Genomic DNA, 142,496 nt, shown 5'->3' on the forward strand with positions numbered 1-142,496 from the left:
TTTTAGCTATATTTTTAAAGCTCTCTCTCCTGCCGGTCTCTTAAACCCACAGCTTTTCTTTCCTTAGCAACCAAAATCTCATCAACTCAAACCGTGTTCAATCTGGCAACCATGAAATAAGTGAGGCCCTGCGGCGAGAGAAGGCACGCAGAATAATTACAGAATTTCCCAAATGGATTCAGTATTTAAAAGGCAGATGCCTCATTCAAATTCATGCTCAACATTAAAAAAGGAGTCATATTCCGTTTCATCTCAAGCATGTTACACTAAAAGTGCACATTGATGCAGCATGAAAACCAACATATGTTCATTCAAAGCAGCAAAATTGCTCATCAAAAAATATGTATTGAGTGCTATAGTGGACAATATTTTGCTTCCATAGAATGTCTTCTTTCAGACTAGAGGAAAGGAAAAATCTAAAATCCACATTTAATTGTTTATGTTGCTAACTTTGTCTATATGTCTCTGTACATGTCTCCTAAATTAACCAATAGTCAACATTATACAGTGCTTAATTATTTATATTTAAAATTAACATTTCAAAAACTTGTAATAACAAGATAGTCCTTTTAATGTAAATTATCAACGTTTTATGGTGATATCTTTAAGAGTTTTATCCCATCCAAAATCAAATCAAATCAAGTTTTATTTATATAGCACATTTATAAACGATTTTTTGTCGAGCCAAAGTGCTGTACATATAATAAAAATAGCCTATAGTAGAGACACTTTACAGCAAATACAATAGCACAGATTGATTCAGAATATCAGTATGAGAAAAACGACACCCTCTATCCTTAGACCCTCACATCGTACAAGGAAAAACTTCCAGAGAAAACCCACAAAAGAAGTGCATGTATGACTTTACAATATCTAAAGGCCATTATTTGCACAAACGAAAAAAGCATCCGGTTCAGAAGCAGTTGCTGCGCCAGAGATTTTCTTTTGGGGGTGCTGTGGGGTAGCTTGACGTTTCACAGAGGGTGCTCAAACATTTAGGGTTTTCCCTTAATCTACCGGGCGCTACAGTGGAATGTTCTACTGCAACACTTCACGCACATACACAGTATATATACACTTGTTACAATGAAGGCTCGATAATCAGCTCACGGCATATAGGTGTAAGCAGGGGTAAAGTGCTATTTTTATAAGTGGGGGGTGGACCTAATATCCTCTAGGGGGGTCCGGGGGCATGCTCCCCCGGACCTGAGCCTGATTTATACAGCATTTAATTACTAAAAACACGGAGTGATGCAAAGAGATAATATAATATAATAATTCCCTCTGCAAAAACTCTTGACCTTTGTGTTAACAAAATAAAACTGAAACTTCAGACCGAAATCATAAAGTAGTACAATTTACTTTTACGTTCCTTTGTTATAAACTTTTCCCTTGCATTTTCTGTATAATTTGGCCTAAACAACTTTAATCAATACAAATCCTGTTCTCTGCACATACCTGTTGATCAGTAGAGTGTACCTGTTGATTCGCAGCTCCTTCTGCAAAGTTCCAGTCCAAACAGAGGCAGTGAGAGGCATGCAGGAAGGGCAGAAGGATAGAGAGAACACACACCCAGAAGCATGCATGCACATGCATATTCACAAAAAGAACACTCTCACTTTCAAACCCACACACAAAAACAGCATCTACCACTTCCCCGTCATTATGGCGTCCCGGTGGTCAGCATAGTGTGGTTGAGGTTTGAGTCGAAGCTCCAGCACCTCGGTCAGTTTATCCTGTTTGTACCTCTGTCAGCCCATCGTCCTGGACTCTGCAAATGAGATCATTGGTGGTTTTGACCAGAATGTGCTTGTGCTGAGAAAGAAAGAAAGAAAGAAAGAAAGAAAGGAAGAGAGAAAATATATTAATATTCTTGCCTTTTTAATTTTTTTCTTGCAAGCTATGTGGTTGGCACGATTGGCATAAGCATAACCCTCGATCTAATTTGCTTGATTGCCATCAGGTGTTCCTTAAATAATTTTGTGCTAATTACAAAAGAATCACACTCTCCATTACAGCTATAGGCCTACTACAGATGTTAATAGGCAGCAGTGTTTCCCACAGATATGAAATATACTTGGGCGGGTGGTGGCAAGGGGGGGGGGGTGCGCGAAAAAAAAAAAAGTTTTAACAACATTATTTATTGACTTTTCATTCCGGTATAATCATTTTGCGCAAAGATGGCACTGTTTGTCAGAGCACTTCATCCTTCTGGGATTTCATGAAGAACAGCTCCAACGCCTGTGTGTATGGGAATGCCTCTGGTGCTGGTCCATTAACTGCCAGTGTTTCCCACAGATCTGAAATATACTTTGGGGGGTGGTGGTAGGGGGGGGGTGTTGAGGTGACGTGCAACAACATTAACCTTTCTGTTGGTCGCTTGTTACCAGACCCTTCACGCGATGGCAGAGCGAACAGGTACAGGCAGGGTCCATAATGATAGCCCTATAGTTTAAATCTACTACCCACACATGAACATATGGAAATGGGTTACTATTTACTATGTATTTAGGAACCTATCCATGTGATTTTTAGTGGGGGTCGACCTCAAATCCTCTAGGGGGGTCCAGGGGCATGCCCCCCCGGTAAGATTTGTTTTATGTTGGAGTTAAATGCATCAATCTGGTGCATTTTGAGGGGAAAATAAAGAGACTAGATCTATGGAAACACCTATATTTAACAGAACTGTATACATTTCAATAATCATAAAATCAAGGCCATAACCAACAACATCCCATTTCCAATATGAAAAAAACACTGAAACTTGTTTATTAATTTAGTTTTGGTTCATTTATAGTTGTGAGTGTGTCTGTGCTCCTGAACCAGCCTCTCCTGTCTCCCTCCTCTCCCCCCTCTCCATCCTCTCCCCCTGCTCCTCTTTGAGGCAGCAGCAAAGACTAGTTTTCTCTCAACAAGTTTTAAAAGTGTATCTTACCTTTTTTCACCTAGTTAACTTTTTATTTATTTATTCATGCATATTTTACTAATCACATTACATTTCATTTAGCTGACGCTTTTATCCAAAGCGACTTATAATGACCGATTACAGGGACATTCTCCCTGGAGTAACTAAGGGCTAAGTGCCTTACTCAAGGGCACACTAGTGGTGGTGTTCCTAGCGGGATTTGAACTCACAGCCTTCCGATCTTCAGCCCACCTCACTATCCATTAGACCAATCACTACCCTCTCAAATGGAAATATGTGTTTACATAAATGGTGACCACACCGTTTGAGACCCACTGAGAACTTAGACTAAGTTAACTATCTAAACACTCAGAGAGTCCTTTACCTCACCTGAGCTGAGGTTATCCCGAGCTTGAATGACACACAGAGACCAATCAAGGGCTTTGATTTATGATCTGTATGACAGTGGCCATGTCGGCAGGCCACATCATGTGGACAGCCAGTCACCCTGTGTGAGGCAGGCCACTTAACAGGCCAGAAGGAGGCGAGATCAGAGCAAGGGAGCGAGGGATCATTGTCTACAAGTTAATCGATCGCAGATGGCGTCGTGGTCACGGACGAATAAAAAAAAAAAATATTTTAAAAAAAAATTTATTAAAAAAAAAAAAAAAAACTAAATGGGTCGCGAAATATACTTGGGCGGCCGTTAATATACCTGGGCGGCCCGCCCAAGTATAGTCTATGTGTGGGAAACCCTGGGCCGTTATAGCAAATTAATATCTGTATCTCCTAATGGCAATTAATGTATTTAAAGGGTTTTTCATCTAGTGTTCATGAATAAACTCGGTTTTTGTATTGCAATTATTGTGTTTTTGAGGATTATATCCACTGTTTAAGGTTATGTTTTCAAAGGTTCATACTGTTTCTCCAAATATTTATTTTGTAAATCCTGTCTACAGTATAACAAATATGAATAATAATAAATGAATAGTAAAAATAAATGATGCATAAACGATCTAAGATAATAAAACTAACCTGCATGAAATAGTAAATAACATCGGAGGAGATATGATGTTCATAAAAGTATAGCTGGTTGTATATCTCTGCTCAACTGATAAATAAATATTTGGGTACAAAAAACGGAGGGTTGGCCAGCGTAACTTCATCCTGCTCTATGATTGGCTGTGTTTCAGGTCTGTCAAAAGTTCCACTTCCGCTCTGTTCTGTTGCTTAGTAACAGCTTCAATGCGTTTCATCCGTCCACTAAACAGAAGCTAGCTCGATGCTATTTTGTAGGGTTTTGTGAACACACACTGTTAGAAGCAGTTACTTATCGTTAAAACGACTTCTTGGCAGCCATGACAACTATAAAAGACGGAGAGTACACGGCTACCATCTACAAACTGGTGAGAATATTGTTGTTAAAGTCGAGGTTAGCTTCCCAACTCAGTGGTAAGCTAGCATCACTATAACGGTAAACTATCAACCAAACTCCGACTATCTTACTGAAAAACATACACTGGACATATAACACGTTTCCGGAATTGTGCTGGAATGATTTTCACTTCGGCACACAATTACAACGATTAAACTAATTCAATACAAGTTTGATGTGTTTCTGTCTGTTAACATTACGCTACTTTACTCTAAATAATCTCTAATCTTTGCTGCAGTTTAGTGTAACGTTACACATGAGACACACATGACATACTTAACATTATCATAGAATTATTTTATTCTTCACTGACATTTGTTGTTAGTAACGTGTGTCCTGTCTATAATGTTAATACTGTTTAATAGGAACATCACAGTTAATTCCATATATTTCAGATTAAAGACGGACAGTATGTGGAAGCAATACATATCCTAAACGGCCAACTTCAAAAACACACGAAGGTAGGTGGATGTCTGTATTCTGTCAATCAAAACATTCCATACAAAACATACATGTCAAAAAATGTAAGACTACATCAACATATATGCATCTTGTCATGAATAATGAATTAGTAGCCCTTCCTTTTCCTTCTTTTAACTCCTCTACCCTCTTTTATAGTGACATTGACTTATTTTCATCTGTCCCCCATGTTTCCGAGTATTTTGATATATATTCATATTTTGAAGTTTCAAAGCTTTTTAAAACATTATCATTTATTTAGCTTCAGGGATTTACTCTTTCTGATTTGGAAATATTTAAAGCAATCCAGTTTTTTTTCAGGATTACCTTCATTGGGATTCTGTTAATATAAAAAACAGAGAGAACATTTCTTTTCAGGATATCAGAGATATTTTATTCAAAATAATGGGCATCAAATGTAATTGAATCCACAAGGATTTGCTTATTTTTCTGTTTAATTTCAATTGGAAAACCGGTTAAAGCTCTTATTGTAAAATTGTTGAAATGAAAGGTTCATTAATCAACCAGTAAAAAAAGAATTGCTGTTAATATTCCTGAGAGCCGTTTGAGCCATTTCTTAAAGCAAAGTGCAAAAAACGGCTTCCACAGATGTATTCATTGCTATCGGGGTGATAAGAGCATTCCATGGAATATAACAAAAAGTGTTTCTGAAGTGAATTACACACCACACCTTTAAGATATTGTTGTAATCTGAATGACTGAAGTATTAAAGCGTTAGTCGGACAAACCAAAGGATTTAAAGACGTCACATTGGGCTTCAGGCAGGATAGGATTTGTCCCTACAAGTTTATTTCAGATACCATCTGAACAATTCAACGATGATTCATAATAGGAATTGCCAAATCAGCACATCATAATTGCAATGTTTGCGACTTAATATTTAAAAACTGATGGGTTCAAAAAGATTGGTTACACTGATTTAAATTACCAGCTAACTTATGATTTATACCTTCTTTTTGTTTAAAGGTAAAGTACATTTGATGCCGTCATACTTCCTGGTGTCTTTCGGTTTTGCTACTGTATGTCTTGGTGTTTTTGATTGTTTAACCGCACACCCTTATTTAACACACACTGCAGACGACCATCAGGTTCACTCCCTCTTGCTTTCCTTTGTGTCCCAGTCCAGGGCAGCACTCTCTCTGCTGGGTTACTGCTACTATCACATCCAGGATTTCACCAACTCTGCAGAGTGCTACGAGCAGCTCACCCAGCTGCACCCGGAGGTGGAGGAGTACAAGGTGTACTACGCCCAGTCTCTTTACAAAGCTGGTGCTTACCCTGAGGCTACAAAGGCTTCCTTCGTGCTTGATAACCCCAGCAGTCACATCAAGGTACCGCCTGTACGCACTGCTAGACGAAGACAAAAAGATGATGTGAAAACCTTGTGTCTATGAAATGCCAGCTTTTATGTTGCTCCACTAAGACGCACTGCATTTTTTATGGACTCTGGCTCCAGGTGCACCATCACTGCATCAAATGTGCGATTTCAGAACAAATCCACCTTATTTACTCTGAATGTTTCACTCTGCCAACTCCATCTGTTACATCCATCACTGGGAGCAGTTGTTCAGCAGAAGTGCTCGAACAAATACATATGGGCCTTTAAATGCACACCTTATCAAATCAAGCAAGTCAAACGGTGTACAGCCCAACAACAGGAAACACATGCTATTACCAGGAATCAAAATAATGCAGATTTCAAATGGAATTTAAAGTTATAATCTTACAAATGTTGACATGCATTCATGTATTTTAAGACTGTCTGTCACCCCCATGTCTATTAAGACATTGATGTATCGCTGTGGGGTAACACAACGGAAACTAAACATCTGACTTGTGAATTTTTTTGCAAAAGAGGTCATGTTTGGAGATACTCAGATAGGGACGTATAATCTAATGTGATATAAGAGGAGGATTAAAGTCTAAATCTGAGTTTAATCCCATGTTATCACAATGTGATAAGTCTTCCCAGATGCTCAAGTGCACAAGCACTGAAAACAACATCTTTTTCACAATATGTCCCCTATAAGTTAGTTATATGATGGATCAAGTAGAAACATGATCCACAGGAAATGTGTGAATTAGTCATGGGAAAACTGGTTCAATCAAGATGCTACAAATGAATAATAGATGTATAGATTAGAGTTGGTATTTCATTGTATTGCTTAATTCTTATTCCCCAAAGCCAAACCAGCACTTACCTTTACCCCTCTCTCTTTGTTTTTCTCTCTTCCACAGATGGTCAAGCTGCAAGCCTGCATCAAATATTGTGAGGAAGATTACTCCGCTGCCAAGGTGACGAGGGCGCTCACACTATCTGTTAATGCATATGAATTATACCATTTCAGGTTTGAATCATTACTATCTGCTGCCCACACACACACACACACACGCACACACGCACGCACGCACACACACACACACCACTAACTGCAGTGTGTGTGTGTGTGTGTGTGTGTGTGTGTAGTCACTCCTGGAGCAGCTTCCCCAGGAAGACCCGGACTATGTCTACAATACGGGCTGTCTGCTTTACCAGGACGGGAAGTACGAGGAGGCCTGCAAGAAGTTCACGTCTGCCCTTCAAGTGCTGGGATACGTGCCAGGTAGTTCACATATACACACACACACACACACACACACACACACACACACACACACACACACACACACACACACACACACACACACACACACACACACACACACACACACACACACACCACACACACACACACACACCACACACACACACACACACACGTTGTTACACCATTGTGATATTAAAGTTATTATTCTGACACTAAAGATCATCTCACCTCTATTAATCCTGCTAACTGATGTGTTCAAACTTAAGCTGCATTCCTTTTCCCACGCTACCGAGTCCGAAAGCATCGATTTTGTCCACAGAATAAACAAAATGAGAGGTTATGACTTTAATGTTAGTAAAAGCCAGTGTCTCCGTTTCGGTGGTATTTAGGGTTTGGCTTTACAGAAGGATACGTGGCAGAGATTTCAACATGTATACTCTTTAAGTGGCCCTTGCTACACAAGACTTCACATTTGTGTGTCTTTATTACGTCGAGCTGTAAATGGGCGGTGAAGAAGTTAGTTTCACAACAGTTGTGACTTTGGGATTGTTAAAGTGATTGGATAACATCATCTTTAAAGGAGAATCCTCACAGAATAATACAGCAAAGGCCTCAATACCAATGCCAACAAACAGGGCTTTGAATGGACTCTTAAAGAGGCCATATTATGCTTTTTGGGGTGTTCCTTTTCCTGTATTGTAAATGGTCTGCACAGGCTAAAATCTCAAAGTTTCCCTCATCCCTGATTTGTAGGTGAGGTGTTCTTTGCAGAGGGCATACTGGATTCAAATCGAATTCTTGATTAGAAATCCCATTTAATTGTGAAAGTACTTTCACTGAGATGTCCTAGATGTGTGCACAGGTCCAAATAGTGTAAATCAAAGAACTCCCAACTCCATTCTTACTATTTAATACACAGTCGACTTTTTTCGCTCCGTCCTATTCTTGAGATGAGGCGATATGTAAAGGCAGCAGTAGTTCCCTTGCTCTATTACACATGGATATGCTGTTAGTGTACTCCCATATTACTGTCCCTGTACATTCATATATCTCCACTCCAAGGTCTTGAGCCCACATTTGCGAGATTGCACCGTTTACTTTACTGGACTTGTAAACGGACCTAATACCATCGTCTCACTATAAACCCATTGCTTGGTTCTTTATTGCTCAGTTGGTGACATTTCCAGATTAAATGTGCACCATGTTTGACAATGATTGATATACCTTGCATCAAATGTTTTGCAGTCGTTAATCAGAGCAACACAACATTAAGGGGAAGGGGACACCTTAAGAGTTTTTACGAGCTGGGGAAGTGGAGGCGAATAATATGATAAGAGAAATGTTGAAGGGCTATCAAGTAGAGATTGGGTTTGAAATCCTCTCCACAGGAAGCATTTAAATGTCATCCTGGTATCTCTGCCCTCCTGTTTCTCAGCTCTGTCATACAACATCGCCCTGTGCTTCTACAGCGTGAAGAACTACGCTCAGGCCCTCAAACACATCGGAGAGATCATCGAGAGAGGCATCAGAGAACATCCGGGTAGAACCACAGCGCAAAGACACTGCCATTATTTCATCTGTGTTCATTCAGCAAAAAGAGTTCAGTGGAATCTTTAGTCTTCTTACATTATTTCATGATCTTCCAACAAATCTTTGTGACCTAATGCATCAGAGCTGAGCGTGGGGATGACGACCGAGGGCATCGACGTGCACAGTGTGGGCAACACGCTGGTGCTGCATCACACCGCCCTGATCGAAGCCTTCAACCTCAAAGCTGCCATCGAATACCAGCTGAAGAACTGTAAGTTCCTCACTCGGAGCCTCTGACTCTCATGTAACGAGCAGGATGGAGAATATTGCTACATCTTCACAAAATAACCTTGATTCCTCATAGAAAGAATGATTCGGCTACTCTCCAAAACTCATTCAACAGTTGTTTCATCTATTGCCAGCCTTCATATTTGTAATTGCTTTGTGACCTCATTTTAACTTTAACTTGATGATACTTGAAGTATTCTACTTCAAGTATCATCAAGTTAAAGGTTCCTTGCAAAGCGTTTGGACCGCTCAATGCTTTCACGATGCATGAAAGAGGAAGACTACAAGCTGGAGACATTTCAAAGATATACACTTGTTTTGTCTTCAAGAAAAATCCATATGGCCCCGTTTAAATGTTGATTATTTATTTATTTGCACATTTACAGTACACATGTTTAAAAAAAAATGACAAATCCCTAAAAGACGGACATTTAAAAAATATTTTGAATACAAAGTCTGAACAGTTTGAAGGAGAGTTTAGAAGCCAAACATGGCTAGGAAAGATACATCATGTTAGATATCAATACAAAGATAAAAACAAATAGAGAGCATGCTTATTTTAAGTTTCCAGACTAAGTAGTAATTCAAACATTTTTAGAAATATACATTTTACAAAGATGTTTACAAGTAAGTAAGGAATGGTTGCCGCGATGGAATGATTGGGAAAGGGAAGACAATCTCAAGACAATTTGGTTCTTAGAGTGTCTCGGGGAATATGACTGAATGTCAAGTTGAGTTTGATTAAATTACGTTTTTGGGATCTACAAACAAAAGTATGTATTGGAACACTGACGGTAAAAGACTGAAACTAACCGCTTCCTTTTCTGTTTTCTTTTCTGTTGCTTCCCTGCAGCGAAAGGATCTCAGGAGGCTTTGACAGACATGCCCCCCCGATCAGAGGAGGTGTGTGTGTGTGTGTGTTGTGTGTGTGTGGTGTGTGGTGTGTGTGGTGTGTGTGTGTGTGTGTAGTGTGTGTGTGTGTGTGTGTGTGTGTGTGTGTGTGTGTGTGTGTGTGTGTGTGTGTGTGTGTGTGTGTGTGTTTGTGTGTGTTGTGTGTGTGTGTGTGTGTGTGTGTGTGTGTGTGTGTGTGTGTGTGTGTGTTGTGTGTGTGTGTGTGTGTGTGTGTGTGTGTGTGTGGTGTGTGTGTGTGTGTGTGTGTGTGTGTTGTGTGTGTGTGTGTGTGTGTGTTGTGTGGTGTGTGTGTGTGTGTGTGTGTGTGTTGTGAGAGTGCTGCCTGGACCTGCCTGCTGACAGCCTGCAGATAGTAGAGATGAATAGAACGTTAGAACAGAGGCTTACATGGAAGTAATGATAATACTTGTGTTGTCTTCAAACGGCTTCATTTACATTAATGTACAGAAGTGCTCTGTCCTTGGCCAAATGTGGATCTGCCACTGAGTCATCAATGTCCAGTTATCCTGAGATACAGAGAGAGAAATGAACCACCAGTGCCCCCTAGTGGAATGTAATACTTACTGCAGTTTGTCAGACCAACCCAAAGATATTCACTTTACCACGATAACAAAACCCATACACAGCAGAAAATCTACAAATCTGAGAGGCTCGATACAGAATATTCTGTATTTTTACATATCCACTATTCTTTGCAATTCCAGGTTATAATTCCAATTCTTAAATATTGATACTTATGCTGCTTATACTGTGATGTGTGTGTTTCTTCAGGAGCTGGACCCCGTGACGCTACACAACCAGGCTCTGTTGAACATGGACACGAAGCCGTCGGAGGGCTTTGAGAAGCTGGCCTTCCTGCTGCAGCAACCCTCCTTCCCCCCCGTCACCTTCGGGAACCTGCTGCTGCTCTACTGCAAACATGAGGTACTGCACACAACAGGTTGCAGGCGATTGTCATGTATTAGGTAGGCTTGAGAAATGAATTCTTTGCTCAAAGACTTCTGAGCTTAATTATTGCACAGTACTTTCCCACCTAGCCTGTGGCAGTTTGAACAAATGTGTTTCTTTCCCCCCAAAAGCTGTTTCATTACCAATTCCACACTATATTTTGAGACTGAAAAACATACATTACCTTCACCTGTCAAACAGGCCATTACTAATTATGCTAATTATCATCAATTATCATTCGACCCGAGGACTGCGTCAGCAGTTTCCTCCATACGGCACACAGTGAGGGTCCATGCGGGGAGGAGCACTGTTTTGAATAGGAGTCATGTGGCGTGAGTGTTAGTGGAAAGAGCTCAAAACACACAGAGGGCTGAAAGAGAGGTTGGTATTAATGTCAATGATGTCCTCCCTCTCATTCTCAGTACTTTGACCTGGCTGCTGACGTCCTGGCAGAGAACGCCCATCTCACATACAAGTTCCTCACACCGGTAAGTTACACTCTGAACCAATCCATGTGTTTTCAGTTCCTAATTCACACTTCAGGAACTCACATGTTCTGTTTCTGTTTGCCTGCACTAATGAAAAAGTGTTGTTGTTTCCTTTCCAGTACATGTATGAGTTTCTTGATGCCCTGTTGACCTGTCAGACAGCACCAGAGGAGGTACTACACATTTTCTTTTTACAATAAAAGCTACTTTTTACGTTTGCTTTACTGCATGCTTACAGTATTTCCCATCGACCTCAGCAGCACTGAGCTATTGTAAGCATATACAGTACACATATTCATTCACCATAAGACTATTACCAGTTAATGTGTCACATTTGGGTTTAAAGCTTGTTCCACTGCCCCCAAGAGGTCAAACAACCCTTTATGTAACTGTAAAGGGAGAACACTGATAAATCCATTTAAACTTTCTGTTACATAAACAATTGCTTTTATAATCCCAAGAAGCACAGCTTAATCAAATGTTGAAAAGTTTGGATTTCAAAACGACTTGGGATTGAATAAAGGTTTAAGGAGGTGATCAAAAACAGCTTATAGTCACCACATTACATTAAGCTTTCATTCTCAGTGTGCAGGAACCTCATTATATTATCTGGGCTGAAGCCAACCTTGTCATTTTGTAATTTACTCCAAAATCTGTTTATTTGTGTTTGTTCATCCATCAATAAACTGTCTGTTTATTCCACAGGCTTTTAGGAAGTTTGATGAGATGAACGGCAAACTGACGGAGCAGTTACGGAAACTGGCCAAGCAGGTTGTTTTCCTCCTTTGTTCTTTCTCACTTGTTATGCATTGTCCTGTACGCATGTGTATTTGCCCATATCTTAAAGGTCCCCTATTATACTGTTTTTCATCAATACCTTATAGGTCTCAGATATATACAGAACATGTCCCTGATTGGCTGAAACACCAAACAGATCATTGTAGCATCCCATAATCCCCTCTGTTTCAGCCCTGTTTCCAAAGTGCTGATTCCCTGTCTGTTACTTTAGATTAAAATAAGGAGCCCCTCCCCACGCCCCTCTGAGAGATATTTGGTTAAAAAGAACACAATGGAGCTCTAGGAGGAGATTCAGGTGATAAGGTGTGTGTGTGTGGGGGGGGGGGTACCTTGGTTGGTGATTGGCTAATGGTTACACAAGCCGAAAAATCGTTATGACATCATAAAGTGGCCAAAATCTGATCAGCTCATTTTCAGACAGGTTTTCATATAAATGGATCAGGACAAAAAGAGAGAGAATCTTTGTTCCTGAAACTTTCAGAATGTCTTCACACAGAGGGGACACATGTTGATGTAGAAAAGACGTGAAAAAGTGGATTTTGCATAATAGGTGACCTTTAATCTTAAGGATTTTACGATGTTGTATTTTAGTGTTGCCTCTGTGTTTAGTGTCCTGTCTGTCTGTAACTTTGTGTGGTAGTGTTACCACTGACAGGTCTCTCTTGAAAATGAGACCTTGTGTCTCAATGAGATCTACACCTGTATAAATAAAGGCTAAATAAAAAAATGTAACACAATAGACATATCAGCCTAATATGTAAGACAAGTCATGATGAAACACTGCCCTGGATCCTTTATTACAGTAAGGATTCTTTTCATGTATGTTTCTCAATATGTTATATCTATAAATTGAGAATAGTGGATTTTGAAGGCTCTGATTTGTTTTGGCTGAGTGTTGTTTTTGTCCTCTGCTGTAAGGTGCAGGAAGCCAGGCTGACTAGGGATGATGAAGCTCAGAAGAAATGTCTGCAGGACTACGACCTGATGCAGGAGAAGTGAGGACACACACACAAATATATAAATATGTAACCCTCAGCTTCTATTTGGTTCACTAATTCACCCAAAAAAGATTCAGATGACATAACTCCTCCCCCCACCATTGAACTGTCCCGGTCGTCTCCCAGGTACATCGTGGTGCTGATGGCCCAGTCCAAGATCTACTGGAACCGGGAGAACTTCCAGATGGTTGAGAAGATTTTCCGAAAGTCGGTAGAGGTCTGCAATGAGGACGACACCTGGAAGCTGAACGTAGCCCACGTGCTCTTCATGCAGAACAAGTACAAGGAGGCCATCGGCTTCTACGAGCCCATCGTCAAGAAGCACTATGATAATGTGAGTGCCTCAGGGCGGCCGCGTCACGAAGAACGTGGAGAACATAAATGTGTGGAGGAGGGACACTTCCATTATTTGTGCGAGATTAATTATTGAGAGTTAATGCATATCTGCAATACCATATTATGGCCATTGTAGGTCAAACTAAATCATGATGATGGAGCTGGTGTGAAAGTGGTGGTAGTCTGAGAGAAAAGAGAATAAGTCTGAATCTTAGGAAAAACCAAGTTGGATATTTTCTAAGATTAAATAATTAAATACATGAGAAAAAAAATCACTAAATTACAACATTAAATTGGTAAATGTACAACTCCAAAATACTTTGAGATTATAAAGTCATACATCTTAGTTAGTTTCTTTTTTGAGATTGAGAATTGAAGAAGTTTCTCTCAATATGACCTTCATGGCCTTAATACTCCTTCATAAACTTCAGACGCTTAAACAAAAGTATTTTGAAGATAAAATGCGCACAATGCATGGGATCAGCCCCGATGTCAGAGTGAGGTCAGGACTAATCGTTGACAGTTTGCCTTTTTGTCCAGGTGGAGCAGTGTAACATTCAAGAGTGTCCCTGCAAGTGCAAACCCTCGGTAAAAATAGATGAGCAGCTCTGCGTCGATCTGCAGTGTTTTCTGAAATGTGTGCATGATATGAGTTTCATTCTTTTCTGCTGTGTGGATTTTTTGATTTGGTTTGCAGTGCTGGTTTTGTTTTGAATCTGAAAATCATGATTTTCGTCCAATTTCAGGGAACTTCAGTCACTCAGCTGAGGGTTCTAGAATGTTTTCTTTCCTCACTGAAAAATTAAACATTACATTACATGTCACTTGTTAGACCAGGGGTGTCAAACTCCATTTCATCACGGGCCACATCAGCATTATGGTTGCACTCAAAGTAACTTTAAGACTATATAAAAATACATATATAAATATTTAATATATATAAAATAATGTATATAATATTACATTATTGCCTCTGCATTGGATTATTATCAGATAGGGTAATAACTTCATAATTAACTACGTCTGAAAGCAGAAGTCTAAGGCAAATAATTGCAAGTCTCTTCAGTGAGAATGTCACAATGATTTGAAAAGAAAAGTCAAATTCTGAAGAAAGAAGGTAAAAAAAAAAGAAGGAAATTCTAACAAAAAGGCACATTCTAAGATAAAAGGCATATTTTGAAGAAAAAAAGCCAAATTCTGAGAAAAAAGTCAAATTTGAGATGCATTGTGGGACATGTAGTTTATGGGCAACGTGCTTCTGTAAATCGGCATGTAACCGTATAATAAACATAATATTCTTTCAGAGCTGTTGTGGGCCACATAAAATGAAGTCACAGGCCGGATTTGGCCCCCGGGCCTTGAGTTTGACACCCCTGTGTTAGACGCTTTTATCCAAAGTGACTTACTTACTCAATACTGTGGGCAATCCCCACAGGAGCAATTTGGGGTGAAGTGTCTTGCCCAGGGACACAACGACATGCTGACTGCAGTGGGGTTTGAACCTGTGCCACACGATGATGCTAAACACTTTAACATCATCGTGTTCATGACGTTTTAATCATGTTCTATTCTAAATAACCTCAAATCAGTTTGTGGAAACTTGCACGCACCCTGGATTGGTTTTGAAGTTTGTTAAATTCTGAGTGTTGTAAATATATTGTAAAGTTAACAAAAAATGTGTGTGTTTGTGTGTGTCTGTGTGTCCCATTGTAGATCCTGAATGTGAGCGCTGTGGTCCTGGCCAACCTGTGTGTGTCCTACATCCTGACCAGCCAGAATGAGGAGGTACTGTTCACAGAGATGAACACAATTTAACATAAAATTCTGTACTGTCATTTAGTACACCTTTTTCTATTATATACTACTTTTAATTAAATATATTTCAGAGGGATTTTACTTTCATTTTACTTTTATTCTTTGTGTCTCTGTATGGCAGTGGTTCTCAAACTTTTTCTGTCCGGCCCCCCCTTTGGAGAAAAAAAAAAGTCGGGGCCCCCCAACACAAATAGTCAGGCTCAGTGGCGGCGCCAGAGATTTCTTTTGGGGGTTCTGTGGGGTAGCTTGACATTTCATAGAGGGTGCTCAAACATTTAGGGTTTCCCATTAATGTACCGGTCGCTGTCGCAATGTTCTACTGCAACACTCGCCATGCATATACACAGTGTTCCCGCAACTGTCACAATGAAGGCTCGATAATCAGCTCACGGCATATAGGTGTAAGCAGGGGTAAAGTGCTATTTTTACAGGTGGTGTGTGGACCTCACATAGGGGGGTCCGGGGGCATGCTCCCCCGGGAAGATTTATTTTTAAATATTGAAGTTAAATGCATCAATCTGGTGCACTTTGAGAGCAAAATGAAGAGATCTATGGATACCTCTCTCAACACCCATTTGAAACAGAACTGAAGATTTACTTTTTCTTTATGGATATTTTACAAATCACCCTTTTAAACTTTTTTTTTTTTTTACTGTCATCTAGTATTTCATAGCTGTTTTTCATTTATTCTCTTATTTTTGTAACTACAATGATCATATAAACGTGTGCCTCGGAAATAATTGTTTACATTAATGGTGACCAAAACGTTTGAGACCCACTGAGATAACACTGAGAGAGTCCTTTATCTCACTGAGTCTCTCAGTCTGACAGGAGAGGACTCTCCTCCACCTTGTTGTTGAAAAAACTCCTTATATCCGTTAGCGTAGCTCGCTAGCACCAGAAGCTAACAACAACGATCTCCGGTACCGGTGCGCTCTCTCCTCTCTCTCTCTCTCTCTCTCTCTCTCTCTCTCTCTCTCTCTCTCTCTCCTCTCTCTCTCCTCTCTCTCTCTCTCTCTCTCTCTCTCTCTCTCTCACACAAAATGACTCGTTCCACACACACACACACACACAGTCGAGCTTTAATGAAACACAGAGACCCAGACGTAATAGTACTGTACTGCATCATATTATTTTCGAATCAATAATTTTTCAAATTATGATTTCTTTTTTTTTTTAATCTTTTTTTTTTTTTATAACCATTTTTCCTCCTGGTCTCTTGCGCCCCCCCTGGCATGCCCGCCACTTTGAGAACCACTGCTGTATGGTAATAATGTTTGTCGCGTAATCTTTATCTTCAGTATAAAAATTCCAGTTTCCTCCTCTCGTTGTCTTACAGGCTGAAGAGCTGATGAGGAAGATTGAGAAGGAGGAAGAGCAGATCTCCTACGACGACCCCGACAAGAAGGTGTTCCACCTCTGCATCGTCAACCTGGTCATCGGGTGAGTTTACAGCTTGAAAAATCTGCTTTCACGTTGCTTATTAGGTTTTGCCACCAAGAACCTCATGATTTAAAAATATTTCACGTGCATGTGCATGCACCTTTATATATACGTCTATGGTATTAACTAGTACTGCGTGTTCATTGTATGTATTAGACAGGCTTTTGTTAGCCCTGGAACAAAAAAAAGTTCCTTTACTATAAAGTTCACACTTATGGAGACCCAAAGTGTTTATCATCAAATAAACACATCAGGCATTGTTCAATAAATACTATCATTAATAAATACAGAAAAAATATGTTAAGAACGAAATAATCAAATGTATGTTAAACCTGAGCTCATTTATCATGCAATCAGGATTCATCCTGATGTATCTCAGGTCCTTGTTCCTATATGCAGCAGTTATATGTTCTTTTCATCACAATCTTTGTGTGTAAACCAAAGAGCTGCGAGGTTTGGCGAGGACACTAAGAGACTAAGTTACTTTTTGACGATTATCCAAATCTGTATAAAAAATCTTGCAACTTACGGTTCGCTTTTGAGCTTTTCCTGAAGCTTTTAACCAAGACATTTTCAGCAGATTGCCAGTATGACAGTATCAACTGACCTAAGCAAGTTCCTTTCAAGGTGGAAGAAAAAGGAAGGAATGTTAAAAAGGACCTTTTAGTAAGTATTGCTGTTCTGACTGAATTAGTTTGTTTTTCAGGACGCTGTACTGTGCTAAGGGAAACTATGATTTTGGCATATCTCGTGTCATCAAGAGCCTGGAGCCTTACAATAAGAAGGTCAGTTATTCCATTGTTCCCTGGGTTCCTTTTTTAGAAAGTTTCTAGCAAATGCTTTAAGAAAGGGATAATGTGCAACGTGTGAGATGGTCATTAATGAGAAAAGCACACCGGTCGAAGCAGCGTCTATTCTCCTTAGCAACGGCCTGCTCTCCTTAATAGTGGTCTGTTATTGAAAATGTAAAACCTCTGGAAGGTCCAAATTGACCAATCAGATTTGAGTATTCAACTAAGCCATGTAATAAAAACAGTAAACATTCAATACATATTTTAAGGGAAATAGTTTGTTGTTCATTGTGCAGCAAGCAGTGTCTGAGCAGTGCGCCATAAACACAACTACAAGAAAGTGCTCATTTAAAATACAAACATTCATTCTTTTGAACCAAAAAGAGTTACCCCCCCAGAGAAGAGTCTCTTTTGATCTGATCCAGTCGCAGCTGAGTCCACTGAAGCTCCAGCTGAGAACACAGGCTGTCATCCCGAGTGTTGCCCCCTCTCAGCCTCGTACAAATCCCCACCATAGACTCACATTCACTGTGAAATCAGAGAGGAGTCCAGGAATGTGAGCCTGTGGAGCCACATACATTCAACCAAGCAATCTGACCGCCATGTCTGAACTCCTTCCAACAGAAGGAAGACTTCTCTGCCACGTATCCTTCTGTAAAGCCAAACCCTAAATACCACCGAAACGGAGACACTGGCTTTTACTAACATTAAAGTCATAACCTCTCATTTTGTTTATTCTGTGGACAAAATCAATGCTTTTCGGACTCGGTAGCGTGGGAAAAGGAATGCAGCTGAAGTTTTGAAACACATCAGTTTGCAGGATTAATAGAGGTGAGATGATCTTTAGTGTCAGAATAATAACATTTAATATCACAATTGTGTGTGTAGTGTGTGTGTGTGGTGTGTGTGTGTGTGTGTGTTGTGGTGTGTGGTGTGCTGGTGTGTGTGTGTGTATGTGTGTGTGTGGTGTGTGGTGTGTGTGGTGGTGTGTGTGTGTGTGTGTGTGTGTGTGGTGTGTGTGTGTGTGTGTGTGTGTGTGTGTGTGTGTGTGTGTGTGTGTGTGTGTGTGTGTGTGTGTGTGTGTGTTGTGTGTGTGTGTTGTGTGTGTGTGTGTGTGTGTGGTGTGGTGTGTGTGTGTGTTGTGTGTGTGTGTGTGTGTGTGTGGTGTGTGTGTGTGTGTGTGTGTGTGTGTGTGTGTGTGTAGCTGGGAACAGACACATGGTTCTACGCCAAGCGTTGTTTCCTCTCCCTGCTGGAGAACATGTCCAAACACATGGTCATGCTGAGGGACGCTGTGGTACAGGAGTGTATCCAGTTCCTGGAGCACTGCGAGGGTAAGCAGCATCCACACACACACCACACCACACACAACCACACACACAACACACACAACCTGCAAAAGTGCTGGCCTGTGACAATAATTGATGTCTTCAGTTTGTAACAAAACACTATTATCCCTTTGAGAGAGCAAATGCAGATCCATTATGTTTTCACATTTCAGTTTTATAAATGACAGTCATTTATAAAACTGAAATCTGGCTGAAATAGGAAGCCAGATGTAGCCTCTATGCCTGGATATTTTCTGCAGCATCACCATCAGGTCGGAATTGGTTGTATACTGAACATCATTATTTTCTTAGCTAAGCGACAGTGACAAACCGACTAACAAACCAGACACAAACCTAACACTACTTCCAGTGTCGGCCAACATTCTGGCAAAACCTGAAAGTCATTTCATTTATTGTCAAGAGATACTAGAGCTTGCCTTCTTGTGAGATGGGTTTATTCATGTGGACTTATGACAAAACAAGTATCTGCTTTCTCAAGATAACAAGATCATTTATCACAAGAAAACAACCTTTGTTTTCTCAAGGTCATGGGATTGTTATGGAGAACTCTAAAAAGTTATGTGGATGTAGGAGACAGACCTTTTGGGGAAGATATATAACCCACTTCTTCTCATATACTAGTGAAGGCGCTCATTTGAATTTGTAAAACATATATATATATTTGTGTACATATCTGAATAAAATGACAGTGATAACAACAATAAAAAATAGGATGCATAAACATAATTATTTTTACAATATATGTAATAGGACCTAAGTAACAAATGGTATGTTGTTGAGTGTGAGGTAACATCAGTGTGTCTCGCCTGTAGTGTACGGTAAGGAGGTCACGGCCATCATCGAGCAGCCTCTGGAGGAGACCCACTCCCACATCGGAAAGAACACCGTCACCTACGAGGCCAGAATGCTCAAGGCGCTTTTCTACGAGGTCATTGGCTGGAACAAGTGACAGGAGTCACAGCAACACATGAGGTGTTTTACCACTTTGAAGGAGAATGGAGCAAGGCACAGAGACAGCATAACAAGGCCTGCTGTGCAAGCTCCTTATTCCTGGGAATCAAATCCAGTTCCCAGTTCTGACTCCTTCGGGCAGCGCTTGGACAGCTCACACCCCAGGTGAAGCTGTTATTTAGAAATGGAGTGAATCCGGGGGAGTTTGGGCAAAAAGATGGCTGCAGCAGATGTGACATCATCAGTTTGTGTTCTTTCTCAATGTAATGGCGTCTTTGCTTCACTTCACAGACTCTCTGACATTCATATTTATTTAGTACTTTTATTATCAGTACTACTTTTGTACTGCTGTAGAGGATATCATGTGTATATATACATATATATAAAGCAGACTTGTTTATTGTGTTTACATGGAATACGTGATACATTTTGTACGTAAGCTCCTCTACAGATGTCCTCTTTGGTCAGTGCTGGTTGTACAGCTGCCTGCTAGCTTTATATTCAGTAGCTACAAATAATTTAAAGAAAATAAAGATATTTTTGGAAGAAAAAACTGCTTACGATGTTTTTCTTTAAGTGAATATTTCATGGCCTTTTAAAAGGGATGCTTCAATCAGTCACACATTTTTAGAGACAGATCCTGCAGACACAAAGCTCAAGGAAACAACGATTAACGGTCAGTATATTTTAATGATAGCCCGATTATTGAATATCATCTCAAATCGTTTACACCTTTCCCAGGTCTGAATTGGGATGCCAGAATTGCCATTTTAAAATGTTCAGAATAATAAAGTTATCAAATATAACAAGTTCCTATAAGTCCTCACACCTTGTTATACTTTTATCCATCCTCCAAAATCAGCCGGTGTCTTTCCCACCTAGATTCTTGTCTTAATGATGACGGAGCATCTGAGAAATATACACATCGTGCAGAAAATGTATCAATCAAAAAGTGTAAATGCCTATTATTATAATTATAATCATTTATTCAGATAATTCAATAGTAGCTCATAATACAAAGCCAAATTCATTTAACAAGTACAGCATCTACACACTCTGATGCAGTCGGGGATGTTGTGCACATTTACACAAGTTGCTTTGTGACCCGCCAAAAAAAAGAAGACACGGAAAAGAAAGCAAAACAAGTGCATTAATATCAATGTCAGAAGTGTAAGAAGTCAGAAGTTAGATTTAGATGACATTAGGTCAGAGCTTTGTAGTATTAGATGATACTGTACATGCTACACTTTAGCCTCAGGTGTGCCTAAACTACTATATGAACTTATTGTTTAACCCCTCATCTCTGAAGCAGGTCATTATTAGGTACCGGTATCCGCTAAGAAAATCCAAATTGTGCACCCCTCACATTTTTACATCAAATCAGACGAAGGTACCAACCAGGAGATGACATCACGACAAAACGAATACCTCAATACAACTATGAATACTCTGATAGAAATAAAAGTCCTGCATTTAGAATGTTACTAAGTAAAAGAACCAAAGTATTAGCAATTATTTGATGATTATATTTCCTATTATTAATCTGAATCTTCTAAAGCTATCACACAAATGTAATGTAATACAATATTTACCACCTTTTATAAGTGGAATAGAAATAAATAATAAAATAATAATAAAGTAGCAGGAAATAGAATTTAAGAAAAATAAACTCGAGTGAATAAACATAGTTACTTTCCAGCACTGGTCAGCATACATTCAACCATAACACGTGGAAGTGTTTAAGAAGCCGTGTGGTAAAAAGCTAAATCTGACATGTTGTTATCCGGGTTTCATAAAAAAAAAAAGGTTCAATCTTTAGCTAGCTTGTTGCATCACAGACAGAAAAAACATCCTAAAGGTACTTCCTGGTTCTGTAGACACAAACTACTAAAGCTACTTTTTAAAGAGTAAATGCGACTATGGTTTCCCGCTGAATGGGAGCATCGCTACTTTCCAAAGATACATTGTTTGGGGTTAATATACTTTAAAGATCATTAGAATCAATGAATACATGTAGTTTGGTGCCCAACAAACGGCTACATTCTATTTTCCTCATCTTACAACCTATGTTCATTAACATCATGTTGTGTCGGGAGTCTCTCAGTGAAGAGCATCGCTACCTGATGGGGGGGGGCGTTCAGGAGATTGGCCTCTTGGTTATGTCCTGTTCTGCCAGGTAGTAGTTCAGGTATCCTCCCAGAGCGCCCACCGCCACCGCCGTCATGTGACTGGAGCAGCCGTCTGAGGAGTCACATTCAAAGTGAAGCAATGAGTGAGGGAACAAGTTATCATTATTATTTTTATAAAAATGAAGAGAAGAGCCAGAAACAGGAAATGATAACACAAAGATACCATAAGTCGATTCTGCAACTTCATTTGCATTCAAACTGTTTATGAAAGTCAACACATAACAGCAGTAAAATGACTTCAGATTTATTTTAAACCAAAAAAGTGTTAATAATAATAATAATAATAATAATAATAATAACAAAAGGAGTGAGGTCAGTCACACTGGTACGGGATCAAGAATCTGATAAAAGCTGTCTTCTTTATATTCGGCAGAAAGTTAGCTTTGATTAGTTATTTTTCTTCAACTTTCACAGCTCAAATTGCAATCATTTCCTATCTATTGGACTTTAATATGATATAACATGCGAGTACCTGGAAGTATCTTCTCCCTCCTCTTCACTCTCCGGTGAGGCTGCAGCTGCTCTAGCAGCTCGTCTCCGATGATCTGAGACATGATGCTCTCTGAGAAACAGCAGGTAACATCTCTCAAGTAATAATACTATCTCTCCATTTACTAATATGTTTAACCTCCACTAGACAGGACGGATACTTAGTATAACATTAAAGGAATAATTCAACCCCAAAATCATTTTATATACAACATTAACCCCATGTAACCTTGGATACTTGAAAAAAAACTAAGAAAAGTATTGAATTGAAAAATAAAAGGGAGTGGCGTTTAACAACAGCACAACTGCCGTACATGAAAACTCTCATACTACTAGTGCAGTATAATACAAGTCCCATTTATCCAATCAATGCTTAATACTTCACTAACACATTGGATTTTTAACAAAAACTGCCCTTAAAATTGCGTATAAACAGTACTCGAACAATAGACTAGAGTATTTTAGAGTAGAGTAGATTATTCGTGTGCAGTATTCCTTTTACTGAAGAGATTAAGCTTTAACATGTACTTTGACAGTAACGCTACAGTACCTAGAGATAATGAGATATTTTCAATTCAGTTGCATATTAAAACTTTCTTTTTAAACACGTACTGTCTCTCCCGAAGCAGCCCGCTTCCTCGTCCTGCAGCCGGAGGATGTGCTGCAGCCAATCAGCTTTGTAGAAGTCGGAGAAACCAGACAATCCACAAATCAGGACTGTTGAAGAAGAGCAGAGGAACTCAAGATAGTCCAAACTATAAAATAGGCCTATGTAAAATATATGCAGTTTGAAATATGTATAGGAAATACATGATGTAATACACACTACATGCAAACTTTTTCATCTGAATGTCCAAAATACTGACATACTGTTAATGTGTAAGAAATTGTAACAGATGGTGTACTGTATTGGATCTTGAGTTAAGGCACAAACGTGTTTTGTGAGGTCGAACTGTCCATTGACCTTTGAGCAGCAACATATAATCTGTTCATCCTAGTCTAAATTTACATTTGGCTGAATTTGAAGAACATCCCTCAAGGCTTCCCGAAGATGGCGCGTTCACACGAATGTGACAAAAAGAATGAAGAAGAATTTGAAATAATATACTCACTATTTTCAATGAAGATGTCAACCGTCTGCTCGGTGATCCCGTCCCTAAAGATGTCCTGGTTGGCCTTCATCATGTTGGAGCAGTAGATATTCTGGTACCTGCCCTCCGTCATGTTGGCGCGGGACTCTCTGGTGTCTCCTTTCAGCAGGTTAGTGCAGCCTCTCTGAGACCCACGCACACAGCAGAGTATTAATAGTGATAATAAATTATTCATGTTTTTATTTTAGCTTCTGCTCAGAACTTAGTGCATTTGGAGGTGAAGGTTACCAATGATTTTGAGTGATAGAGATATTTCGATAGTTTAACTTCTCACCATTTTCCCGATCATGAAGTAGAGCAGCTGGTGGGACAGAGAGTAGTGCGGACAGCCGAAACGTGTCATGGTGTCCCGGCAGGGTTTGGTGACGATGCAGGGCGTCCCGTTCATCTTCCTGCTCACACACACACACACACACACACACACACACACACACACACACACACACACACACACACACACACACACACACACACACACGCACGTAAATGCACTCACACTCCACCAAGACCCCTATCAATATCTTGATAGTGAAGAGTTTATAGTATATCATAGTTCATGTGGACAAGTTACATTATGTATTTGACATCCTGCTAACAACAGTGTAACAATTTAAGGCATAGCTATCAAATAATCCAAGGTCTGCCCAAAATGTCATCACTTCATAATTTTATCCTATTTTCTATCCGTGTCAAATTACCATAATTAGCGTTTGAATTCTTGTTTGTGTCTGTGGGGTTAACTTTTAATCAATTATTTCTTGAGTCCAACTGGATGTTTGTGCCAAATTTGAAGAAAGGCATGTTGTATGTTGGAGAAGCCGGGGATTATATTTATTATCACCAACGCTGCTGCTGCTTTGCATAGGATACTAAATATGTTTGAATCTTTTAGACCGAGGTTTACAAACACAGATACTTTTTTGTTTCAGGAAGACATGTTTTAAACCCTCATTCTGTCGAGGTCGCATCATTTTTTTCTGATATTTCTGTCTGTGTAATGAAGTCTTGCCCTGTTGTTTTTTCGTCTCTGACAATAAGTGTTCGTACCAGGTTCCCAGCAGCAGCGTCAAACATTTGTCGCTGAGCTGCTCGTCGTAGCACTCGGTGCTCAGGATGGAGGAATACACCAGGCTGGTGTCCGTGGACTGCCACTCCTGAGGGATCAGATAGAAGCTCGACGACAGCAGGGGCTCAAACTCTGCAGCATACACACAAAGGTATTTACCATCAGACCATTTATTAATGAAGAAATATAATTGTATGTTCTTTTTCTACTACATTATATATCTGCTCTGTAAATCACACATCCTGTGCTCTCCTTTGAGAAAGTGTCAGTACCTGAAAGGTAAGCATTCATTTTGTAGGATTTTTATGTTTGTAAGTTACTTATTCTTATTTATTTTTCTTAATTCACAAAAAAATACACTAATATTGAGGGAATTGTTCCTTATTATGCATTAGTCTATGTCAAATGTACCATGAAAACTGTAACATGTTATTATTTATTTTCTTTACTTATTTTTAGATTTATCAAGATCAAAATATACTTAAAGACATTTAAGACCCAATTTTGTGTTTACATGTTTAATCTCTAAGATGTAACGTTGAGTAAAAGGGTTTGTTTTTCTGTTCAAACATCACACTACGGGGCTCCTGGGTAATGGAGTCTTGCTCACCTCTGTAGTACTTGGGGTCGTTCTGCTGCAGGGCGGTGACGGCCTTCTCGAAGCTCCGGTCCAAACGTTTGACCAGAACCACGGTGGAGGTCCTCTGGGCCCAGCTGACCGGGTCGCTGTGGGGCCACGTGCGCACCGCCTCCTTCAGCTCAGCTGGGACACAGTCAGCAGCAGAGGAAATCTTTATACAATAATAACATTTGCAACCTTTCCTTTTTTATTCTGACTGGCACATTTCTGCACATGTCCTTCCCTCTTTCACACTGTTGTAATACACCTTTCTTACTTAAGTCAAAAAGCAGCAGCATTTATTCTGCTGGTATCTGATACTGACTTTTATAGTTGATCAAAATGTGAAAGAAGGAACATCGACATATTGAATTTCCAAAAACACTACATCAAAAGATTGGATTCCTTACTTTTAACAGCAGTAGAAATGAATTTGTTACGGACACAAACAAGGATGATATCGTAAAAAAGACAATATATACAAAAATACATTAAAATAAGATTTTAAAAAATCAGCTAACAGCATCCACATGCAAACTGTAGCGCTTGCTTCACATTTTAAATAACATAAAAATTACCTAAAAACTTCCCATTATATGAAGGGCATGCAATTATACCACTGAATAGTTTGGTAGTTTAATCTCTTATAGCCTACTTTTATTTGACTAATGACAAAGCTATAATATTTAATTATCTGCATGAATTACTTATCTGTCGAATATTTACACAACTTTGGCATTATTAATCTATGTTTATATAAATATGTTTATTTTATTCACAAAAATTATCCATTGACTTAATTTATAAAGTAACTAAAGCAAGCAGATGAAAGTAACTAAATCAAGAAGATCAATGTAGTACAATATTTCAATCTGAGTTGTAGTCGAGTAAAGCATGCAGCATATAAATACCCAAGTAATGTAGGTCTACAAGTACCTCACAATTGCACTTAAGTACAGTAGGCCTATTGTATAAATATATGTAGTTACATTTTACCACTGCCCTTGACCAACACATACAAAGATTTTTCCAGATGTTTACTGCAGCTGAGTGGACACACACACACGCACGCGCGCACACACACACACGCACGCGCGCGCACACACACACACACACACACACCACACACACACACACACACACACCACACACACACACACACACACACACAGGAGGCTCTGTTTTTGGTTCTCACCCTGCAGCATGAGGAACCCGACCACTCCGTCCAGGTTGATGTGCTCGTGTTGACTCTCCAGGAAGGCGGCTCCCCGGGAGAGGCTGCCCAGGATGTCATCGATCACCTCGGCCTGCGACCCTCCGCACACTGCGGCAAACAGAGCCAGCACTGCGGCCAGTTGATGCCCCGCAGCCTGCATGTTCTCAGTCAGACTGTGTGGAGGCTCCGGGACGGTAAATAGGGAGGGGAGGGGTAGGGGATGGGAGGGGAGAGGAGAGGAGAGGAGGGGAGAGGAGGGATGACAGGCTGTCTCTTTTCTCAAACGGGATGGGAAGAAGGAGAGGAGGCCGTGACGTAATTGCGAAAACAAACTCGACTTTATACCATACTCTATGGTACGCTTTACTTCCATAAAGTAAAAATAATAAAAGTTATCCCCCAAGTTCACTATAATTTGATATGGGTTTAAGGAATATGTTAAGAACAACATTTAAATACCTAAAGAAGACGTGATAAAGGTGTCAAATTGCATGAGGAAATCTTTAAAGAAGAATAACGTTTCTAATATCGTTTCTAATTTGGTATTTGTGAAGTTTAACTACCTAATGTTTTATTGTCCATGAATGCACCATACACTCTGCTTCCCCTTTAAATATAAAGCTCCTCCTCCTGCGCTGAGTTACGTCATAACAAACAAACATGGCGACCCCCGGCACCTGCACAACTTTTCTCGCTGTGTTTGCGCTCATTTCTGCGCTTTTAATTGGGTTTTATGGCGCCGGTTCGGGTGTAACATGGCCGGTTGTGTTTCTGACCGCTGTTACCGGGCTGGGGTCGCTGTGGCTGCGGCGGAGGGACGGCGGAACTGAGCGGCGTGTGTGTGTTCTGGTGCTGGGGGATTTGGGTCGCAGTCCCCGGATGCAGTATCACGCTCTGTCCCTCAGCAAACACGGGTATAATGTTACTTTTGTCGGGTTTTTAGGTAAGTTACAAACACGGATATGATATGACTTTTATAGGGTTTATTAGATGAAAAATAAACTTTCAATGTGTCATTCATAAATTCCTCTGTTTCCCAAAACGTCCCCTGATGCTGTCAACAACTGTGGAGTGTGTAACTAAGGGACCTTAACCTACATTTAAGTAACTGTTTATACACCATTGTATGTAATATAGTAAACACATATGCTATACATATGCATAACTGTTGCGAACTCAATCCCATAATTTAACTTCTTACAATAGTGTAGTACAGCATTATACTGTATTTCAAATGTTTTAATGCAAGCCTTTAAGTTTCAAATAAATGTTCAGTATAATACAATATGTTTTCTCTGTGATGTAGTGTAATGCTACTTTATACTTATGTAAATACCCAAAAAGGTAAATACTCAAGTACTAAAAAAAAGTGTCAAAATTACAATTCTTCACAAGTTGAGTAGTGCAACAAAAGTTATTTAATGCAGAAGACCACAAAAAACTGTAAGTGTTTTATTTTCAGATTTTTAAATGTATTTTAAATGTTAGATACCAAACCTCATCAGGAAGTGTTGAGAGAGGAAAAGATAAAGCTGGTGCCAATAGCAGAGGTTAAAGGAGTACACGGTAAACATCTTATTTCACATTTGATGTTTTTCAAAAGTAATGAAAAATTCCCAGAAATGTTATAATGTTTTTTACACAAGTGCTTTGTTGCTTTTTTTCTAGTGGGACCAAAAATCCTGACGTATGTGACGAAGGTGATCCTCCAGTGTCTGCAGCTGCTTTACGTGCTGCTGAGGATGGAAACACAGTCTCATATATTAATGCAGGTACGAGAACATTTTTGGAATACATTCTATTCTATTGATGGATATACTGCATTTAAAAGATAACCAGCTGTCACACAGGTACGCTTTTAAAGGAATGTCGGCCTATGCTAGTAATGACTGTGATTGTTTCCCAGAATCCCCCGGGGCTGCCTGGCATCGCGGTGGCGTGGCTCGTGTGCGTCCTGCGTGGCAGCAGGTTCGTCATCGACTGGCACAACTACGGCTACACCATCATGGCTCTGAGCCACGGGGACACGCACCCTGTGGTGAGGCTCGCAAAGTGGTGAGTGTGTGATCCCGGGGGTTGTTTTACTTTATGATATGCAAAATAATAGCTCACATCTTAGAAGCTGATAAGAAAATGCTGCAGATCCATTTCTTAGTCATGCCTGACATCCTGGTGTGCATATATTCTAAAAAAAATTGTTTTTATTCTTCCAGGTACGAGCACTTTTTCGGCCCGCTGGCCTCTCGTAACCTGTGTGTCACCAATGCAATGAAGGATGACCTGCAGAAAAACTGGGGCATCAAGTATGTCATTTTTACACACACACACACACACACACACACACACTTTTCCCCTGCTGTTTCCAGCTTCTCGATATCATTGACTATGGCAATCAGGAAGTTGCGACTTAAAGCTGTGGTACTGTATACATGACTTGGCACAATTAAAACAAAGTTCCGGTAAAAGAAAACAAATATGGACAATAAAGTCAGCCAAAGCCTGCCATCAAAGTTATTAATTGCAAACTAAGTGATGTAATAATAAAACATTTGGACTGTTTGCAGGGCGACCACTCTGTACGACTGTCCGCCCTCCATCTTCAGAGAGACTCCTCTGAAGCTGCAGCACGGGCTCTTCATGAGACTCGCCAACACGTATCCTCAGTTCCAGAGCAGAGGGTGAGGAACTCTACTGCGGCTTTTCATATCTGTTAATGCTCCTCTCCATCTTGACAAAGAAACACTAACATCTGGTTTTGATCTTCAGTGTTAATGGGTACATTCAAAAGATTTGCAGTTGTCACAATATTGATTGCTGATCTTTTTCAACTCTTTTCCAAGGCATGTGAATTGGCGAAGTGAATATATAATAAATATAATCAACAAGGATTTGGTCAACTGTTATAATGTAATAACATATCAAATTAGTGATGTTACGTACTGCGCCGAGGCTTCGGAGCGTGTGGCGAGTAATCCCCGAAGCTTTTTGTGAAGCTTGTATCGAGGCTTGTATCGTTTTGGGCCAGTGACGTCATCGATGACAAACGAAGCCTCGCTGCCTGTCAATACCACGTGACTGCTTCAGGAAGCCATTCAGATCGGTTGAACCGTTGAACCACAACGCTCATAATACCCATGGATGTATAATGAACGATATTACCCCTCCTGTACCCGGGCCCGGTGACACGATGGAATCAAGAGAGCTCAGACCCTCACTTATATAGAGGTCGGAATATGTCATAAGTATAAATAGATACAAGCATAAATACATGTAGGAATAAAAACATGAATAAATGAATAAATACAGGAATAAATAGGATCCAGTATTTTCAGATAGATTCAGCGTGTGTGCTGTGGCTCAGCTGGAAAGCAGTTGACTCACAACCGCAGGGTCCCTGGTTCAACAACTGGTCAATGCGTCTTTTGTTGTTTATAAAAGCTACAGCTAAATGTGATAATGTAGTTAATAAATGTATTCTTTGATATGGTTTAGCCTTTCTCAGGCTACAACATGGTTACGTTTAAGAATATTATTAAGGAATACAAATCCCTCTTTGCAATGTTTACCAGCCTCCTTAGGCTTTTCAATCACAATCATTAAACACAATATTGTTAACATGAAAATATGATTTAATGTTCGTTGTTTAGAGTTATTCTAAGGCTTTACTCATTGGGAACTCGGTATGAGATGATGGAGCACACTATTGAGATGTCAAATCTGCCTGTTTTACACACTTTGACCAACAGGGGGTTTGTGTTCAGATGAAGCCCATGATGAAGCCTCATGAGATGAACCCTTTTGCGAACCAATTGGCTGGAAAGCTTCAAAGCTTCATAAGGCTTTATCTCACCATCACTAGATACAACATACTATTACAATTATTTCCTCAAAGCCACCAGACTCCATTGACATTAACCTCAGCTATCAAATTATGACATACTCACACCATTTTATGTAGCAAATTGAAATACTCAAATACAAGTATGTCGAAATAATACTTTACTTGTCACATTCCTCCTCTGTTTCTCCAGGTGTGAGGAGGATAAGCAGGTGGAGCGGTCGGTGTTCTCAGAGTGTGATCTCTGTGAGGAGGCGGTGACGCTGAGGGCGGAGCGGCCGGCGCTGCTGCTGAGCAGCACCAGCTGGACCGGTGAGAGGAGGGAGACACAGGGAGCATTTACTGACTACACATATTCAATATGCTTGTTTTGTATTATTAAGATGTGCTACAAGTAGATAATAATAATAATACATTTGATTTATATAGCGCTTTTCCTGGTGCTCAAAGCGCTTAAGATGGATACTTTTAGTTTGGGATTTCTTTTTCCTTATATGATATACGATTCGTTTTTTTTTGTAGATTTAGATTACATGATGTTAGCAGATACATGATGTTAGCAGATACATGATGTTAGCAGATACATGATGTTAGCAGATACATGATGTAGCAGATACATGATGTTAGCAGATACATGATGTTAGCAGATACATGATGTTAGCAGATACATGATGTTAGCAGATACATGATGTTTAGCAGATACATGATGTTAGCAGATACATGATGTTAGCAGATACATGATGTTAGCAGATACATGATGTTGGCAGATACATGATGTTAGCAGATACATGATGTTAGCAGATACATGATGTTAGCAGATACATGATGTTAGCAGATACATGATGTTAGCAGATACATGATGTTAGCAGATACATGATGTTAGCAGATACATGATGTTAGCAGATACATGATGTTAGCAGATACATGATGTTAGCAGATACATGATGTTAGCAGATACATTACGTCAGCAGATACATTACGTCAGCAGATATTAGCAAGATGTCATTTTTTACACTCAAAGCTCCCTTTGAGTTAGAATGAAGCAAATATATGTTGTCATATTTCACTGCGATTATATTTTAGTTTGTCAAATAATAATCATAAATGATTAGGCAAATGTAACAAGCTTTTAAGTGGGTTACTTTTGGCTTTGGGGATTTTTTATTTCATAATTTGTTGATATCTTTTTAATTTAATGCTGTGAATACATTTGTTTTAACGTTGTTTTAGTTTCTGTTTGAACTCTTTAGATTAAATCCGATTTGACTGCTTCCATCTTTAAATGGCTCTTCTCTCCACAGAGGACGAAGACTTCTCCGTCCTACTGAAGGCTCTTGAAGGTGTGAAAGCATATTTCTACAGTGTGTAGTTATTACTTCTACATAAGTAAAGGATTTTAATTCTTCCACCGTTTGCAGTCAATTGAATTAATATCAGTTGTATTCTGGGTTGAGATGGTCCAAATATGTTTTATACATTTCTAACATTCTTAAAAGTTGACTCTGTGCTTGAAATAGAATTATTTGAGTTTCACAGTCTCACCGCTGTTTTTTTGCCCCACAGATTATGAAGGTTTTATAAAAGCAGGAGCTTCGTTGCCATCTTTAGTCTGTGTGATCACAGGTAACTCTTTGCACTGCACGGTTACACCAAAGCTCTGATTTCAAAAGGTTTTATTAGTGTGTGTGTGTGTGTTTCTGTGCAGGTAAAGGTCCTCAGAAGGAGTACTACAGGAAGCTGATTGACTCTCTGCAGTTGGAGCATGTGCAGATCTGCACACCGTGGCTGGAGGCCGAAGACTATCCTGTGTTACTGGGTGAGACATAAATACGTTACGATTATTTTTAAGACAATTCAACACATTGAGCTCATGTTGGAAGAAGCAATGGGCTCACAATAACCTGAGGTTTCTCTAAAACTTTTTCTTTTAAAGTCTGAGCAATTAATAATAATCAAAACATACAGTCAAAGGCCGGTGGGAAAATAAAGGGACATGGATTACTGTGTCATAAAATAACTCTTACCATAAATGTAAAACTTTTGTTTAAAGCCTGTCAGAAGACTATGAACGATTTGTGTCAAAGAAAAATTACAATAACAAAAACCCTGAAATGATTTTGTTTTTAGAGATGTCATCTGTAAAACTGAAATGTGTGTTAGTATCAAAGCTAACTAAGCAAATCTGTCAACAATCTGATAACTGAAACATACTGAATTGTGCAAAATATCTCAAGTAATTCAAATGAAAACGTGTTACAAACTTAAAGCATGTGGGGAAATGTCTGCAAGTTGCTCACATGGCTGCCTCAAAATGGTAAGAGAACAGAGGGAATTATAATTCAGTGTGTGTGTGTCTCCTATCAGGCTCAGCAGATCTGGGTGTGTGTCTCCACAAGTCCTCCAGCGGTCTGGACCTCCCCATGAAGGTGGTGGACATGTTCGGCTGCTGCCTGCCCGTCTGCGCCATCCACTTCCACTGGTGAGTCTGCTTTCACTTTAAACACTGATAAAATAACAATAACAAAGGTACTAGGTATCAGAAAGAACTATGGAGGGATGGGTCACTCTGAGAGCTGACATGACACCTCTCTTCCCTCAGTTTACACGAGCTGGTGAAGCACGAGGAGAACGGGCTGATCTTCAGAGACGCTCAGGAGCTCGCTGAGCAGCTCAAGGTGAGACTAATACATGTTTCCAGAATACAGACAAAAATCAGATAAAGAACGTTCAGAATACTTGAATTCATGGTTTAGTTTCTGTCCACGATTTTAATTTGTATCAACAAGTTCTCAACACAGAGGTGATTACTGAGCTAAATCAAGGTTAAAAGAAGGTTTCACTTCAGTACACACGTTTGACACATGTTCACGGTGGTTAAATCACTTTTTAACACCTTTAGCAAAGATTACAGCTTATCACAATTACTTTGTACAATTACTAGTTTAAATGTATTTTCACCTTTTTAGAGAAACTCCCCCTAAAACCATTAATTCATATATATTTATATTATTTCTCCACTGTAACTGAGGCGAATCAGAACTATACCAGTCCTGATCAAAACTGCAGCATATAATACATTTGGATGAAAAGAACACTTAAAGCTAAGGGAAATGTGTCATTCGTTCACAGTCTGATATGATCAAGAACATTGAATTGGATCCATTTTGATTTTGTTGTGCAGGAAACCAGGAAAATAGCATGTTTGTCTTATAGGGTAACATCAGAAGTAAAAGGTTCAAAGCCAAGTCTCTATATATTCATTTAAAGATATGATCATGATTTTACACTGTGGTGTAATCTGTACAATGTCCATGGAATACAAAATGGTGGTTTTAATTCAGGGGTAATTTCTTTTCTTTTAAGACTATGATTGTCTGGATTTTGGACACACATGTTATCATACACTTATTAGAGAAGCTGAGGTTACACTTTCAATATGTTAATATGTAGATTAAGGATGTAAGCCAAATGCATTAAATCACCTAAAATGATATTAAAAACGTTTGAACAAGCCATAAATGTTCTTAGTGAGGAACATGGCTTTTGAAATAAATCTGATCGTGTCTGTTTCAGTCTCTGCTCTCAGAGTTCCCCGGGTCAGGGGGCCAGCTCGGGGCCTTCAGGATGACCCTGCGGCGCAGCAGGGGGCCAGGCTGGGACGAGAACTGGGACCAGAATGTCCTACCTCTCCTCTCCGCTCCCTGAGGGACACCAGGAGGGACATTTAATGGACAATACTCATTTTTCAGACCAAAAACGCATCTAAATCTCACCTTTTGAATTCTGCCTCGTTACATTAAAGAGGAAGGAATGAGTCTGATTAACTTTAAAAAATGAGATGCAGCAGCAACACAGGTGAGATAAAGTACAAACGTTTGATTCCAGCTATTTTTGTAGTACTACAGAGCACTTGAATGTATAAAAAGGACACTTTGATACGATGTAAATTTGTAAATAAAATCTTTATTGTGCTACAGTCATCTGTACAGTTGGATCATTTCTATAGCAGAGCCTCTGCTGTAAGGGAACACGTGGCTGACGGCTCCTGTCATCACCCGATGGCTGATTCCTGCTTTTTCTGTCAAAATAAAACACATTCAGTCAGAACACCTCATGATATTAAGGGCATTAAAGCCCTCATAAAATAAAAATCATTCGGATTTACCCACAAGAGATCTCAGTATATCTAATAATTAACAAATCAAATACCGTTCATAAGTCATGTAAGTGAAATATAATTAAAGTCGTAAGCTGCTTGTGTTGCGCCTAGAAAACGGGAGATATCAATAATCATCTTTCGTACACAATACCATTTTTCCAAAGTATTTACATTTGCACAAAATATCTTCAATATTAAGTACATGTCATTTTTAAATCTGAATTTGCAAAAGTTATTACAACAGCGTTTGAACCAACCGGTTTTTTAATCGTTAAAAATCTTAAACCTTTTTTACAAGACTTGTATATGCCTGTCGTCTTTGTGGTGTGTTCAAGTGCGATTCTTTAGCAAAGAAGCAGTAGACTTGAAGCGATGTAAAAAAATGCATTGGTCTCTTCACTTTATTCAGGGCTCTATTTTAAGCACTTAAGCATTACACATTCTATTGATGTGTGTATGAATGTTGTATTACAAAGAAGGGGAAAAAACGATCTATAAAACCAGAAATATGCTGCTTATACTGGAAAGAATATCATCAGTAAAATAAAAAGAACAGGTTCTCACCGAGCTGCGTCTTAAACCCGCTGTAGGTCTCTGGGTTTCTCACGGTGGAGCAGATGTAGATGTCAGGATTGGAGCAGCTCAGGATGGTGTTCAGCAGCTTCACCAGACTCTCTGCAACCTCCGGGTCGTACACCACATCTGCAAGGGGGTGGGGGGGGAGAGAGAGAATCAAGTTTATTGCCAGGTACCTTTACACATACAAGGAATTTGCTTTGGTATCTGGTCGTGCGAACATAAACAATCGGAAAAAAACAATTTGCAAAGTAGGTAAAAAAAAAAAGGAAATATATAAGTATAATAAAATAAGTATTTTTAAGAAACAATTTAGCATTAAAAAGGATGCTAAAGACAAGTATTTACACCAAATTTGTATTTAACTATACAAATAACCGTAAAAGCTAAAATACAAAAAACACTTAGCACAATGAGTAAATGGCAAACTACAGTGTATTATATTCTAAAGTGGAGCGCTGTGCAGACGTGTGCCAAAAGCAGTCAGAGTTGAGCATGAACACGGCTCACAGTATTAAAAAAAGAACAAGGTGTTGTTCACATGATGAGAACATCTGCATGTAGGTTTCCTCTTTTTTAACTATTAACATTCCACCTCTGGACCCTGATCTCTGACCTGCAGCGATGACGGTATCGGCTTCGATCCGAGCGACCTGCTCCTCCGTCGCCGTGCTCCAGTCCAGCTCCTGCACGGTGACGGGGGGGGGCTCCCTCTGCGTCACAGCATTGAGCCGCACGTTGTCTTCGAGCGTCTGCAGCACCCGGGGGTGACAGTCGCTGAACACGAACCTCTTCGGGCTGCAGGAGCGACAGATGGTGATGCCGGTCAGCCCCACCCCGCTGCCCAGCTCCAGCACCGTCCTGCAGAGAGGGGGGGTGGGGTTAACTGTGTGAGTATGCAGAGGGAGAAGAAGTACTCGCGTATTAAAGTAATACTAAAATGTAAAAATACTCAATTAAAATGTAAGTATAATGTAAGTATATGTAGTTACTAAGGGTAAAAGTACTCATGTGTAATAGCCTATTTCAGAATCAAATATTAAGGCACTGGATTATGGTTATTGATTCATTAATGTGTCTATAACAGCTGTAAAGTTGGAGCTCATTTTAATTACTCTATATACTGCTGCTGAATATATTAACCTTTAATTAAATGTCAATGTTTATTTATTAGTTCATTTATATTTAGTTTAAGCTAATATATTGTATCTATAAAGTAACTAAAGCTGTCAAAGGAATGCAGTGGAGTAAAACATGTACAATATTGACTTCAGAAATGTAGTGGAAGAGAGGTATAAAGTAGTATAAAGTCAAACTGCTCAGGTAATGTAGTATGAGTACCTCCAATTTGTGAAATCAACTGCACGCCTTTCAAACGTTGATTTAGAATGAAAATGTCAACGTTATGAAAAGAGGATCAATCAGAGTCAAATAAATCGAATTCTGAGTCTTGCAGGATGCAGATCTTTTGACTACAATGATTTCTCTGTATATCTGAAGGTCTCCTGGTGCTGGGTACCTGCCGCTGAAGGCCTGTCGGTGCTCCAGAGCCCACTCAGTGAGGAAGAGAGCGGCCTCCCACGTCACCAGGCCCGTGGTCCCGTCTGAGATCAGAGCCACGCTCTCCCTCAGGCTGACCGAGTCCCCGCCGGGCTGCGGAGAGGACAACAACACTGGAATATCTGTCTGCAACTCAACTCTTGAATATCCTTTTTGTATTCCTTATTTAAAGATTGTATAATACAATTCAACAGATTTATCCCTGAAATGAGTATTTCAAAGATTAAATATGTTCTTTAAACCCACATAAATATCTTTGAACTTGAGTTCTTGGAACGTTAAAAAGCAAAAAGCCAAAGGAAGCTCTTAAAGTACCAGTAGGTAGCTCTTGTAGCACTCGCTGGTGTCTTCAGCTCCCACCACTTCAGCCAGAGCGTCGATACAGCTCGTCCAGAGGGTCGCAGCCCGCCGCCTCCTGCTGCACAGACACACAATATTAAACACATTACTGTAGGGAGGAGTATAACACTGCTTTTACATTACAAATAGGTGTTTGTCCCATGCTTTTGATGGGTTATCTACTAAGATGTATGTTGAATGGTAAGAATGTGGCTTGAAACTGGATCAAAAGTGTATTTTGACAGATTCTGGCAGAGAATCAGAATCAGGTTTATTACCAGGTAGGTTGACACGTGCGAGGAAATTGACTTGGTGTTGTGGTGCATACATAAAAGTAAAACAAAAATGTAAAAGACAGATACAAAACTGTTTTAAGAAAACTATAATAGCATTGAAAAATATAGTCAAATATAGCAGTATTTACATTGAAATACAATTGGAATAATGCTAATAGGACTCCACACAGGAGACTAGATGAAACTCACTGTTACACGGATAACAATTACACATTTCTCTAAAAAACATTAGGATACTGTAAATAAACAACTGTACAAGATATAAATAACATAAGTATAGTTATTTTTCACATTCTAATGCTAAAATGTTACATAGTTCACCTCTTAAACAAACTAATAATAATAATAGTCTCACAGGGAATTTTTCTATAATAAGTCCCAAATATCATTATTATCTCCTGGAGAGTTAGAAGACATTATAAGAAACTAAAGTAACTACAATAGCATTATCAACAGATGTATATAAATATATTTTCTATGAGGGACAGACGGATGGAAACCAACCCGTTTGATGAGCTGAGAGAGAAACAGCTTCCTGTATTTGGCTGACGGAGGAAACTTCCGGCACAAAGAGTGAAGGCATGTCTGCGGGAAACACAAAGGACACATATTAGTTTATTCAATTGATAACTGTTTTATGTTTAGAAGACTTTGGCAGGATTGAGTGCAGCCGCACTTACCTGTTTCAGGATGTCTGAAATCAGCTCTGACGATTTGTTGCTTTCCAGATCTTTTTCTACAAACTGGAAAGTAGATATTATTAGTTGGAAATAATAAAATGGTTTGAAGCCTTTAATGAGCTGTTCGTGCTCACATGTTTGTATTAGTACAGTCTCGCAGGTTACCACCTTTTTGATTTGTACACTTTAATGCATTTTTGGAAAATGAATTGATTGCTATTTTCTACATTACACTGGTATTGCACTGTTATCAGACCCATTTAAATCAATGTAACACCAATACTACATTGTTATTACACTGTTCCCCTATTATACTGTTTTTCATCAATATATTATAGCTCTCAGATATATACAAAACATGTCTCTGAAGTGTTTGGCTCCAAACACCAAACAGATCATTGCAGCATCCCATAATCCCCTCTGTTTCAGCCCTGTTTCAAAAGTGCTGATTCTCTGTCTGTTACTTTAGATGAAAATAAGGAGCCCCTCCCCACGCCCCTCTGAGAGAGATTTGGTTACAAAGAACACAATGGAGCTCTAGGAGGAGATTCAGGTGATAAGGTGTGTGTGTGGGGGGGGGTGTTACCTTGGTTGGTGATTGGCTAATGGTTACACAAGCCAACAAATCGTTATGACATCATAAAGTGTCCAAAATCTGATCAGCTCATTTTCAGACAGGTTTTTATAGAAATGGATCAGGACAAAAAGAGAGAGAATCTTTGTTCCTGAAACTTTCAGAGTGATAGGTGAATAGGTGACCTTTAACCCCATTTTACATATGGATACATCCTGTCAAATGACTGTAACCCCCTAGATACAGAAATCAACATTGCGATTGAGACTTTAAATATATGTATGCTTTATTTTACAGAATCATTTGTTTTAATATGTTTTTCATTCTAATTTGGATATAACTTATTCTACTTTATATTAATTATTTCTCATTATTTTCAAGTACAGTCTTATACCAACCACCATTTTACTGAATATATGCATGTGAGGAAAGCTTATGGATTTAATTTAAACACTTAATTCAACCTTTATTAAACCACTCTTATTTTTAAAAGGTCAATATGTTATTTCAGTATATTAGCAAACTGAACTGCAGTCTGAATTGAAGAAGGTTCAGATTAATTGTCACATTTCGTCCTGCTGGTGGATCATATGTGTGCCGAAATATGCAATAATATTTCTGATAAAATCAGTCTTTTTTAGGCACTGAATATATTTTCTGCTGAGCATTATATCACGAATATATAAATATTTGAGTGGACTTTGGCTGAGCGCTCACTCTGCATGATGAATGGAGACGGGATAATAGCAATGTTAGCACGAAGCCATACTCACAGTCCAGGGAAATGAAAGTAGACGACTCATGGCGAAAAAAGGAGCCTGAAAGTCCTGCGAAATGTCCATCTTAATGACTGTTTTCCTGGGGTTTGTACTACTTAGACCGGACAGTTCCTCATACCCTGGACATGTGTTGGTCCTGGTCACAACGTCAGGTCCTAGGTCTTGTTCCTAACCGGTTTTCCATCACCTCCGTGAAAAACGTTATAGCCTTAAGGAAATATATGAGAGTTAATTCATCAGGACTATATACAAGAGAACCGCTATGCTAAGAGAATCCGACTGAACTTTGTTATTAATCAATGGGCAACGTCATTAAGATGCGACAGCGGGTTTAGTGCATCTGCGTCTTCCGTGGGGAAACTACAATTTACCGTAAAGCGGACTACTGCTAGCGCATCCACATACTTTAAGCCGTGTCCAATTATCGTGTTGTTTTCATGGTTGTTTTATGCGGGCTTTCTCAACGTGAACATTAAAAAAACATGTTCTTTATTACTAAGGTTTGAATTTACGGAAGAGAATTAGAGCCACATGAGATCTTTGTTATGATGTGACCAAAAGTTTAAAAAAAAATGTAATCTCAGAATTCTGAAAAAAGGCAGAATTCCCCAAAAACATTTTTCATGTGGCCTTAAACTTTTTCCGTAGGAATTGGTATAAACAAATTATTACCGTCCCTCCCTCTGCTGTCCACACGTATGTATCCATTAGATCCAAATGAGTATGCCTATGATTGTAAGAACATATTATAACATTTGATGCAATATGCTACCCACCCCCCCAGCACATGACCGACTTTCAATTTTGAAATATGGTTGAGATTATGATTGATTATGATATGAGTATGCCAATGAATGTGGCTGGCAGACAGATAGTAATTAGTTGTAATGTTAATTTCTTTAAACGCTCAAAGACAATGGTTATATTTCACTTTTAATTATCTTCAATTGTGTCTCGAAATGATAGCCTTAATACAGCCATGATCTGCCTGGAATATTTGTGTTAATTATAGTCTGTTGGACACTTTCTTTGCGCTCTTTCTTGTTGTTGCTGAGTCATTCCAGTGGAGATAAAGCTCTTTACAGTTGGGCCAACTCCTCATTCACTAACAGCAGCACCCAAACTGTTACTGGTGAGTAGAGAGTTTGACAATAAACTACTATTTTATAGTTAGGTTCTATGTTATATGTTTTCCTTAGAAAGAAAGAACATAACAAAGTTTACATTCTTCGATTTTCTTTGAGTTCTGTTACCTTGTTAGGTTTTTTTATTATAATAATTTATTATTCTTTAATTGAAAATGTTGACCATATACTAACCAAACACTTCGTCGTCTTTATTTAGTAAAGTAATCATCATCTATATACATTCTACCTCTGTTGTAATATATATTTAATCAGGTTCTCAGTCAGGCGTATTTTATAATGTTGTTTTCACTCTTTGGGAGGATATTTTTGTTTTCATGTCTATTTTGACCGAAGTTGACAGTTTTGGTCATTTTATTATCTCCGGTAAACATTTACATATGAAAGGGACCAAACTGTAGTAACGTCAACAAAAACGTGTGTTTTGTTGTTGGTTGTTGTCATTGGCCAGTCTATTTATTTGCTTAAATCGTGAAAATGTAAAAACAACTCGACGGGAGGGAAAACGGAACCAAATATTAGAGTTGTGCTTCTCACCGGACAGTTTTATGCAACGGACTATCAACAAAAAATATGGCGTCTTCACTAAACCCATGATCATAACTCCACTCGACGTTATAAATGGGAGGTGAAATATTTGGTCGTTGTTAAAGAAGGTAAATAGTGTATGTTTTACACACCAATAACTGGTCTCCATACTGCAGTTATGTCGTTTACCTCTAATTTATGTTGTGTTATCAATCGTCGTTAACTTACTTATTTTTCCTATAAACGTTTAGTAAATTCATGTTATTTTAACGGTAATTTGCCACATTTATGTTTCGCTGGCTAACACTCAAGCTAACCTACTTTCATGTGCTAACCCTTTAATTGACATAACTGTCACTGACATCAATAATAATCCAGCCCCGGGGTTTATGTTGCCACAACAACGCGCTACAAACTCAATATTTGAAGGGCATAAAAGGAGGCCAACCGTCCAGTTCCGTTCAGTTCCGTTCCGTTCATACCAAACTCCATTCAAAATCAGGACATTTGATCAGTTTCCAGCCGTCGTGCATTCATGTAGAGCAGCTTTAACAACAGAAATATCTCTCATGAATATCAAAGGTCCACTTTTCGATTCGGCAGACATCAGGTATTTTATATATACATTATATAATTATTATATATATTAGAAATATTTTTGTATGTACTTGAAATGTTGTGATTTATGATAAATGTGACCAGTGGTGCAAGATGGTTTTTATATGAAGTAAAAGCAAGTAGCAATACGACAGTGTAGGACATTCTGGTTTCCAATTCAACGTAATGCATTCGAAATTCCCATAGACTAAAAATACAAAAAGTAACCTTAAAGCATCGAAATATTCCCTAAGTAAAATATCAAGCTATTGCTCTTTTAACGGGGTCAGCTTTACACCAGGTTTTTATTCTAGCTTTCCATTCAACCTTTTCTCAGTGTAGCTCTTGACATTTAAAAAAAATAAAAAATGTTGTAAGCTGCTTTTGGGTTGAAGTCTTTAGGAATGAATGTACTGAGAGCCACACGAAAGAGATACCACTAATAAATGAAATATAGACTAATGTTGCATTCATGAATTTTGTTTAAGAATATATATAAAAATATTCACTCATCTTATTTTTACTGTTGCTTACATTCATATTCTTATTTGTATTCTTAGTATCCTTTTGTGAACTCTTTCCAGGCATATCCTGTCCTTCAGTCTTATTGCTTGTGTTGCTCTCACACCTGAATAGTCCTTCAGGGATGAATTAAGATGTATCTTCTGTTGACAGGAAGCTACATCTAGAATACAGCCAGCTGGCCTCTTTCTGTGCTGCAGAGCTCATCTGGTTGTCGTTTCCTCTCTTTCTCAGATCATCACCAGAGCTGCAGTGAAGTCATGGTGCTGAAGATCTTCTTCCCTCAGTGCTGTAACCGGGCCGACAGCGGCCTGCTGGTCGGTCGCTGGCTCTCCGGCCATGACTCTGCCGTGGTGCTGGCGGTCATCCACTACCCATTCATCCCGGGACAGGTCAAACAGTACATCCAGCAGGTACGTGCAGCAGCACTGAACACACCCCTGTGTCCTCCCAGATAGAAAAACTGTGACTTTGTAAAACATAGAAAGTCTTGTAACAACGCTGAGTGTTTTGAAGGCTTCATGTTTTGACTCCTCAAGGACTAATTTAACTTTATGCATTTCAATCTGCGGCATAATTAAACCAGTTTTTAACCCGGTACTAACATTTCTACTGTTTTATCTGACTCATACAAAGAGGACACCTTAGTAGACCTTTCATTATATTTGTTTGTGTATCAAAGTTTTATTCATGATATTTACATTTTAATTTCAACATTTGAATGTTGCGCAGAATTTCTTTCATTCTGTTTAAAGCCGGTATTTGTGCACAGTTGCAGATACAAATGATTCTACACTAATATTATTAGTATTATATTATCTGTAGAATAAGTTTCCAGTGTTTGCTGCATAGGATCTTTTTCATACTCATTTGATCCAAACATGTACCATAATCCGGAGCGTTACTCAGGCCCAAAGTCAACATTTATTGAAAAAAACTATCCAAATGTACCAAATGTTTTCAACTGACCAAATATTCAGTTCAACCCCAATTTTGTGGCGTTTAGCCGTTCAAAAACACAATTCTAATTATACTTATACATTTGTATAACTGACTTTTTTGTAAATTGACCTTCATTCTGTGGATACAACAATTATAATAATGGTACAACCCTAGACATTTTAGTCACAAAGAAAAGCATAATTTTTTTCTAAATATAAATACCTGGATATTTTCAAGAAAGAGGTTGAACTTCTCTCTGCTGCTCTTTAAAACCTGATTTTCAACCCGTTTCCCAAGTTGCTAATCATTTCCCAGGGCTCGACATTTTAAATGGCCCGCTGGCCCGGAAGCACTATTTAGACGACGGTCAGCATAACGTACTTTCCACTTGCCCGCTCGGGCCACTCAAAATATTGCTTTAAAAAAATATATTGTCCTGTGGTAGTATAGGTATTTTGACAAGCATTTAGTTAAATTGTTTCGTTTATCAACGCTACAACATAGCGTTTTGTGAGGCGGTTGTCGTTGTTGGGTGAAAAGCAAACAGCTGTTTTTGGTGCGGAGCGCAGCGCGAGCCTGCTCCCGTGAGCGGGAGCGCAGCGCGAGTCTGCTCCCGTGAGCGGGAGCGCAGCGCGAGTCTGCTCCCGTGAGCGGGAGCGCAGCGCGAGCCTGCTCCCGTGAGCGGGAGCGCAGCGCGAGCCTGCTCCCGTGAGCGGGAGCGCAGCGCGAGCCTGCTCCCGTGAGCGGGAGCGCAGCGCGAGCCTGCTCCCGTGAGCGGGAGCGCAGCGCGAGCCTGCTCCCGTGAGCGGGAGCGCAGCGCGAGCCTGCTCCCGTGAGCGGGAGCGCAGCGCGAGCCTGCTCCCGTGAGCGGGAGCGCAGCGCGAGCCTGCTCCCGTGAGCGGGAGCGCAGCGCGAGCCTGCTCCCGTGAGCGGGAGCGCGCTCCTTCACTACAGACTATCGCGCCACCTAACCATTCGCCAAAATGTTTTTAATACCAGCGGTAACCGGCCAAGCGCCGGGCAAAAAACTATCTTCAAATAAAAGAAAGTCACCGGAGGAATTAAAGGAGAGTGACAGGGAGCATGATAAGAAGAGGGAGAGAAAGTTTCAGCCAGCTTGATCGATGGAGTTGGTTTCAATATGACGATATACACAAGGTCTTTAGTCGGCTCTGTACATCAATGCCGACCTGCTGACAAGTAAGTGAAGAGTAGAAAATATAAAGGTATTGTCTATAGGGAAATGTCCCAGCAGTTTAGGAGAATGAAGGTTCTAATCTAATCTATTACATAGCCATTACATGTCTAACTCCTGATGTAATGTAGTTAGTGCATAAATTACTATTGCAACAAATGTGTTCATTTTCTTCATTATTAGTCGATTCTTTGGACGAATGTTCCGGGCCAGTGGAATTTGACCCTTAACGTCTACCCCTGCATTTCCTAATAACAACAAAGATGATAGGTGGAAATATCATCTTGTTCAGTTTGTCAATGAACTGAAAATAAAATGCCCCAGAAAAAAGAGTCTTAGGACACTGCTTCTTAAAGGTCCAAAACGTGAAGGTCTTCTCCCCAGATCCAGGCCCGCAGTGGGGTGGAGCTGTCGGTGCTGGGCTCATGGAGTCTCCCCAAAGAGGGGCAGGAGGGCATGGAGAGCTTCCTCAGAGACCTCAGCACCATCTTCCCCCAGAAGCGCTGGCTCCAGATCAACCGCGAGCTGGGGAAGACCGGCTTCAACTGCCAGGTCCTCAGCCGGGATCAGAGTAAGACTCGCACACTGAGACTCTCATGTATTATTTCAAAGTAAATAAAGACAACACCAGGAAAGCAATATCATTCATAACAGCCAAAAGCGTCACAGAAAACACATGATAATTAACAAATAATCATAACAAATGTAACAAATGAAATAAAAAAATTAACTTAACTATACCATCATTTCACATTTATTTCTAAATTCCAAAATAACTTTAATAACAAGTATGGTTTTTGGGCTGGGTTTGCATAAAACATCCACATTTTGAAATATTGTTTCAGAACCATTTTGGGTTACTTATTGTTATTATTATTATTTGTGTCTAATGCTTTAATAAACCTCAGGAGGACTTCCTTTTCAGTGAAATGAATAACGCGTTTTGAGTGACTGTAACTTTGTTGTGGCCAGATGGAAGAGTAATTCCACGGGAGATTAAAAAGAAGGCGGATAAGATTGATGGCGATGATGGAGAAAAGAAGGGGAAAAAGAAGACGAAAAAGGAGGAGGAGAAAGAAAAGGAGGAGGAGAAAGAAAAGGAGGAGGAGAAAGAAAAGGAGGAGGAGAAAGAAAAGGAGAAGGAGAAAGAAAAGGAGGAGGAGAAAGAAAAGGAGGAGGATGAGGAGGAGAAGGTGATCTTCGTCCACTACGAGCAGAGGAAGGTGATGCTGTCGCAGCTTCACCCCATCGAGAACGGCCTTTCAGACCCAACAACGGACCCAACCTCTGAGCTGAGACAGGTACACCAGCAGTGCCTCACGTCATTCCTGTTTGAGGTTTTCTTCTTAATATAGAGTTTGTTCACGTGCTAAGAAAAAACTACTTTCAATTTGTTGTTTTTTAAGGTTTTAGAAATGCTAGGAATTCCTTTCTTTGGGCTCTGCTTGTAAGATTGCCTTTTCTCCCACAATGCAGCAACATATCCTAAAGAAAAGAATAATAATGCAGCATGACATTTAAACAGTTTGGCATCACATGTGAGGTAAATCATCAAATATTCGACCTGTTCCCAGAGGGTGTGCAGAGTGAAGTGCATGTTAATGGGTATAAGCAGCCATTAATATCCCTAACCCCCTCCTCTCCTGTGGGCAGATGTTCCGCTCGGTGGCCCTCAGCCAGCCTCTGTTCTTCCTGGACCGATACGACGACGGGCCCCTGAAGTCCACACACTGGCAGTCTGAGGGTCGAGAGGCCAGCATCATCGTGGAGCTGCTGAAACACTCCACCCTGCCGCTCTGCGTGCTGATTCGCTGGCTGCTCAGCATCTGGACCTGGATCTGTAACATCCGGTGAGAGGGGGGGGGGGAGGAGGCAATGTGCTCTATTTGAATGAATGTCTACAAAGCCAGTCGTACGGGCAGCTATGAGACCAACAACAGGCTTAGTAAGAGGATATTTGATTCAGCTTTATTATTTTTGCACAGAGCATCTAACCAGAAGACAGCAAAGTGATAACGTGCAGAGTATATTTACAATTTTTTACAATCAAATCAGGCCTGCAACGATTAGCTTAATAATACATAATTCCTCATATTTCTTTCTAATAAATAAATATATTATTCCTCTGCTCTAGAACATTTCAGAAAATAGTGAAATGTATAAATTCCCGTTGCTTAAAGGTGGGGTAGGTCATTTTGGAGAAACCAGCTCGAGTGGCTAGAATTTGAAAATACACAACCGGAGAAAATCTGCCACTTCCTCACAGAGCCCCCCCTCCAACACACACGAACGCGCACATGACCAATGAGGGCACGAGATACGTTTGTGCACAAATGGAACGCTGACAGGCAGGTAGGCCATCCAGTTACTTTAGCCGGGCCGGCTCAGATGATTGGTCGTGCTTTTTACAGTACTACGGCTTCCACAGATGACGTTTTTGTATGGATTTTATGGATGTTAAGAGCATTCCATGGAATATAACAAAAAGTGTATCTCGAGCCGGTTTCTCAAACTTACCTACCCCACCTTAAAGTCTTTAAAATGTTCTACTAATTGATCAATTAGTCGACATCCAAATTGTATCACCACAGTTCTGTAAATGTTAATGTGACTGACTGACAATGTGAGCCAGCACACTTCAAACATCATCCTTATGTTGTATGTTTGTCCTGCAGGGTCTTCAGTCTGTCCCCGCTGCGCTTCCTGAGCAGTAAGCTGTCCACCTGTGTGCAGCTCAGCTACAGGACGGAGCACATGAGGACGCTCAGCTCGCAGAAGCCTGCCGCCGGACACACGGAGTTCATGAGGTGATAGTTAGTCAAAGCAACACAGAAACTCTCTGGTGTTATAAACAGTGCAAGCAGGTCACCTCAGAGGAGAGTAGATCTCTCCTGCAGGTGTGTCTCCCTCTCCCCTCCGAAATGAATAACGAATATTTCAATCTCACTTAATTGTCCCTCCCAAAAGATTACAAAAACAAGGATTTATTCATGTTGTATCATTCTTAACTTTAGTGGATCGTAGCATAGCTATTATAGAATGAATCTGCGGATGCTCCGGTTCAAAATGAGACCAAACTTTTCATTGGATGTCAGTTTTTGAGCCACGGCAAGGACGAAATGTGTCGTGAAACAGTGTTGATAAGGATTGTTTTTAGCCCATCTGCATTGTTCTACTAAAGCAGTTGGTAGTGATCTATTTTGGCCCCTAGGTTAGAAGAGTCAGCAGTCATCGACCGTATAAAACATCCTCAACGGTTTTATGCTGAAGTGTCAGTCGGGTCGTTGAATTGGATTTGAAGTGGAAGTTTTGCGGGTGCTAGTGGAGCCTCACAGATGGGGGTGCTGCAGCCCCCTCAGCACCCCCCCCCCCCTTCCCGCATCCATTCGCGCTGTCTCGCAGACCCCACGCAGCAACCAGGAAACGACACCAGTAACCCAGCTCACACTGTCCGCTCATCGAGCCTCAAAGGGCGGAGCAGCGAGCCCCGCAACGTCCCGCCAACACGGCACCCAGACCCCACGCAGCATTCTCATCTGTGTGTCATTACTGGTGTCATTTTCTGGCTGCTAACAAACGCCACTGTAACACATAATCACTGATGTTCCGCTGTAACGGTGGTGGATTCATCAGAACAGAGTGGGCGAGCTGACCAATCAGAGCACAGGCTCATAGGGAGGGAGGGGGGGGCAGGAGCTCCAACAAGCCATTTGGACAGAGAGTGAATACACATACTTTACAGAGATGCTGTATGAGAAACCAATGTGAGTTTGGAAAATTGAACAGTATAAATCTATTCTAGTAGACCTCAACAATGGAATTATGATCAGTAGAAATGGCCATGGCATGGGACCTTTAATGTTTTATTTCTTCTTATTTTGCTTATTTTATTGTAACCACTTCTATTGTCTCTCTGTGTGTTTCCAGGAAGGCGAACATGGTGGTGTCGGTGCTGCTGGACGTGGCTCTCGGCATGCTGCTGATGTGGTGGCTGTACAAAGACAACCACATCAGCATGTTAGCCAACACACTGGTGCCTGCAGCCGACGTGAGTGTGTGACACAGATCAGATGTTTAAGTCTAAGTTGCTGAATTACATAAACAAGGCTTTTTAAGTTAACGCAAGAAAGTTTAGGTTTGGGTGAAGTAAATTACCTAATAAACCTTGACATTTTAATGTAAGTCTTTGAAAATACAAGTGTGCTTACAAAATGACATTAAAAAGCATGATCTTGTGTAACACAAGAAAGAGAAACACATCATGAAAGGATATTAAAATACAATTCAAACAGTCATTAATAAGCCGAGAGAATATAAGCTTGAATACGACAGGTCAAATAAACAATAATAAAATGTACAGTTTTCTCTAAGCGTGAATAGTTCTTTGATTTAATGAAAGGCGGGAAACAGAAATGTCTTCAGTCTGGATTTTACAAGACGAGACAGTTGCAGTTTTCTGGAATTTTGTTCCAGATATTTGGAGAATAAAAACTGAAAAGAATGAGCTGGTGTTTTGGATTTCCTCATCCCACTAACTGTTCCCTCTGGTTCCTCCTCAGCACGTGGCCAAAGAGCTGGAGGAGCTGCTGCAGTGGCTGATGGGAGCTCCTGCCGGGCTGAAGATGAACCGGGCCCTGGACCAGGTGCTGGGCCGCTTCTTCCTCTACCACATCCACCTCTGGATCAGTGAGTCTCAACACACCACACACACACACACACACACACACACACACACACACACACACACACACACACACACACACACACACACACACACACACACACACACACAGGGCTTTGACAATGACTGATACAAAGACTTGTACAAAGTCCTCACAGTTTGGAGAATAGTTCATATTAACCGTTAGGATGCAAAGGTTATTTTGATATGTTAATATACTCCTTCTAAAAGGTTTAATTTTCAACATTGTGGTGTTTTAACTACACCATCACTCATGTTAACCAAAATCAATCAATACAATTAAATAAAAAATAAACAATCCTGTCTCCAGCTTTGGTTGTTGTCCCTGGACCCTTACCCTAAATGAAAGATTTTAAGAAATACCAATGAGCAAGAAATATGCTGATATTTAATAATGTAAATATCCTCCCAGGATCATCTTATCATTCAAATGCCCTGTTTGTTGTTTTAACACATACTTATGTTGCTTTACTTTGGAGTTATATGCAAACATGGGAAAATACATGTCTTAAGGATTTAAACGATGTCTGTTTCTTGACACTAAAATATATATTTTTATTTAAAGCAAAAGTTATTTTCATGTGTTCATTTGTCATTCAGAGCTAGATAAGCCCTCTCTAGATCTGTTGCTGTGGAAATGATGAAGCATTAAATAATCATGGTAGACCTTTTGAGCGTGCTGATCACTTCCATGCCAAAGAAAGATATAAGCAGCATCTCTGCTCCTGGCTTTCATTCTCCCTGATGCACCCTCTCCCTTCCAGGCTACATCCACCTGATGTCCCCCTTCATCGAGGGCATCCTGTGGTACGGGGGTCTGTCGGCCTGCTTCGGCCTGACCTTCGCCCTCTCGCTGCTCTCCGACATGGTGGCCCTGCTCACCTTCCACATCTACTGCTTCTACGTGTACGGAGCCAGGTGAGGCCTCAGCACAGCTCCACAGCTATCTCCACAGCTAGCTGCACAGCCCTTAAAACTCTTCTTTTCACTCTAGTCCTCTTCCCCCTCTTCTTCCACTTGGCTTACGACTTTTATTTTATTTAGGAGAATAGGAGTGCACTCTTATTAAATTAAATTATTTAAATAAAAACTAGAAAGGGATAATTCATGTCTTAATGAACTTATGTATTGGCTTCGTGTTATATAACTTGTAAAACTAAACTATGCCAAAATAATTCAAAAACAACAAAACGTAAATCCCTTAAGATAAGATAAACTCCATTGTTGATTTAAAGACAGATATATGATTCATTTATTTATGAAGCCTTTAAACGCATGTATGGAAATGTTTTAATGCGTACAGGGCAATTGTCATGTTGATGCCACCAGTGATTTCTGAAGTAGTCTTTTAAAATGATTTAAAGTCAGAATTCAAACTCTTATTTATAACATGTTCTATGCAGATACAGTCCACTACAAAACCGCCTTCATAATTCAAGAATAATTAAATATTTCAAAATAGAGCATTCAAGACATCTAGTGAAAATACCTGTGTTATTTCATCTTGGAGTTTATATAGCAGCAAACTAAAATATCACTTATAACAGTATTCATTATTAATATCAGCTTTATTCAATATGGTCCATCCCTAGTATGTACTGTATGTTCTTTCGAGATAAATCCCAAGTTATTTCAACACCATCCAGGATTAAATGTGACTCTAAACACTCAAAAATGCTTCTAATTCAGGGTGTCCGCGGGGTCTTAAAAAGTATTAAACGGCATTTTCCAAGCTATTACATATTGTAGCTTGTTTTCAATAAGTATATCAATTGTCCAAAGAGGTTGTATTCTACAGTCTGCCTGAATGTAATCATTGCGTAGGTGTGTAGTGTGATTCTGTGTAGTTTATTTATGGCATCCCGTTGGATTTGACGTCATCTGAACAGGACATCGCACGCTCACTGCTTGATAGCGCGCGAAGGTCCGTTTACGCCGGTTGTTAAACAACATCGTTCAAGGTTCTTTATTGTCAAACTAACATAGCTACAGAGTAATTATGTCGCTGAAAATCTTAGGTCACAGGTCGTTATGGGGAAATGCAAATTTGCGTCCAAATGGTTGGAAGATAAGGAGGAAGGACAATCAATACTGTATATAGTCAATGTGAGGTAAAGTGTGTCGCCAATGTAACCGGTTGAAACTCAAAATGGCGATGAGGTCTTAAAATGCATGGAAAGGGTCTTAAAAGGTATTACATTTGGCTTCAGGATTCCTGCATATACCCTGTAATTAGTTGTAGTTGTGGTTGTTCCTGATGACTTCCTGCAGGAGGCGTATTTTTCCAACCTTGTTCTTCTTCTTTCCCTCTTGTAAAGTCATTATAATTACAGTTCCTTATTGACCCGTCTTTTAGAGTCTTGGTTGAGATTCAGACTAAAGATTAAGACGCAGTTTATGAATCCCTGAGGGGAAATATAGTTCTGCACTCTGGCCTTATTTTACATTACACACAGGCCCAAACACAGACATTCACAAACAGGACCTATATACATGCTTAGTGGAGATGTGGGGCACACAACAACCATTACTGTCCTCTATCTGTACCAGGAGGGTCAAATATAAATGATATTTCTTTCATAACAATCTTATGTAAGCCCTTCTCTGCCACTGAGAGGAGAAACAAAGCATACATAATGAGAAACTTTGTCAAAATTGGGATTAAGTATCTCATTATTTTGAGTTAGTTCATCTTAAGTAGGAACTAATGGATCCTTTTTTTCCTCACTGTGGTGTTGTGCGTAATGAAAACATCTGTGTTTTCCCTTCATAGAAAGCAGAGAATACCAAAGTTATTATCATTTGAATTGTCGATGGCACTACAAGACATGAATAATCCATCTGGCTGAGCAAGATGTTTTTGTTTTACGTCACTGCTGCGTAACTGGGTCATACGGTTATTAAAACATCATTTGGTGCATCAAGTAGTTTCCTTCACTCTGTTTTAGTCCTTTGGCTCAAGAGGTTTGCTTTTCTAGATCAGAAATCAAGTTTACAAAGATTAAGCTGCCAATAACTTCAGTAAATCTGAAACACCTGCTCTCTTAATATCTGAAAAGCAGCGTTTGCGCCATTCCAGTGTGACATTTAGACATGCAAGTGTATAAGCCCTTATGATAGTGTTAACAGTGATCCTAAGGAAGTCAGATTTATATTTGAAATTCCAGCAAGCTGAAAAAATCCCAGTTTTTCCGAGTCCAAGGCGATCTTTAAGGTCTTTAACATTCTTGTTTGTGAGTCCAAAACCCAAAGATATTTACCTAAATACCATAGAACAAAGCAAGAAAATCCAGATTTCAGAGACTTAAAACAGCGTTTGTACCATATTTGCATGAAAAATGACTTTTTTTTTTCAGAGCCCAGTCTGCTCTGATTGGTTAGCTGGCCAAATCTGTTATGATTGGTAAACCGCTTAGAGATGTCCCGCCCCTTAGGCTGGAGCCACACGAGGACGATAACGCAAACGGACCGCAATCGTTATCAAAAAAGTATTCCGCCCACACGCAACAGGCACCAGAAACGTGTCCGTTCACACGAGACCGCTCGAAAGCGCTGGAGACGCTGTAGTACATATGCCAGGCCTGTAAGTGGCGCTGTACTCCTGCCACAAAAGCAGCGAAGAAGACTTCCCGCGCATGGTTGCCATGGTTGCCCTTCTGTTTATTCTCCGCTGTGGAAGCTCTGGCTCTTTTTCTCCCTCCCCGAGGCAAGCGTTTGCTCCTGCTGTAATTCTCTCTGGTAGTCCACCAGCAGATGACAAACACCCACCTCTCCGCCTCTTCCAAGGAACGAGGGGACCGTGCGGCAGAGTTTCAGTTAGATTTGTTTTGCCGGTCAACATGTCCATTAAAGTTTTTAAATCTTCCGGACAATATTAGAAAAGTGCCGGTCAGAGGTCTTCTTTGTTATTTATTGAGCTTTAAAACAAATGAATAACGACTCTATATAATAATAATATAAGAATAAAAAACGGAGCCTCTCTTTTCCTCCCCCTCTTCTGACAGCCCAGCAGCTGATCTCTGAGCAGGAGAGGTGGGGAGAGGCGGGGCTATTGCGTCATCGTTATCAGGACATGATCGTATAGGCGTAAACACAGAGCCGTTTGCCCCCCCCAGAGCGTTTCGTCCGCAGATCTACCCACCGAGGGACCCGTTATCGTTATCGTTTTCTGCGTTTCCATGTCGGCCTCGTGTGGCCGAACCGTCTATCTGATAGTGAACTGTAGCAGATACGACCGTTATCGTCCTCGTGTGGCCGGGGCCTTAGTCTATTACAAACAATGCCATGGAGTTCTAGCGAATAGCGGCGTGAGTGTAAGGAAGTGATGTCACTATGTTACAGAAGTCAAAAAAGCAGTCCAATGGAGGCGTTTCAGGCGGGGGGGGGGGGGGGAAACAGAACATTTACATGCACAAAATCTATAAAACACACGACAGGCAAGGGAAAAACCCCAAAATAGCATTATAGGGCCTTTTTAAACATTATACAAACATCATCATTTTTAGCATCATGTTTTGTCTAAATTGTGGAACTTTTACTTCTGTATAATCTGGTTTAAAAAAAAAAAAGAGCTCAGATGGTTGCTTAAAGTCTATGAACAAATATGACATTTATAAATATCCTGGTGCATCATTAAACATCTAAAAATAGTTTGATCTTCCTTTTTCATGTCAGAACATGTCCCTACTGGCAGATCTTGTTTGGAGAATAAATTATAAATCTGTATAATTGAATGTGTATTTGACTCTCAGGTACACTCCCCTCCTTTTTGATTTCCATCAGTTGTATCTGAATGAAAGCCGTAGATGTAGTCTTGGAGGAGAGGATTGACTAAATTATGCATTTGCTCTAAAGATAGCTGAGCTCCCTCGCTGTGGTGCATAATGAAATATTACCCACTTTCTTTCTGCATATTTATGCCCCAGCAGCTCCTACATTTGTGCCAGGGTCTGTTTTCAGATTTAGTTTGAGAAGCCTTTGTCAGTGGATTATTAAATGTGTATGCATAGACCTAAAAATACCTCCTGCTGCGGTCATGCAGTTTCTACATTGGAGAGAATTAGTAATAACTATCCATGTTCATACATGTTTAATAATAATCAGAAATCTTTAGAAAACGTGTCTTTATTTAAAAGAATATATGAATATATCTCACGTCTAGAATGTGAACATGTTTTTTGTTGGGCTGTGCCAAGTATTTTTAAGTTTGCTGCACAATATATGGTACAGCCTTCCAAGTTGTTTTTTTTAAAACTGTATTTCTGCCCAGTTGCATATAATTATCAGATTACACTCATAATACTAGTATTATACCATTTAAAACATCATAAATCCTTTTATTTGTCCCACAGTTGGGACATTTACAGAGTCACAACAGCAAAGTGACGGCCAACAAATAAATACAAACAAATGAATAAGTAGGTTAACATAAAAAGATGTAAACAATCAAAAAAATTATTATTATTACTACAATATTAACATTTAATTATCCATATAAAATGTCTCATCGGCCACTTAGATCAATTATATCCGCTCATAATAATAAAAGAAGATATTAAATATATGTAACGCTTTTTCAAAGAGGCTTTACATTGAAACTAACTTTGTTTCTAAAAGCATTCCAACTCATTTCTTTCATTTCCCTCTCTCTACTTCTCCTCTCTTCTCTTCCATCCTTTTTTCTCTGATGTACACCATTGTAATGTACACATATTGATAATGTATTGAATGAAGTGGTATACATTTTCCTCTGTGTGTGTGTCAGGCTGTACTGCCTGAAGATCTACGGCCTCTCGTCTCTCTGGAGGCTCTTCAGGGGGAAGAAGTGGAACGTCCTGCGGCAGAGGGTGGACTCCTGCTCCTACGACCTGGACCAGGTAACCCCCAGTGATAAGGCCTTTCACCTAAACATAGACTAACGTTTGCAAATACTCCATTACTAGTAAAAGTCCTGAATTCTAAATGTTTTGCTTAGATAAAACAATAAAGGTATTACCACCAGCCAATCATACTGGAAGGACCAGAAGTCAGGTAGCTTGTGATTTTACCAAGGGATTATAAAATGTATCTTAACGTATATAATCATACATAAAATATAAGCACAATGTAATTAAAGTATAAAATAAAAGTACTCATGCAATTACAAAGTATTATATTATTCTGTTTTAATCTCCAGCGTATACATTTGAGCGCTTTAATGTTGTTTTTTGTCAAATTGAAGCCAATTTGAGACACTTTGAATAGGACATGGTACATAAGTCAATGATGTTTAATGCATTCGTCTTTTCCAAGGGTTTGTTCAGTTCCCTTTCTTTCACTGAGATTTTAACAACAGGCTGTTTCTGTGTGTCACTGTGAGGCTGAAACATGCAGACAAAAGCAACGCTTAGAAGATCCTCAAAAGATGATGACAGGCCTGAAAAGGAATTTAGTTTAGGAGGATAATTATTACCCATTAGGATTTGCATTTGGTGACAAGTTCACACCTTAATTGGGCAATTTGCCTTTTTGGGTTCATTTTTTAGACACATTCAAGTCCCAGAAGTCATCACGCAAAGAAATAACACCAGCACCAACGCACACACACACACACACACTGTCATCAGCACAGAGGCACAGACGTTTACTGTGAGTGTGTTTGTGTGTTATCGTTGCTTCAGCTCTTCATTGGGACCCTGCTGTTCACCGTGCTGCTGTTCCTGCTGCCCACCACAGCGCTCTACTACCTGGTCTTCACTCTGGTAACACGAGCCACACGTAAACACACTCCTGCAAGAAATACACTTCTGTGCTCACCGGGGTTCAGACCTCTGAAACACAACGAACCTCTACAGCTGTAGACAGGAATCTAGAAAAAGCTGTGAATCATGAAACCCTCTTGTGAGTTTAAGTAAGCACAGTAATTAGAAGACTGCTGATATTGTGATATGAGAATAGATATTGCCTTACATTTTGAATATCGTTATATCTTACGGGTTGTCTTTCCTGGTTTTAAAGGCTGCTTTACCGTAAAGTCAATAAATGCTAATTTATTTTGTTCAAACTGACAAATCCTTCCATGGAAATGTCCTCAAGACACGTCAACATTTCCCGATAATAAGCCCCAGATGTTCTTCCCTTGGAATGATTAGACATTTTAAAGCACTCCTACATTCGGTTTCAAAGCCTTCTGCACCCTGACCAGGAATGAAACTGTGGTAGAGAAATACTGAACCATTTTATTAGATGATTTATTTAGTTACTGACCTAAAAGGAGTTAGTAAGTATAGATTTAGCCAAAAGAAACTGCATTAAGTTTTAAAATCCCAAATTGTTTCTTACCCTCCCTAATTTAAACATGAAATACATACTCATTATTTCATATATCCTGTGGATTGAATCTAATCTATTTCTCACCATTAGAATCCCTTAAAGCTAACTAACATTATGCAGAGTCCAGTTTCTATTTCTGTAAAGAAGCCATATATAAACCCAACTGCCTTGGTCTGCAGAGGATGTGATTGATGGCTGATCAATCATGAAATGTCTGCCTCCATTTGTTGAAAACCGTTCAAATAATAGCTTATTGTATTGGATTACCCACAACACTCAGTAGTCCATTCACACTTGTTTTATTAAGTGACTCCAGCCCTGATTCTCTCCAGTAGGGTGGGTTTGTTTGTAACACCTGTGTGTTTGTTTGTAACACCTGTGCAGTTGCGGCTGGTGGTGGTGCTGTTCCAGGGCGTGCTCCACCTCAGTGTGGACTTCATCAACTCCTTCCCTCTGTTCGCTGTGGCGCTCCGCATCACGCGCTCCTACAGACTAGCAGGTACCTTTTCTCATGGATCACTTCATTTGTGTAAAACTGCTCAATCAAAGATGATGGAAGTGCAATGCTTTTTAAGATAACACTACAGATTCTTCCGACTGACTCGAGGATCTGAAACGTTCCTTATTTAGGAGGAACACCTGCACAGCTTCCCTTTTTATTTAATGTGTTAAATGCCTGAAATAAGCTCTGTGGTTAACACAAGCCTGAGAGATTTTTACTTTTTTTCTTTACCACATAAAATATGTCAGTAAATTAAAGTATCGAAGAATTCCCTGTCATTCAATACCACATTTCAATACCTAAAGATTAAATCCATTATTGAGCCAATTAGCATTCAGTACCTAGCTCTAATAATGCTAAGGCAGTCTGAGAAAAATAAAGCCATTTTTGAACATTCAAGCTTGCAAACATGTCAGAGTAGAGGCACAGAATACAAATATGAAACATGGAAATGGCTACAATATGTTCTCTTAAACACTTTTGATGTGGCTTTTTTTTACTAGCGATGTTATTATAAAAAAAAAAAGGGTTATTAATTTATTAAGATGACCTTATTGTACAAATTGTGTAAATATCATAATATAATCAAATATCCAATTGATAAATCCCATTGTTTTATTTAGGGAACCAGGGCGATGCTAAGTTCAGGGTTCTGCTACAAAAATATGTCATCCCTGCTCCACTCTTTTTAATGTGTGAACATCTAATGAGTTCATGTCGAAGCGATCGGGAATGATTGGACTGACAGAACTATGACAACATGATGCATTATCAGCAGGTTGTTCAATCCTGATAGCAAAGAGATTCATGGGTGGATGAGTGTATAGATGATTCTGGACTCTTATCGATGTTCTTCACAGAGGGTGTAAAGTTCAAGGTGCTGTGTGAAGAGCCCGGGACGGCCCTGCACCTGCTGATGGAGGTAAGAGGCCACATTTAGTTTCCTTTTTAAAGATCGAATTCCCTTTCCCCTTGATTTCTTTGCCATCTAAAGTATTTTCCTTTGTGTCTATTCTGAGGCTTCTAATAATGGAGTAAATTCTCTGGATTGTGTCTGTTTAGTAAAGGATTTAGAACTTTGTAACCTGATAATACAGTACAATTGATGTGAGTTTTTTAAGATATCGAGCTGTTGTGTTTCCCTCCTCAGATTAACCCTCTGAAGAGCAGCACGGTGGTTCAGTTGTACCGCACCCCGACGTACAGCTGTTACCCCAAAGACTCGTGGGCGGCCCTGGCCAAGAAACTGTTTGTTGGGGAGCTGATTTATCCCTGGAGACATAAAACCACCAAAACCGACTGAGGGGATGAGGGGACAACAGAAAGGGAAGTGACTGATTACATAATGAGATGGAAGGAAAGAGGGGGAAAGGTGAAACGAGATGGAAAGGTAAAAAGAAATGTGAGTTGCGTTGCTTTCATGTTAAATTGGAAGAAAGTTACAGAAAGTGTGTGTTAGCAAGAAACTGCCAGTTCAGCACACTTGGTCAGGTTGAAGAAGAAGAAGAAAAATGTTTCTGAGCACAGAGAACAAGGCGGTGTAAGCCATCAAACTTAAAAACCAGCAAGTAGTCACGTCCTGCTGCTGTAAGAACTGTGATCATAAGATGACTTTCACTACATGGGGAAGATACTTTTATTTTCCATCATTTTAGGATTTGATTTAGGGTCAGCTGTTTTCTTTTGTTGTAGAGGCCATAAATGAATAATAATGAGTATTTAAACCTCCTAAACCAATGTTTCCCACAAAGAAAAACGCCACTAAAGGACCAAAGCTATTTGTGTGGTATGGTTTAAGTGTGCGACAGAAAGATGAATGACTAATCCTTAGATAAGACTTAATAGAAAAAAACAAATGAGAAAAAAACAAGCAGATGACAGTACATTGATTGACTTTTGTGCTGGTGCACCTGCTTCTTAAATGTAATGTCCATTTCAAGTGCCATAAGCAAATAATCCATAGTGATGTACCACTCACGATCACACACATGAAGTACAAGCTGTTTTTCACACTCCATGGGCTTTCCTGTAAAACCTACCTAGTTTAAAGTCGTTTTGCTGAGGGAACCAGGACACAGATAAAACCCTCCCTACAACACTCCTTAGTCATGAAATACCAGAATGTAAACATTAGAGTTTTTTGACCCATGACTTTTACTCCAGCACCAGCCTCTAAGCACCATTGAAGCTTTTGGAGGGATTCTAGAAGTAAAGTGAGACTGACCTTTAGTGAACTGCAGCCAATGGACACTGCTTACTCTAATTGCCAACACATGTCGCAACAGTAACTCAAGTCAAAAAGAGTCATCAAACCAGACTCCATATTTAATGCAACATAGAGGCGGGATTCCACTCAGTAATCAGGTATTTATGCTTTAACTGCACTGATCATATAGATTTTATATAATTATTAAAGTATTAGCAAAAGTCTACCTAAATGATACTAACTGGAAAAACTGATTTATATTTTCTTTTGAATACTTTGTGTTTTGATGTATAAGAGTGTAGTCTAAAAGAACGATTAGTGTTTTATGTGTTCATTTGTTGCCATATTTCGCAGTTATGGAGGGAGTTACTGTTCTGTTATGGTACGAAGCAAATCTTTATTCTGCTCAGGGTGAATTTGTCAGCATTTGTCTTGTTATTTCTAATATATGTGCCTATTCATGTCATCTGTAATGAAATGTGGTGTCATTCTTTGTAACAATGAACCTAATCCATCTCTGATTGAAACATAAGCTGTTTTTCCACTTTTTATAAAGCTAGGCAATGAAATGTCCTCTGCCTGCAGTCTTAGTGCTGAATTAGAATTCAAAACAAATGTTCACTCTTTGATGGGAATTATTTCTGTACTTTAGCGTCTTTAGCACCAATTTGTCTAAATGTGCATTCTTGTTTTTGTAACCTCTTATTTGATCCTCTCCTACTGATCTGTACTAAATGTTCCATTGCCATTTAATAAAATCCATGCGTATTTCATATACTGGTGTCTCTTCTTTTCAGATGAGGCTTATCTTTTCATAAACAGCTTATCAAATAATTGGTATTGGTATTACTTGATTTGATCTCATCTGTAATGTCAATCAGAGACAAACCCCAGAGCTGCTCTAGTCATATATTTGAATAAGAATGTGTGTGCCTAGATTTGATGAGATGTATTTATATATACAGCATGTGCTGCTGCAGCACACGTATCCAGTCTTACTGTAATCCTGGGATCGCTCTTTTCTATTCAGATTATTATCATTTTAAATCCAAACTGATCCATAGATCATAGGAGCTGTGTCTTAATGCTTTTTCTGACAATCAAACGGAAAAATATAGTTCCGGTAGGACTGATGATGAAAACCCTACATGAAATCGTTAAGGAAAAAGTGCATTTTGAAACTTGTTTTTCCTTTATCACTAGCTAAACATGCCTCGTGTGTTGATTTGTGATGTTTTGTTCAGTTATTTATGTAGCATGTGTTATACAGAATGATTTAATGACTGCTAATGGTGTTTAATGTCTCATCTTTAATGCCTTATATGCTATTCTCATGATGGGCCATACAATGCATTTAAGGGGGGGGGATACTCTGAAACTGGTCTTTATGCACTTTAATTTTTTTTTAATGTACTCGTTTTCACAATTAATGGGGTTTAATCAAAATGTTGTCAAAATCACTTGCTTATTTATTTTAAGCAAATCTTTATTCTTTGAAAATAAAATAGCAACCACAACAGTACAAAACTAACAATAGAATTAGGTTACAGATTTGGATAATTCTGAATATTATAAATATATATAAATGTCTATGTGCAAGTCCAAAGTAGGTCAATATAGTTATTAAAGGATTGTATATAGGGGTCTAGATTTGGTTGTGTAGTCTGATGGCTACTGAGAGTTCATTATTATATTGGAGGATATTCAAATATTATAATGGCTAATCACTTCAACCTAATCAATCGATCCCCCGACCTCCTTCTTATTTGTTTATTTTCAAGGGCATGTACAACAGTCAATCTTTAATAAAGCTTTTACCACTCTGAATCTGCTTTACTCATATTATCTTTAATGATTCATGCTTTTGCTGCCATTACCAGCCTGTGTGCTTGGTTCTTTGTGTGTAGGTGTTTATCCTCATGAGATTCGTTCTAGCAAAGCTAAAGAGAAGTGAGTCATGATGTTAAGAAAACAGATTTGACACAGATGGCATCAAACTCAGCCTTACTACTGTACATCACATACTATAACTCATGTTACCATGCAGTTACGCTGCATTATACCGTGTATTCTTCTTTGCCCCTCATTTCTGTATTACCATGATGTGTATAAATTAATCTGCACTCTCCAGCTTTTATCACCTCTGGGTTTTTTTCTACAAAACTATAGATTCACATGGGACAATAGTGTTTAGAATTCACAGTTTTTTACATTTACCACAAGAACAGGCAACAACAAAGAAAACAATGCCTCATTCATTGTGTATTCCTTAGAGTAGCCTAACCATAACCAATAACCATACAAAATTAACCTACAAAACATTAAAACAGACAGTTTTCTAAGTAAACAAAATCTACCTTAACAGTCGGAATGTATGAATGTATTATCCACAAGATTGCCATTGTTCTGTGTTTCAGTGACAAATGAATCATCTTTGTTGTCCACATTCTCCTCACCATCTGCGTTGTTGACAGCAGATTTTGATGGTCGTTTTGCTAAGCCAATGTATTACATCCTGCGTAAGACCAGCGTCCAATCATATGAGTTGGAAGGCGGGGCTTGGAGTGAGAGGGCGGGAACCAAGGAGAGGAGACTGGCGAGCAGCGGATCTGTCAGCAGTGTTGTTGTACGGTGCTGAGAAGACACAGCAGTGACTATGATTCAATATAATGGAGACATATGGAGATATCAGAGACTGGGATTATTGAGTACACCTACAGAGATTTGGACTGGACATAAAACTGCCACAGGCTTCTGATCCCACTGCAGATATTGGTGTTTTCTGGATATAACGCAGTGAAGTTACAGGAATCTTTGTCACCCCGGACCAGAGGAAGACAAGGGGGCCTGAAATTACAGGGACGGCGGTTGAAGTTGAGCTACGGGCTGCGCTAGCTAAGTTAGCATTTATCCAGTAACAGCAAGTCATTTTTATTCACGGAGATTTGTAGTTATTAAATGCAGTGCCACGTGTTGCATTGCGTAGCGTAACGCATAGCGAGTGTCAGTGTCTTCTAATATCTACCGTGTTTGATAACTGCTAACTGCTAAGCTAACTAGCTCTCTGGCAGGGGATAGCTTGTTGTTCACCACAGAGCTTTTCTTAAATGGGAATAAAAACACAGCCTCCAGGTTAGCTAGATTTTTTGCTAACTAGACAAATATATGATTCGCAAAGATATGTGCTCCTATACTTTGCAAAGACGCTTATTATAATTATTATTCCAGGCAATAAGCATGTTTTTCTTCTCTACGTAGACTTATGCCACCAAGCCAAAAAGAGTTATCCCGTCCGGATACAGCTTGCACTTATTTTCAGAAATAAGGATGTTATCTTTTTCAAGTAGGACATTCCTTTGAGATTGGAAGCTCTTTTTGTTATCTGAAAAGGTGGAAGACTGAATTTGGAAGACTGTTTAGTTAAGACCGAAAAAGAGGCATAACAAAGACTTCAAGTTGGTGGACACAACATTCGGTTCATGGCATAACAAGCCTTTGTTTTGGTTCAAGTGTGTAGAACAACACACAAGGGGGAAGTTTACAGTCATTCCTCTTCAGCCCCTGGACTCAGACGGGATGCACCATGGGCAGCCAGGGCAGCCCAGTGAAAAGCTACGACTACCTGCTCAAGTTCCTCCTGGTGGGAGACAGCGATGTGGGCAAAGGAGAGATCCTGGACAGCCTGCAGGATGGATCTGCAGAGTCCCCGTACGCGTACAGTAGTGGTGAGTCACTTTTCTCTCAGCTTAGTTGTATCCTCTTGTGATGATGGGCTTCTTGTGTTATGTCATGCTTGCTCATCAGAAAAGCCTTGAACATACTACACATTGCGCTGCTGTGTGGACTGTGGAGAACACACAATGAGCTCTCTGATCATATAAAGCATTGCCATGGAAGTCAGTCAGACTGTATGTGCATTGTCGTTCAGTCTCACTTGCCAAACAATAGTTTGAATGACCTGTTGACAATACATTTCTAGACCTATACATTAAACTGAGCGAGCAACATCCTCTCCGATATGAAGGGTTGTTCATACCAGCCTCACTGGTTTCCTACTTTAAAAACAACAAAAGGAAGCAATGTTCTCTGTTTTACATATACATGTATTTATGTATATTATTGAAGGCTGCTCAGCAAAGGCTGCAAGTAGTATGTTCATAATACTGCAATTTTAACAAAAATATCGACACATTTAACAAGGTTATAATATGACAATGAATACTTTGTATTTATTGGCCAGTAGCAGAGAACAGCAGAAATACTTTAGTAAACATTAACAATAATTTAAACTTCTTTACAGCTCGATTATGGCAAAAATCATAATCTCGATTATTTGGGTCAATAATTGATATCACGATTAAAAATGATTATCCATCTACTTTGAAAACATCCATTTATTGAAAAAAATCAAATGGAACAGTATGTTTTTAACAGTTGATTACCCTGCACTTTAGGTATAATTCAACTAAAAAACCAATACAAAAAATAATTTAAATAAATAAATAATCGCTTTATTTCGATTACGTTGTTTTCGTAATCGTTGAAAGCCAAAATCGTAATTGCGATTAAAATACGATTAATTGAGCAGCCCTACTTTACAGTTATAGTTTCAGATATTCCAAGAAAAAACATTTGCCATGGTGACATCACTATGTAACACTCACACTTCTATTGGCTAGTGCTCCAACACATTGTACGTGATAGGCTAAGAGGCGAGACATCTCTAACCAATCACAACAGAGCCGGCCAGCTAACCAATCAGAGCAGACTGGGCTCTGGTTTCAGACAGAGGGTGAAAAGAAGGCAGTATGAGAAAAATAAAGGGCTTTTTGAACATTTGAAGTAGTAAACATGTCACATCAGAAGTGGAAAATAAATGATGGAACCCTAAAATTAGCCCCATATTAAATATTCAGAATGGATCAATTACACATTTTGATTGGCTTATTGCTTTAGAATAAAAAATGTTTTTAGGTTGATTGATTTGTTACTTTAGAGTAGGCCCACAGCTCGCTTAACTGTCTCCACCGTGCTGTGAAGGGATGGTGGAGCGGTGCCCAGTCAGAGGAGTCCTCCCTGGGTGCAGCAGCTCAGATCACCTGGCTCTCTCACTGCTGTAGCTCCCAGGCTGATCCCTGCCTGCTGCTGCAGTGAGCTGTGGTCTGTGGTCTGTGGCGCCTGCTGTACACAAATACTCACACTCCCATCAAAGGAGAGCCCTGAAGAAAAAACACATAAAGAAAGTTCATATAACCATAGCAGTGTTCTTGCAAGTCTCAGCCTATTTAATGCAAAACTCACCCTTCCCATCCATTACAAAAATTAAAAACGTTATTTGTTACATGGCTTCCTCTTTATTAGAGCTAAAACGATTACTTGATTAGCAGATAAAGTACATTTTTCATGTTGAATGCCTCGGATATGGTGTTTTCCTCCTTTTGTCTGTTTTATATCATAATAAAGTGAATAGATTTGGATTATAAAACAAGTCATTAAAGGCATCACCTGAGAGTTTAACAAATTTCGATGGATTTTTTATTTTATTTAACTATTTTCTGACATTTTCATAGACGAAACAATGAATCAGAGGAACTAATCAGCAGATTAATCAATACATTTTATTATAGTTGGTTGCAGTTAGGGATGCTCCGATCGATATCGGCCGATATTCACTCTGCCGATCGATCGGTGCTCTCAATAGAGAACCGCAGTGACGCGTCCTAAAACCCGGAAGTAAACTCCTTCCGGTTCATTCTACAAAAAGCAATGCAATTTCTCCATAGGATTTTGGAAAATAGCTGGAAATAAGATCTGTGGTTGAAACACATTTAAGAGACGGATCACGTTTTGTTCAGCCGGATAATATCCACATGTCTATCCTACTTTTATAATTTTCGAAGCATAAATATAGTCGCAAGAAGCAAAATGCTAACGTCATGCTATAAAGGAACTACAGCAGGGTCGCTGCTTCAACGTCAGGCCGACTTAAGATCCATATTCAAACATACAGATTGTAAATGGTACAAGTTGAAGCGTTTGTTTGAACAGTTATCAGGAGGCAGGTACTTGCTTTCAAACTTAGCGGGAGTGTTTTACGTGTTCGGTGTAATGACGTAAAACGGCCTGGACAACTTCTGTAGTCCTATTCAGCCACTTCAACCATCGTTTTTTAGACACGTAAACTCTTCAAAAATCACCAGAGGGGTCACTGCTGATGGATTTAAGGTCGTAGAACAAAACGTGATCCGTCTCTTCAATGTGTCTCAACCACAGACCTTATTTGGAGCTATTTTCCAAAACCCTATGGAGAAATCCCATTGCTTTTTGTCGAAGGAACCTGACGTGGTAAAAATGCTAACTTACTTCCGGGTTTTAGGACGCGTCACTGTGGCACTCTATAAATGCTGATCAGGAGAGCCGTATCTATAGGGGGACGGCTCAAGTCAAAATTCAACCAACCCCCCCCACCCCCTTCTCTCGACGCCCTCTCAGCCCTGGTCTGGCGGAAACACTGTCCCATACACACAAGAGCCTGAATGTTGTTTTACCATTCTCCAGCTTTAACTGCATTTAACCAAAGGAAATGAAGGAATAATACATTCAAAAACACCCTAAAAAACCATTGTGTGTGTGAGAAAATCCATTTAGGAGGGGGTCACCAAAGTGAACTCTACATATGGAAACCACTTCAACATAAACATCCTGTTATTGATGTTGCTTATGTAGCACAAATGACTCAGCACTGAAAGCAGCATTACTTTGCCAACAATAAAAGCAGACATGATGGATTCTCTCCACTCAGCGACTTTAAAATACCTCCAAATGAATTGTAGTAGTGTACTGGAACGAGAAGTCCTAATGGCTGCAGAGAAGGCAGGTAGCAATATTGAAAGCTCTTAAATGCTTCTGAAAACAGTCTGCAGTAACCAAGATAACGCTTGGTTTTTGTAAATTGGCAAAAATATGCTAACACCCTGGCATGGTTCTTTATGATGTGTGGGAAATCAATCCTGCATCACTTGATGCTACAATAAGAGTCTGTTAAGGAATACAATGAGATGCCAGCAGGACAGCAAGGAAGAGCGTCTACCCATCTCACGCATTATACCCCCACCTCCTCTTCAAACCACTTCTACTGCAATACAAGCTGCCCAGTTTCTTGCATTTGTTGAGATATTTGCTCCAGCAAAAGGTCTTCACCAGAAAGCAGTCATAGATGATTCTCCGAGTATCCATTTAGCTTTTTAGATGAAAAAGGTTTTCATCTCGTCCCCTCAGGATGACAGCAACTGTTCATGAAATATACATCAGTCAGCAGAATGAGCTGATTCTTTAATGAATTCAGCCAAAGGGTGATGCCGCCTGTTGCCATTTGGTTTCTCTTCTTCATGGGTGTTTTTACACACCCACTACACTGAAGGCCAAACTGTTCCATACAGCCAGTGACAATGATTTGAGAAAGGAAGGTCATAATTATAAATAAGTAATAAGGCATTTAAAAGACACAATGAGTGTGAACGTGGTTGGCGATGTATTGCTCTATTCGGTGGCTCTATTTAAACTTATCAATGCAGTCATGTGAAGCTACACGGTTTTTATCTAAAAAAGATTATCGATGAGCAAAAAACTATGCAACATATCTTTGGATATTGCATATCTTTTATTTTTTGGAGTTCTAGTCAGACAAAACAGGCCCAACTTGGATTTACGGAAATTATAAAGGATAGTTTTCAGATTTGTCATGTTACCAAAATAAATCTACATATGGGCTTAAATAGAACACTATTTGCTTTTTCATATATATTTTGATATATGCATGGCTGCGATCTAAAGATGTAGGATGTCACCACTGCGTTGGATGTTTCTGAACACAAGCCCATGGAGAACCGGTCATTCCTCTAAAGAAAATCAGCGAGCCTTTACAGAGTCTCTCAAAGAGGAACACGTCCTAATTGACGGTAGCCAGATCAAACGGCTTCATTAAATAGCCCTCTGAGACAAATAGGATTTGTGATTTTGGGTTATATAAATAAACTTGATTTGAATTGAAAATATGGAGGCAGAGTGGAACGCAGCTGAACGCTTGTGCCGGGATGTTTGTGCAGACAGAAGCTCACATATTGATGTGCATCCCTCTGGCTGATAGAGGTTAGTGTGGAGGAAGGGGAAAACTAAATATTTTAGGAGAAAATCTGGACAGAACAGCAGATTCTGATTGGATAACATTGTTTCTTTGGGCTGTGATTGGCTCCCAACTCGACTTGGGGGCCGTCACATATTCTCCTCAGTGATAGTGTGAGTTACAGATCAGAAAAAACGTTTGGTTCTGTAAAACAGCGAAGGCCACTTTCTTACTTATTTTTTTGACAATTAATAAGAGCTGTATTGATGATCGTTTCAGTGAAAGGCAACATTACCTTGTTCCAAGTTCTCTAATGTTACATGTTGCTGCTTTTTCTCGCATGTATGATGTTAACTAAATATCCTTGTATTTTGTTAGTCACCCAAAAAATGGTATTCGGGACAGCTCTAAATGTTGATTGTCTTGCTGTATGTATCCTAATTTGAATCCCCCCAGCTGATGTTAAGCAGTGCATGACATTAGCTTAGATGGCCCTGTGGGCCATCTAAGCTAATTTACAGATGGCCCTGAGCCCAATAGAGATTGCCCTGAAAAATGTGCGCGGACGAAATGACGCACAAAGGGTTTGGGGGGCCTCCGTCCCCCTAGAACATTTAGATTTTTGCAGGTCTTAGATGCTGTCTGGTGCATTCTCTAGACTGAATTATAAGATGAACCACCACAATATTATATTGTACAATTTCAATTGTATTCTTCATTTCACTTGTTTGTTTGTTCTTGTTTGTGTTTGCTCGCTTGCATGCCCTGCATAGCTAGAAGAAATACTTAAGTTGTTGGTCAAGACACTTTCCATCTGATGAAGGCAAATGCCTTCCCAGATGTAAAAAAGTAAAAAACATTACATTCAGTTATAACTGCCAAAACAAACATTATTTACACTAGTATGGCCCCTGTTAAAAATGTTTGTAATGTTATCTACTGTAAGTTGGTCGAACGAATGCCTCCTCACCTGGAAGCTGACCGAGCAGACCCGAGCAGCAGTCGAGAGGAGCCAAGCGCATCCGCGAAGCACACAAAATGGGACGTCAGAGTTCCCGTTAGCCGGAAAATCTAAATCTCTTCGGTCAAAATGTCCGGTCAAAAATGATTTCCCTTTAGCGCAATACCGCATCAGTTGCGCAACTTGCGCCACTTATGTGACAGACAAAAGAGTATGTGACAGACAAGAATAGTCTATTCTAATGTCTAACACTTAATGTGGAGAAAGAGATGTCCTGTATGGGTTGATTGTGCGTTGATTTGTTGGTAATGCCTCGGGGTTCCGGTGGGCATGTAAACAAATGCATAATGCTGCGCTATACTTTGTGGCCTCACCTGGTTGCATAGCGACGCTTATTGTTTAGGTGTCTTTTAATAAGCAGGTAGTCATATCATTAGCTAGAACTAGCTGGATCTGATCGATATGGACATAAACGCGAGTAAAGTCTAATCTGACGGGAGAGAGAGAGATCAGCTGCTGCTGACGAGTTGATACGCAGCTCTGCATGATCACATGCAGCGGTGAGCGGACAAAACACACACTTCAGGTTAGAATATCACACGTAGCTATTTTAATTACCTCTCAAACTACCGTAACTAGTTATAGATATGTTTAGTTTTACTGTCGGGTCACTCATTACTGGATCCGTGAGCTGCATGATACTGGCATAATAGATTGCCCGATCGGGCAACCAGCAGGTGAGGCTTCATTGCGAGCTAAATACTAGATGGCCCCGGGCCATCGGGCAGTCCTTAATGTCAAGCCCTGTTAAGGCAACTTTGATTGGAGAGGGGGGGGGATTGGTGTGTTACAGGGAGGATCCCCCCATTCATTTTTCACACTGCGTTAAGGTATTGAATTTCACAGCCTGTTGAAGTTAGCAATCAGATAACACCAGCCTTGGAGGGGTGTAGACAATCCAAATGCAAAAGCAGGTTGGAAAGAGGCTTTTCAGTGCAGCTGCGAGACTTACATCTGTTTTTCATTCAGCACGCACTAACAAAGGGATATTCCCCCGGGGGTCATGCAGGCCCGGCGGCCCATTGTTTCTCTGCAGAAGAGAACTGGCTGTTTAGACAGTGGCATATTCACACACAGCCGTTATCAAGTGGAAGCAGGCCAACTCCGAGATAACCCCCTGCCCTCTTAAAGGAGGGAGGGGCTCACAGGAGAGAGTGAACTGGTAAATGTAAAGCCGGCCCTGGTCTAATCCTCTAGCAAGACGCATGCAGACTCTATCTGTTCAATATTACTCCAGAGCTTAGCAGGAAGTGCAGTCAAATCTCATTATCTGCAGATGTAATGTATTTCATATTTATATCTATTATTTAAATGTTACAACTTTAAGACATTATGTTCATGTGCAATTTAATTATTATTTAATTAATTGATAAATTCATATTAATTAACTACTTGTGGTGTACACTAAAATCATGGTTTTGTGTGCATAAAAAAACCTAAATGTATAAGGATATGTTTTTAAAAAAAAATTATTTTAAACTTTAAAACGGTTTTCTTTTTAAAAACAAGGAAGATTTTCAACACTTATTCTCCTGATGGTCAGCACATCTGAGTGATGCTTTTGAATTTCCGTTATATGTTTCCATTCCATTAGCCATTATTTGTTCTGCACTCGCCATATTGTCGAGCACACCTGCACACCAATCAACTTGTCGTAGTAACCTCAGCATATCATGCTAACAGCTAATGGCTAAATGTGTGGAACGCACACTTGTGAACCTTTCATTTGACATTACATGCACAAACCTGCATAGTGTGCGCTCTGCGTGCAGCTGACCTGCTACTTTGCTGGTTAGGTACAAATAAAAAAACGTACATCCCTATGATTCTATACACTGATCATATCTATGTCAACCACTCCTAGTTTTACAGAGACAAACAACCTAATGTAGAACACATTATCACCATATAGCTAACTCAGCACTTATTTGAAACCGTCTCAACAAAAGCTTTTATAAGCCTCACAAAGCTTTGAGTGCCTCGAAAGAACAGAGAAACCCAGAATAGAAGCAGCAGTACTCTGCTAAGACGTCAGAGATGCTATTGATTATAAGTGAGCCCTGGCAACTAGAGAAGAGGAGCGCTTGGTCCCAAATCCCGCACTCACTCAAATTAAATTAGCCTGAGCTCAGCACTTTAGCTCGGCAGCAGCTTTATGTTGCCTGGGAAATTGGAAGACATTGCTAATTTGGTTAGCCAGCAGCTAATACCTGCCAGAGGCTGATGCAGTCATGTGTGGGAGTTAGGGCTGTACCCGAATATCCGAATATTCGTTCGTTGGAGTACTATTCTGGTTTCAATTTCGTTATTCGGATATTCGTTTTTTTTTTTAAATCTCCAATATCAGCGTAAGAGCTTGTGCCTCTTCGGGGGGTGCTAACACTTAACCATAAACTTGATCGGTTACTTTCTCTGTCTTTATATGTAGATATTATTTTTCTCCGTTAATCTCAGTCATGTTGTTTCCATAGCAACGACAACTTCCTGTCAACAGCGCTAACTCTCCTTATAAATAAAAGCATGTCCATACAAAATAGGAAGCCAAGCCAAATTACACTTAAGGCCCCGGCCACACAAGGACGATAACGGTAAAACGCAATCGCAAAACAGGCTTCCGTCCACACGCAATAGACACCGGAAAGTTTCTGTCCACACGAAACAGCTCCGTTTAGCTCCAACCGCTGGAGAAGCTGCAGTACATATGCAGGAGCCTGTACGTGGCGCTGTAACATCCTCCACAAAAGCAGTGAAGAAGCATGGTTGTCATGGTTGCCCTTCTGTTTATTCTCCGCGGTGTGGGCCGAGGGAACCACGCAGAGTTTTTCGCCAGTCAACGTGTATTAAAGTTTAAATCTTCCGGACAAAATTATCAAAGTGCCGGTCAAAGGTCTTCTTTGTTATTTATTGAGCTTTAAAACAAATGAATAACGACTCTATATAATATAATAATAAAATACACGGAGCCTCTCTTTTTCCTCCCTCTCTTCTGACAGCGTCAGTGTCTGTCTCATGCAGCAGCTGATCCAGTAATGAGTGACCCGGCCGACAGTAGTCTAGGTAGTTTGAGAGGTAATTAAAATCTAAGGGTGATGATCTGACTTGAAGTGTGTTTTGCTCCGTTCACCGCCGCATCACAGCGGGAGGAGCTGCAGGTGAGCAGAACTGCGTGTCTCCGTCCTGTCAGATTAGACTTTACTCGCGTTTATGTCCATATCGAGAGAAAGATAAATAATCTGAATTCAGTGTGCAGTTTACTTTGACGCGGGGGTGAGCAGCAGAGGTGGGGAGAGGCGGGACTATTGCCTCATCATTATCAGAAAATGATCGTATAGGGCGTACACACGGAGCCGTTGGACCCCCCCCAGCGCGTTGCGTATGCCGTTCTATCCACCTTGGGACCCGTTATCGTTACCGTAGTCGTTTAGTGCCATATTCTGTAGTCCTAGTGTGGCCGAATGGTCTATAAGACACAAAACGGTAACGGAAATTACCGTTATCGTCCTCGTGTGGCCAAATGGTCTATAAGACACAAAACGGTAACAGAAATGACCGTTATCGTCCTCGTGTGGCCGGGGCCTAAGACATATACAACTGTAACGAAAGTAACAAACACAATGCAATATCCTTTTCAATTGCAAAGAACACCAATTGGGTTGTATACATTAACAAATAACTATAAAACAACAATACTGTAAAACAGGGCTTCTCAAACTCCAGACCAAGGTCCGGATCCGGACCGAACTGCAAATCAATCCGGACCGAACCCTGTGTCCCATTATTTAAAAAAATAAAAAATAAAAAAATCTGATTCTGATGTAAATTAAAGTGGACCTATCATGCTATATTGGACAAATATATTGTAGGGCCATACCTATATATAAAACATGTCTGTGAAGTTTTTTGCTTAAAATACCAAACAGTTCACTCATTGTAGCCATGCCTCATACTGCTCATACCCCTCTTTTGCAGCCCTGTTAGAGAAACACGGATTTTTGGTCCTTAGCTTAAAAAAATAAAAAGAGGAGACGGAGCTAATGCCTGATCAGAATTCTACCGGAGATGAAGTTAAATTCTGCTGTGATAAAACGCCATCCTGTTCTTATCCACATCAAAGATTATTTCTGAAACAGTATGGATCTCAAATGCTTTTTCTCTTGCGGGTTAAGGTGAGTTCCTTTTTTTTATTTCCTGCTTTTTAAACACATGTGCTCTACAGTACAGGTTAGCTCTGAGTGTTAGTGAGGCTTGCTAATGCAAACAAAGATGAGATTACGTCCAAAACACGGCAGGCATTGTTTCTGATAGCAATTTTCTGTGGGCCCGCTGCCGATTTGACGTCAGATTGGCAGAAAATCTGTATCCGCTCGTTGTACCCCTGTTTTTAAAAGATTTGGGTACGGAGGAAAAGAGAAAGGGTTTTATTTTCTGACGCTGCGTTAGTTCCCCGACGCACCGGGGGCACATATTTATGTATAAAATACATCACAAAGTGCATTTTGCATGATAGGTCCCATTTAATGTATATTTTCTTGTGTCTGACGCGTTGTGAGAATGAACGTGCATATATATTTACTTGTGTGCGCGAGCGTGACACGCATTGCAGACCGCAAGTTAACTGCAAATTTACCTTGACTTTCTAATGCTTCTAATGCCATTTTTGTCGAGGTTCAAGGCATTGGCTACAGACAAACAGTGTCATTTCTCCCACTAGTTCAAGCCATCATACTGTATGTATGTATTGAATGTGTGTGTGTATACAGGGGTGCCGTTTGCCCGCTCTCGGGGTGGACGCCCTCTCAGGCCTGGTCTGGCGGAAACACTGGATCATACATCAGAGCCCTTGATTGGTCTCTGTTGCGGCTTTCACACCAGCGCTTTTCCCTTTCTAGCTCCGAGCTAGAGCTTTTCTGGTTCAGCACCGGTTTCCCTTTTCTGCTCCCGCTCTGTTCACACCGCCCAGCACCCGACTGGTGCTGCCGCTGCTGCGTCATGACGTCACCGTTTACATCGCTGATTTGCTCCCCAACGGCGTTACGGCGCTCACAACAACAACGGGGAACTGCGTCGGGTCGATGATCGTGTTGCTTTTAATCACACAAAGCCAGATTTAAATTGAATAACGACTTCTCCACCCTTATACTTTGCTCCAGAGTGCCGTGGTTCATTGTTTATTAATGTGTTTCTGCAGCATTTACCGACCGCTGCAGTGTTGGCTGCTCTTCTACGGGAGTTTATTCTCCTCCGTTAGCTCCCGGTTAGCTCACACTGCTGCGGCCGCTCTAAAGTATTCACTGTCCGACTCACACAAGCAGCTGATGCATATCCCCAGTTCCCCTTAGCCTAAGTGAATGTGTGTCAGTCTGAATTGACGCTGTTTGGTATCACAACGCTGTTATGAAAGTTTCTCTGGTATAAAATGGGTGATGTTAGCATAGCAACCGAAGCTAAACTGACTACTTGCTATTGCTATCCTATTGTGGCATAAACCGTTTTCTACAGGCACATTTACCGGCGTATTTTTATTATGATTCTACTTGTGATAGTCGGACACGACAACCTGTGCAGCCCATGTATTGATTCCATCCGATAGCTGCTATAATACAAAACAAAACGTCTGCCTCTCTCCACAATGATCAATAACAATGAACGGATGGTCAAAGTAAGGTACAAATAAACAGAATCACACGAAGCCTGGTTAGTGTTGCCTGACTTTATAAAGTGTGTTTATAAGCACTACTGCTTGTAGGCAGGCATGACAGTCGACCCATGTTCAGGGGAGGAGGGTTTAGTTTCCTGCACGCCTCGACGTAAGAGAGACGTAAGCGACGCCACCTCTTAGCTCCGAAGCTTTTGCCTCTTGACCGACAATTTTTTGGAGCTGGAAGTGAACCCGATTCCGGAGCTAAGAGCCGGCACCGCTGCGGTGTGAACAGGAAAACCCGCCGCTTGTCAGGCTCCAGCTCCGAGCCGGAGCTGAAAAGGCACTGGTGTGAAAGGGGCAAGAGTGTCATTCAAGCTCGGGATAACCTCAGCTCAGGTGAGGTAAAGGACTCTGAGTGTTTAGAATCTAAACACTCAGAGTCCTTTACCTATTTAACTATCTAAACTTTAGATAGTTAATTTTGTCTAAGTTCTCAGTGGGTCTCAAATGGTTTAGTCACCATTTATTCAAACACATATAAATATGCATGAATAAATACATAAAAAGTTAACTAGGTGAAAAAAGGTAACATACACTTTTAAAACTTGTTGAGAGCTTAAAGTAGTCTTTGCTGCTGCCTCAAAGAGGAGCAGGGGAGAGAGGGGGGAGACAGGTGAGGCTGATTCAGGAGCACAGACACACTCACAACTATAAATGAACCAAAAATGAATAAATAAACAAGTTTCAGTGTTTTTTTCATATTGGAAATGGTATGTTATTGGTTATGTCCATGATTTTATGATTATTGAAATGCATACAGTTCTTTTTCATATAGGTGTTTCCATAGATCTAGTCTCTTTATTTTCCTCTCAAAATGCACCAGATTGCATTGTGAGATGCATTTAACTCCAAAAAAAAACCGGGGGAGCATGCCCCTGGAACCCCCTAGAGGATTTGAGGTCCACCCCCAATTAAAATCACATTGATAGGTTCCTAAATACATTTACCTTTGTTTTTTAAATAGTAGCCCATGTCCATATGTCTATTTGTGGGTAGTAGATTTAAACTATAGGGCTATCACTATGGGCCCTGCCTGTACCTGTTCGCTCTGCCATCGCGTGAAGGGTCTGCTAACAAGCGACCAACAGAAAGGTTAATGTTATTGCACGTCACCTAACCCCCCCCAAGTATATTTCAGATCTGTGGGAAACACTGGTATCTTTTATGACTTTGAGGAATTGGCTTTTGTCTTTATTTCAAAAATATTTTATCATTAAAATGTGAATAAATTATAATTCAACCTTTAATTCCAGACCTAGCCAATGAGTGTACGTCTGTCATTTTGTTATTGTCAAGAAATCCAATGAAAAAGGAATGGATTAATAACTACATGTTGGGTCTACTTCTCAGAACGTCCTCACTTCCTTACCCTGTCTGTGGCTCTCAGCTTCAAGCTTGCCTAAAGTTGTCACTAGTTTTACCAAACCTTACTCAAACAGTGCTTCATTCGACAGGGACTAGTTACAGCAGTGGATTAATACAGTGTGGCTTATTGATGTGTTTTAAAATAGGGTTTTGACTTAATGAGGCAAGCGGAGTAAGATATATCTGACTTTGGAAACACACAACTAGGCGCAGAATTAAAACAATGTATCAACTAGGGATGCACGATATTGGTTTTTTGAAACCGATACCGATAACTTCCTGCTTCTCAATACCGATACCGATAACCGATAATAAAAAAAATGTTACGCCACTAATTATTTTAACGCGATTAACGCATGTGTATTTTTTTTTCCTCGGCCGCCCCGTAGTTTCAGAGCGCATCGAGTTTAAAATACCATCTACAAGCTGATGCTGACAGCCCCGCTCCTGTCGCCCGCTTGTGGCAGACCACACTTCCACGCTCACCGGCAGGCACCGACTGGCCATCTGGAGGACCGGGAGGGTGTGTGTATGTGTGGCCCGAGCGAGCGAGAGATTGACCTTACGTGCATTGTTGTTGTTAGCATCTGGTGCTAGCTAGCTGCGCTAACGGATATACGGAGCTGTTTAAATGAAAACAGAGGAGCGACAGACTGGGCATAAACCACATGAGCTGTAGTGGAGTCAGGTGAACGTGTCGAGGCACGGAGCAGAAGGCGACAGGTGTAGCAGTCAGACAGGTTTGTCAAAGAAGAGAGAGACAACGGGCGAGAACAGAGAGGCTGATCACTGCTGCCTGTTCTGGGAGGGAACATGCTTCAGTTCTTCATTTCAGTTGTAAACAGAGTTTTTTATGACTGTAATAATTCATTTAAATTGTTTTACATTAACTATGGTTCAGACTTTCATGGTCCCCACAGGAAGTCATTATTTTCAAACGGTCGCTGTTTTCACTTATACGGTGAGATAACATCTTCAAAAAAAGCCCACTGTTTGGATTGGGATCACAATTTGTAAATCAATGAAGTGAAATGAGCCCTGCCAACCATAAGGGGACATTTGTGGTTTTGAGTAAAACAACTTCTTCCCCTCTGGAGTATTTTAAAGATTTGGTTAAACCCTCTGACATTTAAATCTACCCCCATTATCAGGTCAACATTTGTCCAGTTATTAGGACAAGATACCTGCAAATGTCCACAGCATTGTTATATTAACATTGTGCAATCATGTTAGCATGTTATTATTAGCTTTTAGCTCCAGTTACAGCCCCACAGCTGCTAGCAAGACTGTAGACTCTTAGTATTGTTATTGGTCGCTTGAGGAGCAGGTGCACATTAAATCTATTGATTTCATGTTGTGTATCACTCTAGACCTCCCGGACGTTTTATAGGTTCATATTTTAGAATTAAATTGTATTAAAAGATAAAAACACAACGAGTCCATTGATGGGATTTATTCTTCCTTTGTTTCCCTTTTCTATTGAACATTATTATAGGTCTTAAACTCAAATCTTCATGGTTCTAAAAAGCAACCAAGACAATGTGACAAAAAAAAAGTTACATTTGGAGAGGACAGAATGAATTTCAGAGTACGACACAGATTGAAAGCAAGAATAATTAGCAATGGTTATGGACTGAACTGAACCTAATTGTTATCTTTTGATGAAAAGTCAAAAACACTGACTTCCTAGGTAGCAGAAATATATATATATATATAGTCTTGTATTTTCTACCAAGCTATTCACAGTTCTCTACAGTGTATTGTGGGAACACTTTGGTTCATCAGCCTTCCTCTGGCTGTGGTGTTATAATGGAGAGTGATGCGTCCTTTTGCTTAATGTCTGCCTCTGTCCCCCCCCCCCCTCTCTGTCCAGGTATCGACTATAAAACCACCACCATCCTTCTGGACGGGAAGAGAGTGAAGCTGGAGCTTTGGTAAGCACACTCATTACTGCTGAAATGATAACACATTATTGTCTGTACAAAAGATAGTGACTACTGTTTTTTTTGTGGGATGCACTCTTAAATCTAAATGCCTTTATGGGTTAGTCCAAATATATAATATTCTTGTGGTATGAAACCATCCATCCATCTTCTCCCGCTTATCCGTGGTCGGGTCGCGGGGGTAGCAGTTCCAGGTATGAAACCATGAGTGTTTATCTACACCAGTGTTTACCATTTCTCTCTGAGGTCTCAAACCTGTCACGCATTGACAAATGACTTTTGAACAATACAACGACACCATGTCTATCTAAGGTTGTCCCTGTTACTCTGGATAATCTACATACCTCAGGGCCTGTTTTTATAAGAGACATCTTCAGGAGAGCGTAGTGCAGAGGAAGAATAATCACAGAAGACATTTTGTGATGCTAATCGCAAAATGTAAATCACCTCTATGTATTTAAGCGGAGTGAAAATATAGAAATCCCTGAAATATATTTCAAAATCTGGACGAATAAAAGCAAAAATTACTTTATTTTCGGAGACCCCTGAAGTGTTCATAATGAATGCAAGTACAACATTACATCATTTGATTAATCTCATGTAAAAATTGCCTGTGGTGCCTAAAGGTCTTCATTCTCATATTTCTCCGACCTACCTGCAGAGCGAACCAAAAAAGCTGCCAAAGATGTGCAATATATCAGGCTGTTTTTGAAAAAATGTGTATTAAAAGATGCGTCTTGAGTATTTCAGTCTGATGGATGCTGCAGCCAGAAAAAACATCAAGTCTTGGCTCTGAATATTTCACTCGGTGTAAACATCATAGAGCTTCAATGGAGAGCTGGAACAACATGATACAGAATAGATCTCAAACTGTCAGACAGGGAAAGCTACTTAAGGGAAAAAGGGAATAATGTCAAGGGGTTGCATTTCATTAACATCATATTTTAAAATAAGCACAAGCGACATATAGAGCAAGAATACATTAAGCAGGAAGGTTTCTATATTCGTTAAAAACATGTTTGCAGATGCATCGACTGTTTTCTTCTTATTTAAACCAATCATTTGAAACATCTAATTGTAAAGACAGCCAGCTGCAGGGGGCATGTACTTTCCTGCAGATGTTGTGGGTCCTTATTCTCTGCATATTATTACATGCCTGACAAATAATCTTGCATCGGTGGAGATGCAGCAGATGAATCTGTCAGTAAAGACGCTGCAGCGCTAGGTGGAAGTAGGCCAAGGAATGCACTCCTCCCGGGAGAAGCAACGCCTTGTCTTCCCTGTGGAGGGAAAGGTTTCAAAGCGTGCAGCCCTATGATGCTGACTCTTCTTTAGTCTGTCCTCACTGTTGTCTAAATGTGGTCCTTTCCATCCTCTGCTTCCTTTCTATTTCTGTCTCTGTTGCCATCTGTGTCTCATGACTCTCAGAGAGAAACAGGAAATGTCAAGTTGAAGTATATCTGGTGGTGTTATATATATTTATTTTAGTCAGCAAATCACTTCTGCAGAAAACTGTTAAAACACATAAATGAGAAACACTGTTGCACCTGGTGACAGGTCACACACACATCGTCATGTTCAGGTTCATATGTGTATGTAGTGTCTCTACTGTGACATGTCTCCATGCTTTAATGTTCAAAAAGCTCTTTATTGTTCTCATACCGCCTGTGCTGCACCTCTTTTCACCCTCTGTCTGAAACCAGAGCCCAGTCCGCTCTGATTGGTTAGCTGGCCGGCTCTGTTGTGATTGGTCAGCCGCTTAGAGATGTCCCGCCCCTTAGCCTATCAAGCACAATGTGATGGAGCGCCAGCCAGTAGAAGCGCAAGTGTTAAATGGTGATGTCACTATGTTACAGAAGTAAAGAAAGAGTCCAATGGAAGCGTTTCAGGCAGGGGGGGGGTGCTTATACCCTCTGAACACCATGGCAGCCCTCTGAGCTTGTTTTTCATCAGGTGAAGGCAAAACAAATACTATTAATGTACTTCATGTCATTTCATTTATGTATTTGACATCCAAAGCTTCTAATGGTGTCTTCAAATATAGCTGTGGTAACTGTTGTCATATGTCATGAATTATGACCCTTTTTTAAAGGCCCTAGTGATTCTCAAATGGGGGTAAAAAAAAAGTTAATTCAAAAAATACCATGCATGATTACAAAGATAATCTTAGTACAATAAGTTAAATAGAAAACACAATTTTATATCAAATATTCCTAGAACCTCATAAACATGTCAAATTGGTGTATTGTATTTGATAGTTTTGCATAATATATCATTTTGTTCATTGGTTTGTTAAACAGATATTACTTCAGTTGAAAAACTCCTTTGAAAAATCAGTTTACATTTTTTTTCTTTCTTCATGCATAAAATGAAAATATCCTTAGTTTGTTGGAAAGGAGTTAATAAATCACACACGGAGGGAACATCACTATATTGGAATTATTTGTATAGACTTTTTCGATCAAACATTTTCGGGGTCGGTCAGGGGGTACATGACTGAAAAAAGTTTGAGATGCACTGCCCTAGCGCAAAATACAGAAGGATCAAATACAAATATTTGGTTAGATAAAAACATTATATCTATCTTTAGTCCATACATTATGACTTTTGAACTTAACCATGCTCGGGTGTTATTGGAAATGTTTGGAGTCTGAAACAATCCTTCTCAACTAACTGGAATCTAATTCTACAAATAATGCTAACAATATTAGTGTAGCCTAATCTTAATATTTAAATGGATGCAAATATCATCTTTAAAACAGTGAATAAGCGTTCAACTGCTGCTCAACATTAAACTGTTGATTTAGTATTCAAAAGGCAATGTCATAACTAAAGCTCTGAACTATTCATTTCAGCTCTTTTGACGAGTAATGCAATAATCAGGCTCAAAGTGCAACATGTTGGTCTGCAGACAGGGGAGAATCATTTAATTCTTTCATTTTCATTCAGAAAGCTGCCTACTAACATTGAATTAGTATGAACATCCTACATGGTGGACCGCACAATAGTTGATTGACAGGTGATCGTCTCTCAGACTTTGACATCTGACTGGATGAACACACGACCGGCTCATCTGGCTTTGCTTTCCTTAAGCAGCTCGTCTGAAATGATCCTTCAAACCCTCCACTATAAATAGTTTCTGAATCTACAGTAAGATGTGAAACGAGCTGTGAAGTTGTAAAATGATGCTTCCTTTCATATTTGTAACACTGGTTTAAAAATAGCTCAATTAATCCTCAATTATTCTCTTTGTAAAGAATCTGATATCACAAGATGGGTAAGATAGAGGTTGGAAAAAGAAACGGGCTACAAAATAATGTGAGACAACGGATATAGTCATCCAGATGTGGGTAAAAGTACATCGAGTACAACAACGTTACTTTAGGAAATACGTGCGTTGAAGCTTGCCGGCGGGCGTGTCTGAAACTCGACCAACAATCATCACATGAATCTCCCGCCCCTGACACACAAGCAGCGGTTTGATTGGCGAGAGCTTGTACTGGCATATGATTCGATTGGCTGACGCTTCTGCCGAGGCGTCAAAAGTTGAACATTGCTCAACTTTTGCAGCGAGCCACGCCAGCAACGCTCCTCGTCGCTTCCCACAATGCAGTTCGGCGAAAACTGACGTCACCCCATTCAAAGTGAATGGTGAAGCGTCAACGCACGCCGCTGTGTGGACGGGCCGTTACTCTGTCATCAAAAATCTACCCATTACATTTCTGTTTATTTCTGCCAAAATATTGAAGTTGGATGAATTCAGACCAGTAGCCGGACGAGTGTTTCCGTCTTCAGTGTTTCACATATGAATCTTTCTTCTGTCTTTTCTCTCTGTTCTCAGGGACACCTCGGGCCAGGGGAGGTTCTGCACCATCTTTCGGTCATATTCCCGCGGGGCTCAGGTGAGAAAAAACTCATTAAATAGACTACTGAACTTTGCATTAAGTAAGCCTGCTGGATCAAATGCAGGTTAATGCTAAAAGATATTTGAGCAGATGGTAATCCTTGTTATAAAGTTTGAGAAACACTGTCCTAATGTGATAGTGATTACAGGCAGACGTGTGACTGCTTGTTGTTGTTGTCGTGTGTGTCTCCAGGGGATCCTGCTGGTGTATGACATCACAAACCGCTGGTCCTTTGACGGCATCGACAGGTGGATCAGAGAGATCGATGAGGTGAGTGTGGACGTGGAGCCCTGCCATCAAACTCTGGGGCAGAGCATTTTTCAGATACATTTACATTCTGAAGCTTTTATTTTGAAAAAAACTATTTACATTTGTACGTTTCTGTTAACATGCATCGATTGTTGGAGGCTTTTATTTTGAAAAACAGGCCTCGTCCTGAGTCCATTTTAAGATACAGTTACCATCTGGTGCTTTTATTTTGAAAAACATACTCCATGGTCTCTATAACTAATTGATCCTTTACAAACAACTGTATTTATATAACTAACTTGTGTTAATTACGCTACTTACTAGTTGCCTTACTGTGTATATATATATATATATATATAACGCTTTTATAGTATTTTACGATTATGATGTATATTTGTCGATTAGTCTTAATAAGTTTGCTGCCCAGACTTATTTTCAATACCTTAAATACTCCCATTTAATGTAACACAAAAACTTGGAAAAAGACAATGAATTATTGTGAAAGGAGGCTGGGTTTTATTTTCAAAAGTTAATATCTGACGGGGAAACACAATGCCATTGTTAACCCTTCCTGCCTCGGCTGCCATGCCGACAGAGACGTTGATTAGTTGTTGATTGTTGTTGTTTTGCTGCAACAATAATGAAGCTGCATAATAATAATAATCAGACGGTGTACCTTTTTAAATATGAGCAAAACCTTTTTTATAAATATATATATTTATTGTGTGTGTAGGGGGGGTGCTACACTCATCATGTCCTTCCTGCTGAATTAGAGACCTAGAGGATGTGTGTGTGAGTTTGTGCCTGCGTCTGTGTGAGTGTGTGTGATATTTTTGGCCTGTGGAATGTGTGTTTCAGTCCGGCCTTTCCTGCTCCACCTCCAAAGACGTGGTGTGGCGGTCGTCCACTTTAGAAACACAGAAATAAAGTAGAGATGGAGGGATGAAAATCTCTGTGTGGTGACAGTCTGCAGAGAACAACTGTTAGGTTTTATCTCTGGTTATATGCTGTATGTTTTATATATCTTTACTATCTTTCCCTGTTGTCTCAGTGTAGAGCTTCATCTAATTATTTTATCATTATGTTCAGTTTTATTCATTATATTAATCTCTTCTTTATTTTGATCGACCAATGTATTGTGAAGTTAACATTTTAGTGAAAAGGGAAAAATGCTCTTTACATTTTGTTATTAAAATGTAAAGGTTTTCCAAATAATACAGCAATATAAAACAGAAACACTTTATTTAGTTTTTTCAACTAGCCTCCTTCAAGTTTATTCGATGCTAACACTTTTGTACTTAGTAACATTTTAAGTGCAGTGATTGTTCACGTCACAGAGCATTCCTACACTGTAGTGTTACTGCTTTGCTTCTGAGAAAGATATGAGTTAGGGCTGCACGATTTTGGGGAAAAATCTAATTGCGATTTTTCTGACAAATATTGCGATGCGATTTGCGTTAATTTTTTTTAAGCGACCCAACGGAAGTTTATTGTAAAATGCGGCCATAACTCCGGCTAGGAAGGTCGCATCAACGTGCTCCCGTCTCTAGCACCCCGCAGCCCGAGCTACGAGTGAAAGAACTAAACTTACATGAAACTTCCGTTGGGTTGCTTTAAAGTCAAGCTTCAGTTTCAGATTCTCCCTGTCATAGAAACATGTGATGGAGCAGTACTAACCTGACTCAGACGGGTTGTTTCACCAAAGCATCTAAAGCTCCATTGGAAGCCATTTGGAAAGGGCAGGCACTTTCAAAAAGACTTGGCAGGTGATTGGATCAATCTGTCTATCACCTTCTATCATGGGCCACTTCTGATTGGTTAACAATGGCTGGTACATGTGGAGCACAGCACTTCTGATTGGTGTGGATGACTGACACACAAGAAAAGAAAAAATGTTTTAAAAAAATTGTAGGCTTTGCGATTTGATAATCGCATCATTTCAAATCGCGATTTCAATTTAATATCAATTAATCATTCAGCCCTAATATGAGTGCTATGTCTCTGCTCTGCTGGAGATGTACATACCCTAGCTTCAGGAGAAACCTCTAGTGTTAGCTGCTGCTGCTGCAGATGTTGCCGTTCCCCCTGAGCCTGCTGCTGCTGTGCCACAGGGACTCTGAGCATGAAAAGGCAGCAGGGAGGGACGTGAGGAGAGGGTGATGAGGGGTGACAGTGCGTGGGAGTGAAGGAGGCCATCGTGTTTCTCAGAACAGATGGGATGAGTTAGCGAGACCTGAGGCTGAGAGACAGGGCCAGATACACGCTTGTTGAATTAATAACACACTTCCTCTGCTAACTTAATGTGAATTAAATGTCTCTCACACAGTGGTGGAATGTTACTAAGCACTTTTACAAAAAGTGTAGGGACTTAAGTATTAATTTTTCATTGAATCCACTACATTCATTAGACATTTAGTTACAACACACACATTGTTTTGCAAGTTTAATGCCCGAAAATCGAGCTTTTTGACTTCACAAAACAGCTTTGATAGTAAAGCGCCTCCATCGCTGTATCCATTTCCCTTTATCCACCAATGCCTTGCCCATCTCCTTCTCCTCTTGACTCTAATTGCGGGTTGGAATGAATAACGGGTTGGAATCCATAGCTTTACTTCCTTTATTCCATTTAAAGATCGTCATTAGCACTAGCATTAGCATTTGCTATTCTTCCTGGGGTCCAGACACAGAGTCTAACGCACATACATACTTTAGCCACATCAGCACACAAAATAAGAACAGCTCATTAAATGAACAAAGCTTAATTCTGTCCTCCTGTTTGATTCTTTACTTCCCAGCATGCACCAGGAGTGCCTCGGATCCTCGTTGGTAACCGGCTGCATCTGGCCTTCAAACGGCAAGTTCCCACGGAGCAGGCGCGGGCGTACGCCGAGAAGAACGGCATGACCTTCTTCGAGGTGAGCCCGCTGTGCAACTTCAACGTCATCGAGTCGTTCACGGAGCTGTCGCGCATCGTGCTCATGAGGCACGGCATGGAGAAGTTCTGGAAGCCCAACAGAGGTGAGCGGGGGGGCATGGGGGTGTGGTCACCGTGATGTTCATTCTTTCTTTCTTTGTGTGTCACTTTTTGGCCGACAGATTTGATTTGAAAATAAAAGATTGTTGGTTTATCCTTTTCTTGTTGTAGTAGTTGACATCCCCATTAGCACTAGCCTTGACTATTCCTCATGGGGTCCGCATTCTGATCATGCTAAATTCAAATAAAGATTTTCAACTAAATAGGAAAATCAAACTATTGCAAGCTGCAAAGAAACAAGGTCTAAAGACTGTGTGCTTTTCACTGAGCCACACCTCCGCAGCCTCTCCCCATTCAGACCTAAACCCCACCTGCTGGAGTTACACACACTCAAATTCCTTTACAAACACACATTACACAATCTCATGATCCAAATGGCAAATTAATATTGTGTGTGTGTGTCAAACCACCATCATACAGCAGTGTTTACCCCTACCTGCGAGTAAACATGATTCGGATTCTAGAAAGAAATAATTAGATCACTTTTTTCAAATTGAGGGTTAGTTCGAGGGTTTTCTTTAAGGGGAGATAGACGGCAGACACTCAAAGCCTTATTCAAACCTGGATGCTTATATTTATCCTTTATTTTTTCTGTTCACTCGGATTGTTAGCTGTGGAATTTTTTTTTAAATCTGTAGCTCGACATGATCTCATTGTAACGTGTGCCTCCTCTCCGCAGTGTTCAGCCTGCAGGACCTGTGCTGCAGAGCCATCGTGTCGTGCACGCCGGTCCACCTCATCGACAAGCTGCCGCTGCCCGTCGCCATCAAGTCGCACCTCAAGTCCTTCTCCATGGCCAACGGCATGAACGCCGTCATGATGCACGGACGCTCCTACTCCCTGGCCAACCCCGCCGGCGGCTCCAAGGGGAACAGCCTGAAGCGCTCCAAGTCCATCCGTCCGCCTCAGAGCCCGCCGCAGAACTGCACCCGCAACAACTGCAAAATCTCCTAGTAAACGCTCAGGAGGCGCTTGTTCAGGATGTTAGAGGAAAAGAGCACATCCCTAAACCTGAGGAGCTGAAGAGCAAGAATGATGGATAAAGGGATGGCTTCCTGCTCTCTTAAAGAGCCTTTCCAGAGGAGAAGCCCCACCGGGTATCAGAGGAGAGCACGGAAAAACATCTGGGTCTCCACAGACCGGACCCCCACGAGAGTCACTGCTGGCGTTTTAACTACCTGTACAGAACTCTCTCACAAACGTATTTAGTTCCTGGACATGATGCACGCCTCATTGTGTGTGTGCATCACAGAGATCACCTCAACATTCTTCACCTTTGATGTCTCACATTCCCCTCTTTCTTCTGGTTACAAGTCCACACCCAGTTCATCTGCTGTTTTAATGACCAGTCAGTCATTTCATTGATCATTGTGTCTCCTCAGCTGGCTGTAACGGTTCTGTTTGAAAACTCACGGGCGAATTCACAAAGAATGGATTGTGGCTGCTGATGGCAAAGTCCCTCACTAAAGATAACACGGCGCTAAAATGATCACAGCACACCACCAATGTTTTGCACTTGAGTGCATTTAGCTATTTGTGACATGGATCCAAGGCAGAAAGAACATTTCCAGGCCGTGAGCTGCAGCTCCTGAAACACAAGATGCAGTCATTCTTCCAATGTGACAAAGAGAAAGCGTTTCAGGATTCAACCACCAACTCTCTGAAGTTATCATTTCACTGAAACGGCTTGTGCGCTGATCTTTGTGAATTGGACTCTTTTGGCAGGCCTACGAAGAGGCCAGTTTTGTGCCAAGTTTCTGCACATGACCAAATTGAAATATGTTCGAATAGCACAGCAGCACATTCAAACCACTGCGAAAGCGTTAACAATGACACCTTTCTCTTTGTCTTATATGAGCCGCAGAAGTCGTGCAATCCTTTTTGTGAATTCGCCCCTCGTTTTGCCTCGAAGCTTAAAACTCTCTAAAGGGAAATCTTGGCGACAACCTGAGTGAGGGTTTAATAGCCGGTGTCTTCAGGACCACCTTTAAAATCGTTTAAAAGACGCAGCCTGATCCGGATCTCAGGTCAGGACATGCTGGTGCGCAGGAGTCCATTTCTGAATATTGCCGTAGAGATGTCAATATAAACACAAACTGCATTTGTAATGAGTCCGTTCACCTGCAACAAAGTGGCTTAAAGGAAGAAGAAAAAACACCAAATTCCCCATTTCTCTCAGTTTATTTTCATGTTTTATTGTTTACACAACCACTTTCCACGGCAAGGGATCCAGCGATGCTTGTTGCCATAGATACCACTCAATACTTTTTTTGTGAATTTTTTTTTTTTTTAACTCGCATCCACTTGGAAGAAAAACAGTTGATCGCCAGATGCTGCGGTTCATTTTATATTTCTCATATGTGTTGATAAATCCCATTATGAGCTAGTCCTTTCTTGGCCAAAGGGCTTCTGGGAGTTGTAGTCAGGAGAGGTAAAGCCTCACACACTGTTGGATACAGGCAGAGATTACTTTTTACTATCGCTCCTGTTTTTTTTTAATCTCCCAAATGTTTAGAGACACCTTCTTCTTCTTGTTTTCACATTTCACACCTCCAGGCTTTTATTTGAACTAAAACTCCGCTCCGTCTTAGTGGAACTCAAATAGCGGGGGGGTGGGGGTGGAATATCACTTTAATTCTCCTGTACTGTGTAGAATTCCCCCATCCCTCCCAGCCGTGTTTTCCATACATTGATTAGAGGTGGAGCGAGAGGGAGTGCAGATATCTGAGAGGGGGGGGGGGGGTCGGGTAGAGTGGAATGTCTGCAGTATTTACAGTAAACAGCGCCTGTGTTTACCACTCTTCTCTGAATGTCACTCAGTCCCCTTCAGCCTCTCGTCTCCTGCAGTATCTCCCTATAGGGCTAAACGACTGCTTTAGCTCCACATCACAGATTATTGATCAACATAGTGTTAAATACTTTATGAAGAGAAAGCAGTGTAAAGTAGAATTCATATTAAAAGCTTCCATTAGGTTAACATTTGTTCCAGAAGACAAATAGTTTCAAATCCTTTCAGACAAACCGGAGGAAAAGGGCATACGATGGGGATTCAGGACCAGTGGGAAACGGCAGACACAAGTTGTCAACATTGTTCAACAGCGAGGAAACATTGGCTTTGATTTGTAGGGTTAACGGTGTTGGACACATGAGAGAATGAAAGCAGCATTTCTTCTTCTTCTTCTTCTTCCCTGCCTCTGATGTACACCTCGCCTCTGCATGCTGTCCCATGATTCATAGTTACTGAATAATAGATGCTCTTTTGGTAGATCTCTGGAGGGCTTCATCAGTCCGTCTCTTTCATCCTCCTCTCAGCTCCACCTCTCAGCGTCCGCCTCGTTTTCTCGATAACACAAAGAGTGAGCTGCTGCTGCATACACTTTTCCCTCAGGTGTTCAGTGTGTTTTCTACGGAGGCCCGGAGGCCATGGACAGAAAACACATATATATATATATATATATATATATATATATGGAGGTTTTAAAAAATAAGGACTCAACTTGGGGCTCAAAATGATCAATCACGATATAGTCATAACGATATTAATACTACGTTCTCTGGTAATATAATTATTAAATAAATAATGACATGTTAAAGCCTGTACACTTTTTTTCTCATTTTAAGTTTAGTGCAAAAATAAAAATGATGGCGATAATTGAATATCGGCCCAGCGTAACACGCGATTGAAGCAATATTGAAAAACGCCCTCAACATACGAACATATTTCAACGGTTTTCTATATATCATAATATTGCCCGGCCATAACTCCAGCTTGTTGCCAAGATTTCCAGAAGAGGTTTCCCTCTCTGTGTTTCATCCTTGCGGACTTGTTTTGTGTTATATTGTACATCCAGCCTCTGTGTGTTATGTGATAATAACACACATGTTTTGGTTCCACACCTCCCTTTTGATTTGTTTTATGGACTTCCTCCTCAGTGTTTGCTGACTCTGCTTAATTGTGTTTCTCCTGAAATGAGTTTCCATTTTGGACTTTTAAAAAAAAGAAAGAAAAGGATGGTGGAAGGTTCCGGACCGGATATTGTGGAAGTGTTTGTACAAAGGAGCAGACTGTTGTGATGAGAACAAAATGTAAAACACTATTCTGGTTTTTGGCTAAAGCTGCTGAGTAATCTGAAGTGAGTGTGTGAGAGAAAGAGAGTGTGAGTGTGTGTGTCTAGGTGTGTTTTGTGAGAATGTTCCTTTAAACACAAAGCTGAACATTTTCTTTCTTTTTTTAAATTATTGATTGTACAGTTTTAAGGTGAGGGTATGAAGAGATAAGACTTTTTCACAATAAAACTATTGAATGTTGGAGTCAAGATGTCGCTGCTGAGTATTTTTATGTTTGACTGCTGCTTTAAAGCATAGAATATATATAAAGCAACTTCGGTGTCGTTTATTTTGGAGAGGTTGCCATCTACTGGAAGTTAAATGCATCCAAACTCATGGACTTTTAACTTTAACTTAATTTAACTAGTTTGTTCTATATCAATGAAATGGTTAATAATTGTTTTGTTATAATTATTATTATCCTGTGGTAACACTTCAGATCTGATTTCAGCATTTTTGTGAAAATTCTCTAAATGTCTCCCTTTTTTATAGTAATACATTTATTATTTAAAAATAATGCATTATAATTCAAAAACTAAAACATGTGTAGCTTTAAAATAGTCAGATCTTGATAACATAGCACACAAAGTAAGGACAGATGTGCTGGTAGATAACTAATGAGCAGCAGATCTGAGTATGTGGGCTGCTCCCATGAATCATTTGCTAAGTCTTCTCTGCCAATGCCAGACAGCTTGTTATTGCTGTTGCTATTGACTCTACCATTTCTGGTACCCCCAGGTGCTGACAATCAGGTGCCTGGTTACCTGATTAGCTTCTGATTGTCTGCACCTGCCAGCAAAGCCAGAATGACCAACACAACCACGTCGGCTGACTTGGGACAAATGCTGGTTGAAGAATGGGATGCCATCCCACAGTAGAGTGTGAGCAGGCTGGTGACAGCAAGAGGAGGAGAGGTTGTTGTGGCTGTGAATGGTTCTTCCACACGCTACTGAGGCTACTTGTTAAATGAATACATGTTTCAATTGCCAATATGTCTTGTTTCATCAAACTTCAATCATCCAATCACCAAACAAGAGACACCAGTCAAAAGAAAAGCTGTTTGGCATTGGCAGAGGAGATTTGTCACATTTTTCTTATAGTATACTTTAGTATAGATAAGACAATATTATAACGTTATTGACCCCTCAACTAATTAAATTGTAACAAAAAGTCAAAGTAAGAGTGATGGATAAAAATCAACTTAATGTCAAATAAAAGAACTGCCTAATACGTACAGTATCCACGCCGAAAACATCTTTAACCTATTGCACTGGGTTATTAATTATTGTTTTATAAATAATAATAATTAATAGTAGGCTACATAAAAAGTGTTTTTAAATGTAATTGATGAATAGTTTATAATCATTAATCATAAGTAGGGAGACCAGGGACAGTTGCAACACTTTTTGGGTTTTTCCCCAATAAGTAAAAAACCATTTACAATAGGATAGCCATTTTGCTATATTATACATTATCAATATGTCAGCTACTGAAACAATGTATTTAAGATGTTTTTATGAAATAAGTACAGGTTAGAAAATGTATATATTTTTTTTAACTCAACTGTTACAACTGTCCTTGTGTACAGGGACAGTTGTAGCACATGCCAGGCACGGTTGTAACATGTTAATAACGGTTACCTTTTTCACACCACATGACAACAAATAGGGAAAGCTGTCAAATTCTAAGACAACAAGATTTGAATGGGGTTTCACACATCCTCCAACAAACAATGAACAGGATAACAGATAACACACAGCATCATCCTCTGTGAAGGATTAAACTGTTCTCTGAGAGGTGCTTCTACCTTAATTATGTAGACCTACCTCCTTTGAGCTGAAACCATAATATAAATCAGCTGCCTCCATCAGGTAGTCTCTCAAAAGCATCTCCTGCTCTGTTGAGAACACCTTTGGTGTCCATAGCCTACTCTTGGGGGTGTTTGTGATCCCTGACTCTCCAACCTCAGCCTCTTTGTATGGAACCGGTACAGGGTGACATGGCATATATCCAGGGACTTTGACACTTCCCTGAATGATTTGCCCTTCTCAACTTCATTTGAGGCCCTCTGCAGCAGAGCAAGTGGCACTCCCCTGTCTGTCTTCCTCTTTCTGACATTTGGCATACTGTAAACCAGGGGTGGGGAACCTTTTTCCTATCAAGGGCCATTTCAATTTTTACAATATCCTCAGAGGGCCATACAAATTATTGACCTCTGCTTAAAAAAACTAAAATCACAGCCCATTCATTTCATTCTGTGCAAAGAAAACCTCTGAATCCAGATATCTCACCATGACTCGCGTATGCACGTGCACGGTGTGGCGTGACCACCAAAACAGAAAGATTGGACACAAGATGTGTGCAAATGTATTTAGTTTCCTATCCATGTGAACATGATTTAAGTGGGGGGGGACCTAACCTCCTCTAGGGGGGTCCGGGGGGCATGCTCCCCCGGGAAGATTTTGTTTAAATGTTGAAGTTAAAAGCATCAATCTGGTGCACTTTAAGAGCAAAATTAGGAGATCTATGGAAACATCTCTCAACACCCAGATGAAACAGAACTGGAAGCAGATTTATTTTTCTTTATGAATATTTTACAAATCACTCTCCTTTCAAACTGTATTCTTCTTTATTAATAACAACTTTTTTTTACTGTCATAGTATTTTATACCTGTTTACTTTATTCTCTTATTTTTTTATAACTATAATGATCATATAAAGATGTGCCTTTACCTCACTGGTTGTAGAAAAAGCTTCTTATATTCGTTAGCATAGCAAGCTAACCAGATGCTAATAACTACAAAGTTATTGACTGTATGATCAGTATGACAGATGAGCAGATCGCCACTGGGCTTTCAACTAAAGACACAGACACGCAGAAACTGCGGCATGTGTAAGGCTCCTTATCGGTACTGCAATTTCTGAAGTGCCGGAGCGGCGTTCTGGTGCTCTCCGTCAGAACTGCACCCCTGTCAGACGAGACATATACCACGTGATGACACGTTAGGCTCGTGTTGTGTTCAAGGACCCTGACCTTGGCCAGGAAAAACAGGCACTCGCTTGTTTAATTTTTTTGCGGTCTAGATTTCTTACATTTTTTTATTTTTTGCGTGTGTTTATAAATTACCTCGAGGGCCGTACCAAATTGTCTCGCGGGCCGTATCCGGCCCGGAGGCCGGAGGTTCCCCACCCCTGCTGTAAACACACACACACACACACACACACACACACACACACACACACACACACACACACACACACACACACACACACACACACACACATACACACACTTAAGGTCTACTGTGCAGTGCTGGAATTGGGCCGGTACTCACCGGTACGCAGTACCGGCACTTCTGGTTCTGACCCATGGAGTACCGGCACTTCTTGCTCAGTACCGGCATGCTGGCGGTACTCCGGTACTCATGCACCGTGCCAGTACTCAACACTCTCCCGCCGTTCTTATTATACATCCATATATATATATACAGCCGCCCGGTACTCAGTAGATGCGTCATGAGGTGCCGAACGGACATTCTCATCGCTCTAACCGCTGGAGTTTCACAGCGGCTGTCAGCTGTTTACTCCTGTCATTCAAACAGAACGTGCTGGAGAGGGGGCGGGGCTTATCTTCTCCATGTAAATACTGTGGTGGAAACGACTATGTCAAAATTAACCTATTTGACCGTGATTTAATAGTAATACACGTTTCAAAATAATAATAATAATAATAATGCCGAAGTAACAACATACGGAAAACTGTTAGTAAAACCATGTTTTAATGCTTTACAATTTACATACCTAGATGCACGTGTGTTGTGTTTATGCAGTGCAACTCCCACCCAGTGGGTGGCTATGTAGAGTGATAGAACAGAGCAGGCACGCCCCCGAGAGAAGGAAAGCAAGTCACGTCACAAATTAGCATTTCTAAAATGTTAGCGTGGATTAATAAAAGTGCAAAAAGACAGCGGTTGTCGCCGGAAGAAACTTCAAATACAGAGAATGCTGTGCCTGTGTTGGAAATTGTGTCTGATGGGGAGCTTTCTTTGGTTGATCCTCCTGCTCCAAGTTCTAGTGCATTAGCATTAGCACTAGCTCCGCCGCCTCCTCCAGAGCCTCTAACGTTAGCTGCTGCTGGCGCAACTGCCACCACCAACACCGGGCAAAGCGATGCACCTGACTGCTGGACAACGGACCAGGTGCAATATTTTTGCAAGACCAATGCATGGCTCCTTCTTAAAGATAAGAAGCTAGGATGTCGGATATGCAGAGATGTCAAATCTTTGGGAATACACACTGGACAAGGACTGAAACTGTCAACTGAATGGGGTGAGTGTGCAGTGTCTCATTTCGGTGTTGACAAGGGCAAACAACAAGCTAGCCTGAGAAAAAAAATCAAAGAACATAAAGAATCACAAGCCCATGTAAAAGCTGCTGACATCCTTACATCTGCTTCACGTGAAACTATTCAACATCAAGTGCAGTCTATGAATAATCTGAATTAGACACCACTATCAGAGTTTTTCGAACGGCATATAAAATTGGCAAACATAGCCGGCCATTCACAGACATGCCAATTGATTTGAATGTACAGAAACTGAATGGGCTGAACGTGGGCAGGGTTTTGCACTCCAATAAAACCTGTGGCGAAATCATCGACCACATAGCTCATGAGCTGAAGAAAAAAATGGCAAAAGACATTACAGAAAACCAAAGAAACTCTGTGTTTTGGTCGATGAATCTACCACTATTAGTGGTAAAACGGTGCTTGTTGTGTGTCTACGCTCAGCATTAGCTGATGCTGAGCCCGAAACGTTTTTTTGGGAGCTGATCGAGTTGGATGGAACAACGGCTGATGACATCACAAAGGCGTTAATGGAGTGTCTTGGAAGAGATTTTAACGAGGACTTTTTAGGTCAGTGTTTCGTTTCTTTTGCATGTGATGGGGCTTCAGTCATGCTAGGGAAGAGAACAGGCGTTGCTACCCAGTTGTGTAGTAAATTCCCAAGCCTGTTTGTGTGGCACTGCTCCAATCATCGTCTAGAGCTGGCAGTTGGGGATGTGGTCAAGGAGGTCTCAGGGCTCAATCATTTCCAGATATTTTTTGACAAACTCTATTCCTTGTTCCATGCCTCCCCCAAAAATCAGAGGCAGTTAGCGCAGTGTGCGCAAGCAGTCGGACAGCGTCTCCTGGTGATAGGGCGTGTTTTGTCCATCCGCTGGGTGGCTTCAAGTGAAAGGAGCGTCAGAGCAGTCTGGGAAAACTACCGAGTGCTTCATGATCACTTCACAAATGCTGCAAACGACACGAGCAGGGATTCCAGAGACAGAGCAAAGTACAAGGGCCTGGATGATGTGCTCACATCTGCAACGTTTGTCAGCAATCTGGGACTGATGTACGATGCGCTCACAGAGCTCAGCGACCTCTCTCGGCAACTCCAAAAAAGAGAGATGACACTGCCTACAGCAGATAGGCTCTTAACTCGAGAAATACGAGTTTTTGAATCCATGGTCACCATGCCTGGCCCACACATGACTACAGTTCATACAGCTCTAGCTGAGAAGTCCTTCAAGGGTGTTGCCCTGCGTGAGAATGGCAGGCTTGTACAGATTCATGCAGGTCAGTTTTTCCGCAGTATGGTAGAGAATCTGAGACACAGAATGACTTCCACAACCTCCTCTCATGTCAGCACAAGAGAAATCCCATTACATGGCCGGGAGGCCCGGGACAATCAGCTAATCCAGGACATGAAAGTTATCCATCCTGGAAGTTGGCCTGAAGAGGAGTTAGACGTACAGTATGGGGACGTAGAGGTGCTACGTTTGTGCGAAGTGCTGAAAGTGGACAGAAGAGAGACTGTTCAGGGCTTTCGCGAATACAAGGAAACCAGGGCATCCCGTACACCTGCTGCCATGGAGCCTCTACTGAAAGCAGTCCGAACCATCGCTGTCTCCACTAGTGAGTGTGAGCGGGCATTCAGCTGCATGAACGATATCCTTACTGCAAAAAGGAATGCTCTCTCTGTCAGCCGACTGTCCAGCCTGGTTTTCATTAAATGTAATGGACCATCACTAGGACAGTTCAATCCGGAACAGTATGTGAGGTCCTGGCTGGCAAAGGGAAGGAGAAGTGCTGATGAAAGAGCCTGTCCAGCTCCAGCCCCTGATACTGATGTCCCCAAGGCCTTCTGGAGCCTTTTCTAACAATGTGAAGTATATTGCAAAGCAGCTCACCCAGTGAGAAGACTTTTGGCATAATGTGCCGATTTGTACAGATCCTGGAGATAGAAGGACTTCAGACCAACCAGGGAGTTATCTGATCAGCTTGGTGTTCAATGTAACTCTTTACCATGGCTCAGACTTTGTTACTTGCAGTTACAGTTTCTCATTTTAGATTGTGCAAATTTTGCATTTGTTTTTACATGTTCTTTGTTCATGCTCTTTATCATTTTTCTGAGTTGGAAAGTTAGATTGCATCATAGTTTACTTTATACATATTTGTATTCTTCAGTGGTGAAGTATATTGCAAAGCAGCTCAGCCATGTGAGAAGACTTTTGGCACTTTTTCGTTTTTCGTTTTCTGAGTTGGAAAGTTAGATTGCATTCAAAATGTACAGAAATACTTAATTTTGTTAAAGCTTTTTATAAAAAATGCTTCTGACCAGAGCTTTGTTTCCTTGTCATTAATGTTGAACACCACCAGAGGGGCTCTCACCTGAAAGGTCTCTGCTTCATGTGTCTTCAGCAGAAGATCTAGACTTTGATTGCTATATTTTCAGTTAATATTGACCTTACTGAGCTTTAGCCATATCCGCTGCCTATCATAAAAAATGTTAAGTACAGTGAACCTTTCTAAAATATACAGTAGTAAAGAGACAAACCCACCAGCATTATAGTAGCCAAATTCTTGTTTGTGGGCTGTATATATAAAATTGACTTGAAAAAGTTGCTGATTTTAGAGTACTGGCACCTTTTTCATTCCAATTCAAGCACTGCTGTACAGTATGTTATTCTGTTTATTTTTACAGGGACAATGCACACCAACCAACAATACAACTGTATGCTTGAATGAACAATTGATCATTCAAGCAAATGAGCCATCATTGTAAATGTGCCATGTTACAACCGTCCCGTTACAACCGTCCCAGGACCACCAGTCTTGCTTCCACCCCCTGTGAACCTGCCTGGTTGCTAGCTTGACCCATATTTAGCTAGTTATATTTGTAGCTTACAAAACAGTGATTCTAATAATACTAGTTTGGATTCCTAGACATTTGAACTCAAGACAGTATCCAAAAAATACATCATATAATTTTAGTTAATATTTTACCTCAGAAACACACTTTTGCTGATATCTTACGCGAGAAATTCAAACATGGCTCTTTTTTTTCTCAGCGATCTTACCATCTAACTGCGCATGTGCAGGGTGAGTTTCATCACTCTAGCTTGTTTGTGATTGGAGATATTGAAGGTGTTACAACCGACCCGTGTTACAACTGTCCCTGGTCTCCCTAATGATTATTTATATTACTCTTGTAAATAAATTACCCTCCCACTCAGGGCTTTTTGGAGTAGATCACATCATGACCTACTACAAAAACCTAGGGGTACGCAAAGATGATTTCAGTCTAGCAAGGGTAACAACAGCAGAGGTACTCATTAAACTGAGCGCCCTCCAACCTAACAAGGCCACTGGCCACGACAATATCCCCTCCAAATTCCTCAGAGACACAGCAACCGCCATCTTACCAGTCATAGCTCACATAATTAACCTCTCCATAAAACAGGGAAAAGTACCCAAAGACTTCAAAATGGCAAGAGTAACCCCCCCTGCACAAAAAGGGCAGCAAATTGGACCCAGGCAACTTCCGCCCTGTCTCTATACTTACCTCCATCTCGAAAGTCATGGAAAAAATAGTATATGAACAGGTCGAAAAGTACCTCGCGGAAAATAAACTAATCTATGAATTTCAATCTGGCTTTAGAACATCCCACTCCACTGACACATGCCTTCTTTATTTGAGCGACCACATCAAACAAGAGGTGGACGAGGGCAAGTACTGCGGCATGGTGATGCTGGACCTACAAAAGGCTTTCGACACTGTCAATCACCCCATTCTGATTGACAAGCTAAAAGCAATTGGTTTTGATAAACTATCGGTGAGCTGGATGCAATCCTACCTGGAGGGGAGAGAACAGATGGTGGAGGTAAACGATACTCTGTCCCCCCCCCCTCCCAGTGAGCTGTGGTGTTCCACAAGGAAGCATATTAGGTCCGTTACTGTTCCTAATTTATGTAAATGACATGTCATCAGCATGTGACTGCAACTTGTTCCTGTTCGCGGACGACTCAGCCCTGCTGGTCTCTGACAGGAACAGGTTGCAGGTTGAAAAAACCCTCAGCTCCGAGCTCGGCAGAATCTGCACCTGGCTCGCCGATAATAAATTATCATTACACCTGGGTAAAACAGAGTCAATTTTCTTCGGTTCGAAACATAATCTCAGCAAATCCGACGACTTCTCAGTTGCAGTGGGCGACATTATTGTCATAAGTAAGAAGGAAATTACATACCTAGGATCTATTCTTGAGGCAAACCTCTCCTGTGACAAAATGGCATCCAATGTAATAAAAAAAGTCAATCAAAGAACTAGATTCCTATACCGGATCTCCTCTCTGGTAAACAAAAACACCCTGAAAACTCTGGCAGGAGCACTCATTCAAGGGTACTATGACTATGCTTGCACGTCATGGTACCATAGCACCTCCAAGGCGCTAAAAATAAAACTTCAAACATCGCAAAATAAACTGGTTAGACTACTGCTTGACCTTTCATCTAGAACCCACCTCACCTCTGCCCACTTTGACAACCTAGGATGGCTTAGAGTAGACGACAGAGTACAGCTACTTGCAATGGGCCTGGTCTACAAGATCCACTACACCTCTATGGTACCCATGTACATGTCAAAATTCTTCCCAAAGGTCAAGGAATACCATGATCATAACACCAGAGGGAGCTCCACAAATCATGTGAAACCCAGATTTGGCACAAAAAAGGGGGAATACACGTTTCGCAATTATGCCACATCAAGGTGGAACGCTCTTCCCACAACTGTAAAGGAAAGTAAAACTATACTTACCTTCAAAACCTCTCTTAAAGAGCACCTTCGGGGGAGAGCATTGCAAAACTAGCCCCGGTAATGGTACAAATCTCAACCTGTCGTTCAATGGACAGCTTCCCCCCCCCATCTATGTATATACTCGCATTTTAGACTCTGTTACTAACTGTATATATATATCTGTAGACTTGGTATGTCTTAAATGTCCGGTTAGGATGTATTAGAACGAAATCTAAAATGAAAATTGTAAATAAGCAATCTGTATGTAAAAAACCACCTGTATGTAAATTGTAAATAAGCCATCTGTATGTCAAATATGTCTTATATGTCTTAAATGACATGATGAATTGGAAATGGGGGACCCTGATGTAAACAAGACGAAAGTCTTTCTCTGGTCTGCATCCCCTTAACAATTGTATGTTTTGAGCTGTACTGTACTGTACCCAATATACAAGCTGTTAATAAACTTTTCAATCAATCAATCAATCAATCAATATGAATCTGTAAAGTAACAAGAAACGTATCAAAAGTTATCAAATAAATGTAGTGCAGTAAAGAGTGCCATATTTGCCACTGAATTGTAATGCACCATATTATTGGAGAAATTAAAATGTGCATCTTGCAATTTAGAGACTTATTTCAACAATGTTTTTACTACCTTTGGTCTTAGAAAACAAAGCTTTTATTTTGAAATGGATATGATCGAACCGGAACTAGTTCATGCTGCCAGCACTTAAGCGCCAACTTGACAGCAGTCGTATTAAATTGTTTTCTCAACAAAAACCCTAAACATCGGTTTGGTTGGCCCGTGAACACAGCCGAGTGTCCCTCCATCATGTCCGGCCTCCAGCTGTTCAGAGAGCTGGTTACCGAGCGGCTGTCGGCGGCCGCTGAGGAGATTTTCGCGGCATTCAAAAACACCCTCGCGGGCTACGAAGAGGAGATCCTGCTCTCCAAACGGGAGATCCACCGGCAGCGCGCGGAGCTGCAAACACTTAACAAAATAAAGATTAAAAAACGTTCAGGTTTGTGAGTAATTAATTAGCATTAATTTGTTCTGGCTCTGCTTTTGACTACGCACTTAGCTGCTATCATCACGAGCCTCGTGAACACCCAGTTTCCTGCTGAAAAGGAAGTTCTTCAGTAAAGTTTTGCTAGCTTAACTTATGTCCTCTTGTGAATGCTGAAGTTTCCCATGTCATATTAGCAAGGCCTTTCCAGTGTAAGATGATACCTGCCAAAGTTAAACAAAATAAACTTGTATTGCACCTAATCATTCTCAATGGTAACTTAGTTTGCCTAAAAACGATGATAACAATAATACCAGAACACATTTAATACACAGAGCAGGACATATCTAATAGCAACTCAATTAATTAAAATACACATGAGCACAACAAACAACATGTAGTAAAACATAAATAAAAGCACATGGAAGCAATTCTCTTTGGCAGTTCAAATCTAACACAAAAATTGTTGTAATACTTAAAAATGGTTCGGCTTTTTGAAAGCAAATAAACCTGCAAGATTCTTTCTGTTCTGAGATATTTGATTTTCTTTATATAGCAGAACCGTAATGGTTAGTGGCTTTGGATAAAAGTGTAATCTAAATGTAATAGTGGATGTAAAATAGATTTGAAAAAAGTCCGAGTTTGCAGCCCTGATCTCCGTTCGGCAGATCTTTATAATAGCTTTCCTTTTTTTTTTTCAGACCAACCACAGCTGGCTCTCTCAGAGGACTTCCCTTCTGACCAGCACCAAGAAGAACACTGTGAGCAGGAGTGGAGCTCCGCACTGGACCAGGAGCCTCCACAAACTGAGAAAAGCCAGGAGGATGAGGCGGAGGAGGAGGACACCATCAAGGTCATCTTCACTCCTCCGTGTGTGAATAATGAGCTGGACCAGGATAAAGCAGATCCTCTCCCGAGCACTTCCACGGTGGAGGCGGAGACTGAAGTTGAAGGCAGAGCGTACTCCGGCTTTTCTGCGGTGGAGAAAGACAACAGCACTGAGGAGTGGGCGGGCAGCGGGGGGTCTCAGAGCGAAGACAGCGACGAGGACTGGAGGAAAAGGAAGGCGCCTCGTCCGATGGTGCTGAAACTGCACCCAGGTAAAAAAGCAAAATCGCAAATTTGCTGTAAAGTCTGCGGGAAGGCGTTCCATGCTAACATCTCGTTGGTGAACCACCTGAAGGTGCACCCGAAGGAGGTCTGCGGCGTGTGCGGGGAGCGCTTCGAGAGTGAGGAGAGTTTTCGAGATCACCTGACATCGCACGTGAAAGCGGAAGTCTGCGGCGTTTGTGGGAAATGTTTCGGCTCCTCCAGCTCTTTGCAGACGCACATGAGGGTCCACACGGGGGAGAAACCGTTTAACTGCAGCGAGTGTGGGAAATCCTTCAACTGCCGCCAAAACATGATGCGACACATCCGGATACACACTGGGGAGAAACCCTATCCTTGCACTGTGTGCGGGAAATGTTTTAATGACGACTCCACGTTGAAACACCACCTGCTGGTTCACGTGCACAAGAAGAAACGGAACCCAAATAACGAAAGTGAAAATGGTAAAGACAGTGAGGATGAGAAGACGTTGACGTTACCAAAAAAGCAGCAGACTCGGACAATATGTGAAGTGTGTGGTGAAAAGTTTCGCTCCATGATTTCTCTGGTGAATCACGCTAAAAGTCACGCCACGGACCTCTGCGGTGTTTGTGGGACGCACTTCGACTCTGAGGCAAACTTAAAACTTCACATGAAAACTCATAAAAGCGGGAAGGTGTGCGAGGTGTGCTTGAAGTGTTTCGACGGTCAGAAAAACCTGGAGATCCACATGAGGACCCACACAGGGGAGAAGCCGTTTCTCTGCAGCGAGTGCGGAAAATCCTTCAACTGCCGCCACAATATGATAAGACACACCCGGATTCACACGGGGGAGAAACCTTACATGTGCAACATCTGCAGCCGCTGCTTCAGCGACCACTCCGTGCAGAAGCAGCACAGCAGCACGCACACAGGGGAGAAACCGCACCGCTGTGAGATCTGCGGGAAAAGTTTCCACCGTAAGACGAACCTGAGGCTGCACATGAAGAGCCACAAGACTGAGAAGTGACTGATAAATACTGTAAGGTGGTGTGTAGCAGAGTCCTGCCCGGGTCTCATTTTCAAGATCTGCCCCTGTACCGCAACGTTCAATGGAGTGGTGCTGGGATGACGTATTTGTGTAGGTTGACCCTGAAGTTAGCATCTCCCTGGTTCCCTCAACCAAAAGCCAATGGGATTTCTTTATTGGATTTTGCATTATTGCGGTAAGACAGAAGTTGACCTGATAGATATTTAGTTTTACTATAAGTATTATCCAACACCCACAATCCTACCAGCATTTTCCTTTTTTTCCTCAGACCTGCAACCAGAAATACAATTATACAAAATATTTTTGTGAAGCTGAAAACATCATGTTGGGACATATTTGTGAAATGCACTTGAAATGATTCCTTGGTTTATTTGGACAGCAGAAGGAGTCTCACTCAGCCTGCCTCCGTTTTACAACCTCGGTTTCTTTCATTTCTACAAACTAAAGGTGGCACTGAACCACATTAGCTCTTTTGATAAGCAGGTGCATGAGCACAATTAAAACCTGAGCTCATATAATTGTGCAGTGTTCCCACATGCCAAACCAGTTTCCTCCGCTTACATCTGCAGATGCCACCTTCAATTCCAGTGTCATTGTGCTGCTGGCAGGCACTGCTGTGATGACCACACCCAAAATGTAACACACAATGCAATGAAAACTTTAAAAAATGCAAGAGGTGAAACGAAAGTTAAATGCACCTTTTTATAAAGTTTCCTCCCAAAGCTTGAAGGTGCTTATATCTTTGTTTTTTAGTGCATTTACATTCAAATACAGTACAGTTTATCAATACAAGAAGATTAAGTGAAAAGCAATAGATTATTTCTCAGAAGTGAAGTTTATTTTAAGCCTGTTATATGCTACAATTCCTTTATTAATTTTTAGAACAAATTGCCTGAGGATATTACTCTTGACAAAATCAGTTCATACTTCTATAACCATTAAGTGAATCATTCTACGCACATTTAGGATCTGTAAAATCTGTTATTAATTGCATTTTTGTTTATACTTTTCTTTACTGGGTGTTGCATATAGTTGTGTATGTAAAGCAATTTGTTAATATTGGTTTAAAAAAACAACTACTACTGTGTCATAAGGTAATATGTTTCATAGATTTCTATACAATCGGACTGCTCAAAGTACAGGGACCTTTGGATGGGGCTACATGTGAGCCCCATGTGATACATGAGCTGTATCCCATTTATTTTGTATGTTTAAATATTTTTGATACAAAGTAAATTACTTTTACATTTTGTAACTGTTTCATTGTTACACGGACAAATAAATGGTTCATATTAAATCTGAGTTTGTGTCTGGTTATGGGAGTTTTGTTTTATTTTTAGATATCTGTGTTCAAATAGTTCCATACAAACATTTACCGGTAAGTTGTGCAAACCTAGAAAGATATTTGATATTCTCATATGAGATATAAGCTCACATACATAGGATTTTTTATTTATATCTTACTAGAAATAAACTCAGAAATATTTGTTACTACCAAGAATACAATTCAAACAAAAATACCAGCTGCAAATCCTCATTTTGTGTGTGATTGTGAGACAAACAGGGTTTTATCAATTTTTATATTTATTATTTTTTCAGACAACGTTAGTTGGGATGTAACTAAAAACTTTAATAAATAATGTATACACCTTTTTTACCGCCATTTCATCATGTGTTAAAGATCACCTATGTATTCTACAAAATCAAACTAACCAAGGTAACACCCGTCCACCTCATCACCTGAATCTCCTCCTAGACCACCATTGTGTTTTTTCAAACCAATCATCTCACAGAGGAGCATGGCCAGCAGCAACTCATTAGCATTTAAAGATACAGCCGCAGAATCATCACTTTTGGAACAGGGCTGAAACAGAGGAGTTTATGGGATGTTACAATAGACGATCTGTTTGGTATTTCAAGCCAAACACTTCAGAAACATGTTTTGTATATATCTGAGATCTATAATATATTGTTGAAAAAGACACTTAGTTAAATCAAAGTTGGAAAATAAAATAATGCATTTTTAAAGCTGTAGTAATATTTAGTTTGGCCACTTGGGGTCAGCATAATAAACCATAAACGAGATTAATAATCACTTGTTAGATATTCACTTTGTTGATGTAAAATAAAAAAAGACAGGAAATCCAAAATGTTGTGACGCTGAAAACATGTTGGGACATATTTGTGGAATGCACTAGAAATGCTTCCTGTGTTTATTTGGACAGCAGAAGGAGGCTCACTCAGCCTGCCTCCGTTTTACAACCTTGGTTTCTTTAATTTCTACAAAATGTAGTTTAACTTTCATTTAAACTGGACCACAGTAGCTCTTTTGATGAGCAGGTGTATAAGCACAATGAAAACCTGAGCTCATATAATTGTGGTTCTGGAGAATGTTGCCACATGCCAAACCAGTTTCCTATTCTTTGTTTTTACTGTTATGGAACTTATCTGCCCCGGACATGAGTGTCAAATCATCCTGTGTTAAAAGAGACCATGGAAAGTCCCTTAACTCCCGCGCCTACATCTGCAGATACCGCCTTAAATTCCCACGTCATTGGCAGGCACTGCTGTGTGGACCACACCCAAAATGTAAAACATAATTCAAATCAAACTTTAAAAAAGTGCAAGAGGTGAAACGAAAGTGAAATTTAAATGCACTTTTATGAAGTTTCCTCCCAAAGCTTGAAGGTGGTTATAAAAGGCAGAGTGAGCTCACAGCCTTCACTCTTGGTGGAACAAAGGGAAGATACGTGAACACACTCTTTGTTTTTTGGTACATTTACATTAAAATACAGTAAAGTTTATCAAAACAAGAAGATTAAGTGAGAAGCAGTAGATTATTTGTCAGAAGGTAAGTTTATTTTAAGCCTGTCATTATGCTACAATTCCTTGTTAATTTTGGAACAAATTGCCTGAGGATATTACTCTTGCTAAATGAGTTTATACTTCTGCAACCATTAAGTGAATCATTCTACGCACATTTAGGATCTGTACAATCTGTTATTAATTGCATTTTTGTTTATACTTTTTTTTTACTGGGTGTTGCATATAGTTGTATTGTATGTAAAGCAATTTGTTAATATTGGTTTAAAAAAACAACTACTACTGTGTCATAAGGTAATATGTTTCATAGATTTCTATACGATCTGACTTTGTACTTTTTCTAAGAGAGGTGTTGCCCCATGGGTGATATTAGAAAGAATGCAATCACTTTTTCAGACTCTTCCGGGGCTTAAAATGTGTTGTTTAATGATTTCTTAACGTCTTGTTTAGTTTCTGTTTTAAATCATTTTGCAATGATGTTTAGTTTTGCCATATGGGATCCTTCTGAAGTCGCTAATATTCCTCTTTCCTGCAGTGATACTGACACCAACATGCAGTACAGCTGGGCTGAAGATGACTTTGATGTGCCGACTGGGGTTGGCCGACTTGGGCTCTCTGCGCCAGGTGATAATGGAAAGTATGTCATGTACCATGGCACTACCAAGGCCATTGCTCAATCAATCCAGGCGACAGGTTTTCGCCAGTCTACAGGCGGGATGCTCGGCCGCGGCGTCTACCTCAGCAGAGACCTGCTGAAAGCTAGCCGTTATCCCATTGGTTACCCAGAGCATGACAAGGCTGTCATTAAGTGTTTGGTCAAAGTAGGGAAAGTGATCAAGATCGATGACAAACGCCATCCAAAGCGGATGACCTGGCACGACCACGGCTTCGACACCGCCTGGGTGCCCCCCAACTGTGGGATGGTGAAGAGTGGTTTGGAGGAGGATTGTGTCTGGGATCCTTCTCGAATTACAATCAGTAAAATCATCGACCCCAAACCAGTACCAACCGGTGCACGTGGCTACATGTGAGCCCTATGAGCTGTAACCCATGTATTTGTTATGTTTAAAACTTTTGATACAAAGTAAATGACTTTAGCATTTTGTAACTGTCATTGTTACATGGAAAAATAAATGGTTCATATTAAATCTGAGTTTGGTTTAGATTTATATTGAGATATATGTAACATTTACCGGTAAGTTGTGCAAACCAAGAAAGATATTTGATATTCTCATGAGATATAAGCTCACATGCATTGGGTTTTTTATTTATATCTTACTAGCAATAAACTTAGAAATATGTATTACTAGGGACAAAATACAGTGTCTTGTCTAGAAAATGGCAGATGGCTATTGTAAAAGAGAAGAGTGTAAAAATTAGTCATTATTATTTATTATTTTTCTTGTTGTGACGCTGAAAACATGTTGGGACATATTTGTGGAATGCACTTGAAATGCTTCCTGTGATTATTTGGACAGCAGAAGGAGGCTCACTCAGCCTGCCTCCGTTTTACAACCTTGGTTTCTTTAATTTCTACAAAATGTAGTTTAACTTTCATTTAAACTGGACCACAGTAGCTCTTTTGATGAGCAGGTGTATAAGCACAATGAAAACCTGAGCTCATATAATTGTGGTTCTGGAGAATGTTGCCACATGCCAAACCAGTTTCCTATTCTTTGTTTTTACTGTTATGGAACTTATCTGCCCCGGACATGAGTGTCAAATCATCCTGTGTTAAAAGAGACCATGGAAAGTCCCTTAACTCCCGCGCCTACATCTGCAGATACCGCCTTAAATTCCCACGTCATTGGCAGGCACTGCTGTGTGGACCACACCCAAAATGTAAAACATAATTCAAATCAAACTTTAAAAAAGTGCAAGAGGTGAAACGAAAGTGAAATTTAAATGCACTTTTATGAAGTTTCCTCCCAAAGCTTGAAGGTGGTTATAAAAGGCAGAGTGAGCTCACAGCCTTCACTCTTGGTGGAACAAAGGGAAGATACGTGAACACACTCTTTGTTTTTTGGTACATTTACATTAAAATACAGTAAAGTTTATCAAAACAAGAAGATTAAGTGAGAAGCAGTAGATTATTTGTCAGAAGGTAAGTTTATTTTAAGCCTGTCATTATGCTACAATTCCTTGTTAATTTTGGAACAAATTGCCTGAGGATATTACTCTTGCTAAATGAGTTTATACTTCTGCAACCATTAAGTGAATCATTCTACGCACATTTAGGATCTGTACAATCTGTTATTAATTGCATTTTTGTTTATACTTTTTTTTTACTGGGTGTTGCATATAGTTGTATTGTATGTAAAGCAATTTGTTAATATTGGTTTAAAAAAACAACTACTACTGTGTCATAAGGTAATATGTTTCATAGATTTCTATACGATCTGACTTTGTACTTTTTCTAAGAGAGGTGTTGCCCCATGGGTGATATTAGAAAGAATGCAATCACTTTTTCAGACTCTTCCGGGGCTTAAAATGTGTTGTTTAATGATTTCTTAACGTCTTGTTTAGTTTCTGTTTTAAATCATTTTGCAATGATGTTTAGTTTTGCCATATGGGATCCTTCTGAAGTCGCTAATATTCCTCTTTCCTGCAGTGATACTGACACCAACATGCAGTACAGCTGGGCTGAAGATGACTTTGATGTGCCGACTGGGGTTGGCCGACTTGGGCTCTCTGCGCCAGGTGATAATGGAAAGTATGTCATGTACCATGGCACTACCAAGGCCATTGCTCAATCAATCCAGGCGACAGGTTTTCGCCAGTCTACAGGCGGGATGCTCGGCCGCGGCGTCTACCTCAGCAGAGACCTGCTGAAAGCTAGCCGTTATCCCATTGGTCACCCAGAGCATGACAAGGCTGTCATTAAGTGTTTGGTCAAAGTAGGGAAAGTGATCAAGATCGATGACAAACACCATCCAAAGCGGATGACCTGGCACGACCACGGCTTCGACACCGCCTGGGTGCCCCCCAACTGTGGGATGGTGAAGAGTGGTTTGGAGGAGGATTGTGTCTGGGATCCTTCTCGAATTACAATCAGTAAAATCATCGACCCCAAACCAGTACCAACCGGTGCACGTGGCTACATGTGAGCCCTATGAGCTGTAACCCATGTATTTGTTATGTTTAAAACTTTTGATACAAAGTAAATGACTTTAGCATTTTGTAACTGTCATTGTTACATGGAAAAATAAATGGTTCATATTAAATCTGAGTTTGGTTTAGATTTATATTGAGATATATGTAACATTTACCGGTAAGTTGTGCAAACCAAGAAAGATATTTGATATTCTCATGAGATATAAGCTCACATGCATTGGGTTTTTTATTTATATCTTACTAGCAATAAACTTAGAAATATGTATTACTAGGGACAAAATACAGTGTCTTGTCTAGAAAATGGCAGATGGCTATTGTAAAAGAGAAGAGTGTAAAAATTAGTCATTATTATTTATTATTTTTCTTGTTGTGACGCTGAAAACATGTTGGGACATATTTGTGGAATGCACTTGAAATGCTTCCTGTGATTATTTGGACAGCAGAAGGAGGCTCACTCAGCCTGCCTCCGTTTTACAACCTTGGTTTCTTTAATTTCTACAAAATGTAGTTTAACTTTCATTTAAACTGGACCACAGTAGCTCTTTTGATGAGCAGGTGTATAAGCACAATGAAAACCTGAGCTCATATAATTGTGGTTCTGGAGAATGTTGCCACATGCCAAACCAGTTTCCTATTCTTTGTTTTTACTGTTATGGAACTTATCTGCCCCGGACATGAGTGTCAAATCATCCTGTGTTAAAAGAGACCATGGAAAGTCCCTTAACTCCCGCGCATACATCTGCAGATACCGCCTTAAATTCCCACGTCATTGGCAGGCACTGCTGTGTGGACCACACCCACAATGTAAAACATCATTGAAATCAAACTTTGAAAAAGTGCAAGTGGTAAAATGAAAGTTAAATTTAAATGCACTTTTATGAAGTTTCCTCCGAAAACTTGAAGGTGGTTATAAAAGGCAGAGTGAGCTCACAGCCTTCACTCTTGGTGGAACAAAGGGAAGGTACGTGAACACACTCTTTGTTTTTTGGTACATTTACATTAAAATACAGTAAAGTTTATCAAAACAAGAAGATTAAGTGAGAAGCAGTAGATTATTTGTCAGAAGGTAAGTTTATTTTAAGCCTGTCATTATGCTACAATTCCTTGTTAATTTTGGAACAAATTGCCTGAGGATATTACTCTTGCTAAATGAGTTTATACTTCTGCAACCATTAAGTGAATCATTCTACGCACATTTAGGATCTGTAAATCTGTTATTAATTGCATTTTTGTTTATACTTTTTTTTACTGGGTGTTGCATATGAGTTGTAGGCCTATTGTATGTAAAGCAATTTGTTAATATTGGTTTAAAAAAATAACTACCACTGTGTCATAAGTTAATGTAACTGTGAAGCTGACAATTGAGCGGCCAGACCAAGCAAGGAGGCAGAGGCAGAACGTCCAAAATACAACCCGGTGTGGGCATTTATTAAGTCAGGAACACATGACACACAGCCTCAATCCTGCTGTTTCTCCCTGACCACAGCCTGCAGCCACAAGGATCTAATGCCCAACCCAATCAACCCAACAGGACACAGGTGAGGGGGGAGGAGACACCACAGAGCACCAGGTGCACACAATCAATGGCAACAGACATGGGGAAAGGGGAACACATTTCAAAATAAAATACATTAAACACTACATCAATAAATAATATAAACTGTATAAACATGTGCACATATGCAAGGCCCGAAGCCATCAGTGACAAAGTTACCTTCGTCACAGTAACATTATGCTGTCTGTGGCTCTTTATCTGCTGTAACTATGTACATTTCCCCTCTGTGGGACTAATAAAGGTATTGTGATTCTGAATATGTTTCATAGATTTCTATACGATCAGACTTTGTACTTTTTGTAAGAGAGGTGTTGCCCCATGGGTGGTATTATAAAGAATGCAATCACTTTTTCAGACTCTTCCGGGGCTTAAAATGTGTTGTTTAATGATTTCTTAACGTCTTGTTTAGTTTCTGTTTTAAATCATTTTGCAATGATGTTTAGTTTTGCCATATGGAGTCCTTCTGAAGTCGCTAATATTCCTCTTTCCTGCAGTGATACTGACACCAACATGCAGTACAGCTGGGCTGAAGATGACTGAAATGCTGCCTGGGGTTGGCCGACTTGGGCTCTCTGCGCCAGGTGATAATGGAAAGTATGTCATGTACCATGGCACTACCAGGGCCATTGCTCAATCAATCCAGGCGACAGGTTTTCGCCAGTCTACAGGCGGGATGCTCGGCCGCGGCGTCTACCTCAGCAGAGACCTGCTGAAAGCTAGCCGTTATCCCATTGGTCACCCAGAGCATGACAAGGTCGTCATTAAGGTTGTGGTTAACGTAGGGAGAGTGATCGCCATTAATCACCAATACCATCCCCAGCGGAAGACCTGGCACGACCACGGCTTCGACACCGCCTGGGTGCCCCCCAACAGTGGGATGGTGAAGAGCGGTTTGGAGGAGGATTGTGTCTGGGATCCTTCTCAAATTACAATCAGTAAAATCATCAACCCCAAACCAGTCCAAACCTGGCTGACTACATGTGATACAAAGTGTAGCGGAAACTTCTGTGTAGCTATGCAGTGGGAGTCACCGACTCAGGAAGGAGACACGGGAAGAGCAGTAGCTTTGATGTCAAACACATGATGGTTTATTTGGAGTTAACGGCCGGAGGATTCACATCACAAGTCCAAGAGTCAGAGGTTCTGACTTCACGGTAGAGTTGCCACGTCAATTCTGGAGAGCCTCTCTCTTGCCAGCCCATCTAACTGGTTTCGCAGAGAGTAAACAACATATTTTGAGGAGATAGCCTAAACAGTGTGGGAACACAGAGCTACTTGCCTCGGACACCTATGACCTCGAAGATTTTACCTTGGAGTCCACAAATACAGAGAAGGAAGTGTCCCAGTGTACCCACAACACAGACCATCTGTATCCCAGTATTGACCGGTCACAGAATGGGAACAATAACATTATTGGCTAAGCCGCCTGTGTCCTTAAAGAAGGTAAACAGACATCAAGGTTTGTCCTGTATGTTACTAATTGGCGTCTTATGATAATTATTTCCACAACAGTCCTCTCTTTTTATCATTTATGATAACCTAAAAACATTAGTCTAATAATAATTTGGTCAATAATTAACTCAATAGGCGTCTCCAGATTCGAGTGTGGTCTCACCTTACATTAATTACATCACAAAGTAGAATAAGATTGAAACATTCAATCACAATGATTGATACAGCCAATCATAATAGAAAAAATCATCTCTCATCAGTGTTTGATCATCTTTTGTCAAAAGCATAATAATGAACACACATAAAACACAGGTGCACAATGGCTAAATATTTGTTTTTAAACTAATATATTTGATCATTTACCATTAGTTAATTTCATTCATCAAACTATCAAATCAAAACCAGCTTGCCGCTTTAAAGATTTACTTCAAGGCAATCACTAGTCAAAAGCATGTTAAAACTCAGGATCGTAAGAGATCCAGCTACAAATGTACAGTTAGAGTATAGAATTCACACTGGTGATTTGATCAATCTGTAATCTGCAAAAGTGCAGTGTCCTCAATTTTAGGATTACTTTTACGTTTACTTAAATACGCTTTAGTCAAGAGTAAGGCACTTAGTGAAATCAATACATTCATTTTAGTCAAGTACATTGTTCAAAATCTGAAAAGGAAAAGTTAGGCAAATATTCAAAGACTTTTGTAAAAACCTGGAAAGGAAGGATTAAACATTTTTAAACCTTGAATTATTACATTTGTAAATGCTACCACTGATCTGTACCAAATTAAGTCTATCAAGTATTCCTATTAGCCATACTTACCTGAGCTACTTATGGTACTTGGAAAGGATTCTTCTGTGTTTATCTAATGTTGAGAATATCTATTTCTTTAAATTATACTTCTCTAATTTGAGGATCAAATATGCTACATAATTGTTATATGAAATATTATAAATATTTGTTTTGGGCCAAAACTGAAATTAATCCAGTACTTGAAACATCATTGTGCATGGATAATACATTAAAGAGTAGTGTTGTTAAGCCTGATTGCTGGACTCAAATCCACTAGAGTGCATGTACCTATCCAGAGGGGAGCCAGAACTTGATAGAGCTTGTCGCCGCACAACCAAACGTAATCTTGTGGCGAGCTAAACCCCACATCACTGGGCCAGGCCAGTTGTATTGCTCACGGTTGCGTTGTCCCAGGCGAGCCGTCATCACGAGGTGGGAATGCTCCATGGGGTGTGTGTGTGTATTCCTTCGGTCGATTTTGTGACACGGACAGTCAGACTCCGCACACCGGTAACACAAACGAGGAACCAGAGGGCATATGGAACCGCTCAGCTGGCACTCGCTCGTGATACCTTGTGTGTAGTGTGTTTTGGTGTATGTAGTGCAAGTGTGGTGCAAGTTGGTGATTAGGACACATCACTTGTTGTCATCTACTTTTGTTGGTGATTAGGACACATCACTTGTTGTCATCTACTTTTGTTGGTGACCAGTGCTGGAATTGGGCCGGTACTCACCGGTACGCAGTACCGGCACTTCTGGTTCTGACCCATGGAGTACCGGCACTTCTTGCTCAGTACCGGCATGCTGGCGGTACTCCGGTACTCATGCACCGTGCCAGTACTCAACACTCTCCCGCCGTTCTTATTATACATCCATATATATATACAGCCGCCCGGTACTCAGTAGATGCGTCATGAGGTGCCGAACGGACATTCTCATCGCTCTAACCGCTGGAGTTTCACAGCGGCTGTCAGCTGTTTACTCCTGTCATTCAAACAGAACGTGCTGGAGAGGGGGCGGGGCTTATCTTCTCCATGTAAATACTGTGGTGGAAACGACTATGTCAAAATTAACCTATTTGACCGTGATTTAATAGTAATACACGTTTCAAAATAATAATAATAATAATAATGCCGAAGTAACAACATACGGAAAACTGTTAGTAAAACCATGTTTTAATGCTTTACAATTTACATACCTAGATGCACGTGTGTTGTGTTTATGCAGTGCAACTCCCACCCAGTGGGTGGCTATGTAGAGTGATAGAACAGAGCAGGCACGCCCCCGAGAGAAGGAAAGCAAGTCACGTCACAAATTAGCATTTCTAAAATGTTAGCGTGGATTAATAAAAGTGCAAAAAGACAGCGGTTGTCGCCGGAAGAAACTTCAAATACAGAGAATGCTGTGCCTGTGTTGGAAATTGTGTCTGATGGGGAGCTTTCTTTGGTTGATCCTCCTGCTCCAAGTTCTAGTGCATTAGCATTAGCACTAGCTCCGCCGCCTCCTCCAGAGCCTCTAACGTTAGCTGCTGCTGGCGCAACTGCCACCACCAACACCGGGCAAAGCGATGCACCTGACTGCTGGACAACGGACCAGGTGCAATATTTTTGCAAGACCAATGCATGGCTCCTTCTTAAAGATAAGAAGCTAGGATGTCGGATATGCAGAGATGTCAAATCTTTGGGAATACACACTGGACAAGGACTGAAACTGTCAACTGAATGGGGTGAGTGTGCAGTGTCTCATTTCGGTGTTGACAAGGGCAAACAACAAGCTAGCCTGAGAAAAAAAATCAAAGAACATAAAGAATCACAAGCCCATGTAAAAGCTGCTGACATCCTTACATCTGCTTCACGTGAAACTATTCAACATCAAGTGCAGTCTATGAATAATCTGAATTAGACACCACTATCAGAGTTTTTCGAACGGCATATAAAATTGGCAAACATAGCCGGCCATTCACAGACATGCCAATTGATTTGAATGTACAGAAACTGAATGGGCTGAACGTGGGCAGGGTTTTGCACTCCAATAAAACCTGTGGCGAAATCATCGACCACATAGCTCATGAGCTGAAGAAAAAAATGGCAAAAGACATTACAGAAAACCAAAGAAACTCTGTGTTTTGGTCGATGAATCTACCACTATTAGTGGTTAAAACGGTGCTTGTTGTGTGTCTACGCTCAGCATTAGCTGATGCTGAGCCCGAAACGTTTTTTTGGGAGCTGATCGAGTTGGATGGAACAACGGCTGATGACATCACAAAGGCGTTAATGGAGTGTCTTGGAAGAGATTTTAACGAGGACTTTTTAGGTCAGTGTTTCGTTTCTTTTGCATGTGATGGGGCTTCAGTCATGCTAGGGAAGAGAACAGGCGTTGCTACCCAGTTGTGTAGTAAATTCCCAAGCCTGTTGTGTGGCACTGCTCCAATCATCGTCTAGAGCTGGCAGTTGGGGATGTGGTCAAGGAGGTCTCAGGGCTCAATCATTTCCAGATATTTTTTGACAAACTCTATTCCTTGTTCCATGCCTCCCCCAAAAATCAGAGGCAGTTAGCGCAGTGTGCGCAAGCAGTCGGACAGCGTCTCCTGGTGATAGGGCGTGTTTTGTCCATCCGCTGGGTGGCTTCAAGTGAAAGGAGCGTCAGAGCAGTCTGGGAAAACTACCGAGTGCTTCATGATCACTTCACAAATGCTGCAAACGACACGAGCAGGGATTCCAGAGACAGAGCAAAGTACAAGGGCCTGGATGATGTGCTCACATCTGCAACGTTTGTCAGCAATCTGGGACTGATGTACGATGCGCTCACAGAGCTCAGCGACCTCTCTCGGCAACTCCAAAAAAGAGAGATGACACTGCCTACAGCAGATAGGCTCTTAACTCGAGAAATACGAGTTTTTGAATCCATGGTCACCATGCCTGGCCCACACATGACTACAGTTCATACAGCTCTAGCTGAGAAGTCCTTCAAGGGTGTTGCCCTGCGTGAGAATGGCAGGCTTGTACAGATTCATGCAGGTCAGTTTTTCCGCAGTATGGTAGAGAATCTGAGACACAGAATGACTTCCACAACCTCCTCTCATGTCAGCACAAGAGAAATCCCATTACATGGCCGGGAGGCCCGGGACAATCAGCTAATCCAGGACATGAAAGTTATCCATCCTGGAAGTTGGCCTGAAGAGGAGTTAGACGTACAGTATGGGGACGTAGAGGTGCTACGTTTGTGCGAAGTGCTGAAAGTGGACAGAAGAGAGACTGTTCAGGGCTTTCGCGAATACAAGGAAACCAGGGCATCCCGTACACCTGCTGCCATGGAGCCTCTACTGAAAGCAGTCCGAACCATCGCTGTCTCCACTAGTGAGTGTGAGCGGGCATTCAGCTGCATGAACGATATCCTTACTGCAAAAAGGAATGCTCTCTCTGTCAGCCGACTGTCCAGCCTGGTTTTCATTAAATGTAATGGACCATCACTAGGACAGTTCAATCCGGAACAGTATGTGAGGTCCTGGCTGGCAAAGGGAAGGAGAAGTGCTGATGAAAGAGCCTGTCCAGCTCCAGCCCCTGATACTGATGTCCCCAAGGCCTTCTGGAGCCTTTTCTAACAATGTGAAGTATATTGCAAAGCAGCTCACCCAGTGAGAAGACTTTTGGCATAATGTGCCGATTTGTACAGATCCTGGAGATAGAAGGACTTCAGACCAACCAGGGAGTTATCTGATCAGCTTGGTGTTCAATGTAACTCTTTACCATGGCTCAGACTTTGTTACTTGCAGTTACAGTTTCTCATTTTAGATTGTGCAAATTTTGCATTTGTTTTTACATGTTCTTTGTTCATGCTCTTTATCATTTTTCTGAGTTGGAAAGTTAGATTGCATCATAGTTTACTTTATACATATTTGTATTCTTCAGTGGTGAAGTATATTGCAAAGCAGCTCAGCCATGTGAGAAGACTTTTGGCACTTTTTCGTTTTTCGTTTTCTGAGTTGGAAAGTTAGATTGCATTCAAAATGTACAGAAATACTTAATTTTGTTAAAGCTTTTTATAAAAAATGCTTCTGACCAGAGCTTTGTTTCCTTGTCATTAATGTTGAACACCACCAGAGGGGCTCTCACCTGAAAGGTCTCTGCTTCATGTGTCTTCAGCAGAAGATCTAGACTTTGATTGCTATATTTTCAGTTAATATTGACCTTACTGAGCTTTAGCCATATCCGCTGCCTATCATAAAAAATGTTAAGTACAGTGAACCTTTCTAAAATATACAGTAGTAAAGAGACAAACCCACCAGCATTATAGTAGCCAAATTCTTGTTTGTGGGCTGTATATATAAAATTGACTTGAAAAAGTTGCTGATTTTAGAGTACTGGCACCTTTTTCATTCCAATTCAAGCACTGTTGGTGACTAGGACCTTGCAGTGGCTGGCGTGGACCCACGTAGCTCTCTCTCTGACCCTTGGCCTTCAGAGCTGTCCTACTGTAGTTATTGGGTTAACACTTGATAGGGATGTTTTCCTGAGTGCAGACAACTCAAGGTAATGGATTAGCACATTATCATTTAAATACAAAAATAGGATAGGCCCCTCAGAATTATTTGGGAGCCTTCCTGAGACATGCACATGCATAAATGTAAGGTTTGTGTTAGTCATTTAACATGCAAGAATCATATACTCATCAGTCCAAAGTAGAGAAATGTTATTGTAATTTAAAGGTGAGCTAGTCCCTGTGGATATCACCCCTTCTCAATGATTCTAAATGTTATATTAATTCACCATTTACCGTTTGATAACACATTAGTTTATCAGAAATATTTTCCTCTTCCATAAAACAGGTTTGAGAAATAAATGTTCCAATATAAAATCAATTACTCAATATAATTGACTCTTCCCTCCCTTTTCTTACATATGTCTCATATGAAATAATAACTTAGAAGTCTATTTAAGCATGGTGTAATCTATTACTCGAGAAGACTCAGTATCACCTGTGTGCAGCTTACAAAAAAACCAATTGTGAGAAACATATATTATGCAGGAAATGCATACCTTTGTTAAAAAAACAAAGCATATCTGATTTGGGAGGAAAAGCTTCTTCCCCCTAACATCTGAGTCACTACTGAAGGCATAGCATAAATGATAGTGAGTGTCTGAGGGTGTTTTTACTGAGAAATGTCAAACACATTCAAAGCCTTACATTTGAAAACTGGTTTGCATTCCTTCTCTTAAAATGACGTTATCATTGGAAACAATAAAAGCTAATTGTTTTGATGTAGAATCTATCAATTGAATCGTTAGAGCAGAACAGAATGGTCGTATTGTAGCCTGAGTACCGTGCAGCCTTTAGTTTCACCAGGTGGAAACATTGTCCATATAATGTGAATACATGTAGAACTAGACATTCAGAGGCCCCTGACATTTAGGCCTATTTTTAAAAATAGTAGGGGCTTTTAACAGCTTGCCAACCTACAGGCATCCTCTGCATAGCAGTATGAATAGCCTTAAAAAAACAACCCACTCTGCGGTAACGAGAGTCATATTTCTGAACCAAATGCCCTAAGTTAAGCCGTTAGTCCCATCTGACTGACCCAAGGGTTGGTGCTGGTGTGACCGGGAGGCTTCCAGGTGTTCTTTCAGTTCATGGCTTGGTGGGGGGAGTGGCCCACGTGAGACAGTATTGTTCAGTTTGAGGAGCGGCATTGTCTCTGGAAGCAGGTAATGGTGTCCATTCTCAGACCAGACCATTAATGTCATTTCATGTAGAGCAGCCATAGCATCTCTGTGACTGCACTCAGAACTGTCAGAACTGGGTGACTCTTAGTGAAATCGTCCAAGGCCATAGACAGAATGGAACCACGTACCAACAAAAGGGACACAAGGTCATCAATGTCTCTCTTTACCATTGGCCTAATTGCACAACAAATTAGTGGGAAAAATGTGGAGCACTAATCCATCATCATGTGAAATGTTGAGTTAATCTAAATAATTACTTATGGGTTGAAATCAAATTAACATTAGAACTAAAGTCAGTCAAAATTGGACTTCCACGGATCCGAATCTAAGCAATACACCATTTCCCCAGCTCTGTAATGAAAAGGATAAGAAGATTAGGTACATTACAGGAGTGTTCCACACCCAAACATGCACACTTATCTTATTCTAGTAGAGATTAGAGGACAAGGTCTAATGTTGTGAACAAAATGATCAAGTCAAAGTTATTTTGTTTATTGTTATGTACCTAATTTAATTTAATAATTAATCTTGAATTACTAATAACTTTAAAGAAGGCAACAATTTACAATTTGGATGAAGTGATTACTCATCCAAAGTGTGTGTGTGTGTGTGCTTATCTGCCCAAGGTTTAAAACATTTGGGACAGTACAGCAGTGAGAATGTTATGAGAACCAATCTGTTGTTTATATTAAACTCGAAGGAAGCTAGACTGGAACATTTTAAATAAATCAAAACACTTGCACATTAATTAAATACATTTGACATTTAGCTCGAGCTGGGTTCAATACTTTTCTTTATGGTATTTAAAATTGGGCTCGAGTAGAACCCCTGGATTTGGCTTGCAACACAAAGTGATACTGATCTCTGTAGGACTTGGAAGTGTTATGATTCAAAGTGCCTGTGAAAGAGAGGCCCTTGGAAAACAACACCTATTTTTTAACTGTAATTACTTATTTTAAAGAAATTGCAACATTATACTTTTAAAGAATTGCTCAATTAATTTAACACATTTATTATGCACACAATAAAAACTTCAACAAATATATTGATCCTGGCTTAACCAGCGACCTTTACTCTGTTGTTCATAAGCTCGGTTTCAGAAAACTTGTCAGTAGTTTAACAACTATTTTAATTTTAGTAATGTCTATAGAGACCAATTGGTTGATACTAGAAATATTTTCAAGCAGTTTAATAAATAATGTTAAACTATTTTTAAAACTGTAATTGAACTTCAACTTATATTAATTACCTGATTCCAGTGGCCAGTTGGAACAGAATAATTAACACAGTTTCCATTTTGCTGCAACAGCGCAAAAGGTTTCAACAACAATTAGTATTATGTCTGAGTCTAGTTCTGTCTTATCTGCTTTGTTTCGGAATGTGTTCAATACATTACGTTTTTATTCATTATTACTATACAATACATAGATTAAGAATAAATGAAACAAATAATACAACATTGACCTAAAACCAGATTTTGCAACCCTGATCTCCTCAGGCAGGTCTCTGAGGGTCTCGGGGCGCAGGACGGGGCATAGGGTTTATACAAGGTCACAAAGATATCTTAACATACCAGCAATACCATTTAAGAATGGATTCTTAAAGCAATATAATCTTATTTTCTTCTTACACCTAGCGCTCACCCTGAACAGTGTGCTTCTTGTTTACATTTTCCCCTGCACTCAGAGGCAGGACATAAAAACACTTTTTATTTTTCTCAGGTCATTTACTTTTGGTGAGATAATTAAAGTTTAGTTCATTTTACCCTGTCTATGGACTGATTCATTATTGTTACAAAACATACACAAGACGGCGGGACAAACCAATATAGACCCCCATACAAACAATCAGACAAACAAAACATGAACTCTTAATAAACACCAGCGCGACAGCAAAGCTCTTCAGCTCAATTTAGTCCGGATTTTAGAGATCTTAGAGGGGGTGGGGAATTCTCTCCAGTGCGGCGTCTTCTCACGCCTCACCCTTGTATACAAGTGATTTATCGGTGCCTGAAAGCCGTCCAAGAACGATAACTAGCTTATCCTCTTGCGACAACCACTAGGCTATTTGTTTCTAGTGGCGCTGTGCCCCCCCGATCGGAGCCCACAGACTTTTCCCTGCCCTTTCTCTCCAAACAACAGCTCAGTTGACTGTAGTCCGTACGACCAGCCTATATCTACTCGCCATCGAGTTCACCTCAAGGTGAAACACAGTTTGCCTATGCTTGCTTGCCACTACACACCTCTGATCAATTAGCCTATAATTGTATGTATGCACTCCTGACCGCCACCTGCTCCAGAGAGCCGTAGCGCATCGGGTGATGCACGCACCTCGCGCTGGCCCGTCTAACCATGAGAAAAGCGGTCCTAAACAACGAGTGCTTTTAGACCGTCCCGTTTGAAGGACGGCGGTGCCGTGAGTTAAAACCTATAGGCAATAAGCTGTGACTTTCTCCCTCTCAGCCTGCACTGCTCCAGCCCCACACACACGCAGTGAGGTTTTACACACACACGCAAGGCTGCAGCTGGAGCCGTGTTTTTACAGAGAGGTGATAGCAGCAAATATCTTTGGCTGCTTATTTTCAACTGCTGTGCTTAGCCACTAAGACCCCCAAACTCCGGCGATTTGTCCAATACAAATCTTTTACATTGCTTTCAATTCACACAGAAGCTCCACTTCACTGATGCCCTTTCCTTAAGGTATCTCTAAACATGAGCTGTGTATGCCTGTATGGCACTTCCGTCCCGAGCAGCACACACAGAGGAAATAAGCCAGGACTGAGTCCCCAGACACTGATTCCCTGGGTTTATCATCCCCAAATGTTCATTAACCAAAAGGAAACGCAGCCGATCAGTTTCACAGGTAATTTTAGGATACCGTCAATCACAGATTCTGATAAGGCAATGTCCAAATGTAGATTTGAAAATCACACTTACCACAATCTGAAGATCTGTTGGCATCCTGCCGACAACGCCAATTTGTAATGGAAACTTCTGTGTAGCTATGCAGTGGGAGTCACCGACTCAGGAAGGAGACACGGGAAGAGCAGTAGCTTTGATGTCAAACACATGATGGTTTATTTGGAGTTAACGGCCGGAGGATTCACATCACAAGTCCAAGAGTCAGAGGTTCTGACTTCACGGTAGAGTTGCCACGTCAATTCTGGAGAGCCTCTCTCTTGCCAGCCCATCTAACTGGTTTCGCAGAGAGTAAACAACATATTTTGAGGAGATAGCCTAAACAGTGTGGGAACACAGAGCTACTTGCCTCGGACACCTATGACCTCGAAGATTTTACCTTGGAGTCCACAAATACAGAGAAGGAAGTGTCCCAGTGTACCCACAACACAGACCATCTGTATCCCAGTATTGACCGGTCACAGAATGGGAACAATAACATTATTGGCTAAGCCGCCTGTGTCCTTAAAGAAGGTAAACAGACATCAAGGTTTGTCCTGTATGTTACTAATTGGCGTCTTATGATAATTATTTCCACAACACAAAGTAAATTACTTTTGAATTGTGTAACTGTGTCATTGTTACATGGCAAAATAAATGGTTCATATTAAATCTGAGTTTGTTTCTGGTTATGTGAGTTTATTTTTATTTTTAGATATCTGTGGTCAAATAGTTCCATACTGTACAAACATTTACCGGTAAATTGCACAAACCAAGAAAGATATTTGATATTCTCATATGAGATGTAAGCTTGTATACATTCAATCAATCAATCAATCAATCAATCAATCAATCAATAGGATACGGCTGTAATAGGCCTAAGGCCTTTTAGTTGCTCATAAATAAATAAGTAGATCACTGATTCTTTATTTACTATGGATGCTGGCAACAGTCACATAGTCCAAAGTGAAGGTGATGTTTGACCAGTAATGGTCGAGGCGGGATTTGAGACAGTTAACCGTCTTGGATGTGACAACGCTTTCTGGCAGATCATTCCACAAGTCAACCACACGCAGGCTGAAAAAGTTGCGGCGGATAGCCAGTCTTGAGTACTGTTTCTTCAACTTGAGGCAGTGTCCACGAGTCCTGGTGTTATAATCCCGTTGTAGTGGGCATGATGTTTTGTAGATGTTGTGGAGATATTTGAAAACTTCGATCATATCTCCCCTCGCCCTTCTATAATACATACTCGGGATTTTAAGACTTTGCAGTCATTCTTGATATGGTAGGTCCTGGAACCAGCTTCGTTGCCCTTTTCTGTATTTTCTCGATGAGCTCAGCATCCTTTTTGTACATGGGGACCAAGCGACATTCCCATACTCGAGGAGTGGCCGTACAAGAGAGATGTATAAACTACGTACTACGTCAGAGTCCAAATAAGTGTATGATCTGCGGATCATTGCTAGGATACCATTCGCTTTGTTACTTGCCCGACGGATATGGTCACTAAATGTCAGGGTATTGTCAACATTCACACCAAGGTCCTTTTCATTCTGAGTCTCGGATAGGTTTATAGTGTTTGAATTATCACCCATATTATATACTCATATTTTTGATTCAGAAAACCTAAGTGCATTACTTTGCACTTTGCTGCATTGAATTTGAGCTGCCAACACTCGGACCATCTTTGCATTTATCTGAGATCTGATTGGAGTTTTTCTGCATCCTCTTTACACTTAATTTCCTTGAAGACTTTAGTATCATCTGCAAACATCTGGACCATGGAGCTCACATTATCGGGTAGGTCGTTGATATAGAGGACAAACAGTGCAGGACCCAGGACACTACCTTGTGGAATTCCACTGAGAACTGGGCACCATCCAGATGGTTTCCCGTTAACAAAGACTCTCTGTGGCCTGTTTTTGAGAAAGTCTGAGATCCAGGTGAGTATGTCTCCACGGATACCATACCCATAGAGCTTCTTCAGTAATCTTTTGTGAGGTACAGTATCAAATGCTTTCTGGAAATCAAAATAAATGGCATCGAGACTTCCTCTCTCGTCCAGGGTACGAGACCATATGTCAAGGCAGGCCAGGAGTTGGGTTGAACAGGATCTGCCCTTGACGAAGCCGTGTTGGCGGTCTGATAATAGGTTGTTTGAGTCAAGATGTTCTATGACGGCATCACGCACCAAGGATTCAAGGAGTTTGCATACTACTGCTGTAAGGCTGACAGGCCTATAGTTTCCAGGATTTCTTCGGTCACCTTTTTTGAAAATAGGAGTTACATGACCATCCTTCCAAGGCTGTGGTACCACACCTTCATCAAGCGATTTTGTTTATATAGTAAGTAAGGGTTTATCTAGTTCGTCACACAGTTCTTTGAGAATCCTGGGATATATGCCATCCGGTCCTGATGCTTTTGAGGCATCTAAGTTCGATAGTTTTTTATGGATGTCCTTTGATGTGAAGTCCAATTGATTTAGTGTAGTATTAAATGGTCTGTCCTGGAAGTCTGGTATTGATGAGGTATCCTCCTTTGTGAACACACTAGCAAAGAAGGAATTTAGTGTATTGGCTTTGTCCTTGTCATTTTGAGCCAGGCTGTCATTAGCCTTTTTCAGATCTCTGACTGTGGCATTGACTTTTTGCTTGCTTCTGGCATATTTATAAAAAGCTTTCGGATTCTCTTTGGCTTCCTTTGCAATTTTTCTTTCATGCTCTCTTTTAGCTTTCCGACACTCCCATTTAACTTGGTTGCACAATTTTGCATAGGAACAACGGTCACTCTCTGTACCAGATAACCTTTGTAAGGTGTAAGCTGCACTTTTTGATTTGATTTTATGTTTGACTCTATCATTTATCCATTCCGGAGTAGAGCGATTTTTCTTACTTTTTCCCGATGACATAGGTATGTGCCTCTTGCAACTTGTTAGGATTTTTTCTTCCATGGCCTCCCACTGTGCTGAAGCTGACTTGTTTTCAAAGGTCTGTGCCCAGTCTGTCCCAATAATTTCCTGTTTCAGGCCTTCATAATTTCCTTTATCAAGGATGAACTTGCGGTTTGGATTATCGCATATCTCATGGTATCATAGACATTTGAAAAACAGGTAGTCATGGTGACTTTTTCCTAGTGGTGCTTCCTGGCTTAGATCCTCAACCATTCTCTCCTCATTTGTGATAATTAGGTCAAGCACGTGTGGGGTTTGGTTTCCTCTTGCATGAGTTGGTTTTGTTATATGTTGAAATACTTAGCAGTCTCTCAAGCATTCCAGGATTGGGTTTGTATTTAATATCTTACTAGAAATACACTTTTTTACTAAGAACTAAATACAGTGTCTTGTCTAGAAAATAGCAGACGGCTATTGTAAAAGAGAAGATGTATTAAGATGAATCATTATTATTATTAATTATTTATCTTCCAGATACTGATACCAACTAGGATTACAAAAGTAAATAATAGATTCCCACTTCATATTTGAAAAGCTTTATAAGATGGTGAGAAAAGTTGCAAAAGTAAACGTGCACACATTGTGCAGCTTAAGATACTGGTCTCCATATGATTCTGCTTTTCCAAAGATGTATGAAATAGCATGAAAATGTTATTATCTAAGCAAAGTACCTCAAATGTGTACACAAATACAATACGTGTGTAAATGTACTTGTATTTGATACATGGTCAAAAAGCCCTTTGTTCTCTAGAAAAATAACAGATATGTTCATTAGATTGTAAAACGTTATAGGTCGATATTTACAGGGACTGTTGTAAAAAACAATCAGCTCATACACGTTCACAGAGTTTAATTTCCCTTCCAAAAGCTGTCCTTTCTCCAAGTCCTACCGTGCCTCTGATTGGCTGAGATTGTTTGCTGAGTCCAGGAATGTCTGACTGTAAGCAAAGGCATGCAAAAATAAGTAAAACGAAAGTGAACGATGAACACACATGTAGCAATTCTGAAACTTGAGGCTATTTATGTAAGCAGAGTGAACTCACAGCCTGCACCATTGGAAGAACATACAGAAACAAATGTGAACACTAAATAAAAGCATTTTTACAATAACTATCAATACTGCAGGGGAAGAAAGCTAAATTCAGTATCTGATGCAAACTGTACCTTCAAACTGTGTTGGGGATTAGTTTCATGAACATTAACACACATTCCCCAAAATGTAACTGTATACATATGTGAGGAATATGCATCTGGAACAATGTCAAAGAAGATGGAGGGCAAAAAAAGGGGAAGAAATGTCTATTTTTAGATGCTCATTCAATTAAATTGCTGGCACTTTGCAATATGCATGAAATCAGACTAATCTGGTGGAAAGGGTATTAAAGGGAGAGCAGAGGTAGAGCATGCTGAATCTGTGTACAATATGTCAATGTTCTGCTTCTTTATACTTAATCTAATACACTACATCTCAGAGGTAAATACAGTATACTTACAGCTTTTTTTTACTTTTCAGATAATAGTTTTCCATCCCCTTCCTGTTCAGTGAAAACGATTTAACTCAAGATGATTTTGAACGTTTGTGATGAAATTCAGGTAGAAATGTTTATTTTCTCTGGTGAGGTAATCCACCTCCACCACCACAAATCTGACAAACAGGGCTGTTTTTCTGAGAAACTCATGAATGGTTTACTTTTTAGAGGTAAGTGGTTATCACAGGTCAGGACCAAGCGCCTAACATATAATTATCTTATAGAATATAATGCATTGCGTGCGGCAGAATAAACTAACCAACAGTAAGAAATCAAAAAACCTCAACAGCATTAAAATGCAACATATTCAATTCTGTTGATGCCGCAAAGGTATCTTTGCAGGGCTATAGCCGCTTTCACACAAAGTACTTTGTCGTACTTATGGCGCGTTTCCACTGCAGGCCTCGCTCGGTTTGGTTAGGCCTTATTAGGCCCGGCTCACTTTAATGCTGCGCTTCCATTACAGTTTAGGAACTGGGGCAGTTACTATAGTAACGCAGTGTAGGCGGAGCCGTGACGTCATCTTCAATGAGAGCCCCAGAAAAACAACACAGCCGTTAGCTCTTAGCACTCAGAGCTCACAGCTCCTCATATCTGTTCAGAAACTAGACAAAAGTTAAACAAGTACAAACCACAGACTGCCTGTGTCATGGCGAATACAGTCGCTGGTTTATTTATGTCTGTATAGGCCGTTGTTGTGAGTGTGGACGGTCGGAGCATATATAACATTAGCTTAGCCAAGCTACATTTAGAAAACACGCATTTTAAAAGGGTTTTTCGCCTGCCGTCTGTCTGCAGACTTGTCAAAGCATTAATTCATGGTTTTTGATTGATTGATTGATTGAAAAGTTTATTAACAGCTTGTATATTGGGTACAGTACAGTCAGACCCGGCGTCATGGGCGGGCCCCATGGGGCCGGGCCCGCCCATCCAGGATTTGGGCCCGCCCATCCAGGATTTGGGCCCGCCCATCCAGGATTTGGGCCCGCCCATCCAGGATTTGGGCCCGCTGTTTTAATCAGGGCTGAATACAACATTTTAATTGTTTTATTATTATGTTCAGTGGCGGCGCCAAGGTATACTGGGGTAGGCTACAGCCATACCAAGAAATGGCTTAGCCCCACCATGAAAAATGATTTTAAAGTAAGCTAAATAAAGTCCACCAACTCGCGCGGAGTAAATTGCACAGACAGCAGTAAATACCCAAGACTAGAAACGGTTTGAAAACTTTTGTCACGTAGTGATCGTCTTCTCAATAGAACATCTTTGATAATGTCTTCTGGCCAATCAGAATCACGATAACGGCGTGGTGTTGTTGCAGGAAGTCCCGACGGAGAATACTTTTGCTGTAGTACATCTCTATCAGTGACGTGCGGTGACGTTCATGGCTGGTGAGGCACTGACTCTTTCAGAGTCAGATTTACAAATATTATATTTTGACCTTAATCGAAATGTTCGGTTATTTTCAAAAGCTTTTTTAGTCTGATGCTTCGATTCATTTTAAACAGACTGTTCAACAAAAGGATACCCCAAATCTAAATATTGGATTGTTCTTTCTTAGTAAGATCCCATGTTCATTTTACAATTGTGGTCTTACCTTGACTTGAAGATGAAGTCCATGATATCCTTCTGGACAACAATCTCCATTACATTTTTGTAAAAGTCCTTATCTCCCTCTAGTTTCAAAACAAAAGTCTAGTTTGTTGTTACCGTCTCTGCGTAGAATAACAGTAGCAACAAGAACATGTGGGCTCACATGCGCCCCCTTCAGTGCGGCAGAGGTTATGGCTGCCTCTCCAGGTGCTTTTTTCATTGCCGTTGTATGGTGAGACCAGCGAGCCTAAATATCATATACGTGAAATAAGTTATTTAGAGACTATGGATGGCGAGGATAAATGTAATAAAGGGATCTACAAACATTACATAGGTGACATACAGTGAGATGGTAACAGGCATGCGCTTAGGGCCCGCTTTCCAGCCAGTTTCTGTGGGGTGACGCATTCTGAGGTGACCTGACCCCACAGTAACTGGCTTGAGCGCGCTCACAAAATAAGTGCCCGCGCTACATTAGTGCCCGCACTCCAGCCATTTACTGTGGGCTTAGGTGAGCCAGAGCTCGTCCCTGCCTCACTCCTCTTCGCTCCCATAGTTGTAGCGGAGCTCGGCCAATTTGCTGATTTTCACTATAAAAAGCGATTGGAATCATACAGAAATCACAACACAGATCAGTGGAGACATTTTATTATTATTACTATTTCGTTTTTCTTTAGTTGTTTTTCCGTTACATTGGAGTATGACAGGTGAGGCTCTGCCTCCCCTGCCTCCCCTGACTGCACGTCGCTGATCTCTATATACATCGATACAACATTACGTGTTGATAGAAATCAACACGTAATGAAATAAGACCCCACGGTTTGATGATTGATAGGTGTGTGGGTTGTCTTTCATTTTGACACACAGAACAATGGGGGCTATCCACCCTTATCCACAATGTAAAGTCATTCACACAGCCTCTTCTCTCTGTGAGGAGCAGCAGGTTCAGCTTTCAGAACAAAGTAACAGAAAACTAAAATGGCATTCATTTTTTAAATATGTCGTGTAGTAATAGATTTATTTATTTTTCTTCTCAAGAGAGTACCAGAATGTGTATTTTATGTTAGTATTTCCTGGGGGAGAATCCCCCCCCCAGACCCCCCTGCAGGGGTTAGGTTTTCAGCATGTCAACTCTTTCACCTGTGGGGAAATTGCAGGATTGGCTCCAGCTGGTCGTCCTTTTTATTTACTACAACACAAATGTGCCTTTTTATTTCATACAGTTCAATTTGGATTGAGACAGGGAAATAATCTAAACCTCACGCTTGGCGTTTCACTGTCAAGGGGAGCGTGTATGTAATTACATTGCAAATACTGACTTGAGCCCCACCACTGTATAGGTTAGCCCTACCATAGATTACCCAACAAAAACACTCTGGAGCCGCCACTGATTATGTTTATTGTTGTTATTTGTAGGGCTTTGTCCTAATATTTATTTTTGTTTTAAACTATGTTGAAATATTAGTTTAATATCATTTTTTTTATTATGCTATGAAATTCAGAATTAAATTCTGAATGAAATTCAGACTGGTTTTTCGCTGGGTTGAGTCGTGTGGGTTTTTGAGTGAGATGCGGCACAGCAGCCTGTCAGTTTACGCTTGCTAGGTTAGTTTGGCTATTATCATTTATATTTATCTGCAACAATGGATATCAGGAAGTGGTTCACACTTATACACTTGAAAGGAATATGGCAACTCAGCGCCAGATGCAGGCACATTAGAAGACATCAGTTACCAACGAGCTAGCAAGCCAGCCAGGGACAAGGGAGGCTGGCAATCAATTATATTTTGAAGAGAAATTGACTCTCAAGCCCCTCCCCCTCCAGCGGAAGTCCCGCCCCTACATAAGCCCCGCCCCTTCCGGCGGATGCACCGCCCCCACTTCCGGTTTTCAAAATACAATTTAGAAATATTTTAAAAATGATAAAAAAAATAAAATGCTGCCCCTACCGGTTGCCCCCGCTTCCGGTTTTCAAAAATAAAATAACATGAAATTTAACAACCATGAGAAAAATAAAATGCTGCCCCTGCCGGTTTTCAAAATAAAATTTGAAAATAATTTGAAAATGATAAAAAAAAAAAATGCTGCCCCTACCGGTCGCCCCCGCTTCCGGCAAAATAACATGAAATGTAACAACCAGGAGAAAATAAAATGCTGCCCCTACGGTTTTACAAAATAATAATTTTATAATGAATCACATATGCATAGGATCAATGTCCCTGCCACCTAGTCACTTCCTGTGCGCCTGTATACAGCAGTATTGACTGCAACTTACAAATACTTGCAAATAACATGAAATATACAACCATATATTTTAAAAGTAATGTCTCAGCTCTAAAGAGCAAGGTACCGCCACCTAGTCACTTCCTGTGCGCCTGTATACAGCAGTATTGACTGCAACTTACAAATACTTGCAAATAACATGAAATATAGCAGCCATATATTTTTTAAAAGTACTGTCAATCTCACTAACTCTCTCTCTCTGCTTTTCTCTGCCGTGAAAAGTTTGGTGAACAGTCTGAGACAAGTCAAGACAAGTGTGGGGCACCATAAAACCCCCGACATCCTCTGCAGGCAAATGGTGGGGCGATGGGGAGGGGGAACACACACACACACACACACACACACACACACACACACACACACACACACACACACACACACACACACACACACACACACATCCCCCACCACTCACCCCCTCTTCCGTTAGGGTTAGATAAATAAGAGCCATTCGTCTTTCTCACTCTTCAATATTTTCTCAAGTAGAGAGAAATGGCCAAGAGACGTCTTGATATGGGTGTAATCTGCGAGACACCTGTGACAACCTACAGCCATCCGCTGGGTGCTCCAATCAAGAAAAGATTGCGGTTTGTATGCCGTGTCCAAACGCCTCCACCCGAAGAACTTCAGGGAGAATGGACTCTAGAAAATGGCGATGTTTGGGGTTATGCATTCAACTATGTTGCGAATGAATTGCATTTCTACAACTTAAAGAAGGGGGAAATGTACGGACCACAGAGTGCTAATGCGACGCTAACCTCGACAGATTGGGCTGTGTTAACTCTGGTGTCTGCCAGAGAGTTCCACCCCACCACTGGATTGGAAGAAGAAGGAGTGCATCAAGAAAGCATAGGGGAACCAGCGGTGTACAAGATTTTTGCAAAGAAAAGTCAAGAAACGCAGACAGCAGGCGAGATCAAAAAAGAGGTTGCACCGTTGCCCATCAAGCTGGAGGAAGAGGAAGGAGATATTTCCCCCGCAGCCAGAAGTGAAAAGAATCCTGTCAAGCACCGTATGGGAAACTAAAAGCGGACCCTCTGGGCGTTGGTATTACCGCTCAAGCCGTGTGGTGACGTTGGGTAAGCACCCCTCGGATGATTTTGTTTTGGAGTATTTCAACTCTACATGCGGGGTTTTCCAGACATCCCTACGTGTGCCTCTGACTGCTTGGCTGAAAATGATTGATGAGAAATCTGTAAAGCTTAAAGAACTTTTTAAACAGAGTCAGACATCGATCAACATTATACTGGTGAAAAGGAACCTCACTTATGCAGACGACCCCGCCCCCCAACCAACATAACAAGTCCCACCCCCACCTCAACAGATCATTTAAAGCGAAGGATCAAATTTAAGAATAAGTAATAGTTTGTCACGATTTTACGGGAAATAGTCAGTGCGCAATGTCACATCTTAAAGACAGCTTGAACTGGATAAATGGTTAGTCTTTTTTCAAACATACCGTACGTTCTGCATGTTAGTATATATGGTCAATCGATTTAGACCCTACTGCCCTCAATAGGGAAGTCACGCTTTGGGAAGAGGTGTTTCATTTCACAGATCCACCTTGATTTGTTGCTGTGAGGGGTGAAGGAAGAGGGACGGGGGAGGAAAATTCAGAGGATGAAGAAGCAGAAAACATAACTTGTTTTGTAAAACGGACACCGCTCTATTGTACACTTTTAAATCTCAGTGTTCCCTCATCACTGGCTCTGAAATCCAAACATCAATGAGCACTTGAGCGTCTCTTAGAAACAGAAAATGCCAGCAACCATTTATAGTTCATTACACAGCAAAATTATTTCATGGAACTTTTAAATAGCAAAGTTAAATATATTTTAAGAGCAAAATGTGTCACTAAATGCCACAAAAGAAACACAAAAACTAAAAGGGGTATATAATGTATTAGAAATAACAAATGAAAGGTCTTTGAGCACGATAAAAAATATAAAAGTAACATCACTATAGCTCTACAAAGTCAGCTAACAGTAAAACTGCACATTACAAGAACTCCCGAGTAGAATTGTCCTTGGGGTGAAGTCCAGGAATGTTCTCGGGGGGAGTGGACACTTGCTGTTACATGGCATAAAGCTTCTGCAGTGTGCCAATAAATGTATAGTTTCCCTAAAGCTCCATACATTTACACATATTGACTAATGACTCAGCACATGAGGGGTAAATACAAAACAAATCTAAATATCACCAATTATTCCAGAATGTGACTAGAATAGAGTCTAGAGAATGGACCCATGCTTTGTCTTCAGCCACCAACTAAATAGGGGCGTGCTTTATTGAATCACCAGTATGTTACTCACCATTTAAGACAGTGTTGAGGGGGGGGGGCAAGCAAAGTGTACTCAGCGGGAGATTGCATGGAAGCAGAAAGGCCTAGCTCAGACACCATGTCTCCAAAGGTTGACTGGGAACTTCCAACCAGTTCCATCACCTGTTTAGCTTGAGGGAATTTAAACACCATTAAAAATATGGATTACAGAAAAACAATATATGTATTAATGTAGTAAATCGGGTAATCATTAATAAGGGGAAAATGTGCAAGTCTAACCTGAGTCTGGCATGAGCACTTGATCAATAAGGTGGGTGACACCATTGGTGGTGACAATGTCCTTCTTGAGCACCATCTTGATGCCATTGACTGTTAAACTCTCGCCATCACAGCCTTGAAATCAAAGTAACGCTTCTAAAAAACATATATTTTAGAAAAGTAATGTTAGTCATGTCAAGTTATCAAGACTGCTGTGTTTCATCGAAACAGTGTACAGAGCAGAAAGGGGAACATTTGTCGCCACATTAACATACCGACTCCTCTATCAGTTTTTGCATACATAAAAAGTGTATCTTACAGTTCCTTTTGTGAGAGAATTACACACAAATCTGCAGAGTGTCACTAAAAAGTTTTACACAGGGACTGACATTCTGTATGAGGGTTTCACACCTGAGCTGCTGGGGGGAGGGCGTTGAAAAGGGGGTGAGTATGTTTGGCTCTCTGGTGTGTTAAGAGTCACAGTCTTAAAGAAAAATCTGGTCAGAAAAAGTACTTAACTTTCTACCAGTTGTAAGTTGTCATACATATAAAAAAAAGTAAGAGACTTACTGTTTCCTTTGTGAGAGAATTACACATAAATCTGCAGAGTGTCTGTAAAAAGTCTCAATCTCAAAAACTGCAGACGCCTCAAGGAGAGATTTGAAAAGATCCATGCCGAGTGGGGGGGAGAAGAAGAAGACTAATAACCAGCAGTTGACTGAAGCCAGGGACTTTTTTCTTTAAAGTAAAATAAAAATGGGAAACTACTATGCAAAACGCTCTGTATATATTGATCAGAATGTAGTCAATACCCTTTTAATAAGTGTGGTGATGAGGACGATTGAAAACAGAACGAGTAGTGACCCCTGTGTAAACAGAATGGCTGAAGTTTGTAAACTGGAAGACATTTTAGATATCGTTCGTTCTGGCAGTACTATCCCCGGTCATTGGGAAACGATTGTAAACGAAACATTTAAAGTGGTCCTGGAATCTTCATTTTCCGAAACATTCTGTAACATTATCTCAGAAATGAAACAAACATCAAAAGTGTATCATGTGCTCTCAGTGTATGCTCTGTTTGTAGATGTAATGCATCTCTGTGCAGAAAGCAGCATACACATGAATATTCTGACTGAAGTGAAAAAACTCCATCACGATATCTCCAGTCATATGGGGAATTCTAAGCTGGAGACGGTCCTGCGGATGTTGCAATCAGTATAACTATTTGATTTTTGTGTGTGAAAAAATAAAAAAGTGTTTTTTACATTTAAAAACTGTTGTCTTCATTATAGCAAGGGGGAGCGTGTCTGATACATGTGTATTACAGTCCTTCTTTTTGTGTTTTTCAGTGTTTTTCTGTGTGTCTGTACACACAAAGCACAAATCATTTCAAACAAACCCTGAATCAAATTTAGAGAGGACCATTAAGAGTCAGATTCTTAACAAAATCTACGGACACAAAGTACTTCATTATCTACTTTTCAGCTTTTATACACAAAAGTGTATCCTTCAGTAACTTTCTCAGAGAATTTAAGCATAAATCTGCCAAATGTTTCAAAAACAGCCTTGTTTCACTGAAATAGCCTCAAAATCACAAACTGCCATTAAGAGTCAGATGCTTTTACGGAATCTAATAAAACAGAGTACTTTCTACAGATGACTCCTCCCACTCAACGCAATAAGTCCCATCCCACTCAGCAAATCATATAAAACTAAGGACCCCCACTAAGACGACCGTTGAAAGTAGCCATGAATCTGAGAAAAAACAAGTCTGATGTAGCCTCCCCTTATTATCACCAGGATAACGGATATGGGCTTAATGACTGGATGTTACAAAGTAGGGAAGAGGATGTTCCCGAAGAAGAGCCCTCCTCTATATCATATCCATGTAAGGTCTTTAGGACAAAAGAGGACCACGATAACATGACATATGAAGAATATCTTTCTTTAAAAGATGGTATTATAGATCACCTTTATAGAAACAGTATATCTCATACCACTCGCCAAGATCGCAAACGACAATTAGCAGAAAAGAAAAGAAAAAGTAAAGAAAAACGAAGAAAAATGAAAAGGAGAAGAAAAATGAAAAGCAAACGCAGAATGCGAATGAAAAGAAAAGGACGGAAAACCAAAAAGACAAAACGAAGGAAGGTGAAAAGAAAAAGGAACAAAGTGAAGAAATGTAATGGTGTTGTTGAGTCATTACCGGATCATAATAATCTTATAGATCATCTACCGCTAACCGACTGCTGCGAATGTGTTGAACAAATACCAAAAGCAATGGCAGAGCTTTGCTTCAATATAATGAGAGAAAAAGCACGATACTGTGGAATTGCCCAAATTGGTGACAGTGCCAGAACATGCATTAAAAGACTGTTGAAGGATCTCTATTCTAGTGTCGGTTGTCATCACATCGAAGGATATGCCAAAACGTGTGACGACATAGACAAAGCTTTTGAAGACAATTATATGGTACCTGTCCTTACAGCTAAACAAATCCTACGCCAGGTATTCAACAGACCACAAGAAGCACAAGAAGCCCCAGAAAGGATTACATTCAGAGCTAATAACGGTGAAACCGAAGAAGAAGCAAAGCAGATTATAATCGTTGCGGGTGAAAGGATAGAGAATTTGCATGTGATGTTAATGCATTTATCTGATATAAAAAATGCATTTGTTTACTTCCAAGAGACCCCTAAACATCTACAGTATAATCAACCAGTGCTGCTATAAGCTCCGTGGCAGGGGGAGACGTGATGGCAGCTTATAGCAGCACTGGTTGATTATACTGTTGGACAACATATACACAAGTTTCAATTCAACATACCAAGTTGTATTGACATACTGTATGCACAACAGCGTTGTTTAGGCAATGAAAATCCTAACCCTAAACCTAACCCTGGGTCTTAAGCTTCTCCAATAATGCAACATACAATATACTCAAGACATAAAAAGATAAGTGAAAACACTTCACAGAGCTCAGGAGTTTTACAGCCTTATTGCCTGTACATCCTTCGTGCACTCAGTTTGCCCCGGGCAAACGAGAGTGTTGCTGAAGCCCAACCCTGCCTTTATACATAAGGTGGTTGACTCATGTACCCAAATTGACATTGTGGCATTTTCCTCCGCCGCTGTGTTCCTTCCTCAAGCCACACCTGCAGGAAAAAGTGCATAATAAATAAATCACTAAAAGTCAATATCACTCTGTTATTGCCACTTCTGTTAACAAGGTTACCATTGAATGTCTTAACTTTTAAAAAATGGTTTAAAGGAGTATGTATGAGGAATTATCAGAATACCTTTATTCGTCCCACAGAGAGGAAATGCATATTTGTTACAGCAAGTGAAGAGTCAAATATAGTGGAGGAAATAAGTATTTGATCCCTTGCATATTTTGTAAGTGTACCCACTTACAAATAAATTACTGGTTTATTTTAACAATGAGAGTAAGAATATCAAAAGAAAATCCAGAAATTGACATTATATAAAAGATAAAAAATTGATTTGCATTAAACTGTGGGAAATAAGTATTTGATGCCCTTGCAAAATATGTCTTAGTACTTGGTGGAGAAACCCTTGTTGGTCAGCACAGAGGTCAGATGCTTCTTGTATTTGGTCACCAGGTTTGTGCACATCTCAGGTCCTTATGGTCAAGAAAATGACTCCATTTGTGGTGGAGCAAAAATCAAATATGGTGCCTCAGTAAAACCAACTCTTTTTAGACGCCTAATGGTGGTTAGAAAACCGAAAAAGCCGTAATCTTTGCCCATTCTTTAGTGCACATACTGAGGGTCGGGATGACGGACTGCAGGCTGTGTGGCAGCCTGTCGAAGATTTATTATAAATGTTTCGTTTACAATACTATTACTATATATGAGAGCAAAAAAATAAAACACATTTTCATTTTGTAATGGTTGTTTAATTGAAAACACAACATTCAACACACTTTCATAAAAAACACATTACATTTTACCAAGTTAATGTCGTAGTGCATACAAGGTAATAGACTTAACGATTTGCACTGCTGCTTCTCTCCGCGTTTCATTGACAGTGATCGGTTTATCGTTCAATTCACATTGCCCAAGTAGATGTTTAGGGGTCTCTTGGAAGTAAACAAATGCATTTTTTATATCAGATAAATGCATTAACATCACATGCAAATTCTCTATCCTTTCACCCGCAACGATTATAATCTGCTTTGCTTCTTCTTCGGTTTCACCGTTATTAGCTCTGAATGTAATCCTTTCTGGGGCTTCTTGTGCTTCTTGTGGTCTGTTGAATACCTGGCGTAGGATTTGTTTAGCTGTAAGGACAGGTACCATATAATTGTCTTCAAAAGCTTTGTCTATGTCGTCACACGTTTTGGCATATCCTTCGATGTAATGACAACCGATACTAGAATAGAGATCCTTCAACATTCTTTTAATGCACGTTCTGGCACTGTCACCAATTTGGGCAATTCCACAGTATCGTGCTTTTTCTCTCATTATATTGAAGCAAAGCTCTGCCATTGCTTTTGGTATTTGTTCAACACATTCGCAGCAGTCGGTTAGCGGTAGATGATCTATAAGATTATTATGATCCGGTAATGACTCAACAACACCATTACATTTCTTCACTTTGTTCCTTTTTCTTTTCACCTTCCTTCGTTTTGTCTTTTTGGTTTTCCGTCCTTTTCTTTTCATTCGCATTCTGCGTTTGCTTTTCATTTTTCTTCTCCTTTTCATTTTTCTTCGTTTTTCTTTACTTTTTCTTTTCTTTTCTGCTAATTGTCGTTTGCGATCTTGGCGAGTGGTATGAGATATACTGTTTCTATAAAGGTTATCTATAATACCATCTTTTAAAGAAAGATATTCTTCATATGTCATGTTATCGTGGTCCTCTTTTGTCCTAAAGACCTTACATGGATATGATATAGAGGAGGGCTCTTCTTCGGGAACATCCTCTTCCCTACTTTGTAACATCCAGTCATTAAGCCCATATCCGTTATCCTGGTGATAATAAGGGGAGGCTACATCAGACTTGTTTTTTCTCAGATTCATGGCTACTTTCAACGGTCGTCTTAGTGGGGGTCCTTAGTTTTATATGATTTGCTGAGTGGGATGGGACTTATTGCGTTGAGTGGGAGGAGTCATCTGTAGAAAGTACTCTGTTTTATTAGATTCCGTAAAAGCATCTGACTCTTAATGGCAGTTTGTGATTTTGAGGCTATTTCAGTGAAACAAGGCTGTTTTTGAAACATTTGGCAGATTTATGCTTAAATTCTCTGAGAAAGTTACTGAAGGATACACTTTTGTGTATAAAAGCTGAAAAGTAGATAATGAAGTACTTTGTGTCCGTAGATTTCATTAAGATTCGGACTCTTAATGGTCCTCTCTAAATTTGATTCAGGGTTTGTTTGAAATGATTTGTGCTTTGTGTGTACAGACACACAGAAAAACACTGAAAAACACAAAAAGAAGGACTGTAATACACATGTATCAGACACGCTCCCCCTTGCTATAATGAAGACAACAGTTTTTAAATGTAAAAAACACTTTTTTATTTTTTCACACACAAAAATCAAATAGTTATACTGATTGCAACATCCGCAGGACCGTCTCCAGCTTAGAATTCCCCATATGACTGGAGATATCGTGATGGAGTTTTTTCACTTCAGTCAGAATATTCATGTGTATGCTGCTTTCTGCACAGAGATGCATTACATCTACAAACAGAGCATACACTGATAGCACATGATACACTTTTGATGTTTGTTTCATTTCTGAGATAATGTTACAGAATGTTTCGGAAAATGAAGATTCCAGGACCACTTTAAATGTTTCGTTTACAATCGTTTCCCAATGACCTGGAATAGTACTGCCAGAACGAACGATATCTAAAATGTCTTCCAGTTTACAAACTTCAGCCATTCTGTTTACACAGGGGTCACTACTCGTTCTGTTTTCAATCGTCCTCATCACCACACTTATTAAAAGGGTATTGACTACATTCTGATCAATATATACAGAGCGTTTTGCATAGTAGTTTCCCATTTTTATTTTACTTTAAAGAAAAAAGTCCCTGGCTTCAGTCAACTGCTGGTTATTAGTCTTCTTCTTCTCCCCCCCACTCGGCATGGATCTTTTCAAATCTCTCCTTGAGGCGTCTGCAGTTTTTGAGATTGAGACTTTTTACAGACACTCTGCAGATTTATGTGTAATTCTCTCACAAAGGAAACAGTAAGTCTCTTACTTTTTTTTATATGTATGACAACTTACAACTGGTAGAAAGTTAAGTACTTTTTCTGACCAGATTTTTCTTTAAGACTGTGACTCTTAACACACCAGAGAGCCAAACATACTCACCCCCTTTTCAACGCCCCCCCCCCAGCAGCTCAGGTGTGAAACCCTCATACAGAATGTCAGTCCCTGTGTAAAACTTTTTAGTGACACTCTGCAGATTTGTGTGTAATTCTCTCACAAAAGGAACTGTAAGATACACTTTTTATGTATGCAAAAACTGATAGAGGAGTCGGTATGTTAATGTGGCGACAAATGTTCCCCTTTCTGCTCTGTACACTGTTTCGATGAAACACAGCAGTCTTGATAACTTGACATGACTAACATTACTTTTCTAAAATATATGTTTTTTAGAAGCGTTACTTTGATTTCAAGGCTGTGATGGCGAGAGTTTAACAGTCAATGGCATCAAGATGGTGCTCAAGAAGGACATTGTCACCACCAATGGTGTCACCCACCTTATTGATCAAGTGCTCATGCCAGACTCAGGTTAGACTTGCACATTTTCCCCTTATTAATGATTACCCGATTTACTACATTAATACATATATTGTTTTTCTGTAATCCATATTTTTAATGGTGTTTAAATTCCCTCAAGCTAAACAGGTGATGGAACTGGTTGGAAGTTCCCAGTCAACCTTTGGAGACATGGTGTCTGAGCTAGGCCTTTCTGCTTCCATGCAATCTCCCGCTGAGTACACTTTGCTTGCCCCCCCCCCTCAACACTGTCTTAAATGGTGAGTAACATACTGGTGATTCAATAAAGCACGCCCCTATTTAGTTGGTGGCTGAAGACAAAGCATGGGTCCATTCTCTAGACTCTATTCTAGTCACATTCTGGAATAATTGGTGATATTTAGATTTGTTTTGTATTTACCCCTCATGTGCTGAGTCATTAGTCAATATGTGTAAATGTATGGAGCTTTAGGGAAACTATACATTTATTGGCACACTGCAGAAGCTTTATGCCATGTAACAGCAAGTGTCCACTCCCCCCGAGAACATTCCTGGACTTCACCCCAAGGACAATTCTACTCGGGAGTTCTTGTAATGTGCAGTTTTACTGTTAGCTGACTTTGTAGAGCTATAGTGATGTTACTTTTGTATTTTTTATCGTGCTCAAAGACCTTTCATTTGTTATTTCTAATACATTATATACCCCTTTTAGTTTTTGTGTTTCTTTTGTGGCATTTAGTGACACATTTTGCTCTTAAAATATATTTAACTTTGCTATTTAAAAGTTCCATGAAATAATTTTGCTGTGTAATGAACTATAAATGGTTGCTGGCATTTTCTGTTTCTAAGAGACGCTCAAGTGCTCATTGATGTTTGGATTTCAGAGCCAGTGACGAGGGAACACTGAGATTTAAAAGTGTACAATAGAGCGGTGTCCGTTTTACAAAACAAGTTATGTTTTCTGCTTCTTCATCCTCTGAATTTTCCTCCCCCGTCCCTCTTCCTTCACCCCTCACAGCAACAAATCAAGGTGGATCTGTGAAATGAAACACCTCTTCCCAAAGCGTGACTTCCCTATTGAGGGCAGTAGGGTCTAAATCGATTGATCATATATACTAACATGCAGAACGTACGGTATGTTTGAAAAAAGACTAACCATTTATCCAGTTCAAGCTGTCTTTAAGATGTGACATTGCGCACTGACTATTTCCCGTAAAATCGTGACAAACTATTACTTATTCTTAAATTTGATCCTTCGCTTTAAATGATCTGTTGAGGTGGGAGTGGGACTTGTTATGTTGGTTGGGGGGCGGGGTCGTCTGCATAAGTGAGGTTCCTTTTCACCAGTATAATGTTGATCGATGTCTGACTCTGTTTAAAAAGTTCTTTAAGCTTTACAGATTTCTCATCAATCATTTTCAGCCAAGCAGTCAGAGGCACACGTAGGGATGTCTGGAAAACCCCGCATGTAGAGTTGAAATACTCCAAAACAAAATCATCCGAGGGGTGCTTACCCAACGTCACCACACGGCTTGAGCGGTAATACCAACGCCCAGAGGGTCCGCTTTTAGTTTCCCATACGGTGCTTGACAGGATTCTTTTCACTTCTGGCTGCGGGGAAATATCTCCTTCCTCTTCCTCCAGCTTGATGGGCAACGGTGCAACCTCTTTTTTGATCTCGCCTGCTGTCTGCGTTTCTTGACTTTTCTTTGCAAAAATCTTGTACACCGCTGGTTCCCCTATGCTTTCTTGATGCACTCCTTCTTCTTCCAATCCAGTGGTGGGGTGGAACTCTCTGGCAGACACCAGAGTTAACACAGCCCAATCTGTCGAGGTTAGCGTCGCATTAGCACTCTGTGGTCCGTACATTTCCCCCTTCTTTAAGTTGTAGAAATGCAATTCATTCGCAACATAGTTGAATGCATAACCCCAAACATCGCCATTTTCTAGAGTCCATTCTCCCTGAAGTTCTTCGGGTGGAGGCGTTTGGACACGGCATACAAACCGCAATCTTTTCTTGATTGGAGCACCCAGCGGATGGCTGTAGGTTGTCACAGGTGTCTCGCAGATTACACCCATATCAAGACGTCTCTTGGCCATTTCTCTCGACTTGAGAAAATATTGAAGAGTGAGAAAGACGAATGGCTCTTATTTATCTAACCCTAACGGAAGAGGGGGTGAGTGGTGGGGGATGTGTGTGTGTGTGTGTGTGTGTGTGTGTGTGTGTGTGTGTGTGTGTGTGTGTGTGTGTGTGTGTGTGTGTGTGTGTGTGTGTGTGTGTGTTCCCCCTCCCCATCGCCCCACCATTTGCCTGCAGAGGATGTCGGGGGTTTTATGGTGCCCCACACTTGTCTTGACTTGTCTCAGACTGTTCACCAAACTTTTCACGGCAGAGAAAAGCAGAGAGAGAGAGTTAGTGAGATTGACAGTACTTTAAAAAAATATATGGCTGCTATATTTCATGTTATTTGCAAGTATTTGTAAGTTGCAGTCAATACTGCTGTATACAGGCGCACAGGAAGTGACTAGGTGGCGGTACCTTGCTCTTTAGAGCTGAGACATTACTTTTAAAATATATGGTTGTATATTTCATGTTATTTGCAAGTATTTGTAAGTTGCAGTCAATACTGCTGTATACAGGCGCACAGGAAGTGACTAGGTGGCAGGGACATTGATCCTATGCATATGTGATTCATTATAAAATTATTATTTTGTAAAACCGTAGGGGCAGCATTTTATTTTCTCCTGGTTGTTACATTTCATGTTATTTTGCCGGAAGCGGGGGCGACCGGTAGGGGCAGCATTTTTTATTTTTATCATTTTTAAATTATTTTCAAATTTTATTTTGAAAACCGGCAGGGGCAGCATTTTATTTTTCTCATGGTTGTTAAATTTCATGTTATTTTATTTTTGAAAACCGGAAGCGGGGGCAACCGGTAGGGGCAGCATTTTTATTTTTTTATCATTTTTAAAATATTTCTAAATTGTATTTTGAAAATCGGAAGTGGGGGTGGCTTAATAAGTAGGGAGAGGTGTGACCTGTCACACCAACTGTCACTTTTTTGACGAGACTGGTATGTGTATAACTACTAGTAAGGTTGAGCGATTGAGAGAAAGGGAGAGAGAGAGAGATTGAGCGAGTTAGAGAGCATGTGCAGTGGTCTGCTTGCGCACAGAGCAGGAGTTTGTGAGAGAGCCGGCTTGAGAGTCAATTTCTCTTCAAAATATAATTGATTGCCAGCCTCCCTTGTCCCTGGCTGGCTTGCTAGCTCGTTGGTAACTGATGTCTTCTAATGTGCCTGCATCTGGCACTGAGTTGCCATTTTCCTTTCAAGTGTATAAGTGTGAACCACTTCCTGATATCCATTGTTGCAGATAAATATAAATGATAATAGCCAAACTAACCTAGCAAGCGTAAACTGACAGGCTGCTGTGCCGCATCTCACTCAAAAACCCACACGACTCAACCCAGCGAAAAACCAGTCTCGCGCGCAGCCTTTCATTCAGAATTTCATTCAGAATTTAATTCTGAATTTCATAGCATAATAAAAAAAATGATATTAAACTAATCTTTCAACATAGTTTAAAACAAAAATAAATATTAGGACAAAGCCCTACAAATAACTTAGCCGGAAGTGGGCGGGGCTTAATAAGTAGGGAGAGGTGTGACCTGTCACACCACCTGTCACTTTTTTGACAAGACTGGTATGTGTATAACTACTCTTACTCACCTCTCCACCCTGTGTGTGCTCAAGTTTGCCTGCATGCTTGCCCAAGTTGGCACAGCGTTACAAATGTGCCACAAAACCAACCAATGGATGTAGCCTATAATAAGACCGTCAACAGCCTTATGGCAACCTAACCCCCCCCCCCCCCCCCCCCCTTGACAAATCTCGAGATTTCCCGGGAAATGTGAATTTCGGGGTGGGCCCGCCCTGGTAAATCAAATGCCCGCCCAGAGACGTATGTCTGCCGCCGGGTCTGAGTACAGTACAGGTCAAAACATACAATTGTTAAGGGGATGCAGACCAGAGAAAGACTTTCGTCTTGTTTACATCAGGGTCCCCCATTTCCAATTCATCATGTCATTTAAGACATATAAGACATATTTGACATACAGATGGCTTATTTACAATTTACATACAGGTGTTTTTCTTACATACAGATTGCTTGTTTACAATTTTCATTTTAGATTTCGTTCTAATACATCCTAACCGGACATTTAAAACATACCAAGTCTACAGATATACAGTTAGTAACAGAGTCTAAAATGCGAGTATATACATAGATGGGGGGGGAAGCTGTCCATTGAACGACAGGTTGAGATTTGTACCATTACCGGGGCCAGTTTTGCAATGCTCTCCCCCGAAGGTGCTCTTTAAGAGAGGTTTTGAAGGTAAGTATAGTTTTACTTTCCTTTACAGTTGTGGGAAGAGCGTTCCACCTTGATGTGGCATAATTGCGAAACGTGTATTCTCCCTTTTTTGTGCCAAATCTGGGTTTCACATGATTTGTGGAGCTCCCTCTGGTGTTATGATCATGGTATTCCTTGACCTTTGGGAAGAATTTTGACATGTACATGGGTACCATAGAGGTGTAGTGGATCTTGTAGACCAGGCCCATTGCAAGTAGCTGTACTCTGTCGTCTACTCTAAGCCATCCTAGGTTGTCAAAGTGGGCAGAGGTGAGGTGGGTTCTAGATGAAAGGTCAAGCAGTAGTCTGACTAGTTTATTTTGCGATGTTTGAAGTTTTATTTTTAGCGCCTTGGAGGTGCTATGGTACCATGACGTGCAAGCATAGTCATAGTACCCTTGAATGAGTGCTCCTGCCAGAGTTTTCAGGGTGTTTTTGTTTACCAGAGAGGAGATCCGGTATAGGAATCTAGTTCTTTGATTGACTTTTTTTATTACATTGGATGCCATTTTGTCACAGGAGAGGTTTGCCTCAAGAATAGATCCTAGGTATGTAATTTCCTTCTTACTTGTGACAATAATGTCGCCCACTGCAACTGAGAAGTCGTCGGATTTGCTGAGATTATGTTTCGAACCGAAGAGAATGGACTCTGTTTTACCCAGGTGTAATGATAATTTATTATCGGCGAGCCAGGTGCAGATTCTGCCGAGCTCGGAGCTGAGGGTTTTTTCAACCTGCAATCTGCTCCTGTCAGAGACCAGCAGGGCTGAGTTGTCCGCGAACAGGAACAAGTTGCAGTCACATGCTGATGACATGTCATTTACATAAATTAGGAACAGTAACGGACCTAATATGCTTCCTTGTGGAACACCACAGCTCACTGGGAGGGGGGGGGACAGAGTACCATTTACCTCCACCATCTGTTCTCTCCCCTCCAGGTAGGATTGCATCCAGCTCACCAATAGTTTATCAAAACCAATTGCTTTTAGCTTGTCAATCAGAATGGGGTGATTGACAGTGTCGAAAGCCTTTTGTAGGTCCAGCATCACCATGCCGCAGTACTTGCCCTCGTCCACCTCTTGTTTGATGTGGTCGCTCAAATAAAGAAGGCATGTGTCAGTGGAGTGGGATGTTCTAAAGCCAGATTGAAATTCATAGATTAGTTTATTTT

At 40.4% G+C, this 142,496-nt stretch overlaps 8 protein-coding genes across 17 annotated transcripts; 6 read left to right on the forward strand and 2 right to left on the reverse strand.

Moving 5' to 3' along the window:
- Positions 1-4,148: 4,148 nt before the first annotated feature.
- flr (fleer) lies at positions 4,149-20,618 on the forward strand. 3 transcript variants are annotated; one of them, XM_034232877.1, is made up of 19 exons: positions 4,149-4,311; positions 4,736-4,801; positions 5,942-6,151; positions 7,059-7,115; positions 7,288-7,423; positions 8,844-8,948; positions 9,081-9,209; positions 10,080-10,129; positions 10,910-11,062; positions 11,509-11,574; positions 11,694-11,747; positions 12,280-12,345; positions 13,291-13,367; positions 13,497-13,704; positions 15,420-15,491; positions 16,861-16,964; positions 17,671-17,749; positions 18,960-19,089; positions 19,917-20,618. In XM_034232877.1, the coding sequence occupies exons 1-19, from the start codon at positions 4,264-4,266 to the stop codon at positions 20,051-20,053; spliced, it is 1,947 nt and encodes a 648-aa protein (XP_034088768.1). In that variant the 5' UTR covers positions 4,149-4,263; the 3' UTR covers positions 20,054-20,618. The 3 variants fall into 3 exon arrangements, with proteins under 3 accessions (XP_034088768.1, XP_034088769.1, XP_034088771.1); XM_034232878.1 differs by having other exon boundaries at positions 13,297-13,367; XM_034232880.1 differs by lacking the exon at positions 4,736-4,801.
- A 107-nt stretch (positions 20,619-20,725) lies between these two features.
- Positions 20,726-26,991, reverse strand: cunh16orf89 (chromosome unknown C16orf89 homolog). 3 transcript variants are annotated; one of them, XM_034232883.1, is made up of 9 exons: positions 26,765-26,991; positions 25,561-25,713; positions 24,932-25,082; positions 24,159-24,276; positions 23,846-24,008; positions 23,346-23,450; positions 22,717-22,806; positions 22,176-22,296; positions 20,726-20,964 (listed from the first exon to the last, which is right to left on the reverse strand). In XM_034232883.1, the coding sequence occupies exons 1-8, from the start codon at positions 26,943-26,945 to the stop codon at positions 22,193-22,195; spliced, it is 1,065 nt and encodes a 354-aa protein (XP_034088774.1). In that variant the 5' UTR covers positions 26,946-26,991; the 3' UTR covers positions 20,726-20,964; positions 22,176-22,192. The 3 variants fall into 3 exon arrangements, with proteins under 3 accessions (XP_034088774.1, XP_034088772.1, XP_034088773.1); XM_034232881.1 differs by lacking the exon at positions 20,726-20,964 and having other exon boundaries at positions 21,029-22,296; positions 22,717-22,789; XM_034232882.1 differs by lacking the exon at positions 20,726-20,964 and having other exon boundaries at positions 21,029-22,296.
- A 454-nt stretch (positions 26,992-27,445) lies between these two features.
- alg1 (ALG1 chitobiosyldiphosphodolichol beta-mannosyltransferase) lies at positions 27,446-34,836 on the forward strand. 4 transcript variants are annotated; one of them, XR_004570669.1, is made up of 14 exons: positions 27,446-27,728; positions 28,274-28,351; positions 28,454-28,557; positions 28,692-28,840; positions 28,999-29,088; positions 29,350-29,463; positions 30,817-30,935; positions 31,925-31,963; positions 32,187-32,246; positions 32,329-32,439; positions 32,988-33,102; positions 33,223-33,298; positions 34,197-34,478; positions 34,601-34,836. XR_004570669.1 is itself a non-coding variant. In XM_034232873.1 (13 exons), the coding sequence occupies exons 1-13, from the start codon at positions 27,446-27,448 to the stop codon at positions 34,326-34,328; spliced, it is 1,470 nt and encodes a 489-aa protein (XP_034088764.1). In that variant the 3' UTR covers positions 34,329-34,596. The 4 variants fall into 4 exon arrangements, 3 of the variants coding, with proteins under 3 accessions (XP_034088764.1, XP_034088765.1, XP_034088766.1); XM_034232873.1 differs by lacking the exon at positions 34,601-34,836 and having other exon boundaries at positions 34,197-34,596; XM_034232874.1 differs by lacking the exon at positions 34,601-34,836 and having other exon boundaries at positions 27,447-27,728; positions 32,335-32,439; positions 34,197-34,596.
- Positions 34,567-39,947, reverse strand: eef2kmt (eukaryotic elongation factor 2 lysine methyltransferase). Its single transcript, XM_034232876.1, is given in 9 exon segments — positions 34,567-34,701; positions 35,347-35,484; positions 35,975-36,219; positions 36,878-37,011; positions 37,234-37,296; positions 37,298-37,336; positions 38,058-38,138; positions 38,234-38,296; positions 39,581-39,947. Coding segments are annotated over 9 exon segments (933 nt in total). The 5' UTR covers positions 39,650-39,947; the 3' UTR covers positions 34,567-34,600.
- Positions 39,948-40,441: 494 nt separating this feature from the next.
- pigq (phosphatidylinositol glycan anchor biosynthesis, class Q) lies at positions 40,442-60,013 on the forward strand. Of its 3 annotated transcripts, none has more exons than XM_034232867.1 (14): positions 40,442-40,718; positions 42,613-42,791; positions 44,900-45,086; positions 45,488-45,816; positions 46,169-46,365; positions 47,191-47,322; positions 48,443-48,563; positions 49,075-49,201; positions 49,982-50,135; positions 54,982-55,093; positions 55,877-55,957; positions 56,913-57,027; positions 57,891-57,952; positions 58,181-60,013. In XM_034232867.1, exons 2-14 carry the CDS (start codon positions 42,639-42,641, stop codon positions 58,331-58,333), a joined length of 1,923 nt encoding a protein of 640 aa, XP_034088758.1. In that variant the 5' UTR covers positions 40,442-40,718; positions 42,613-42,638; the 3' UTR covers positions 58,334-60,013. The 3 variants fall into 3 exon arrangements, with proteins under 3 accessions (XP_034088758.1, XP_034088756.1, XP_034088757.1); XM_034232865.1 differs by lacking the exon at positions 40,442-40,718 and adding an exon at positions 41,245-41,387; XM_034232866.1 differs by lacking the exon at positions 40,442-40,718 and adding an exon at positions 41,427-41,869.
- A 1,829-nt stretch (positions 60,014-61,842) lies between these two features.
- Positions 61,843-88,892, forward strand: rab40c (RAB40c, member RAS oncogene family). Its single transcript, XM_034232868.1, has 6 exons — positions 61,843-62,961; positions 77,319-77,379; positions 81,230-81,290; positions 81,486-81,563; positions 84,338-84,560; positions 85,256-88,892. The coding sequence occupies exons 1-6, from the start codon at positions 62,820-62,822 to the stop codon at positions 85,528-85,530; spliced, it is 840 nt and encodes a 279-aa protein (XP_034088759.1). The 5' UTR covers positions 61,843-62,819; the 3' UTR covers positions 85,531-88,892.
- A 9,721-nt stretch (positions 88,893-98,613) lies between these two features.
- On the forward strand, positions 98,614-102,191 carry LOC117557178 (gastrula zinc finger protein XlCGF26.1-like). The gene is made up of 2 exons (XM_034232885.1): positions 98,614-98,825; positions 99,512-102,191. The coding sequence occupies exons 1-2, from the start codon at positions 98,636-98,638 to the stop codon at positions 100,906-100,908; spliced, it is 1,587 nt and encodes a 528-aa protein (XP_034088776.1). The 5' UTR covers positions 98,614-98,635; the 3' UTR covers positions 100,909-102,191.
- A 1,408-nt stretch (positions 102,192-103,599) lies between these two features.
- Positions 103,600-119,952, forward strand: gig2e (grass carp reovirus (GCRV)-induced gene 2e). Its single transcript, XM_034232862.1, has 5 exons — positions 103,600-103,780; positions 104,288-104,782; positions 106,364-106,857; positions 108,916-109,411; positions 119,887-119,952. The coding sequence occupies exons 2-5, from the start codon at positions 104,304-104,306 to the stop codon at positions 119,888-119,890; spliced, it is 1,473 nt and encodes a 490-aa protein (XP_034088753.1). The 5' UTR covers positions 103,600-103,780; positions 104,288-104,303; the 3' UTR covers positions 119,891-119,952.
- Positions 119,953-142,496: the final 22,544 nt, after the last annotated feature.

The sequence above is a fragment of the Gymnodraco acuticeps genome, unplaced genomic scaffold (assembly GCF_902827175.1).
Source record: "Gymnodraco acuticeps unplaced genomic scaffold, fGymAcu1.1, whole genome shotgun sequence".
NCBI classification, from domain to species: Eukaryota; Metazoa; Chordata; class Actinopteri; order Perciformes; family Bathydraconidae; genus Gymnodraco; species Gymnodraco acuticeps.

Excerpts from the sequence above, each read along its gene's own strand:
- flr (XM_034232877.1), top strand. The coding sequence starts at position 4,264 with ATGACAACTATAAAAGACGGAGAGTACACGGCTACCATCTACAAACTG. Across the intron at positions 16,965-17,670 it reads ATCGTCAACCTGGTCATCGG|GACGCTGTACTGTGCTAAGG; the intron begins GTGAGTTTACAG and ends TTTGTTTTTCAG. Across the intron at positions 17,750-18,959 it reads TGGAGCCTTACAATAAGAAG|CTGGGAACAGACACATGGTT; the intron begins GTCAGTTATTCC and ends GTGTGTGTGTAG.
- cunh16orf89 (XM_034232881.1), bottom strand. The coding sequence starts at position 26,945 with ATGCAGGCTGCGGGGCATCAACTGGCCGCAGTGCTGGCTCTGTTTGCC. Across the intron at positions 24,009-24,158 it reads ACTTCATGATCGGGAAAATG|AGAGGCTGCACTAACCTGCT; the intron begins GTGAGAAGTTAA and ends CGTGGGTCTCAG. Across the intron at positions 22,790-23,345 it reads GGGCTGCTTCGGGAGAGACA|ATCATCGGAGACGAGCTGCT; the intron begins GTACGTGTTTAA and ends ATCATGTCTCAG.
- alg1 (XM_034232873.1), top strand. The coding sequence starts at position 27,446 with ATGGCGACCCCCGGCACCTGCACAACTTTTCTCGCTGTGTTTGCGCTC. Across the intron at positions 28,352-28,453 it reads AGAGGTTAAAGGAGTACACG|TGGGACCAAAAATCCTGACG; the intron begins GTAAACATCTTA and ends CTTTTTTTCTAG. Across the intron at positions 32,247-32,328 it reads TTTAGTCTGTGTGATCACAG|GTAAAGGTCCTCAGAAGGAG; the intron begins GTAACTCTTTGC and ends GTTTCTGTGCAG.
- pigq (XM_034232867.1), top strand. The coding sequence starts at position 42,639 with ATGGTGCTGAAGATCTTCTTCCCTCAGTGCTGTAACCGGGCCGACAGC. Across the intron at positions 42,792-44,899 it reads TCAAACAGTACATCCAGCAG|ATCCAGGCCCGCAGTGGGGT; the intron begins GTACGTGCAGCA and ends TCTTCTCCCCAG. Across the intron at positions 57,028-57,890 it reads GCGCTCCTACAGACTAGCAG|AGGGTGTAAAGTTCAAGGTG; the intron begins GTACCTTTTCTC and ends TGTTCTTCACAG.
- rab40c (XM_034232868.1), top strand. The coding sequence starts at position 62,820 with ATGGGCAGCCAGGGCAGCCCAGTGAAAAGCTACGACTACCTGCTCAAG. Across the intron at positions 81,291-81,485 it reads CATATTCCCGCGGGGCTCAG|GGGATCCTGCTGGTGTATGA; the intron begins GTGAGAAAAAAC and ends GTGTGTCTCCAG. Across the intron at positions 84,561-85,255 it reads GTTCTGGAAGCCCAACAGAG|TGTTCAGCCTGCAGGACCTG; the intron begins GTGAGCGGGGGG and ends TCCTCTCCGCAG.
- LOC117557178 (XM_034232885.1), top strand. The coding sequence starts at position 98,636 with ATGTCCGGCCTCCAGCTGTTCAGAGAGCTGGTTACCGAGCGGCTGTCG. Across the intron at positions 98,826-99,511 it reads AAAGATTAAAAAACGTTCAG|ACCAACCACAGCTGGCTCTC; the intron begins GTTTGTGAGTAA and ends TTTTTTTTTCAG.
- gig2e (XM_034232862.1), top strand. The coding sequence starts at position 104,304 with ATGCAGTACAGCTGGGCTGAAGATGACTTTGATGTGCCGACTGGGGTT. Across the intron at positions 104,783-106,363 it reads GGTGCACGTGGCTACATGTG|TGATACTGACACCAACATGC; the intron begins AGCCCTATGAGC and ends TCTTTCCTGCAG. Across the intron at positions 106,858-108,915 it reads CGGTGCACGTGGCTACATGT|TGATACTGACACCAACATGC; the intron begins GAGCCCTATGAG and ends TCTTTCCTGCAG.